This window comes from Mirounga leonina, unplaced genomic scaffold (assembly GCF_011800145.1).
Source record: "Mirounga leonina isolate KUSES-001 unplaced genomic scaffold, KU_Mleo_1.0 Mir_114, whole genome shotgun sequence".
Classification (NCBI taxonomy): domain Eukaryota; kingdom Metazoa; phylum Chordata; class Mammalia; order Carnivora; family Phocidae; genus Mirounga; species Mirounga leonina.
The window spans coordinates 1,515,246-1,659,424 of NW_023270265.1; the positions used below are offsets into that span (position 1 = coordinate 1,515,246).

Below are 144,179 nucleotides of genomic sequence, written 5' to 3' on the forward strand. Positions count from 1 at the left end.
GGAGGGGCAGATCTGCCAAAGCTGGGGAGGCAGGGTGCAGTATAAGCAAGTTAGGTGGTGTATGGCACTACACTGGTTTCCACTGGTGGCTATGTGTTTATGCTGGGGAGCGGGGAAAGGTAAGGGGTGCCTGCCAGCTCCTTTGTTACTGGAGGAGTTTCCCAACCATCTCTGTCCCTCCAGACACACTCTGAGATTAGTAAATAACCCTCCCTCGTGTATGGCCAGGCATTTTTCAAACTGCTGCTTCTATGTTGTATCTCTGCAGCCTGTTTTTTGTGCTATCTTTTTAAGGGCAGGGACTCAGTTTCCTCTTGCCCTCCCAGCTCTCCCGGAGCCAAGCCTGCTGATTTTATAATTCCAGGTTTTAAGTCCTGTTGGTTGTAAGAACTCTTGAAATTCTGCCTCTCTGGTTTTCAAAGCCAAATGTTATGGGGATTCTTCTTCCTCATGCAGGCTCCCTGGTGTGATAGTCTATTTCTCCCCCCTCTCAGCACTTGTGGGTCCATCCCTCCCATGGATAGTCCGGAGGTCTATCTGGTTCCTCACCAGATCTCCGCCCTTCCTACACTCTTTGATGTGGCCTCTTCTCTACATTTAGTTGTGGAGTTTGTTCTGCCAGTTTTGGGGTCATTTTCTGGGTTATTTACACTGATGTGGTAGTTACCTACTTTGTCCGTGGGACAAGGTGAGCTTAGGGTCTTCCTACTCTACCATTTTCCCAGCAATCCCTTGGGAAATATTTTCAATGGAAGAGGTGCAAGCAAGCATTTTGACCTTACTGTGAGATGGCATCTTGATTGGTCAGTTAGGGCCTATGGCTGTTTCAATGTGGGTTACTTAATAAGCCTTTTTGCACCAGCTGGGCAATCACTATGGACTCTTGCCTTGTTGACGTTTTTATTGCCCAAGCCTGTTGCCTAAAAGCTGCATCTGCATCTACTTCTGACATTAACTGAAATGCTTTAAAACTTTTACAATCAAGTGTGATTTTTACTGGAAGTGTATTGTACATACCCCTAATGAGATTAAGGAAGTTCCCCTCTACTTCTAGTTTTCAAAGTTTTGTTTGTTTGTTTTAAATCAGGAATGTATGTCATACACCTCTCCTCAACAATTAATATTATATTTTTTAAGACTGGATTTTATTAACAGATTTTTAAAATATTGATCCCTACATTCTTAGGATAGATGATACCTGATTAGGATATTTTTTATTTAGAGTTTGCAGTGCCAAGTTGTTTGCTAATTTTTAAAACATGTACTGAGGAATAATTTACATATAATAAAATTCACATATTTTAAATACGCTGTATAAGAGTTTTGACAAAGGAATACATCTGAGTAACTACCACCATGATAGAGAACAGTTTCCTTTGTCCTTTGTGCCCTTTCTGTTCAATCCCTAACCTACCCCTATTCCACTGTTGTCTCTGAGAAACAGTATTCTACTTTCTATCACTAGAGATTATATGCAATTGTGGGGGAAAAGTTTAATCAGAATATTTACTCTTCTGTATTTGGCTTCTTTAACTCAGTATGTTTCAGAGTTTGATACATGTGGTTGCATATATCGCTAATTCATTTCATTTTAATGCTCAGAGATATTTAATTAAATGGATATACCATGCTTTATCCATTCTCCTGTGGAATTAAATCTGAGTTGTTTCTAGATTTTAATTATCATGAATAATGCTATGAACATTCATATACAAGTAAGTCTTTGTAGGTATGTTTTCAGTTGTCTTGGGTAAATACCAAGGAATGAAATTGATGAGTTATATGCAAAGCATATGTTTAAATTTATAGGAACCTATGAAACTTTTTTCCAAAGTATATGTACCATCTTGCATTTCCACCAGCAGTATATGAAAGTTCCAGTGGCTGCACATATTTACCAACACATAGCATTGTCAGTCTTAAATTCTTTCAATTTTATTTGATATGTAGTGGTATCTTATTTGGCTTCAATTTGCATTTCTCTGATGACTAATGATCTTAAGTATCTTTTGATATGTTTTGGGGGCATTCATATATCTTCCTTGGTGAAGTGTCTATGAAACTCTTGCCCTTTTTTTAAACTGGGCTATCTTATTAAACTAGATAGAAGTCCTTTTTCACATACATCTTGTGAATATTTACTTCCAGTCTGTGGCCTATCTTTTCATTCTTTTTAGCATATTTCAAAGAATAGAAATATTAAATCTTGGTAAAATCAAGTATTTTTTTTCTTTTGTGGTTAATGCTTTTAATGTCCTAAGAAATTTTTGCCAACACGAAGATCACAAAGATTTTCTCCTGTATTTTTTCTAAATTTTTATAGTATTGCCATTCACATTCAAGTATATTATCTGTTTCAAGTTTTTCTGTTTGTATAGTGTGAGGTAAAGGTTGAGGTTTGATAGTTACACAGATGGTAGGTAGGAAGATGGATAGATATCCAATTATTCCAATAATATTTGTTGAAAAGGCTATACATTTCCTGTTGAATTACTTTGACTCCTTTGTCAAGAATCAATTGACTAGGGGTGCCTGGGTGGCTCATTCGTTAAGCGTCTGCCTTCAGCTCAGGTCATGACCCCAGGGTCCTGGGATCGAGCCCAGGATCAGGCTCCCTGCTCTGCGGGAAGCCTGCTTCTCCCTCTCCAACTCCCCCTGCTTGTGTTCCCTCTCTCACTGTGTCTCTCTCTGTCAAATAAATAAATAAAATCTTTAAAAAAAAAAAAAATCAATTGACTAAGGATGCCTGGGTGGTTCAGTTGGTTAAGTTCAGTTGGTTAAGTTATATATTGGGTCATGATCCCTGGGTCCTGGGATTGAGTCCCACATTGGGCTCCTTGCTCAGCAGGGAGCCTGCTTCTCCCTCTGCCTGCCGCTCCCCCTGCTTGTGCTCTCTCTCTCTCTCTGAAAAATAAATAAATAAAATCTTTTAAAAAGGAAAAAAAAAACTTTCAAAAAAAGAATCAATTGACTATGTGTTTATCTACTTCTGGACTTTGTATTTGGTTCCATTGATCTATATGTCTATTCTTTAACAATACACACTATCTCAACTACTGTTGTTTCATAAAGTCTTTAAATGAGGTCATGTAAAACTTCCAACTTTGTTCATTTTTTTCCCAATTTTTTTTCTTCTACATTCTTCTACATATAAAGTTTAGAATGAGCTTGTCATTAAAAAAAAAAACTTGCTTGGATTTTGACTAGGATTATGTTGAATTTGGGGTTAATATTATTGCATCATCTGAATCATAAATATGATCTATATCTCCATTTATTTAGGGTTTTTAAAAATACTGTTCAGTGATTTTTTTCAAATATTTTTTTCAATACAGAGCTAACCCATATTTTAGGTTTAATTCTAAGTTTAACATTTTTGGTCTTATATATACATTGTTTTTTTAAAATTCCATTTTTTAAAAGGTTTTATTTATTTGACAGAGAGAGCACAAGCAGGCTGAGCAGTAGGCAGAGGGAGAGAGAGAAGCAGGCTCTGATGTGGGGCTTAATCCCAGGACCCTGGGATCAGAACCTGAGCTGAAGGCAGATACTTAACTGACTGAGCCACCCAGTTACCCCTAAAATTCAATTTTAAATTGATTTTTATATATGGACTTCATATTATCATTAATCTGTACTAGTTTTTGCTTTTTTGTTTTTTTTAAGATTTCTTTATAGGGGCGCCTGGGTGGCTCAGTCACTAAGTGTTGCCTTCGGCTCAGGTCATGATCCCAGGGTCCTGGGATCGAGCCCCGCATCGGGCTCCCTGCTCTACGGGAAGCCTGCTTCTCCCTCTCCCACTCCCCCTGCTCGTGTTCCCTCTCTCGCTGTGTCTCTCTCTGTCAAACAAATAAAATCTTAAAAAAAAAAAAAATTATTTATTTATTTGAGAGACAACATGAGGGTGGGGGAGCAGAGAGGGAGAGAGAATCCTAAGCAGACTCCTGCTCAGTGTGGAGCCTGACATGGGGCTCAGTCCCAGGTTGAGATCACAACCTGAGCCAAATCCAAGAGTCAGACGCTTAACCAGCTGTGCCACCCAGGTGCCCCTGTACTAATGTTTTTAAGTTTATTTTTTTTAATTTTTATTTGAGATTGAGAGAGAGCATGAGAGAGAGAGATCATGAGCCGGGGGGAGGGGTAGAGGGAGAAGCAGACTCCCCACTGAGCAGGGAGCCCAATGTGGGACACCATCCCAGGACCCTGGGATCATGACCTGAGCTAAAGGCAGACGCTTAACCTACTGAACCACCCAGGTGCCCTAAATTTATTTTATATATATATATATATAATTTTATATATATATTATATATGTCATCTTTATACTCAACATGGGGCTCAAACTCATGACTCATGACTCATGACCCCAAAATCAAGAGTAACATACTCTTCTAACTGAGCTAGCCAGGAGCCCCAATCTATATTAGTTTTAAAGCTGCTTTTGTAGATTCCCTAGGATTTTCTACAAACAAAATTATGTCCCCTGTGAGTAAAGACCACTTCTTCCTTTCCAATGTATGTGGCTTTTATTTCTTTTTCTTACCTTATTGCACTGACTAGGATCTTCATATAATGTGTCTTAGTCCATTTGGGCTGCTATAACAAAATACCACAGACAAGGTAGCTTAAAATATCAAATTTATTTCTCACAGTTCTGGAGGTTGGAAATCTGAGATCAACCTGCCAACATAGTCAGGTGAGCCCTCATCCGGGTCACAGAGTTCTTGTATCCTCACATGGTGAAAGGGGCTAGGGAGCTCTGTAGAATCTTTTATAAGATCACTAATCCATTTCATAAGAGCTCTGCCTTTATGACCTAATCACTTCCCAAAGGCCCCACCCATGAATATCATAATATGATGGTATTAGTTAGGATTATAATCTCAAGATATCAATTGGTGGGGGAGGAACACAAACATTCAGACCATAACACAGTGTTAAGTAGGAAGGGGGAAAGCAAACTTTGCCTTATTCCAAACATAGTGAGAAGACATTCAGTCTTTTACCATTTATACATGATTATAGAGTAAGGTTTTTATAAGTGCCCTTTATTGAGTTGAAGAAGTTTCTCTCTATTGCTAATTTGCTTTAATTTTTTTTAACTGGAAATCATTTTTTGTAAAAGATTTTATTTATTTGACAGAGAGACACACAGCAAGAGGGGGAACCCACGCAGGGGGAGTGGGAGAGGGAGAAGCAGGCTTCCCGCAGAGCAGGGAGCCCAACGCAGGGCTCGATCCCAGGACCTGGGATCATGACCTGAGCCGAAGGCAGACGCTTAATGACTGATCCACCCAGGTGCCCCAAACTGGAAATCATTTTTAAAAATATGGAACACTTGGGGCGCCTGGGTGGCTCAGTCAGTTAAACATCCACCTTCAACTCAGGTCATGATCCCAAGGTCCTGGGATTGAGCCTTGCATCGGGCTCCCTGCTCAGAGGGGAGTCTGCTTCTCCCTCTCCCTCGGCCATTCCGCCTGCTTGTGGGCGCACTCTCTCTCTCTATCAAATAAATAAAATCTTTAAAAAAGCATGGAACACTTCACAAATTTGCCTGTCATCCTTGCACAGGGCCATGCTAATCTCTGTATTATTCCAATTTTACTATGTGTGCTGCTGAAGCGAGCACTGCTCTATTTTTTTAAAGCATGAATGCTATTGAAATTTGTCAAAAGTTTTATCTGCCTCTACTGAATCATGTGATCATTTTTTCCTCTCTTCTCCTAGTAACATGGTAAATATCACAGACTGAAGTTTGAATGTTAAACCAACATTCCTGAGATAAATACAGCTTGGTCATAGAATATTAACCTTTTAATTTATTGTTGAACTGGACTTGCTAATATTTTGCAAGATATTTTGCTTCTGTGATCACAAGAGCTTTTATTGGTAGTTTTATTGTTTTTGTGTAGTTTTAGAATCACGGTAATTCTTATTTCTAAAATGAGTAAGAAAGCTTTCATCTTCCTCTATTTTCTAAAAGGATTTATATAGGATTGGTATTCTGTATGTGTTTGGTAGAATTTACTGCTGAAGATATCTAGGCACAAACTTTGCTTTATGGTAATATTTTTCATTATTCAATTTCTTTACTTCATATGGGGCTATTCAGACCATTTCTTCTTGATAATTTGTATCTTTCAAGAAATGTGTCCAGTTCATATAAGTTGTCTAATTATTGATATAAATGTTCATCATATTCCAATACCATCCTTTTAATGTCTGTAGAAACTGTAGTAATGTCCCTTTTTAAATTTCCAATATTGGTAATTTGTTCCTTTCTGTTTTTTATCATTCTGGCTAGAGGCTTATCAATTTTATCAATCTATTCAAGAAATTGGCTTTTGGTTTAATTAATTTCTCTATAGTTGATCTGTTTTCTATTTCATTTATTTCTGCTCTTTATTAAGTTGCCTTCTGCTTTTGATTTAATTTGTTCTTCTAACCTTTAAAAACATTTTTATTGAAATATAACTCACACATCATACAACTCAACAACTTGAAATGTACAAATGGTATCTTTTAGTACATTCATGGAATTGTGTATTCATCATCAGTCAATTTTAGAACATTTTCCTTACCCCAAAAGGAAATTCTACACACCTTAGCCATCACTTCCTGATTACCCAGTCTCCAGGCAACCACTAATCCACTTTTGTTCTCTATAGATTTGCCTATTTTGGACATTTCCTGTATATGGAATCATACAATACTTTGTCCTTGGTGTACATCCGTCTATAAATGAAGTATCAATACTTCATTCCCTCTTGTTCCTGAGTAATACTCCATTGTATGGCTTTTCTAGCTTCTTAAGGTAGAAACTTAGGTTATTAATTTTGGACTTTTCTTTTTCTAATATAGATACTAAGTACTCTAAACTTTCATTTAAGCACTAATTATTTCCATCATACTTACTAAGGGTTTTCTCTATTCTTTCTCTAATTAAATATATTTATTGTATTTTTTATAATGTCCTTTAATATTCTAAGAAAAAAATAATAGGATGAGAAACATGATCTCTGATGTATATATCTCTCAGGCTCAACTGCAATATTCCTTGAAAAAAATTGGTGGAGGGATTTTACTTGTGGAATTTAAAAAATTATTTAAATTCAATTTAGTTAACATATACTGTATTATTAGTTTCAGGGGTAGAATTTAGTGATTCATCAGTTGCATATAACACCCAGTGCTCATTACATCAAGTGCCCTCAATGCCCGTAATCCAGTTATCCCTCCCCCCCCCCCCGCTCCAGCCACCCTCAGTTTGTTTCCTAGAGTTCAGTGTCTCATGGATTGCCTCCCTCTCTATTTTCATCTTATTTTATTTTTCCTTCCTTTGCCCTATGTTCATTTTTTTGTTTCTTAAATTCCACATATGAGTGAAATCATATGGTATTTGTCTTTCTCTGACTGAATTTCTTCAAGAAAATACTTCATCACAATACATTTCTATCAGCTGTTCTTGATCAAATTGCTGAGATCAGGGTTTCTCAACTTTGGTGCTATTGACATTTGGGGCTGATAATTCTTTTCTTTCTTTTGTTCTTTTTTTTTTCCTTCTTTCTCTCCTTCTTTCTGATATAACTGACATACAAGATTATATTAGTTTCAGATGTACAATATAATGATTCAGTATTTGTATATATTGTGAAATAATCATAATAAATCATTAATATCCATCACCAAACAGTTACAATTTTTTTCTTATGAGAACTTTTAAGATTTACTCTCTTAGCAACTTTCAAATATACAATACAGTATTATTAACTATAATTACAAGGGTGTACATTATATCTCCAAGATTTATTTTATAACTGGAAATTTGAACCTTTTGACTACCCTCACCCATTTCACCCACTCCCCCTCCCCCTTCCCTCTGGCAACTACCAATCTGTTCTCTATACTTACGAGTTCAGGTTTTTTTGTTGTTTTATTTTTGTAGAGTCCACAGATAAATAAGATCATACTATTTATCTCTGTCCAGCTTATTTCAGTGAGCATAATGTCCTCCAGGTCCATCCATCTAGTCACAAGTGGCAAAATTTTCTTTTCTATAGTTGAATAGTATTCCATTTTGTGTATACACACACAGAGCCCCCCACATTTTCTTTATCCATTCATTCATTGATGGACACTTAGGTTGCTTCCATGTCTTGGCTATTATAAATAATACTGCAGTGCACATGGGGGTGCCTATTTATAAGTTGTGCTTTTATTTCCTTTAGATAAATACCCAGAAGTGGAATTACTAGATCATATGGTTGTTCTATTTTTAGTTTTTTGAGGTACTTCCATACTGTTTTCCATAGTAGCTGCACTGTAAATACATTGATTTTAAAACTATTTTGGTATTTCACTATAAAGATTAAAAGTTAATTTTCCTGTAAATGCTATTGTTTCCCACAACATTCACTGTCTTTCATATCTAACTATTTCATAATTTCCTTTCTGGTATCTGAAGCTCATTGTCTAGATTTTTTTGGAAGGGATCATAAGAACATAGAAGTTCCTACATGTTCATCGATTTGTGCCCTTTATACTTGAAGGTTAGTTATGCCAGATATAAAATTTTTTGTTCACATTTTCTTTCCTTGGCTATCTTAAATATCTGTGTTCTTCTGGGATAAAAGTGTTGCTGTCAATATCTGATCATGATATAATTTTCTCTCTAAGTCATGTGGACTTTTTGCCAAAATGCTCAAAGAAATTTTCTCCCTCTTTAAAATCTGGTAATTTACAAGAATGTATTGGTGTTGGTCATTTTGACTCACTATTCACAGATACACAATGTTCTTTTTCTTTTTTTTTTTTTTTTAAGATTTTATTTATTTGAGACAGAATGAGAGAGACAGAGAGCATGAGAGGGAGGAGGGTCAGAGGGAGAAGCAGACTCCCTGCTGAGCAGGGAGCCCGATGCGGGACTCGATCCCTGGACTCCAGGATCATGACCTGAGCCAAAGGCAGTCGCTTAACCAACTGAGCCACTCAGGCGCCCCACAATGTTCTTTTTCAATATATAGTTTTAAATATTTTAAAGAAAGTGTGTGTCAGTCCCAGCCTATTGGTAGTGATGCTGTCACCAAGGAATGCCTGAGACACTTGCCTGGGCCCATGTTAGTTGTGGCAAACTCCAATAGACATTTCCTAGACTGGAGCCAAAGTTGGTGCTAGACCATTCCTTGTCATTCTTATTATGATTGCAGGGCACACCTCAGCAAAAGCCATCAGAGACTTAGAAGAACAAAATTTATTACTGGCAGATTCTGAAGGATGCAGGGCATGTCTGAGGGTTACATGGCAAAATCACAGATAGAATGGGCAGGAGCACAGACCTGAGCTCTGTCTTTATTAGGGTCTGAGGGTGGTGTGCCTAAGGTTTCATGGGTTCATTTTTTTTTTTAAGATTTTATTTATTTATTTGACAGAGAGAGACAGCAAGAGAGGGAACACAAGCAGGGGGAGTGGGGGAGGGAGAAGAAGGCTTCCTGCAGAGGAAGGAGCCCAATGAGGGGCTCTATCCCAGGACCCTGGAATCATGACCTGAGCAGAAGGCAGACGCTTAACGACTGAGCCACCCAGGTGCCCCTCATGGGTTCATTCTTTATTGGCAAATTCAAACATAAGAGTAGAAATTAGTGCATGGGAGGGGTGCCTGGGTGGCTCAGTCCTTAAGTGTCTGCCTTCAGCTCAGGTCATGATCCCAGGGTCTGGGGATCGAGCCCTGTATCCTGCTCCCTGCTCAGCGGGGAGCCTGCTTCTCCCTCCCCCACTCCCCCTGCTTGTGTTCCCTCTCTCGCTGTGTCTCTCTCTGTCAAATAAATTCTTAAAAAAAAAAAAAAAAAAAGGAAGAAAGAAAGAAAAGAAATTAGTGCATGGGAAGGGAAAAATAGGGACACTCAACTGTTCAGTTATCCAGGTTACAGAGGAATTTCTAAAAGAGGAACTTCATGGGTGGGGACAGCCTGGTTCCTTATCCAGCTGTTTTGCTTATAGCTGCATTATACAGTTGGCAATATCTTTGTTGGAGATGGATGTCTTTGAAATGCATGCCTTGGCAATCAAAGGCTTAATGTCAAGCAGTTATATTACAATCAAAAACGTAATGACAGACACTTAAAGTACAGAAAGTTTTCTTGAAATACAATTTTTTAAAAGATTTTATTTATTTATTTGACAGAGAGAGACACAGCAAGAGAGGGAACACAAGCAGGGGGAGTGGGAGAGGGAGAAGCAGGCCTCCTGCCCAGCAGTGAGCCCGATGTGGGGCTCGATCCCAGGACCCTGGGATCATGACCTGAGCCGAAGGCAGACGCTTAATGCCCTGAGCCACCCAGGCACCCCTTGAAATACAATTTTTAATCACTATTCTCTTCACTTTGTTTTGTTATTTATTTAGGAATTCCTATGATCACTATGTTAGATCTTCTTTGCTTATTTTCAATGTCATTTTCTTTTTCTTTTATTTTAAAAATTGTCCTCCTTTAAAAAAATTTTTTTTAAAGATTTTATTTATTTATTTGAGAGAGAGAGTGAGAGAGAGAGCACAAGAGGGAGGAGTGGGAGAGGGAGAAGCAGACTCCCCGCCAAGCAGGGAGCCCGATGCGGGACTCGATCCCTGGACTCCAGGATCATGACCTGAGCCGAAGGCAGTCGCCCAACCAACTGAGCCACCCAGGCACCCCTCCTTTTAAAATTTTTTAAACTTTATTTATCCAGTCATCTGTCAGTGCACTTGGATTGCTTTCATCTTTTGGTTTTTATGAATAATGCTGCTATGAACTTGGGTATGCAAATATCTCTTTGAGTCCTTGCTTTTGATTCTTTTGGGTATAGACCCCAAAAAAGGAATTGCTGGATCACAGGGTAATTCTATTTTAGTTTTTTTCAAACTTTTTATTGTAGTAAAATTTAGAATTTTAACCATTTTAAGTGTACATTAAGTACATTCATGTTGTTGTGCAACCATCACCACCATCTGTCTCCAGAACTTTTTCATCTTCCCCAACTGCAACTGTATCCATTAAACAGTAACTCCTCATTAACCCCTGGCTGCAACCCTTGGCAACCACTATTCTACTTTCTGTGTCTATGAATTTGATTTTTCTAGATACCTCATCTAAGTGGAATCATATGATATTTGTCCTTTTGCGTCTGGCTTATTTCACTCAGCATGTTTACAGGGTTTATCCATGTAGCATGGGTCAGAATAACCTTCCTTTTTAAGCCGAATAATATTCTATTGTATGTATATACCACACATTGTCTATCCATTCATCTGTTGATGAATACTTGGGTTGCCTCTACCTTTTGGTTGTGAGCCGTGCTGCTTTTATTAAAATGAGTGTACGGATATCTTTTTGAGTCCCTGCTTTCATTACTTTTGGATATGTACCCAGAAATAGAATTGCTAGATCATATGGTAACTTTATTTAATTTTTTTGAGAAATGACCATACCACTTACCAGTAGCTCCCACCAGCAAAGCACAAGGATTCTGATTTTTCCACAGCTTTACCAACACTTACAACTTCCTATTTTTTGTGATAGTGATCACTTTAAAAGATAGGAGGAAGTATCTCATTGTGATTTTGAGTTGCATTTCCCTAATGATTCATGATGTTGAGTATCTTTTCATGTAGTTACTGACCATTTGTATATCTTTGGAGAAACCTCTATTCAAGTCCTTGATCCATTTAAAAAAAATTCTATTATTGCTGAATTATGAGGATTTATTTCTGTGCTATCTATTCTATTCCAATTGTCTATATGTCTGTCTTTATGCTGGTACCAACTACTTTGATTTCTGTAGCTTTATGGTAAGTTTTGAAATCAAGAAGTCTGAGACCTCTATTGTTACTCAAGCTTGTTTTGGCTATTTAGGGTCTCTTGAAATTCCATATTAATTTTAAGATGGCTTTTTCTATTTCTGTAAAAAAAAAAAAAAAAAACCACTGGGATTTTGATAGGGAATATATTTTTCCATCCTCTCACTTTCAACCTGTGCATGTCTTTAAATGTAAAGTGAATATCTTTTAGACAGCATATATTGGAATCACGTTTTTAAGCCATTATATCAATTTATGTCTTTTGATGGGGGAGTTTAGTTCATTTACATTTAAAATAATTACTGACAGGGATGGACTTATTTTTGCCATTTTGTTTACTTTATGTCTTACAGCTTTTTTTTTTTTTTTTTTTGGTCCCTCATTTCCTATATTACTGCCTTCCATTGTGTTTAGTTGGTTTTTTATAATGGTGCATTTTGATTCCTTTTCATTTCCTTTTATATATGTCCTATAGATAGTTACTTTGTGGTTACTATGGCGATTATGCATAATATCCTAAAGTTGTAACAATCTAATTGATACCAACTTCAATCACACAAATTCTACTTCTTTACAGCTCCATTCCCTTTTGTTAGTGAAGTTACAAATTATATATTTATATGTTGTGTACCCATTAACACAGATTTATTTTTTAGGTATTTGTCTTCTAAATCCTACAGAAAAAAAGTGGAGTTACATATTAAAACCACAATATTGATTTTTCTATTGTCCATATATTTACCTTTTTACAGATATTTATATTTTCCTATAGCTTTAAATCAACATCTGGTGTCCTCTCAACTTTAAGCATTTCTTGTAGGGCAGGTCTAGTACTATTAAACTCCCTTAGTTTTTGTTTATCAGGGAATGTCTTAATTTTTCCCTAATTTTTTGTAGGACAGATTTGTTAAATATAGATTTCTTTTTTTATTAACATAATGTATTATTTGTTTCAGGGGTACAGGTCTGTGCTTCATCAGTCTTACACAATTTACAGTGCTCACCATAGCACATACCCTCCCCAATGTCCATCACCCAGCCACCCCATCCCTCCCATCCCCCTCCAGTCCAGCAACCCTCAGTTTGTTTCCTGAGATTAAGAGTCTCTTATGGTTTGTCTCCCCCTCTGGTTTTGTCTTGTTTCATTTTTCCCTCCCTTCCCTTATGATCCTGTCTTGTTTCTCAAATTCCTCGTATCAGTGAGATCATATGATAATTGTCTTTCTCTGACTGACTTATTTCGCTTAGCATAACACCCTCCAGTTCCGTCCACGTCATTGCAAATGGCAAGATTTCATTTTTGATGGCTGCATAATATTCCATTGTATATATACACCATGTCTTCCTTATCCATTCATCTGCTGATGGACATCTAGGCTCTTTCCATAGTTTGGCTATTTTGGACATTGCTGCTATAAACATTGGGGTGCACATGCCCCTTAAGATCACTACGTTTGTATCTTTGGGGTAAATACCCAGTAGTGCAATTCCTGGGTCATAGGGTAGCTCTATTTTCAACTTTAAAAATAGAATTCTTGATTGACATTTTTTTTTTCTTTCATCATTTTACATGTATTATTCCACTGCCTTCTGGCCTCTTAGGTTTCTGCTGAAAAAATCCACTGATAATCTTATTTAGATTTCCTTTCACATGACAAGTCAATTTTCTCTTGCTGCTTTTAAGATTTTCACTTTGTCTTTGGCTTTCAAGAGTTTGATTAAGCATCTCGGTGTCATTCTCTTTGGGTTTAACCTACTTGGAATTCTTTACGTTTCTGGGATTTGCACATACTTGACTTCAAATTTGGGAAATTATTGATGATTATTTTTTCAAATGTTCTCTCAGGAACTTTCTTCCCCAGGGATTCACATAATGTGTACACAGGGCTGCTTGATGGTGTCCTATAGTCCCTTTGGCTTTGTACAATTTTTTTTTTTCATTCTTTTCCTTTTGCTTCTCAGACTTGATCAATTCAAATGACCTGTATTCAAGTTTGCTGATTTATTCTTCTATCTATTCAAGTCTGCAGTTGAACCCTTCTAATGAATTTTTCCATTCAGTTATTGTATTTTTTCAGCTCCAGAATTTTTGCTTGGTTCTTTTTATAATTTTGATCCTTTTGTTGATACTCTCATTTTATTTATATATTGTTTTCCTGACTTCCTTTATTTCTTTGTCTCTGTTTTCCTTTAGTTCTTTGAGCATATTTAAGACAGGTATTTAAAAGTCTTCATTTAACACATCCAGTTTCTATGTTTCTTCAGGGATGGTTTCTTCCATTTTGTTTTCTCCCTTTGAATGGACCGTTTTTCTGTTTTTTTGTGTGTTTTGTGATTTTTTTTTTTTTTTTTTTTTTTTAGTGAAAATTAGATATTTGGAAAAAAGAGCCACCTTTCCCAGTTTTGCTGAATGGCTCCATGGTGAGGAAGACCTCCAGTAATTAGCAGGACAAGATCTGATCCCTGGGATCAGCCTGGAATGGTGACTTAAGGTCTTTTCTTGGCATGAGTCTTGCCCTGCCTGTGTGTGTGTGTGCATGCGCATGTGTGCATGTGTGTGTGTTGAAATCTTCCCATGTACATGGCCGCTTTTAAATCTCTTAATTTCCATAAAACTCTCATCCCAGCCTGTGTGGGGGGGCCTTCTATATTATTGTGCTACCTGTAATCTCTTGCCTTACATATCTGCAGGTCTGTGGTCCCCATATAGCTTTAATAGTGTCTGATGCTTCCCAGGGCTTTTTCTAGTTATAAACTTTTCCTTATCTGAACTCTGAGTTAGGTGAAAGAGACCAGTCCTTCAGGCAGCTTCCAAACAGGCTAGAATATTAAAAACTAGGCCTGTTCTGTTCCCTCTGGTTCAAGATAAGAAACTGGGAATTGGGCAACTACTTCCTACCACTTACTTAGCACCAGTTTTAGGGTAGGGCAAGAGTAAATAAACACACCACAAAATTTCCTACCATTTTGAGTGTGGCTTTTTCTTGACTGGGCATTCATTTGGTTACTGTAAACCTTTGGCTGTTTTTCAGACCTCTAGACATCTATGAAGTTATCCAGTTTCTAGTTGTTTATTTCATGTTTCCAAGGGGATACAGGAGTTTGGAGCTTCCTAGTCTGCTATTTTCTTCTAGAAGATACATTGATCTTGATATTCTTGACTCCTTGATACATTATTTGCAAAGCTATATAAGTATTCCAAAGTGTTTTTCCTCATTATGCTAAGACATACAGAATTTGCTCCCCCTATCCCAAACAAGATGCAAATCACACATATTAAACTCTCTTAGTGCTTTTAAAAATGCAGAATCAAACAACTTGTATGCTTTAGAGCAATGCTATTTAAGCTGGTTCTCACTGAGATAAGAACCTATAACACAATGTAAATAACACATTGCTTTTTTCATCTTGAAAATCTTGCTATGAAAAAGTTAACTGAACAAAACCATGTACTTATTAATGTAGTTTGTTTACATTTTGATGTAATTTCCTTATCTTGTTGTGGACCAGTAGCAAATCCCATGGCAACTCTTCTACAAACCACTCCAAGTAGCACTGTTTCAGAGCACTTCTAATTATTACCTTAGTTTAACTTTCTATAGACTGTTTTCTCATGGTTGCAGAAGTAAAAAGGGAATGTGAGAGAAATAACACTGATTATTTTTAATAAGGACCACTTTTTTTTTCTATCTCAAAACAAAAGTCTGACAAGTGTTTCATGTCACAGAGCCTTAACTTTGTTGCCTTATAAATGTAAAGCAAAAATAAAACATAACTAAATTCAACTATTATGTAAGTTATTTTATCTTCTAAGAGTTAACAACTACAATAAGTTTTATTATACAGAAATCAAGGGATAAGATTAATATGTTATTAGAAGTTAACCGTTATGTAGTTATTTTACATAATATAACTCCTGATATACTCAAACCTATGTAAAACCTACATTGCAGTGGAGTTTATATTTAAGGCTTTAAAATAGATATTACAGTAATAATTCTGGGTCTTTGCTGCACTTAAAATTAGTGAATGCCTTTTCTAGAAAAGATTGACTCAAGATACAATTCATCTCCCTAAAATGCCCTGAAATATAAAAGTGCGTATCACTATGTTCTATTTGAAAGTATCTATTCTGAATTCTTTAAAATATTTAGCCTAAAACAGGCTTGTATAAGAAATAACCCTATTGGGATATTGGAATAACCATATAACAAAATCTAAGGATTTTCTCTTTTTGGATTTTAAAGCTTATTTTATCTGCCATTATCTTGCTTTATACAACTAATTTCAACAGAAGACTGCTGCAGTAGAAATTCAACAAGACCTCAAAAAGCAGAGTATGGATGACTTCCACTCCTTTTGGCTATTCCTTTTATTAAGAATCTGTTTTTACATTTGGTAAGACTGCCTTAATCCTAATGTTTATTTTTTATAGCTTATCAGTCTTACTGCATCAAAATGTATATTTAGGTGAATGCTACATTCACACAGAAAGTAAACTTAAAATTCTCAAATAAAAGTTAATAAAGCAGGCAGCCAAGAACATTACAGGTCTACTACAGTTAATTTTGCATAACTCATCAGTGTTGTGGGGTAATATCCAAGGATATTAGGAAAATAGGAATATGAAATTTTATTCTGATAAATCTGATAAGTTAACAAATTGTACTCTCTAGAGTTGATAATTCATTTTTCTCAGTCACCCAATATTGTGCCTTCTAAAACACATCTTTTACTGTAGTAAAATAAGCAATGCAAGAGAAGTGATTGCTTCTCATGTTGCTGACTATCCAGATGTTATTTCTCATTCTGTTTTCTCCTAGCAATTTCCATTTTGCAATTCTTTTTATTCTTTAGTGATTTATGGTTATTCCATGATTGGGTATTTGTTGTATTATATTGTTTTGGTATTACACTGTAAATTTCTTAATGTCAGCAATCCAGTCATTCAGTTGTTTAAGCCCATGGGTCCCTGCATATATGTTGTTCATTTTTCAGCTATATGGACTTGAGCGGATACCTGATATGGAACATACATATAACCAGTTAACACTTAGTTATATAGAGAGAGATAAATTCTTCTCAGCAACAATATCATGTGTGTGTGTATACATATGCATTGATTTACATATTATTTGTGTGTGTTTACTGCTGAAAACAACTCTTCTCAATCTTCTCATACTATAGTAACTATTTTGTCATATCTTCACCAAAGTAGATGGTTTATCATATCTTCAGCAAAGTAGATGGTTGATAGCTTCTTTTTTTTCCATTTGAATTTCAGTTAGTTAACATACAGTGTGATATTAGTTTCAGGAGTACAATTTAGTGATTTAACATTTACATACAATACCAATGCTCATCACAAGTGCACTCCTTAACCCATCCACTACCCCTCCTACCCGCCCCACCCCCCCTCCCGGTAATCATCAGTTTGTTCTCTATAGTTAAGTCTGTTTCTTGGTTTTCCTCTCTCTTTTATTTCTATGATGATTTGTTTTGTTTTTTAAATTCCACATATGAATGAAATCATATGGTATCTATCTTTCTCTGACTTATTTCACTTAGCATAATAGTCTTTAGCTCCATCCATGTCATTGCAAATAGCAAGAGTTCATTCTTTTTTTTATGACTAATATTCCATTGTATACATATGCCACATCTTCTTTATGCATTCATCAGTCGATGGGCATTTGGGCTCTTTCTATAATTTGGCCATTGTTTTTTCTTTCTTTTTTTTTTTTAAGATTTTATTTATTTGACAGAGAGAGACACAGCGAGAGAGGGAACACAGGCAGGGAGAGTGGGAGAGGGAGAAGCAGGCCTCCCGCCAAACAGGGAGCCCAACGCGGGGCTTGATCCCAGGACCTGGGATCATGACCTGAGCCGAAGGCAGACGCTTAACGACTGAGCCACCCAGGCGCCCCTTGGACATTGTTGATAATGCTGCTGTAAACGTCAGGGTGCATGTATCCCTTTGAATTAGTATTTTTGTATTCTTTGGGTAAATACCTAGTAGTGCAATTGCTGGATCATGGGGTAGTCCTATTTTTAACTTTCTGAGGAACCTCCGTACTGTTCTCCAGAGTGGTTACACCAGTTTGCATTCTCACCAATAGTGCAAGAGGGCTTCCCTTTCTCCACATCCTCTCCAACACCTGTTGTTTCTTGTGGTGTTAATTTTAGCCATTCTGACAGGTGTGAGGTGATACCTCATTGTTGTTTTGATTTGTATTTCCCTGATTGCTTTTTTTTAATTGTTAATCACCATACATTACATCATTAGTTTTTGATGTAGTGTTCCATGATTCATTGTTTGCGTATAACACCCAGTGCTCCATGCAGAATGTGCCCTCCTTAATACCCATTACCGGGCTAACCCATCCCCCCACCCCCCTCCCCCCAGGACTCTCAGTTTGTTTCTCAGAGTCCATGGTCTCTCATGGTCCGTCTCCCCCTCCAATTTCCCCCCTTTCATTTATACCTGATTGCTTCTTTCATCACTGTATTTACCATTTAGCTTTCCACAGAATCCTAAAATAATTAAAAAAATAATCTACTAGGTTCTTATGTAGTTATCACATTTAATTATCCTGCTGTTTTAAGTTCCAGTGAATACTTCAGTTAACTCCATGTTGGTAATATGATGATTCCATGCTTAAAGTTAAATGATGAAACTCATATCTTGAAGGATAGGCACTTAAGGTTGGTGAGGAAACCAGTTTCCACATTTTCCATGATAGCTCTAGCCCTCGTTTATTATTTATTTTAATTGAAATGTAGTTGACACACAATGTCACATTAGTTTCAGGTGTACAACATAGTGATTTGACAACTCTATACATTTTGCTATGCTCACCACAAGTGTAGCTGCCATCTCTCTCCATGTAATGTTAATACAATACCATTGATTATATTCTCTATGCTGTACCTTTGAACCCCATGATTACTCATTCCATTAATGGAAGCCTATACCTCCCATTTCCCTTCACCCATTTTGCCCACACCCCCCACACCTCTCCCTCTAGCAAACATCAGTTTGTTTTCTGTATTTATGAGTCTGTTTCTTCAATTTGTTTTTTAGATTCTACATATAAGTGAAATCATATGATATTTGTCTTTCTCTCACTGACTTATTTCACTTGGCATAATACTAAGTTCATCCATGTTAACCATAAAAAAGAACGAGATCTTGCCATTAAATATATATATAAACTATATAACTATATATTATCCATTCCTCTATCAATGGACACTTGGGTTGCTTCCAGATCTTGGTTATTGTAAATAATGCTGCAATAAACATAGAAGTGCAAAATCTTTTGAAGTAGTGTTTTCAGGGTTGTTTTATTTTGTTTCTTGTAAATACCCAGGAATGTAATTACTGGATCATATGATATTTCTATTTTTAATTTTTTGAGGAGTCTCCATACTGTTTCCTACAGTAGCTATACCAGTTTGCATTCCCACCAACAGTGCATGGGGGTTCTTTTTTTCTCTACATCCTCACCAACACTTGTTATGTCTTGTGTTTTTGATTCTAGCTATTCTGACAGGTGTAAGGTGGTAGATATCTCATTGTGGTTTTAATTCACATTTCCCTAATGATGAGTGATGCCGAGCATCTCTTGATGTGTCTGTTGGCCATCTGTATGTCTTCTTTGGAAAAATGTCTATTCAGGTCCTCTGCCCATTTTTAAATCACATTGTCTTTTCGGTGTTGAGTTGTATAAGTTCTTAATGTATTTTGGATATCAACCCCTTATCAGAAATATAATTTACAAATATATTCTCCCATTCAGTAGGTTGCTTTTTTGTTCTGTTGATTTCCTTCACTATAAAAAACCCTGTCATTTTGGTGTAGTTCCAGTAGTTTATATTTGCCTTTTTTTCCCCTTGCCTGAAGACACCTATCTAGAAAAATGTTGCTAAGGCTGATGTAAAAGAAATTACTGCCTATATTTCTTTCAGGAGTTTTATAGTTTCATGTTTCACATTTAGGTTTTAATCCACTTTGAGTTTTGTGTGTGTATGGTTAAGACTAGTGGTCCAATTTCATTCTTTTGCATGAAGCTGTTGTTTTCCCAGCACCATTTATTGAAGAGACTGTCTTTTCCACATTATATATTCTTACCACCTTTGCTATAGATTGGCCATATAAATACAGGTTTATTTCGGCCTCTCTATGCTGTTCATTGATTTATGTGTCTGTTTTTGTACCATACTGTTTTGATGACCATAGCTTTGTAGTATATCTTGAAATCTGGAACTGTGATGCCACTAGTTTTGTTTTTCTTTCTCAAGATGGCTTTGGCTATTTGGGTTCTTCTGTGGTTCCATATAAATTTTAGGATTATTTGCTATAGTTCTTTTAAAAAATGCTGTTGGTATTTTGGTAGGGATTGCATTGAATATGTAGATTGCTTTGACTCAGTATGGATATTTTAACAATATTCTTGTAATCCATGAGCATGGAATGTCTTACCATTTTTTCTGTCATCTTCAATTTCTTTCATCAGTGTTTTATAGCTTTCAGAGTAGAGGTCTTTTACCTCCTTGTTTAAGTTTATTTTTAGGTATTTTATTCTTGTTCAATTGTAAATAGAATTGTTTTCTTAATTTCTCTCTGGTACTTCATTATTAGTGTATAGAAACACAACATTTCTATGTATAGCTTTTATATCCTGCAAATTTACTGAATTCTAATAGTTTTTGGGTGGAGTCTTTAGGGTTTTCTATGAATAATATCATGTCATCTACAAATAGTGACAGTTTACCTTCTTCCTTACCAATTAGAATGCCTGTTATTTTTCTTGTCTGACTGCTGTAGCTAGGACCCCAGTACTATGTTGAATAAAACTAGTAAGACTGGATATCCTTGTCTTGTTCCTAATCTTAAAGGAAAAGCTCTGATTTTCACCACTGTGATGTTAGCTGTTGGTTTTTCATAAATGGTCTTTATTATGCTGAGGTATAAACCCTCTAAACCCACTTTGTTGAGAGTTTTTGTCATGAATGGATGTTAGATTTTGTCAAATGCTTTCTTTGTATCTATTGAGATGATCATGATTTTTCTTCTTTTTGTTAATGTGGTGTGTCACGTTGATGGAGTTGCAAATATTGAACCATCCTTGCATCCCTGGAATAAATCCCACTTGATTATGGTGAATGATCTTTTTTCCCCCAGATTTATTAGAGAGAGCAGGGGGAGGGGCAGCAGGAGAGGGAGAGAGAGAGACTCTCAAGCAGACTCCCTGCTGAGTGCAGAGCCCAACACAGGACTCAATCTCATGACCCTGAGATCATGACCTGAGCCAAAATCAAGAGTCAGATGCTTGACTGAGCCACTCAGGCACCCTGGTGAATGATCCTTTTAATGTATTGTTTACAATTGTGGTTTGCTAATATTTTGTTGAGGAGGTTTGCATCTATGTTCATCAAGGACATTGGCCTGTAGTTTTCTTCTTTTTGTAGTGTCTTCAGTTTTGTTAGGGCAATATTGGCCTTGTAGAACATACTGGGAAGCTTTCCTTCCTCTATTTTATTGGAATATTTTGAGAATAGGTGTTAACTCTTCATTAATTGTTTGGTAGAATTCACCTGTCAATCCATGTAGTGCTGGACTTCTGGTTGTTGGGAATTTTTTTATTACTAATTCAATTTGTTCTTTACAAATTGTTCTGTTGGGATTTTATTTTTCTTACTTACAATTGTTCTGTTTGGATTTTATTTTTCTTCCTACTTCAGTTTAGGAGGTTTCTTTTTTTTCTTTTTAAAGATTTTATTTATTTGAGAGAGAGCACACACACGAGTAGGGAGGAGGGGCAGAGGGAGAGGGAGAAGCAGACTCCTCGCTGAGCAGGGAGCCTGATGTAGGACTTGATCCCAGGACCCTGGGATCATGACCTGAGCCAAAGGCAGATGCTTAATTGACTGAGCCACCCAGGAACCCAGTTTAGGAAGTTTCTGAAAATGTATTCATTTCTTCTAGGTTGTTCAATTTGTTGGCATATTTTTTCTAGTAGTCTCATAATCCTTTGCATTTCTGTGGTGTTGGGTTGTTACTTCTCCTCTTTGATTTCTGATTTCATTTATTTGGGTTGTCTCTTTTTTTCTTGATGAGTGTGACTAAAGGTTTATCAGTTTTACTTGTTTCAAAGAACTAGCTCTTGGCTTCATTGATTTTTCTTTTTGTCTCTATTATTTCCTTCCACTGACTGTGGCCTTGGTTTTTTTTTTTTTTTTTTCTAGCCCCTTTAGGTGTAAGCCTAGATAGCATATTTGAGATTTTGTTTCTTGAGGTATGTATGCTTTTATTACTATAAATTTTCCTCTTAGAACTGTTTTCACTGTGTCTCAAAGACTTTGGACCATTGTGTTTTCATTTTCATTTGTCTTCATGTATTTTTTTTTTTATTTCCTCTTTGATTTCTTGGTTGACCCATTCATTGTTTAGTAGCATGTTATTTAACCTTCATGTATCTGTTTATTATAGATTTCTTCTTGTGATTGATTTCTAGTTTAATACCATTGTGGTCAGAAAAGATGCATAATATGATTTCAGTCTTCTTAAATGTATTGAGATTTGTGACCCAGTATGTGATCTATTCTGGAGAATGGTCCATGTGCACTTGGAAAGAATGTGTGTTCTATTGGTTTTGGATGGAATGTCCTGTATGTATCTGTAAAGTCCATTCGGTTTAATGTGGCATTCAATGACACTGTTTCCTTATTGGTTTTCTTCCTGGATGACCTATCCATTGATATTAAGTAGCGTGTTAAAGTCACCTACTATTATTGTATTACTGTCAATTTTTCCCTTTATGTCTATTAATATTTGCTGTATGTACTTAGGTGCTCCAATGTTGGGTGCATAGACACTTGGTAATTATTATATCCTCTTGTTGGATTGGTTTATCATTGTTAATGGCCTTGTCATTTGTTACATTCTTCTTTTTGTCTGATAAAAGTATTGCTACCTTGGCTTCCCCCCCGCCCCCCGCCCCATGCCTTCTATTTGCATGGAGTACCTTTTCCCATCCTTTTACTTTCAGTCTGTGTCTTTAGTCTTAAGTGAGTCTCTTGTAGGCAGCATATAGATGGTTCTTGTTTTTTATCCATTCCACCACCCTATGTGTTTTGACTGGAGCATCTAGACCATTTACATTTAAAGTGGTTATTGATAGGTATATACTTATTGCATTTTGTTAATTGTTTTCTGGCTGGTTTTGTAGTTTTTCTTGTTCCTTTCTTCTGCTATGATTGATGCCTTTCTTTAATTTGTTTGGCTTTCTTTCTCTGTATTTTTTTGTGTATCTGTTACAGGTTTTGGGTTTGTGGTTACCATGAGGTTCATATATAACATCCTAAGGATATATGTATTAACTTGATGGTTCAGTTTGAACACATTCTAAAAACTTTTTTAATCCCCCGCCAACATGTGTTCTGTGTATGGTATCATATCTTACATCTTTTTATTCAGACATTTTCTTCTAATTATGGCCTTTTACATGTAAAGAAAAGTCCTTTAACATTTCTTATAAGGCTGGTTTAGTAGTAATTAACTTTCAGCTGGGAAACTATTCCTCCTTCAATTCTGAATGATAATCTTACAGGTAGTCTTGATTGCAGGTTTTTTCCTTTCAGCAGCCACTCCCGTCTAACCTACAAATTTCTGCTGAAAAATCAGTCTTATGGGGTTTCCCCTTGTACCTATTTTCTTCTCTCTTGCTGCTTTTCAAATTCTTTGATCTTTGACATTTTAATTATGTGTTGTGGTGTAGACTACCTTGAGTTCATCTTGTTTGAACTCTGCTTCCTGAACCTAGATGTGTTTCCTTCCCCAGGTAAGGGAAGTTTTCTACCCCTTACTCTCTCTTTTCTTCTTCTGGGACCCCTATAATGTGAATGTTTGTTTGCTTGATGTTGTCTAAGAGATCCCTTAAAGTATCCTCATTTTTAAAAATTCTTTTTTCAGGGTATTGGGTAACAACCAGTCAGGCATCTGACTCATGATCTCAGCTCAGGTCTTGATCTCCGGGTCATGAGTTCAAACCCCATGTTGGGCTCCACACTGGGCATGAAGCCTACTTAATAAAATAAAAATTCTTTGTTTTGCTGTTCAGCCTGGTTGCTTTCTATTATCCTTTCAAATCACTGATCCATTCTTCTACATCTGCTTATCTGTTGATTCCCTTTATGGTATTTTTTTTTAAGATTTCATTCATTTATTTGAGAGAGAGATGTTGGGGAAGAGAGGCAGAGGGAGAAGCAGACTCCCCACTGAACAGGGAGCCCGACAGAGGACTTGATCCCAGGACCCCGGGACCATGACCTGAGCCGAAGGCAGATGCTCAACTGACTGAGCCACCCATGTGCCGTGTTATTGTATTCTTCAACTCGGTTCTTTTTATATTTTCCTTGTTTTCAAGTTCTCACAGAGCTCTTCCACTGTTCTCTCCAGTGCAGTATCTTTATGATCATTAAACTCTTTACCAGAAATATTGCTTATCTCCATTTAGTTCTTTCTCTGAGGTTTTGTCTTCTTTCATTGCAACATATTTCTCTTTCCCCATTTTGCTTGACTTTGTGTTTATTTCTATGAATTAGGTGGAACAGCTACTTCTAAACTCAAAGGAATGGTCTTGTGTAAGGCCATCCCATGTAAACTATGCGTACCTGATGACTTTGGTTTGCTGGCTGGAGCTGTGTGTGGCATAGGCTGGAGTGCTGGGGCTGTCCTTGTGGGATGGCCAGAGCTGAAATGGGCATAGTCTGGGTGGTCCCTGGGCTCTCTGTGCAGAGGGTACCAGGGCAGGCTAGCTGAAGAGTGTATGGACTAGGGCAGCCCTTGGGATCTCTGCAGAGGGTACCCAGGTGAAGTACAAGCTGGGGAATCTGTTATGCTCCATGTAGGAGGCACCCTGGTGGTGTAACTGGAGCCAAGGTTGGGTGTGGGCTGGGGGGTTCTGGGGCACTCCCCACAGAGTGTGCCCTGGCAGGTGAACATAGCTGAAGTGGGCATGGGCTGGCCTGGTCCTGGGGCTCTTGGTGCAGGGGGCACCCGGGCAGAACAGCTGAAACTGATAGTGGGTGCAAGTGCTAAGTGCAGAGGGTGCCCTACAGGAGCAGTTGGAGCTAAGGCAGGTTATGGGCCAGTGCATCCTGGAGCACTCCACACAGGGGTGCTTTGGTGGAGTGGCTGGAACCATGGCAGGCACCGGCCAGGGGTTCCTGGACTGCTATGCTACAGGTGCCCTGGCAAGTCCTCTGGAGCCAAAGTGGTGCAGGTTTGGAGTGCTCTGGGGTGTTCTGTGCCTCTGTCATCTGACAGATGGCTGGAGCTACAGTGAGCACTAAGGGTGTCCTGGTGTGTGCCCCATCCAGGCTGCAGCTGAGGATGCCTTGGTGGGATGGCTGGGACTGGCATGGGCTAGAGGCCTGGGTCTCACTAAGGTGGTAAGCCTGCTTGGGTGCTCAGACCCTGCCTCCATCCATGCTGTCAAAGTGAAGGGCACTTGCTAGCCCCTCCAACCTAAAGAGAGTTCCAACAGCTCCCCCATCCTTTGGCAGAGTTCCCTTATATTCTAGTTGCTCCTTTAAATCACAGTTTTTTTTCTGTGCCCCAGGGCATCCAGAGCTGGTATGTAGCCCTCCTTTAATGTTCACCATAAAAAAAAAAAAAAAAAGATTGCAATGACCACTGGACTCAAAACTTTTTATGGAATTTTTTTTTTCTCCTTTTCATCTGGAAAGAAAAATAGTTGGTAATGAAACTTGGGAGGGTTCTGTAAGATCTAACACTGAAGAGAATTTACTGATCCCCACGGAGAGTTTGGATTGAATATAATGAAGAAATCTGTAAGAATGTCATTTTCTTCTGAAATATATATTATTTTTATTCTACTTGCTAAATCACATAGGGTAATAAAGGTTAGTTTCCATTCACTGAACCCCCATTTTATTTCTATCCTTTGGCATTTACATTGCTTCTAGCATGATTATTTCTTTTAAATAAATCATCATCTATAGCCACAAAATCTAAGATTAAAATACTGAAGCTAATTTTCAAATTTCCTACCAAAATAGTTGTGAAACAAAGGGTATTTTGGAGAAAGGAATTGGTAAAAGTAATAATACCTTCTTACCCAAGCAACCAAATTCTTTCTTAAATATTTAAATAGTGCATAAAGGATAGAAAGCCCTCGTATGAACTAAGATTCACCATAAGAAATGTAAAAAGTCCAAAGGGTCAATGGGTATACTTCATTATGGTCACAGCTTTATATTACACCTATTTTTGAATAAGAGAGCTTAAGTAACATTACTGTAGTAACTCCATAACCATAGTAAAGTTGTAGTGCTCCTTTTGAAGGAAACCTATTTTGATAAATATCTCAAGTTCAGAGAGCCTAAATTTTCTACCGTATCAGTGTGACATTAGAGTGAATGAAAACCAAGGGGATAAACCTCAGTCCTCTGCATTAAAAAAAAAAAAACAAAACAATAGAAATCACCTGTTGTCACTATAGTATGCATTCACATTCAAGTATGAAAAATACCACACAGAAAACAAAAACATTTTTAAAAAAAGATTTAAGATCATAAATAGGTCATTGTTGTCACAACACATTTCAGAATTGAGAAAAACATTTTGGCTTTTTAGAAAAGATTTTTTTTATCAATTCCCTCATCATTAAAAGGACTTGTACATTTTACAATTTCCAGTCTCCTAAGGCACAATATTTTATCAGAATGTCAATATCATCACCCTGCTATAGCAGGAATAAGAGGCAAGGTATTAGCACTAAGAAAAACAGCAAATTTTATGGACAAAATCATCAGTCATTTAAGAAAAGGGGGAAAGAAACAAACTAATGATCATTTTAGTTAAGACCCAGTGTTGTTATATAGGGCTTTGTGTTAAAAATTTTTGTTTAATCAAAGTATTTTAACTCAGATTTAATTCACCACAGAGGAGCTATGAGAGAAGAATGGGACTGGTAAAATACAGTATACTTTCTTTAAAAAGATTTGGAAGGAAAAAAATCAACTTAGAATAGCATATGGGGCAAACATCAAATGGAACCCGGATCAGAGGCCTAGTTTATTCCTAGTCTTCAGGCAGATCCAGAAAAGAAGACTAGGTAAACCTAATACCTAGGTACATACTATGAAGCTTCTGTTCCTTAATCACATGGCCCATTCTAGCCTACCCCCTAAACACTGAGCTGTAGTGAAATACTATAATCAGATGCTTAAACTGTTTTCTTTATCCAACCAAGAAGTTCTTTAGGAAATAAGTGTAAAAATTCCTCATTTTAAACTCTACCTTGCTTTATCCTCTGTGATACCAACTGAACTTTAAAGGTTTGTATGTACAATATGGTGATTTAGTGTTACTTTTAAAAGAAAAAACCCACAGAGTTAGTGATTGTCCACAGATGAAACATCGGATGAGGTTCATGACTGAAATCAATCATGGAGTGTTAGTCAATTGTAAACGCTGGAAAGTTAAGACCGGGAAATGTGCATATCAGACACATTAGAGTATAACAGGAGAGGAAGAAGGGAAGCCTCTTTGTCATTCCAATTCTGATAAGGTACATGGTCTTCGAAATTCTTGTCCACGTTCATGGAGCCACTTATTAGATACTGTGAGAGAAAAAAAATATATTAATATTCTCTACTATCTAACTAGTTTAACAAAGTTTCTATATGAGCTAAAAGTTTAAGACCAAATAAGATGAAGGCAGATGGTACTTAGGCACTTTTTTAAAAGCTTCCCTAAATGCTGGACACACATTTGAGAGTCTATGTATGTGCACTTCCTAAAGTAACTGATGTTCAATCAAAGGCTTGAAATGAAAACACAATTGGAATTAAGATGTAGGTACAGACAGAACATTGTTTTACCTGTTTGCAAAATACGATCTCTAATAGAGACATTTTAAAAATGATTGTAGAATTGTTCCTGTAGAGTGGAGGCTTTGTGTTCAATCACTATTATGTGCTCATTAAGTTTCCTTGATTCCAAGATACTGCTTTTCAATGTACCTCAAATGGAATTTTCTACTCCTCCTATATCCTAGAGCCCAATCAGTGGCATCAATGCGTACAAAATACCTAAACTAGGACCCCTAATTACTCTTTTATCTTAACTCCTGTCTCCAATCTTTTATTAATCAAACCCTGTCACTCTTCCTTGTATATCTCTTCAATCTCTTTACTCTCCAACAGTTTTGCTGCTGCCTTAGACAAGGGAAAAGAGCCTTCTAAACTGATCTCCCAGTCACTAGTCTCTCTTCATTCTAGTCCAGTGATTCTCAAACATTATCATCATCAGGGGAGATTTTTAAAATTCTAATGATCAGGTGTCACTCCTTAGTCCTGCTATGTCTGATATGGTAGCCACTAGACACATGTGGCTACTAAGTACTTGAAAGGCGGCTAGTGACACATACTGGAATGGATTTACAGGGTTAAGTAATATGTATTAAAATAACTTCACCTGTTTCTATTTTGCTTTAATGTGGCCGGTCATGCTAGCATGACCCTGAGTGTGTCTCTAGCCTCACATGAGTCCTGGCCCCGGTCTCTAACAGGCCTGGAAAACATACTGCTCTTAGCTTCAAGACCAAACTTCAAAATTAAGCTTTGAAGAAGCCTCCCCCAAATATAAGGAGTCACCATCTGTTTACATCACTGTATTAGTGGGTACACTATTCTAATTTATCCATTAGCATGTCTCAGTCAGAGACGATTGTAAACTCCTTGAGGGAAAGATACTGTCTTATTCAAGTGGGAATACTGTTAAAATCTGTCATCAGAATTCTGAGCTGTTGAAACCAAATATATTAAGATCAGAAACTGGCTTGGCTGAATCCCTTTCAATGTTAGGAGAAATCACAAGAGAATATAGGAAATATTTACCCCATTTGTTTCCCACTAGCACTGGACAGGCTGCATGCCGTGTACTATAATCTCCTTCTCCACTGGCAAACAGATTATACCAGAAAACAGCAGTTCCCTGTGGAGAATAATACAAAATTATCTCTAAATATCAGGTTATCACTGGAACCCATTTTAGGAATGAAAACTTTTAAGTACTAATCCTTGGTTGTTCATTACCTCTTTTTGGGGCACCTGGGTAGCTCAGTCGTTAAGCACCCCTGGAACCCATTTTAGGAATGAAAACTTTTAAGTACTAATCCTTGGTTGTTCATTACCTCTAGGTAATCATAAAAATATTCAAAATTTTGGGGCACCTGGGTGGCTCAGTCGTTAAGCAACTGCCTTCGGCTCGGGTCATGATCCAGGGTCCTGGGATCCAGCCCCACAGTGGGCTCTCTGCTCAGCGGAAAGCCTGCTTCTCCCTCTCCCACTCCCCTTGCTTGTGTTCCCTCTTTTGCTGTCTCTCTGTCAAATAAAATCTTAAAAAAAAATTTAAAATTTTACCTGGTATACCTAGTAAGTAAATTTTACCTAGTAAGGATTATCTCTATCTTTAAAAATGGAGTTAATTAAACCATGAAATTGAGGTGCATCTCCTCCTCAGGGAAAAAACAGACCCACAAAATTTAACAAACGAATCAAGTTTACCTTTTTGGGCCAAACACTAGCTCCTACTTCAGGGAAAACAGTGGCTCCTCCTGCTGACACATCACTCATCTGTAAGAATTCCAGAGTATTATCAGAAGCACTGGTATAATAAAGTTAAATATGCCATTGTGAGGAAGATAGGATACTGCACAGAATATGAGAATATCTGGACTTATACCTAACATAGATAGGTTTGTGCATGCTACTCAGTTTTTAAACAAAATGCTGTTTAGGTTTACATACTAAGTAAAAAAATAAAAAGCAAAGAAATGATACAGTCAGGAAAGGTGATAAGGATATCTTTTATGTCTTATAGCTAGAGGTAAAAAGATTATTTAAAACCAATACACCAAGTAATACAGGGGTATAATTATGCATTTATTGCACTAAAGTATAACCTCCATGGGGACAGGACTTTTCATTTGTTCACTGCTGAGCTTTAGTGTCTACAGTAGTAATAGTAGGTGCTCCTAACTAGGTATTTACCCAAGGAATATGAAAACACTAATTCAAAAGGATATATGTACCCCTATGTTTATTACAGCATTATTTACAATAGCTAAATTATGGAAGAAGCCCAAGTATCCACTGAAAGATTAATGGATAAAGAAGATGTGATGTATATATGCACAATGGAATATTATTCAGCCATAAAAAAGAATGAAACCTTGCCATTTGCAATGACATGGACAGAGCCAGAGAGTATTATGCTAAGCAAAGTAAGTCAGAGACAGACAAATACCATATGATTTCACTCATATTTGGAATTTAAGAAACAAAACAAAGGGGGAAAAAAAGAGAGAAACCAAGAAATAAACTCTTAACTATAGAGAACACACTGATGGTTACCAGACGGGAAGTCAGGGGTGGATGGGTTAAAGAGGTGATGGGGATTAAGGAGTGCACTTGTGATGAGCACCGGGTAATGTACGGAAGTGGTGAATCACTAACTTGTACACCTGAAACTAGTATCACACTGTATGTCAACTGTACTGGAATTAAAATCTTAACAATTTTAAAATGTAACCTAGAATAAAAACACAAATCTTCCAAATTGAGGAAGCACATGCACAAAATGAGACAAAGGAAACACAGATCATAAAGACTGTACCAAAAAGCAAAACCCAACTGTTGCTACATCCAAGAGTCACATCTAAAACAAGGGACTTAAACACTGAAAACAAAAAGATTTGCCAGGCAAATGTTATATCAAAGAAAACAGTTTGATCTTAATGCTTTTATTTTGATTTAAACTGTGCCTAATATTAAGTGAGATAAATAAGGGTATTTTACTATGATAAATACAGCATCAGTAGCAAAGCGCTATCAGCTCTGTAAGCAATGAAAAAACAATGAAAAAGTGCTAAATGGCCCATCTAGGAACAGTATTTAAACAATGGGGGGGCATGAATTACTAATCTAATCAAAATGCTATATAATTAAAGAACATATTAGTAATTAACATAAAATCTAATGGTCAAATCTAATATTCATGGATATTGGACCAAGTAATACAGCATCAATATTCATAAAAGAAAAAAAATGTCTCTTAAACATCAGAAAAGATGACCAACCTCTCTAATAAGAGAAATGCAAATTAAAGCCACAAAAACTGCTAGTCTAATAAGTGAAAGATGTACAGATCAAAGTCTGACAAACATCACACTTAAAGGTGGGATATAAATTGGTACAATAATGGAAGTTCACCTCTAAAAAGTATACAAGATTTCACAGCATGAATTTTGTATAATGTATCAAGCTTCTCCCCTGGTTTTCCCTTTGTGGTAATTCTCTCTCATCTTTAACTTAGTTATATTACAGTACTTAAATCTTTTTGGAAACAGATAAAGTTGTAAGAGGGGAGGGTGGGAGAATAATAAGGTAGGAAGGTGAGAAGGTAGGTTGAATAGAGGGAAAGCGGAAGGGAGGAAATAGAGTAAAAGACACACAGGGAAGGTGAAGGGAGCAATGAAGAAAGAAAATGAGACTGAGCAGAGATACACGGATTTTGGTAGAGAGTGAGAATAAAACAGCAAAGAGATGCCATTTTCCTATCATTCAAATGGGGACAGGATAGAAAGTGTAATGAAATAAGCAAAATTTAAGTCTAGATATAAAATACATTTTTTAAGTTAACAAAGGTTACTACTGTAGATTATATTTTCCAAATATTATACCAATATGCCCTGACCTACATGTTTTTTTACATGACACCAATATTCTTATCGAGTGGTAGAGTTTATGTCCTCTCCCCCTGAACCTTGGCAAATCTTTGTAATTGCCTTGATTAATAAAATGCAGAAGTGACATTGACTTCTGAGGGTAGGTAATGAAAATGCCATGCATTTCAGCCTTGCTTTTTGTGGAGACATGAGCTCTTGTAATCCAGTCACCATGCTGGGAGGAAGCCCAGACCACATGCAGGTATTCTGGCCAAAGCCAGTCTCAACCTCAGCCTTCAAAATGACCCCAGTTCCAGTCATCCTCTGACTGCAAATGCATGAAAGATCCACAGCAAGAACCAGGAGTGAAGCCCGCTCAACCTCACAACCAAGAGAGATAGAAACCTGGAACACTACATCAAAAACTAACGATGTACTGTTAGTGACTAACATAACATAATAAAAAAGTTATTTTAATCCATTCAGTTTTGTGGTGATTTGTGGTTATTTGTTATGCAGCAGTAGAGAACTGGAGCAAATATTATGACCAAAGTTAAGACTGTTCAGTTCATATACCTAAACATATAGAAAAAATTAAAAAATACCATACTGTTTGAAACTTTAATAAACAATGTGAAAATGGTTAGTTACTCTTAATGGGGCTGCCAAGGTGCTATAATGTGCTATTATCTTGATCTAGCTGCTGCTTACACCAGATGTGTTCACTGTGAAAATTTATGAAGTTAAATACTTATGATTTGTATACTTTTTCTGATATATATCATCAAAAAAATTCAAAATATACAGAGGTACTTATATATGCATATTAACAGTCCATACTCCAAAATATCAACAATGATTATCTCCAAGTATAGAGACTGTTAGTAATTTCAGCATTCTTATTAATCTGAAAAAGTTGCAAAAAAAAAACCCTCCACTTACTCAGTTGTAAAAGCTTTAAATTAGAATGTTAAATAAGGTCTAAGGAAAACAAACATCTGAACACATCAAAATAAATGTCATGTAATAAAATCCCATCTTAAAATAAAAATTTTAGCTGTAACTTACATAAAACAGCCATGTAGCAATTCTATTTCCTGTCCCCAGCTCTTTGAAAGCATCTGGTTCATCTTTCTGTGAATAAAACACAATGAAATTCAGTAATGCAAATTATCTAGTGGCACCTAAACACCAGTAATATGCTAAAGGATATGCCTAACCCCAAAAGGTTCATTTATAATGTCTGGTGCACAATATATAGCAGTCACTTAAATACTTGTTGGATTTCAATTCAGCTTGTACAGTGAATACTTTTGGTAAGACCATTGCAGGCAAAAAACCCCCACATTTATTAGCCTAAATAACGAAAACCAATATCTACTATCTACAGATTATTAATAAAATTCATGCCTATAGTTTTGCTTCCAAAAAGACAGAGCCTCATAGCTACATTTATGAACTCTGTTCTCTGTGGGTAAAAAGTTTATTTTGAGATTTACTTTGAACTCATTATCCATTCAAATGTTTACTGTGACTATGCTTGTCATTCTTTTAGACAGTCAGCACTTTAATCTGGCTGGAGAATTCACATCTGGCTATTTAAATCTAAATTAGGGGTGTCTGCACGGCTTGGTCCGATAAATGTATGCCTTAGCTCAGGTCATGATCTCAGGGTCCTGGGATCGAGCCCTGTGTCGGGCTCCCTGCTCAGCAAGGAGTCTGCTTCTCCCCTCTCCCTCTGCCTCTGCCCCTACCCCCTGCTCGTTCTCTGTCTCAAATAAATAAATAAAATCTTTTTTTAAAAATCTAAATCAAAATACAATACAGTCTCTTGGCAGTTATCCCAGGAAAATGAAAACGGATTTTTCACACAGAAATTTACACACATCTTTATGTGTGACAGCCCCAAACTGGAAACTACCCTAACATCCTTCAAAGGATGAGTGACTAAACAAACTGAGGTGTGTCCATACCATAAAATAGTACTCAGCAATAAAAAAGGAACACACTGTTACATTCTGTAAGAACATGAACCTCAAGGGAATTATGCTGAGTGAAAAGAGAAGATCTCAAAAGGATACATACTGCATACAAGTCTATGTGCAGCTACAGAGCAGTACTATGAGGGAGTCTGGCAGCGATGGTGCACTTATGCACCCTGACTGTGGTGGTAGTTTCACAAAGCTACACATGTAATAAAACTGCATAGACACACACACACCCAAATTAGTGTAAATGTAACTGGTGAAATATGAATAAGCTCGGTGGCTTGTGCCAATGCCTATTTCTTGGTTTTGATAATGTGCTACAGTAATGGAAGATGTTAACAGTGGGGGAGGCTGAGGGAACGGTTCACGGGACCTCCCGGTACATTTCTTCACAACTTCCTAAGAATCTGTAATGATTTCTAAAAAAAAAAACTAAGAAAAAAATTTAGTTGCACTAATATCAGGACTTGAATTATCCTCTTTCACATCATCCAAGACTCTCAGACATTTTTCAATAATTGAAGAAACTAAAAATATATTCTTTGCTGGCCTACACAGAAGAGTCTAGGGTTCTGGGATTTAAGATGGTCAAGGGCTATAACACAATAAAAGCTGTGTTTTCTTTCAAAAGAATATACTCATTTTAAAATGGTAATAGATCAATAAATTTATTAAAGTACCTGAGGCAGTTTAGTTCTTAGAATTCATTTAATTAAAAAAAAAAAAAGCATTTAATTTTTAAAAAATACTTCTCCCTGAATTTATTTTAATTTTTTTTTTTTAAGATTTTATTTATTTATTTGACAGAGAGTATGCATGTGCACAATCAGGGGAGCTGCAGAGGGAGAGTGAGAAACAGGCTCCTCACCAAGCAGGGAGCCTGACGTGGGGCTCAATCCCAGGACCTCGGGATCATGACCTGAGCCAAAGGCAGACGCTTAACCTACCGAGCCACCCAGGCACCCCTAGAATTCAGGTAATTATGATAAAGCTTAATTAAGATTTGATAATGTATAATTTATAGCTTAATGTGAAAAAAGTTACACCTTTTTAGCAAACTGCTTCGATATTATTTATTCTCCAGTGTCTCTACATCTATTTTGTATTTATCTTCCTATCTCTCAGCATATTCTTGTAATTTCTTCAGATTTATCAGCTAATTTACTAATTCACTTCAACTGTCTCTAACCTGTTTTAATTTATCCAAACTTTAAATTTCAACAATTACTTTTTTCTACCTAGAGCTTCCATTTGTTTTTCAAATGTTAAATCATTTTGAAAGTTTATTAATTTTTATCCTTTAATTTTTAGAAATATTATACAGTTATTTTATATTCTGTATCTGATAACTACCTAACATCCTGGGGGCATCTAAATGTGTGGGTTGTTTCAGTCTCACCAATGGTGTCTTATTACCAGTTAGTAATTTCTAATCAGTTCCTGTTTGGCTGACCTTAATCTTTAAAATTCCTGAGGTGTTAGAATGAGGATGCCTGTTTTCTGCCAGGTACCAAGGAGCACTACCTAACTGAAAAACTTTAATTTCTCCTCTTCCAGGGTAGTGAAAATTCAAATCCAAGGTTCATGTGGGAGCAGGCCTATGCTTTCAAACTTCCAGAAAAGGCTCTCATACACATTACATCCCCACCAAGGTGATGACAGGCAACTCCCCTTAAGGCTCCTAACTCAAAGTAGATTATTTTCAGGCTATTCGTTCTCTGAGGGTGTAATCCTTTTGGAGATTCAGGTTTTATGCATGGGTCTCTCAGGTTCAGTAGCCTGCACAGTGGTAGGTTCTCTCACAGAGCTGTTAGTCCCCAAAGCTCTATATTCCTGGAGGCACATGCTTTCAGCTTCAGCTTTTCTGCCACCCCCTTTAACTCTAATTTTAGTTTCTAAGTTTTCCTTGTTCATTTTGCCTTTGGGAATTTCCTTTACTTTCTTCCAGGCTCAGCAATGCATTTAAAAGTATCTAATTTTTTTTTACTGTGTATCTAAGGGTTTTTTACTGCTAAAAAGGTTTTATAGGGTATCTATTCCACCATGCTTCCACAAATTGCAAACAGACTATAAATTTTTAATACTAAAATAACAGAATTAACACGTCATGCCTGAGTTTCAGCAGAACTCCTACCGTCCCCATTTTTTTTTTAAGATTTTATTTATTCCTTTGAGACACAGAGATACAGAGAGAGAAAGAGAGAGAGAAAGCATGAGCAGGGAGAGAGGCAGAGGGAGAGGGAGAAGCAGGCTCCTCGCTGAGCCAGGAGCCCGATGTGGGGCTCGATCCCAGGACCCTGGGATCATGACCTGAGCCGAAGGCAGACGCTTTACCATCTGAGCCACCCAGGCGCCCCCTTCCCGATTTTTTTTTACTTACCCGTGCAAAATCAAAATGGGGTTCATACTGTCCTCCAACTCCATAATTTGCTACCTGAAGGAGAGGAACAAAGTATGTGTTAAAAAGAATCAAGACTACTATTCAAAAAATTTGTAAGTCCTATTTTGGTGTCTTATATGTCATGGTTATGTAGTCCTAGAGAAATAAGAAGCAAAGCAGTTTAAATCAATGAGAGTTCCTAAGGAACCAAGGACAAAAATCTAAGGACAGCTACTATATGATTATTTTAGAACCTTAGTTAATATGTTTTTCTTTAGCAAATGTTTCGGGTACATGTTTTCCTCTAATACATAACTTAAACTAAAATTTGAGTTAGAATTTTTAAATTAGGGCACCTGGGTGGCTCAGTTGGTTAAGCGACTGCCTTCGGCTCAGGTCATGATCCTGGAGTCCCGGGATCGAGTCCCACATCGGGCTCCCTGCTCGGCAGGGGGTCTGCTTCTCCCTCTGACCCTCTTCCCTCTTGTGCTCTCTCTCATTCTCTCTCTCTCAAATAAATAAATAAAATCTTTTGAAAAAAAAATTTTTAAATTAAAATGTTATAATTTTCTAGAATCAGGGTTTTGAGATTTCTTTTTTTTTTTAAGATTTTATTTATTTATTTGACAGAGAGACACACAGCGAGAGAGGGAACACAAGCAGGGGAAGTGGGAGAGGGAGAAGCAGGATTCCCGCAGAGCAGGGAGCCTGACGTGGGGCTTGATCCCAGGACCCCGGGATCATGACCCGAGCCGAAGGCAGATGCCCAACGACTGAGCCACCCAGGCGCCCCAGGGTTTTGAGATTTCTATTATTAATTTTTACTAAACATTTTCCTTTGTAATTTAAATCAAGACTCATGTTTTCCAAAGCCCCAAATGCTGGGAAACTCCCAATCTATTTTAATAAAATCTCCTCCTACATATTTTTTTTTACCCTAAGGTAAAAGAGGGAGGAAGTTAACATGAAACTTAATTATTCCTGCTGGAGGGCCCTAACAATTTCAGTTGATAATGACAATCTCAGTGTGAAGCAGCAAAAGGAAGTAAGAAAAGTATCTCTAAGTTCTAGTCTTCTCAGTTATAATATATGTAACTTTCAGTACAATCTCAGTTTTCTTATTTATAAACTAAGGAGAATGATACCTTCCTGAACTCCTTCCTTGCATCCCAATATGACAAAATGAAAGGAGAATGTAATTGAAAGAGCGCTGCTGATGAAATGAAAGAACATAATTAAGAGAGTGCTGCCCACAGCCTGGCTGAGATACAGCACAGAAGAGGCAGCTGGAAAAACGTGTGGGGTATACAGGAGGATTTACTAATCTCAGAGCACGTGCTGGACGGACAGGGATTTGGGGGACACTTCTCTAAGAACAAAATAGCTAGAAGGTGTCATTTCCCTTCCTTGTTCCCCCAGCCTAGATATGCAGAGACCTGTGGGAACCTGGGCAGCAGAACACTCTCCTGCTCACAGTGAGAGCCCTGGCTCCACATTCTTCCGCACACACGCCCCCTCCCATCCCAGGCAGCTTCAGGTCTTTCTCACACAGCAGATCTGCATGAACCTTACTAACTGCAAACCTCCTCCTTCCCTAGCTCTTCTATGGACCCACCCCTCCATTCCAGCCTGGGCAGTTTTCCCAGGGGCTGGAAGCCCTCACCTGCAGAAACCTGTGCAGATCTTGCTAGCACCATGAGCCCCAGCTCTCTCCAATACACTCTTAGCCAGAGTCCATCCAAAAGAGTGCCACAAGCCTAGAAGTGTGCAAGTAGCCCTGCCAGGGGCCTCCACCACTCCAAAGTGACTCCTGCCCTGGGGAGAGGTGAAGATAAATACATGCACCTGTCAGATTGTGGCCCAGCAGGGGGCCAGTCTGATTGCAGGCTCCACCCTCCAACAAAAGCTTCTCAGGGCAAAACACAGGGAAAGCACCCGGCAGTTCAGTTCTATTGAATTTTTGGCAAACATCTGATCTGACTCAGTTTTAGCCTACAGTGGCCCCAGACTGGCCCACTAACAACACAGGGACCAAAACCTGCTCACAACAGGCAAGGAGAGTCATTACAGACAACCGGACTAAAGGCAAACTTGGCTCAGCAGCAACAGTAGGGTGCATGCAACATACAGAGGAGATACCCTTGAAGCACTGGGTTCTGGTGAACAGGGGACATTGCACTGCAGGGCACTACAGGACCTCTTCTTCATAAAGCCACTACTTTCAAGAGCAGGAGACACAGTTGACTTACCTGACACATAGAAACAAACACAGAGAGTTAGACAAAATAAGGGGACAGAGGACTATGACCCCAAATGAAAGATCAGGACAAAATTACAAGAGACCTAAGTGAAACAGAGGTAAGTAATATACCTGATAGAGAATTTAAAGTAATAGTCATAAAGATACTCACTGGACTTGAGAACAAAGTGAAGGACCTCAATGAGACCCTCAACAAAGAGATAGAAAACATAAAAAAGAACCAGTCAGAGTTGAACAACTCAATAACTGAAATTAAAAATACACTAGAGGGAATAAATAGAACAGAGGAAGTAGAACAGAGTAAAGGAAAGCAGTCAAGTTGAACAGGAAAGAGAAAAAAAGATAATAAATGAAAACAGACTAAGAGAACTCAGTGACACCATCAAATGTAGTAATATTTGCATTACACAGATTCTAGAAGGAAAAGAGAAAGAAAAGGAAGCAGAAAATTTGAAGAAATAATAGCTGAAAAGTTCCCAAATCTGGGGAAAGAAACAGAAATCCAGCTCCAGGAGGTACAGAGAATCCCCAACAAAATCAACATTAAAGTCCACATCAAGACACAAAGTAATTAAAATGGCAGAAAGCAGTGATAGCAAATTTTAAAAGCAGCAAAAGAAAATAGACTACTATATGCATATGATGTTATATATAAACCTCATGGTAGCCATAAACCAAAAACTGGTAATAAATGTGCAAAAAAATAAAGAGAAAGGAATTCAAGTGTATCACTAAAGAAAGCCAGCAAAACATGAGAGAAGAGAACAAGAAAAAAAGGAAGAAGAACTACAAAAGCAACCATAAAACAAGTAACAAAATGACAATAAGTACATACCTATCAATAATTAATGTAAATGGACTAATAAGCACTCCAATCAAAAAACAGGGTGACAAAATGGATAAAAAAGGCAAGACACATCTATATGCTACCTACAAGAGAGTCATTTCAGACCTAAAGACACATGCAGATTGAAAGTGAAGGGATTTTGTAAAAGCATTTATCCTGCAAGTGGAAGTGAAAAGAAAGCCAGGATAGCAATACTTATACTGGACAAAACAGATTTTAAAACAAAGACTGTAACAAAAGACAAAGAAGGACACTATATAATCATAAAGGGGACAATCCAACAAGAAGATATAACAATTGTAAACATTTATGCACCCAATATGGGAGCACCCAAATACATAAAACAGCTAATAACAAACAAAGGGGGGTGCCTGTGTGGCTCAGTCGGTTAAGCGTCTGCCTTTGGCTCAGGTCATGATCTTGGAGTCCTGAGATTGAGCCCTGTGTCGGGCTCCCTGCTCAGCAGGGAGTCTGCTTCTCCCTCTCTCTGCCCCTCCCTTCACTCCTGCTCTCCCTTGCTCACTCTCTCAAATAAATAAAAATCTTAAAAAAAGAAATCATAAAGGAAATAATTGGTAATGTTACAATAATACCAGGGGACTTTAACACTCACACCAATAGATCAAACAAAAAAAATCAATAAGAAAAGAGTGGCTTTGGATGACACACTGGACCAGACGGATCTAGTAAGATATACTCAGAATATCCCACCCTAAAACAGCAGAATATACATTCACGTGCACATGGACCATTCTCCAGAACAGGTCACATATCAGGTCACAAAACAAGTCTCAACAAATTAAAAAGATTAAAATCATACCAAATATCTTTTTTGACCACAATGCTATGAAACTAGAAATCAACCACAAGAAAAAACTGGAAAGGACACAAATACATGGAGGTTAAATAACATGCTACTAAACAATAATGGGCCAACCAAGAAATCATTAAAAAAAAAAGTACATGGAAACAAATGAAAATGGTCCAAAATCTTTGGGATGCAGCAAAACCTGTCCTTCTAGGAAGGAAGTTTATAGCAACGCAGGCCTACCTCAAAAACAAGAAAAATCTCAAATATACAACCTAACGTTACACCTAAGAGAGCTAGAAAAAGAATAAACAAAACCCCAAACCAGTAGGAAGATGAAAATAATAAAGATTAGAGCAGAAATAAATGAAATAGAAACTACAAAAACAGATCAATGAAACCAGGAGCTGATTCTTTGAAAAGATCAATAAAATTGATAAGCCTCTACCCAGACTCATCAAAAAAAAAAAAAAAAGGAATCAAATAAAAACAGAAATCAAAGAGGAGAAATAACAGTCGACACCAAAGAAATACAAAGAATTGTAAGACAATATTAGGAAAAATTATATACCAACAAATTGGACAACCTAGGAAAAAATGGGTAAGTTCCTAGAAACATATTAACCTCCTAAAACCAAATCAGGAAGAAACAGAAAATAGAGACTGATTTGGCAATGAAATTGAATCAGTAATCAAAAACTCGCAACAAACACATCTTCAAGACCAGATGGCTTCACAGGTAAATTCTATCAAATATTTAAAGAAGAGTTATACGTATTCTCGAACTATTCCAAAAATAGAAGAGGAAGGAAAGCTTCCAAATACATTCTATGAGGCCAGCATTACCCTGATACCAAAACCAGATAAGACACTACACAAGAGAAAACTACAGGCCAATACCTCTGATGAACACAAAAATCTTCAACAAAATATCAGAAAACCAAGTTCAACAATACATTAAAAAACTCATTCAACATGGGGCGCCTGGGTGGCTCAGTAAGCACCGGCTCTTGATTTCAGCTCAGGTCATGATCTCAGAGTCCTGGGACTGAGTCCCATGTTGGGCTCCGTGCTTAGAGGGAGTCTGCTTGACTCTCCCTATACCCCTGCTCCTCCTCTTGCTCTCTCTCTCTCAAAATAAATAAATAATCTTTAAAAAAAATACAACTCATTCACCATGATCAAGTGGGATTTATTCCTGGTATGCAAGGGTGGTTCAATATTTGCAAAACAATCACTGTGATATTGTCACATCAATAAGATAAAGGATAAAAATCATGTGATTATTTCAATAGATTCAGAAAAAGCATTTCACAAAGTATAACATTCATTCATGATAGAAACCTTCAACAAAGGAGGTTTAGAGGGAACACAGTAACATAATAAAGGCCATATATGAAAAACAGCTACTCAAATGAGGAAAAACAGAACTTTTCCCCTAATGACAAGAAGAAGACAAGGATGTCCATTCTTTTTTTTTTTTTTTAAGATTTTATTTATTTATTTGACCTAGAAAGAGAGACAGAAAGAGTACACAAGCAGGGGGAGCAGCAAAGGGAGAGGGAGAAGTAGGCTCCCTGCTGAGCAGGGAGCCCGATGCGGGGCTCGATCCCAGGACACTGGGATCATGACTTGAGCCGAAGGCAGACGCTTAACCAACTGAGCCACCCAGGCGCCCCAAGGATGTCCATCTTTACTATTTTTATTCAACATAGTACTGGGAGCTGTAGCCACAGCAATCAGACAAGAAAGAAAAAATAGAAGGCATTCAACATGGTAAGGAAGAAGTAAAACTTTAATTATTTGCAGATGACATGATACTATATATAGAAAATCCTAAAGACTCCACCAAAAAAACTACTTGAACTGATAATTCAGTAAGGTCACAGGATACAAAATTAATATACAGAAATCCATTTGCATTTCTATACACTGATAATGAAGTAGCAGAAAGAAATTAAGAAAACAGTCCCAGTTACAATTTAACCGAAAATAATAGAATACCTAGGAATAAACCCAACCAAGGAGGTGAAAGACCTGTACTCAGAAAAGTATAGAACACTGATGAAAGAATTGAAGATGACTATAAAACACTGATGAAAGAAACTGAAATGGAAAGATATTCCATGCTCATGAATTAGAAGAACAAATACTGTTAAAATGTCCATACTGTCCAAAGCAATCTACAGATTTAATGCAATCCCTATCAAAATACCAACAGCATTTTTTACAGAACTAGAACAAAGAATACAAAAATTTGTATGGAACCACAAAAGACCTCCAATAGCCAAAGCAATCTATTTTTTTTTTTTAAGATTTTATTTGAGAAAGAGGGAGAGAGTGAGAGAGAGGGCACAGCAGGGGAGAGGCAGAGGGAGAGAGAGAGAGCAGATCCCCTGCAGAGCAGGGAGCTAGACTTGGGGCTTGATTCAGGACCCTGGGATCATGGCCTGAGTTGAAGGCAGATGCTTAACTGACTGAGCCACCCAGGCACCACTAGCCAAAGCAATCTTGAAAAAGAAGAACAAAACTGCAGGTACCATACACAAACATAAAGTTGAAATGGATTAAAGAACCAATGTGATACCTCAAACCATAAAAATCCTAGCAGAGAGCACAGGCAGTAATTTCTCTGACATTGGCTGTAGCAACATTTTTCTAGACATGTCTCTTATGGCGAGGGAACAAAAGCAAAAATAAACTACTGGGATTACATCAACATAAAAAGCCTCTGCACAGCAATCACAAAACGAAAAGGCAAACTATTGAATAGGAGAAGATACTTGCAAACGATGTATCTGATAAAGGATTGGTATCCAAAATAAAAGAACTTATACAACTCAACACCCACAACACAATCCAATTTAAAAATGGGCATAAGACATGAACACACATTTCTCCAAAGATGACATACAGATGGCCAACAGACACATGAAAATATGCTCAACATCATTCATCATCAGGGAAATGTAAATCAAAACCACAATGAGCTATCAACTCACACCAGTCAGAATGGCTAAAATAAAAAATGCAAGAAACAACAGGTGTTGGCAAGGTTGTGGAGAAAAAGGGACCCTCGTGCACTGTTGGTGGGAATGTAAATTGCTGCAGCCATTGTGGAAAACAGTATGGAAATTCCTCAAAAAATTAAAAACAGAATTACCATATGATCCAGTAATTCCAGAATACAAAAACACTAATTCAAAAAGATATATGCACCCCTACATTTATTGCAGCATTATTTACAACAGCCAACTTTTGGAAGCAACTCAAGTGTTCATTGACAGATGAATGGATAAAGGTATGGTATATAAGCACAATGAAATATTACTCAGCCACAAAAAAAAAAGAATGAAATCTAGCCATTTGCAACATCATGGATGGATCTAGAGAAGATAATGCTCAGTGAAATAAATTAGTCAGAGAAAGACAAATATCATATGATTTCACTCATATGTGGAATTTAAGAAACAAACAAAGGAAAAAAGAGACAAACCAAAAAACAGACTTAACTATAGAGAATAATCTGATGGTTACTAGATAGGAGATGGGTGGTGGGGATGGGTGAAATAGATGATAGGGATTAAGAGTACACTTATCATGATGAGCACTGAATAATGTACAAAATTGCTGAATCACTATATTGTACTTCTGAGACTAACATAAAATTGTATGTTAACTATACTGGAATTTAATAAAATAGAAAGAAAAGAAAAAGAAAGCATAAACAACTAAAAAAAACCCCAAAGCCAAAAAACAAAAAAAAACCTATCAGACTTCATCAAAATCAAAAATTTTGTGCCAAACGACACCATCAAGAAAATGAAAGATGACCTACAGAACGGGAGAAAATATTTACAAACCATATATCTGATAATGCTCCTATATCCAGAATGAAAAAAGAACACTTACAACTCAACAATAAAAACACAAACAACCCAATTAGTCAAAGGATTTGAACAAAAATTTTTTCAAAGAAATAAATGGCAAATATGCACATGAAAAGATGCTCAACACCATTAGCCATCAGGGAAATGCAAATGAAAACTGTAATGAGAAAAAAGAAACAGACAAGAATAAGTGTTGACACAGATGTGAAAAATTGTAATCCTCATACTCTGTCAATGGAATTATAAAATTGTGCAGCCATTTTGGAAAACAGTTTGGCAGTTCCTCAAATTGTAAAGTCACCACATGACTCAGCAGTTCCACAGATACCTATATACCCAAGAAAAAATTAAATGTTTGTACAAAAACGTGTACACAAACATTCATAGCAGCACTAGCCATTATAGTCAAAAAGTGCAAACAACCCAAATATCCTTCAGCTGATAGATACATGAAGTTGTGATACATCCAAACAATGGAATATTATTCAGGCATGAAAAAGAATAAAGTGCTGATACATTGAAAACATTACATTAAGTGATATAAGCCAGATACAATAGGCCACATATTGTATTACTCCATTTATGTGAAATATCTAGAAAAGGCAAATTCATAGATAGCCAGAAAGGAGATTAGTAGTTGCCACTGGCATTAGGGAGAGGGAATGGAGAGTGACTGCTTAAAGTTTTTGAAGTGATGAAATAGTCTTATAATTAGATAGTGGTGATAGCTGCATAAGCATATGCATGTAATAAAACCAGGGTAAATTTTAAGGTATGTGAATTCTACCTCAATAGAAAAGAGAAACAAAACACATTAAAAAAAATAAAACTGCCCCTGGTTACCTGACAGGTTTAGTTAGGAATGACAAAAAATTATATAAGTATATATTAAATATATTTATATTTTATTATATTATATATTATATTAATATTTATATAATAAATATTAATGTTACATATTGTTCATTTCCCTATAAATTTATACTTAACAGTATGAGTTTTTAATGTTTTGTAAAAGAATTTTAGAGCTCACAGACTAATCCTAATTTTTCCCATTGATTATTAAAGAGTAGTTTGTTTGGTTTCAGCTTGCATATTCACTTTTAGGGTCCCAAACTCTCCTACAATACCTAATCAGTGCCCATACAATGTTAGGAAATCTCATCTGCAACATTTTTTGAAAAAGTGTAAAGAAATAATGTGATAGCATATGGTTTAAGGATAATGTGATTACCTACCTGTAATTCCTCTGCTGTGGAAACATCTAGTCCTGTTAGATCTTGTATTCTCATATTAATTCGAGACACCACAGGGTTTTCATAGCCAGAGAGCCAGGCACTAAGAACAAGAAGAAAATATTACTTATAATGTTTCAATACATAAAGACTAATAGCCATCATTTTAAAAGCCGTAATATATGGGACATTAAGCCTTATGTATAGGCATTTAGTTGGCTTGCTTGTTTGATATGATTTTTATTAAACAATGTTGTCATTTTTTAAAAAATGCTACATTTTACAGTTAAAGGTTAGAAAAGAAAAAAACTCATTTATTACAGTTTCTTTGAAAACAGCTGGATTAATGTAAGAAGGCTATATAGGGCTATTACACTGAGAATTTTTTAAAATTCTGTAAAAATACATATCAAACTGAAAACAATTTTTCTTTTTACATTAGGCATAGGAACTGACTGGGGTGGAGGTCATAGGGTTTTTAGCTTGATTTATATAGTGTAAATATTTTATAAGAAAAAAATTCATGTAGGGGCGCCTGGGTGGCTCAGTCAGTTAAGCATCTGACTCTTGATTTCGGCTCAGGTCATGATCTCTGTGAGATCATGAGCACTGTGTTGGGCTCTGTACTCAGTGGGGAGTCTGCTTGGGATTCTCTCTTCCTCTCCCTCTGCCCCTACCCCCGCTCACACACTCTTTCTCTCTAAAATAATTAAATCTTAAAAAAAATAAATAAATAAAAAATTCATGTATTACTTGCATAAATAAAAGTAAGTTTTTAAAAGGTACCAAAACACCCAGTAGGAGGACTATAATAAAAACAGGTGGACGGGGGCACCTGGGTGGCTCAGTCAGTTAAGTGTTCAACTCTTAGCTCAGAGCCTGATCTCAGGGTCTTGAGTTCAAGCCCCATGTTGGGCTCCATGCTGGGCGTGGAGCCTACTTAAAACAAAACAAAATAAAACAAAAAGATGGACAATAACAGGTGCTGATGAGAATGTGAAGAAATCAGAACCCTCACACATTGCTGGTAGGAATGTAAAAAGTGCAGCCAGTTTGGAAAACAGTTTGGCAGTTCCTCAAATTTTTAAACATACAGTTACCATATGACTCAGCAGTTCCACTTCCAGGTACATACCCAAGAGAAATTAAAACGTATGTTCATACAAAAACTTGTACATGAATGTTCATAGCAGGATTATTAAAGGCCAAAAAGTGGAAATAATCCAAATATTCACCAACTGATGAGTAGATACATAAAATGTGATACATCCATATGATGGATTATTGTGCCATGAAAAGGAATCGGGTACTGATAAACGCCACAATACGGATGAACCTTGAAAACACTGTTAAGTAAGCAAGATACAAAAGACCACATACTATGATTTCATTTATAGGAAATATCCAAAATAGGCAAGTCAACAGATAGAGAAAGTAGATCAGTGGTTGCCAGAGGAAGGAGGAAATGGGGAGTTAACTGCTAATAAGTACAGGCTTTCTTTTCAGGGTGATGGGAATGTTCGGAAATTAGATAATGGTAAAGGTTGCACAACTAAAAACACTAAAAACCATTGAATTGTACACTGTAAAGGAGTGAATTTTATGGTATGGGAACTATAGCTAAATTTAAAAAGGCACCCCAAATTAAGCTATCTCCTATGGTCTATCAGCTTTCTTTCTTCACTTCTCTCATCAACCTCTGATTCCATGATCCATCATTTCAACAACATTCTTGCTAAATGCCTAAATTAAACTGGCAAAAATATTATCCTCAATGAATTTTTTTCTCTAAGCTTATACCTGTGTCATCAAACTCTACTGGAGAAAGTCATGAAATAGGGCAAATGTGTTCCACTGATAATTCATGAACACCAACTTCAAATGGGTCCTTACTCCTACTCCTTCTTCTACTCTGAACTCCAATCCACCTCAGCTTCCCCCTTCTCTCAGTACATATCCCCTACTTCAGAGAATATAGAAACCATACACTTTTCCTACATTTGCATCTATCTGTTCCTTTTAGATCATCTAGTTCCTTCATTCCAGTTCCAGAGAGGAAATTTCTCTCTATTATCTAAGGCTAACCCTCTGCCTTAGATTCTATAATTTTCTGAAATTTTAGGAAGCATAAATCATTGATTAGCCCTTCTCTCTCTTACATAATCAACTTTCCTTCTCAATTCCTCCCACAGCTTTTAGCTGAGCTTAAGTCTCCTCTCCCTTAAATAAATAAACATTGGGCGCCTGGATGGCTCAGTTGAGTGTCTGCCTTCAGCTCAGGTCATGATCCCGGGGTTCTGGGATCGAGCCCCATGTTGGGCTCCCTGATCACTGGAGAGCCTGCTTCTCCCTCTCCCTCTGCCTATTGCTCTGCCTCTTGTGCTCTCTCTCTCTAATAAAATCTTAAAAAGAAAAAAAAAACTGAACCAGGATAATTACTACTGTTAGAAAATTGACATTTCTCACATCCATGTCAAAAGAAAATATATAGGATTCTTCTTGATCTGATAGACTGATTTCAGGAAAATCATTTGAAAAATAGTAAATAACAATATAATTTCTCAAACTATGCTAAGAAGTTGTCAGAAAGGCAGCTATAATCTATAATTAGAATTGACAGGATTAGGGGCGCCTGGATGGCTCAGTTGGTTAAGTGTCTGCCTCCGGCTCAGGTCATGATTCCAGGGTCCTGGGATAGAGCCCTATGTTGGGCTCTCTGCTCAACAGGGAGTCTGCTTCTCCCCCTCCCTCTGCTCGCTTGCTCTCTCTCTCTCACGTGTGCATGCTAATAAATAAAATCTTAAAAAAAATAAAAAAAATTCACAGGATTAGGACTGTATTTTGAAACATTAAGAACCACATCTCTTTTTTAACTTTACATTAATGCACCTTTTTCACTGGTAAGGCGATTTTTTGCTGTGGATGCCTCAACGATTAGCAAGTCTCTTCTTAAGTAAGATACACTCTCTGGTTCAAGACTAAAATGCGTTTTCTTTCTAATTTTGCCCTCTCTTGGAACACAGGCAACTATCTTTGTCTTTTGTATGCAGGTAGGCAAATATTGTGAAATGCAGTTATTGCAGTCTTCTAGATTTTATTCTCTCACAGTTAAACAGGGCAATTATTTATTATTAAGAATAAGATTCTGGGGCACCTGGGTGGCTCAGTTGTTAAGCGTCTGCCTTCAGCTCAGGTCATGATCCCAGGATCCTGGGATTGAGCCCTGCATTGGGCTCCCTGCTCCACAGGAAACCCTTTCCCTCTCCCACTCCCCCTGCTTGTGTTCCCTCTCTCACTGTGGCTCGCTCTCTGTCAAATAAATAAGTAAAAATCTTAAAAAAAAAAGACTCTGAGGGGTGCCTGGGTGGCTCAGTCAGTTAAGCATCTGCCTTCAGCTCGAGTCATGATCTCAGGGTCCTGGGATGGAGTCCGGCATTGGGCTTCTTGCTCAGCAGAGTCTGCTTCTCCCTCTCCCGCTCCCCCTGCTTGTGCTGTCTCTCAAATAAATAAAATCTTAAAAAAAAAAAAAAAGAGTAAGACTTTGAAACACTTTCAGTTTTTAAAATAGCAAGGCTTCTGAAATACTGCTCAAAACTAGCTTTCAATTTTGGTGTATGACCTGATACTGACACATTTGATCTGTTAATAGTTTTTTCTATCAACTATACTTTGCCCTCAGTAGGGGTTAGTGTTGTAGTTTCAAATAACTTTTACAGAAATAGATTTTAAAATAAGTTTTAATTTCACTGAATGGAGATTTTTATCACTCATGTACCTGTAGAAGGTAATTTGAGCACATACATATTTGCCTACATATGTGTGTGTGTGTGTTTTTAAAGTAAGCTACTTTTACCATTAAAATAAACCAGACTACACGGACAAACTATGAGAAAGTTTGTCTTCCTTAGAAATCCTTTTCTAGGTTGAAGAGGACAAGTAGTTTGCTGAATGATTTATGAGGCTATAGGCTTTTCATCATTTCTTAACTCCACCTAGCCCTGTCTCACCACCACAGCAATAAGCATGTCCACTTCCTCAGCAGCACGAGCCTCTAATGTGTCAAAAAAAAGGTTGTTGACTGAGCATTCAAAGCTGTTTTGCAGTCTTTCAACAACTCTCTCTCCACTTTATGCCCAACCTTGGCATCAAAGAAACTATCCCAAGCTCAAGAATATCTTCCTCTGTAGAGTGCACAAGTCATAGTTTCTGTGCCTCTACTCTCCCTGAAGAATAGATATACACCTTCATCCCAGCTTCTCTCCATTTCCTAGCTGCTGGAATGACCAATGAATGCTACTCTTATTCTCCCAGCTGTAAAATACTGCCTTCCACATGAATCTTTATATTTGTTATCAGTACCATGGTTTTCCATCCAGAGATCTCTGCCAGCACACATGATCTACCACAGCTTGGACATCTATTGTAGATCATCCACCCCATTCCCAGATGTTGGAGAGGTCAAAATACCCTATCCTGATGGGAATCCTCTTCAGCCTGTTACCTCAAAAGACTGAGGTCCTACTGGCACTCTTCTTTCCAAGAAGGAAGAAGTATTTTTCTCTGCGGTTAATTCTTAACATTTTCTCTGATATAAGGAAATAAGATGCTCTTCACAAAAGCAATCATGCTTATAGTCCTTCTGATATATAACAAGACCACAGTGACTTTGGTGGGCACCTACTGGATGCTACTATGGGAATCACCCTTGGTCCAGAGGGTGGAGAGTGGCGGCAACTGTGCCCCCAGAACCATTCATCTCAGAGCTGGCAACTGCCTGCAACTGAAGCACTTCAGGGAGAGGCTACCTCCATGCCCCCAGAAGTGGAGAAGGCAGCTGCCCCTAATGTTTTTACAGTACTATATATCTTACTTTGTAGCATTTTTCACACTAATTGTGTATTAATTTATTGTTTGATTAAGGTAAAATGTCTTCATTCAACTACTAGTCCCAAATACGTAAATTCTGCCTGGTTTTGCTCACCACTGTATCTGCAGAACCTATTACAGTGCCTGGCACATAGCAGATGCTCAATAAATATTTGCTGAATGAAGAAATGAATGAATCATAGAGACTTCCCAGAACTAATCCAAGATTTATTCTATTTTACCATACTACTTGTCTGGTGATCCCTTGTAAATTTATATGGACTAATTCCTTAGTGTAGCAGAAATAGGAAGGATCCAAGAATTTTACTGTTATAAAGGGTGCAGCAGATAAACACATTAAGAACTTACTTCTCTAAATTCTGACTGAGTTCCTAGTAGAACTAGGAACTAATCTAGTCTGTCAGTGTACCTATATTTCTGGCTGGCAACAATTTGATAGATTTTTGAACTTTATAATCCACAAACTACTGGCTTGATTTTTATAGGTAACTGCAACACAAAATTGGCAAGTGTTCTATTAAAATTTCAGGGGCACCTGGGTGGTGCAGTTGGCTAAGCATCCGACTCTCGGTTTCAGCTCAGGTTGTGATCTCAGCATTGTGAGATCAAGCCCCGCATTGGGCTCCGTGCTCAGCACTGAGTCTCTTTCCTTCTCCCTCTGCCCCTCCCCCTGCTCGTGCATGCTCTCTCTCTCTCAAAATAAATATCTTTAAGAAAAATTCAAACTAGATGCATCTTTTTTTTTAATGTTTTATTTATTTATTCATGAGAGAGAGAGAGAGAGGAGAGGCAGAGGGAGAAGCAGGGAGCCCGATGCAGGACTCGATCCCAGGACCCTAGGATCATGACCTGAGCCGAAGGCAGACGCTTAACCATCTGAACCACCCAGGCACCCAAACTAGATGCATCTTGAGAATTGTTCCTATTCCATCCTGGAACCTATCACCCACAGAGAACCTGTCTCCTACTTCTGTTACCTTCAACTTCCTTCCTTGCTACCACAAGCATCGATTCCTACCTTTTCTCTAATACTTTGGTAGAAGCATCATCCTTCAGCCTTACAGAGACTGGATCTTTTCTCTACATTTTTGAACCTACCCTTTCTAACTCAAATTGTTGCTAGCCAGAAAGACAGGTACACGGACATACTAGATTAGCTCCTAGTTCTACTAAGAACTCAGTCAGAATTGGGAAAAAGAAGTTCTAACTCAACCTACCAATTACTGCCTCTCTTTTTATCTTTAATCTTCTTTGACAGTGCTTACTCTTCGGCTTAAGTTTCCTGCTACCAAGAACGCCTTCACTTTTGTTATTCTAGCAAATTACCATTACAATCTTTCACTTTACACTTTTAAAATTATAAAAGCAAGAAATGTGGGGCATCTGGGGGATTCAGTCAGTTAAGCATCCAACTCTTGATCTCAGCTCAGGTCCTGAACTCAAGCTCGTGAGTTTAAGCCTGGTGTTGGACTCTATGCTGGGTGTGGAGCCTACACACACATAAATAAATAAAATTTATATATATATAAAAGCAAGAAATGTTTGTTATATTCAATAAACAGTCTGGGGACAATGGATAACCACATGCAAAAGAAAGATGTTGTCCCTACCTCATATCATAAAAAAAAAAAAAGACCTCAAAAGGGATTAAAGACCTAAATGTAAAAGCTAAAATTATAAAACTCTTAGAAAAAACTGTAAGTGTAAATCTTTGTGATCTTAAATTAGACACTAGTTTAGCTATGACATCAGAAGTATAAGCAACAACAAAAAAATAAACTGGGTATCATCAAAATTAAAAATTTTGTGCTTCAAAGGACACCATCAATAAAGTGAAAAGACAACTCAGAGAATGGAAGAAAATCTCTGCAAATCAAATGTCTGATAAGGACTTGTGTCTAAAATATATAAAGAACTATTACCACTAAATAAAAGATAACTCAATTTAAAAATGGGCAAAGGATCTAAATAATCTCCAAAGAAAATATACAAATGGCCAATAAGCACATGGAAAGATGCTCAACATCATTAGCCACTGGGAAATGCAAATCAAAACCACAATGAGATAGCATATCACACCCACTAGGATGGCTATAATCATCAAAAGGACAGACAGTAACAAGTATTGATGAGGATGTGAAGAAACTGGAATAACCCATACATTGCTGGTAGGATTGTAAAATGGTACTGCCACTTTGGAGAAGTTTGGCAGTTCCTCAAATGGGTAAATACAGAGTTACCATATGACTTAGCAATTTCACTCCTAGGTATACACCCAAGAGAAACTTAAACTTATGTTCACATAAAAACTTGTACATGAATGTTCAGAGCAGTATTATTCAGAATAGCCAAAAAGTAGAAACAACCCAACTGTCTATCAATAGATGAATAAAAGATAAATAAAATGTGGTATATCCATACAATGGAATATTATTCAGCCATGAAAAGGAATGAAGTACAGATACATACATCAACATCAATGAACCTTACAAATACGGCAAGTAAAAGAAGCCAGATGCAAAAGGCCACATATTATATGATTTCATTTATATGTAATATCCAGAACAGGGACACCTGGGTGGTTCAGTTGGTTAAGTGTCTGACTTCAGCTCTGGTCATGGTCTCAGGATCCTGGGACCGAGCCTTGCATTGTGCTCTGTGCACAACAGGGAGAACAGAGAGTCTGCTTGTCCCTCTCCCTTTGCCCATCCCCCTGCTCATGCTCTCTCCCTCTTATATAGATAAATAAAATCTTTAAAAAAAAAAAATATCCAGAACAGGCAAATTATCCATAAAGACAGAAAGTAGATTTGTGGTCACCCAGGGCTGAGCTGGCGGGGGCGGGGGGGGGGGGGCGTTGTGAATTGAGGGTTGGGTAGTCATTGCTAAAGCAGAATTGCTCTTCCAGGTAATGAAAATGTTCTAAAATTCATTGTGGTGAGGGGCGCCTGGGTGGCTCAGTTGGTTAAGTGGCTGCCTTTGGCTCAGGTCATGATCCCAGGGTCTTAGGACTGAGCCCCACATCAGGCTCCCTGCTCAATAAGCAGCCTGCTTCTTCCTCTCCACTGGTTGTGCGCTCTCTCTCGCACTCTCTCTCTCAAATAAATAAAATCTTTTAAAAAATAAAATAAAATTCATTGTGGTGATGGACACACAACTCTGGATATATTAAAAGCCACTTAATTGTACATTTTCAACCAATGAATTGTACAGTACACGTATCTCCCAAAAAAAGCTATTTAAAAAAAGAAATACATATACATATATACATATACATGTATACATATACATATATACATATATGTATATGTATATATATACATATACATGTATACTGCATATACAAAAGAATACAAAGTCCCTTTCCTAGTCCCACTCCTCACAGGTAAACTGTATGTTATAACAAATAGGTACATATCCTCTCAACATTTCTCCCTGTGTATAAACAAATATACAGAGAGAATTTTTTAATAAATAGAAATCTACTCACCTTCCAATCTCTCACATCAATATACACATTCACTTTTTCTCCCTGAAAATACTTCTGACATCTTCCAAGTCAATACATATAGCACTACCTCAGTTTAAAAAAAAATATTGTGGTAAAAAAATACATAACATAAAATTGACCATTTAACCATTTTTAAAGTGTAAAATTCAATAGCATTCACAAAGTTGTGCAATGATCACCACTATTTCCAGAACTTCTCATCATCCCAAACAGACACTCTGTACCCATTAGACAGTAATTTGCCATTTTGGGCACCTAGGTGGCTCAATCAGTTGAGTGGCTGCCTTCAGCTTGGGTTATGATCCCAGGGTCCTGGGATGGAACCCCGCATCAGGCTCCTTGCTCAGCAGGGAGTGGGCTTCTCTACCTGACCTTCCCCCATCTTGTGCTCTCTCTCTCACTCTCTCTAATGGATGAATAAAATCTTTTAAAAAAATAAATAATAATTTGCCATTTCTCTCTCCTCCCAGCCCTAACATCACAACCTGAGCCAAAGCCAAGAGTCGGATGTTCAACTAACTGAGCCACCCAGGTGCCCCTGCTTTTCATGTTAAAATGAGGTATCTTTACTTCCAAAATGACCATTAAGGTCTACCAATAAAGCACTGGTTAAATAAGGTTATTTCTACTTTTTCTCTATTACAAATAATATCTCCCGGTTGAACTCCTAGATGTGAAACTGCTAGATGACTTTTACATTTTGATGAATGATGTCAAATTGTTCTCCCAAAAAGTATTTTATACTTTTACCATATGTTTATGAGTGCCCATTTCAGAAAATACTTGCCAGTATCAATCTTTTTAATTTTTGCTAATCTTAAAGGAAAGATATTTTAATCCTAATTGTTTAGATTTTTTAAAAAGTTTTAATTTACACTTTCTGTTATACCATAAATGATCTCAATGGAAGGTCTGAGGCTTAGCAGTTAAAGTTATTAATGATTAAAGGTTAAAAAATAAACTTAATTGTGGTTCTGTTACTGTCACTAGAGAGGAAAATAAACTCTACTCATGCATGTAAAGTTATTTCACTTAATTTGACTTTCACGTGAAAACCTCTCCAAAATATAAAAGGATTCTCTTTAGTTACATTTAAAACATTTCATTCATCTGGATCCCAACTGCTAATCTGTCTTCAGCAACATTGTTATAGATCTATCAGGTAATCTAAGAAATTAGCCCTGAATTTAGATTGTTGTAACATTGCTCCAAAATTCCGTGGAGACACTGAGGATACTGTAATATATATTAACTATCTATTCTTTAGGATTTGGAAGTCTTATTCCTGCATTAAATTTTATTAACAGAAATGAAGGTTCTTTCTTCTAGTACTCAGTGTTTTTTAATTGAATTAGAATGTAAGGTTACAGTATTTTCCATTACTAATTAGATAACACAAAGTATATTCCTTTTGGTCTTAATTACAGGAACCCCAAATCTATCACTGGAATGCTTTCTTTTTTTCTCCTTTTTTTTTTAAGTAGGCTCCACACCCCACAACATGGGGCTTCAACTTAAAACTCCAAGATCAAGACCTGAGCTGAGATCCAGAGTTGGACAGTTAACCAACTGAGCCACCCAGGTGCCCCTGGAATGTTTTGAGTAAGGAGCAACATTCTCACACTGCATGACTATATTTCTAATATATTAATAAGGACATCATGTTCAAGTAAATAGATAGACAATATCATTTTGGAGGTTTGGGAGATTATTACAAAACTTCCAAAGGAAAATGCAAGTGATATAATTTCCACTACTTTCTTCCAACCCAACACGTGAAAATTGACATTTTACAATTAGCTAATATAAAAACTATGTGATTTTTTGCAAAGGCAAAAAGTAATTCAAGACCCCAAGTGCCAGTTACAGAGAGCAAACTTTCAATAATTCTTCTCTAAGTGCTTGACGGTTAACAAAGAAAGGCTGATCATCTAGCCTGGGAGTTTATCCTGGCCCTTTGGATCTTAGTGGGACAATTATGCAATCATACTATAGATCTATCTGTTTCAGTTATCTCAATCTGAGAACTACTGTTCAACCTAACGGACTGTCGTTGTTAAAAGCGACTCCAATTTAAAAAAATATCTGAAATATTCAAAGATGTTTGTATTTGCCCCATACTATAAAATAATAATAAGCTTTTATATTGTATTTGTTCCTTATTTCCATGGGTAAATTAAATCATAAGCATAAGAAAATGCCGTATTATGGGAAATCTGTATATCAGAGTAAGAAAAGGAAAACTACTTCTAAAAATAACCTACCAGAATCAAAGAAGCTTTTTCTACCACACTAGATTGTTTATTTGCATATCTCTTAATATTACTTTAACTGGACTTTATGAGCTCACATAACTAAATGTCTTTTCAGAGCATGTAAACTCAATGTTTACTTTTCCAAAACTAAAATTCCACTTCTCTGCTGTAGCCAAAATTATTAGCATCTCCATTAACAAGCTGTAGTAAATTTTTAGTTTTTTTTTTTTTTTAATTATGGAAAGGACAGACATGACTTACCAAACGTTCAGAGATAATCAATAAAGATAAAGTAAATAAAAGTTCAGAGATAAAGTAAATAAACAGTAATGGATTTCCACACATACTTTACCCGAATAAAATTCTATTTGCTAGGATGCTGGAACATATTTTTCCTTCCATGGAAGATGATGCAATCACTTAGAAATTTCTCAAAATACAGATATTTGAAATTCCCTTCTGACCCATTCAAAATACAGATGTTCCCACAGCAAAAGGAACTACATTAACTGACATCAGTACACATAAATTTTTCTATTTTATATTTGAGATGCCTTTTTCAGAGGTATAATATATGAAGTAAACCTAAAACACTCATTTATTTCACTTGTAGGAATATTCAAAATTCAGATTCCAGTGATGGGTAAAAAATGTCTTGACATAGCTAATAAATTCCCAAAAAAGCAAAACCTTACTTGTTAAAATATGAAATGTTTAGGATATTTTATGGAGCAAATTCCTTCTTTAACAGTTAAGACCTCTCTCTCAACATATCTATTTTCTTTTTAAAAGACTTGCTGAACAATTTTCCTTAAGTAAACATGAGTATTTGAACACGAACACACACCCACCCACCCCCCCCCACACACACCCACCCACCCACCCCCCACCCCCCCCGCATACTCTGCTAAGATTGGGTGAATTTATTCTGGTGTTAGTCTTCCAATGCTTCTAATGCTGCTGGCTAAATGCCTTCTATTGCCATATATAATATAAAGTATGGTTATGTCTTTCTAAAAAATCCAATAAAATTGCTTCTCAGAGCTATAAAGTTAGAATATTTTAAAAATAAGCCCAAAAGGCTTAGAAGTATTTAGTTCTTAAGGAAAAAAAGTCTGTAGATCACCTTTCCAAGAGTAATTTATTTTGCCTTACTGGTAAGAGTCCAATGACTCTGTGGGCTGGATATTTCTTCAGAAGGTCCACTGTATATATAAAAAAATTTCCAAAAAGGACTTCCAAAGAACTAAGTTCATGAAATTTTCTTTTATGTGCTTCCTAAAAGCATCCAAATCTGGAGAACTTAGAAACAAGCCTTATGACAGTAAAAATGCCTAAAACCATGTAGTAATCTTTGATAAAATACATAATGGCTTATTTTTAAAAAAATAAAAGGTTAATTTTTTAAGACATGAGTAAGATTCTGTAATAAAATGGAAAATTAGCTGAAGTTTAACTTGAAATTTAGAGTTAATTACAATGCACAGAAGCATTATAAATCATGTATCAAAACATTATCCAAATTAATTTCTACAAATCCTTAGTCTCCCTGAAATCAAAGTCATATGATAGAAATTAAATTTTCTTCATGTCTTCTAGTTTGCTGGGGGCAGGTAGCATGGGGCACATGGTTAGGAAACCAGGATATGTATGCGGGCATGTTGAAGGTTATTACCATATGAAGAACATATAGCTTTGCCCAAAAAGAGTAAGGAAACAATGCATTCTGTACAGCCTTCATAGTACTTTTGTTATGACTTACAGCAATAATATTCAAAATTTCTGTTCCAGTAACTCCTAAAATAGTTGTTAAATCTATGTACTTTCTGCACATTTTAGTTGAAAACTAGAATTTTTCATCAAATAGTTTGAAAGAATTCTGAAATTAGTGGTAATTTCTGAAAAATGATCTTTTTTTTTAACGTATCCAGTGGAATCTAAATACCACGATGATTTAATGCCCACCATGATTCACTTTAAAAAAAATACATGAATGAATTTTTTAGTACTTGGGAACTTTTATATCATTCTTTTTTTCCCCCCCTTGAACTGCATTTTCATTCCATTCTTATCTTAGAAGAGTGGCTTTCAACATGGGTAGAGAGGTGAAGTCTCTGGGGGTGGTGGTGGGAATTTTGCCTACCAGGGGATGTTTGGCAAAGTCTGGAGACATTTTTGATTGTCAAAACTGGGATGAAGGGCATTACTGGCATCTAGTGGGTGCCAGAGATGCTGCAAAATGTCATACAAAGCTATGACAACCCCCAACAACAAAGAATTATCTGATCCAAAACGTCAATAGTGCTGAGGTTGAGAAGCCCCATCCTAGAGAAATATATTTCTATGCCTGAAAATCTTTAATTACATTATACTTCTCTACAAAAAAATACTTTTATAAATTGATAAAAATATAAATTCCTCTAACATAAAGGTCTAATTGTTAAAAATAATGTCTTCTGGAATGAGTTATTACAATTATCATTAGTACACATTAGTCTTACATGATTAAACAATCATTACCCAATATGAAAAGTGAAAATACATTAAGATGTTTCTAATGAGATGGAAGGAGCTTATTTTGTTATTTTCAATATTCTCATTTTTATGAGAGCTGAGAAATCTCCATTACATAAATAGGTAGATGGAAAAGGAGTTCTGTTGGAATAATGTCACTTATTCTGTGGGCTCCTTCTAAGTTATATACATGAGTTACACAGTAATCTACTGTTAAAAATTATTTCAGTGATCAGCTAATAACTTAAGTACATTCTCTTTAAACATTGTTAAAAGCAAAGAATTTGAAACCAATTGACTTAAAAGGCATGCACTTTCTCAATACCTGCAGCTATTCTGGTGACCCAGAGATTTTTATACCTTTGCTTTACTATAGAAGTCAAATTAGGCCTTGTTTCTACGAAGGTTCTTTGGGAACTTCTCTTACTTCAATATCGGAACACACTTCACTTTTCAATTAGGGTCTGGGGAGTCTCAGCAGGCATTTTGAAATCCAGTAAGTTACTTCTGGAAAATCTCTGTTAACTGCCCCATAACCATGTCTGTTTATTAGTTTATCATGAAAATTCAAGCATGGTTGTCATGCCTAAGCCTAGGTCTTAGAAACTTTATGAAAATTAGATTCTCAAGAAGGAAAATCGTCCAAATAGGACTAAAATTCTCTCCATTACTCCCTTACCTCTTAGATACTCTGTACTGTGCTGTGGTCAATTTTCCAGTCTCAGGGTCATGTACTGTAGCTCGGCTCAGCTACAAAAAAAGAGAAAGGACAAGGACTTACTCACGTAGCAGGCAATTTTGGGCTTTTGTTTGTTTTGTTTTGCCAAGCCACAGGTGATTGGAAGGGTTCAGATTGGTCTGGATGGTAGGTAATGGTTTCAAATCAGCAAAAACATTTAGACAGGTGGCAATAAAAGCCACTTCCAAATCAAGAGAAAATGGGTTGACATATTTTTGTTGTAGATTTATTGTCCTTTCACTTTTTTTAAAAAAAATCATTTGAAAATATATGTAAATGATTTATAGCACTGGGTTTCACAGGAGCTTTCTCAGATCTAGAAGTTTAAAGTCCTTTAAGTATTTTGACAAAAGAATAGTTAATAGTCTCTTTAAATTTATTTTTTAAAACTCTCACTGAGATAAAACTGTTAAGTCTCTCTGGCGAAGTAAAAGGCAAATAAGTTCATGAGTAATAGTAGTTAGAAGACTGAGATCAGAAGCATAACCCTTCTTTCCATTGCCAACTTTCTAGTCAGCAAGTTTTTTAAAATAACTCCAACAGGAGGACTACAGATTACTCCAAAATGACAATGGTATTCCACAAGATGAATGAACAAATGCCAATACAAATCACTATGAAGAATGATGTGAATTCACTGCAGCATTTATGAATATGAGAGAACTATATAAACAAAGACTACTCCCAGATTAATCCAGGCTGCTGCTTTTTCTTTTTTTTCCCTTTTGGCAAGAAAAAGGAAAAAGAAAACAAGTATCAAGCCATTTCCTGGAGATTTGATTCCTGACCTGAAGAGAAATGCAAAGCGTATTAATTCCCTAAAAACAACAGACCAATTAAAGATTAAAAAAAGAACTTCTAGTTAAAGGGAAAGACCTGTGAAACACAAAGCAGTTTATCCATGCGTATATAAATAGGCGGTGACTTGAGCTGGAGACTGAAAATGACCTACTTCCCTTAAATGAATATTCCTGTAGGATGTACAAAACACTCATTAGAGGGCAAAATATGCAACATACACATCTCTTACCTTTTGCTAATTCTGTAATGTACCGTCTCCAAGTCTCCTGTTATTGGGTTTGAAATGGTGGCTCGCCTCAGCTGTGAAGCCAACCATCAAAATAGTTGCATTACAAAACAAAAAAAAATGAATCACATTTATCCAACCAGTCAGAATTCTGGGATTTTTACAAAGGAGGATGAAAAGAGAAAAGAACTCCATAAGACTTTCAGTCACCCTGTGTTGAGCCTTGAGAGACAGTTGGCTTTTAAGCTTTTTTTGTTGTTGTTATTTTTTATATTTTGTTTTTGCTTTGCATGAATGGAGGGTACACAAACAAAAGAGATTAGAAATTAAATTTCTTTCAGTCGTTGGAGGAGACTGGGAGGGAAGAAATTTCTAAAATTTGATGTCTAATTTATAGTTATAAGAATGGCTATTTGTAGTTAATGATCCGTTTCAAACTTTTGATGTTAATTTTTTTTTAGTGATGGAACGGTTTACAAAGGTTAATGCTGTCCAAAATTTCTTTCAGGGTCCATCTTTACTTCTTTCAACATATCTGTTCATGTATTTCACATATACAGTGAAATAATCTTGGACTCAGCAGAAAGGCAGATGAAAAGAACTCATAAATGTACAAAAACAGTAGGAAAGAGAGGACCAGCCAAGATAATGACTTCAAACTAACAAATAAAAATGATTCTGAAATTTGAAAAGAGTATAAAATTTTTATCGGCACTGAATTTTTTGATTAAAATAATCCAACTGACGCATCCCCTTTGAAGACTGAGGCCTCCAAATCCAGAGATACAAGACTTGACCTCTAAGCTGAAATGAATTCTTAAAAAATATTCCACCAAGGTATTTTGGTTTACTGGGTTTACTGACCACAAAGAATGGACTAAAACAGAAATTGAAAAGATACCGATAGAATATGGTGTGATTTAAGTAGTGCTCTGGAAGATTTATAAGAATTCCCTTGGACAGCACCTATACATATTAGACCAGTCTTTTCCATTTAAAATGTAATCTTTGGTTAAAAAAAAAAGTACCAATCTGGAATAGTAAAACTTAACAGCAACAAAAATTCTGACCTTAAGATTGAGTACAGATATCCAGATAATTAAACCTTTATAACAAGGATCAGCAACCTATGGCCCATGCGCCAAATTCAGCCTGCCACTGGTTTTTGGAAATAAAGTTTTACTGAAATATAGCCATGCTCATTTATATATTTTCTATGGCTGCTTTCACACTACAATGTAGACTTGAGTATTTGTGATAGATGATATAGCCAGCAAAGCCTGAAATATGTTTATTATTTGCACCTTTACAGAAAAAATTTGCCAACTCCTGTACAGAGCACAGATAAGCTTAATGTTTAACAATCTCTTTATGAAACTGATGGCAGTTTGTATTACTATCAATGAGATCAAATAGGTTTTAAGAACAAGCTGATGGGAAAAAAGACAAGAGCATAAAGGGTAGTCTTTCTCAAATTCTCATAGAAGAAGAATTTCTATGCTAAACACTAAGTTTATGGGATTGTGTTTACATTAAATTATTTTCCTTAATGAATCACTAAATTCTACCTCTGAAACTAATAATACACTATATGTTAATTAAATTGAATTGAAATAAAAAAATTTTTTTTAAATTGTTTTCCTTAAGATAAATGATAGGAGTTAAAGTCAGAAAACTATGATGTCCTTATTTCAAATCAGCATGATGCTTGTGCAATTATATCTTTCCAGTAATAATGTGCCCAAAGAGGAATAAAAATACTTCAAGTATTCCTTCAGATAAAAATATTGAAGATATGAGAAAGTTGGTCTTTGATTAGCCTATGAGACTAAAGGGTTTGAAAATACATACAAAACTTTTTCAGGAAGATGCTGAAACATCTGTGAATAAAATCAGTGTGAATAAAAAAATCTCATCTATGATTTTCATAATTTAGTGTTTAAAACCCAGTTGCAGGGTATGCTATTTGTGTTAATAACAAACTAAGGAAAAACTAGTATAAACAGAGCTTATTAACAACTCCATTATGTTGTGACAGCAATATCTAAAACTATCTGTGGGGTTACTGCCATATCAATTGTCATCTTTGTAATCTTGCAAAGGCAAAACTAATACACAGGTAGAGTAAATTGAGAGAAAAAAATTATTTACCCTTGGTTTTGCTAGATCTTTGACAATTTCAATTTCTGCATCAGAAATAATATCATGGAAGCGAATAATACGAGGCTTGTCCCACTCATCCTCCTGTTTGGCTGGAGCCAGAATGAATTTAGGATTCCGGTTTCCATCATGGTAACGGCAAAAGAGTTTTTTTTGTCTCCGAGGAGTCTAAACATAAAGTTAAGAAAATGATAAACATATTAGAGTAATAATAATGCTTGCTCCTATGCAAAAAAGAAACAATAATCATGCTTGCGTATACATAGAGCATTGATGGAAGAATATACAAAAGATAGTACTCTGCAAGTATTTTGCATCAAATAGGACATTCAGGATTTAAAAGTTTTATTAATGATTATTTTCTGGGAGAGATGCTAGGCCTTAAATAAGAAAAAAGATAGGGTTTCACTTTTAACTCATGTCTCATCAAAATAAAGTTCAGGTATCTAAATATAAAGAATAATGAAATATTTATGAAAATATGAAATAAATGACCTGCACTGCTCCAAACTTCACAAAGTAACTGGGAAGCACCCAGAGAAAAAGTTTTTAAAAGGAAAAATAAAACAAAACCTCACCAGGTTTTCCTAAATACCTCCCAGTTAGATGCTTGCAGCATAAACAAATTTAGTTAGTTTTAAAAAGCAAAGATGAAAATGAGTAATTCTGAAAAAGAGAAAATAAGTTATTAAAGGCAGGTGCTTTTATTGATGACTATTAAAAATAGAGTGATCGACAAAACAAATAAATGTTCCTTTCAATCTATATTAACTAAATTATCCATTGCTGATTCTTCTCTTGATTAAACAAGTATATCATATATGAAATAGAAATAATATTAGTTTTTGTTTGTTTTTGTTTTTTTAAAAGATTTTATTTATTTGACAGAGTGAGTGAGAGAGCACAAGCAGGGAGAGCGGCAAAGGGAGAGGGAGAAGCAGGCTCCATTCCAGGACCCTGGGATCATTACCTGAGCTGAAGGCAGATGCTTAACCGACTGAGCCACCCAAGTGCCCCTAGTTTTTGTTTTAATTATTAGCTAACATCCTAAGACAAATAATGATGCATGTTTATTCTCCATGTACTTTATTTACCTAGAGTCAAATCTAAAGATTTATTTATTATAAGTCTTTGATACAATGATGAGGTGAATTTAACTATCCTGAGAGGAAAGATGATCCTTGATTTTGGGCAGAGTTGACATGTGTGTGTCACATCAACACACTGGTAAATTAAGCAGACTTCTGTTTTATACCTATGGCTCTATTTTGATTTCTTCTTTAAGATTTATTAAAGGCAATAAAATAATATCTGCTTACTACTAGAAATTTGAACACTAACTAGATGTATAATATTATGGAAATATTGTGTACCTTTTTAGGTGTAACAATAGTTTTTTGGTTATTTTTTGAGTATCTTCAACAGATGTGTAATAAAACATTTAGGTGTGAAATTAAAAAAAAGAAATGTTTCGTGAGTCTATCAGACTGTCATTATACTTTTATTTACTCATTAGCACCCAAAGCAAAAGTAAGCATGTTCTTCCAGGAGTCCATAAACTTAGCTCTCAGAAGTGTCAACATAGATATGATCTACGCATTTGCTGTTAAGAGATTAAGCTGTCAACAGTAAGTCCTCAAATATCAAAAAGTCACCAATATCAAAATGTACAGCCCAGCTTGACTTTATTAGTAGCAGAGAAAAACTTAACACACTATTCAAATGTTTACACTTAAAATACTTACTTCAAAAATTCACTAATTCCTTCTACATATGCCTGCATTCAACTGAAAACTAGTACCACATGATATTCCTTAAAAACGGGTTCCATGCTTTATCAATTAATGTTGGGAAGCAATGTATAGTATATCCATATTGTACATTATCATAAAAAGGCTCTGAAAAGCCCTGAGGCCGAACAAAAACCTATGTTCCCAGAGTTGAACTTTTTTGTTTGTGGTCTTTTATCAATTAACACCCTGAAACACTAGTACTCTGAGTTATAAATACATAAATACAGATACACAATAAAGAAAAGGATATTTATAGGCACATTTAAGTATTAAAAAAAATAAATGTTAGGGCGCCTGGGTGGCTCAGTTGGTTAAGCGACTGCCTTCGGCTCAGGTCATGATCCTTGAGTCCCGCATCGGGCTCCCTGCTCGGCAGGGAGTCTGCTTCTCCCTCTGACCCTCCCCCCTCTCATGTGCTCTCTCTCTCAAATAAATAAATAAAATCTTTAAAAAAAAAATTATCTCAAAATGGATCATACAGGGGCACCTGGGTGGCTCAGTTGGTTAAGCGACTGCCTTCGGCTCAGGTCTAGGTCCTGGAGTCCCGGGATCGAGTCCCGCATCGGGCTCCCTGCTCGGCGGGAAGTCTGCTTCGCCCTCTGACCCTATCCCCTCTCATGTGTTCTCTCTCTCTCCTTCACTCTCTCTCAAATAAATAAATAAAATCTTTAAAAAAAAAAAAGATAAACTTGAATGATATTTGCCATATGCGAATGTCACCTGTATCTTTTTAATTTAATATTCTTTAACTCAGTTTCTTTACTTACATTTACTTTAAAAAACAAACTATAGGGACACCTGGGTGGCTCAGTCGGTTAAGCATCTACCTTCGGCTCAGGTCATGATCCTGGAGTCTCGGGATCGAGTCCCGCATCGGGCTCCCTGCTCGGCAGGGAACCTGCTTCTCCCTCTAACCCTCCCCCCTCTCATGTGCTCTCTCTCTCATTCTCTCTGTCAAATAAAATAAATTAAAAAAAAATAATAATAAAAAAATAAATGTTAAAGCCAAAATCTGCAGAAACTCTCTCGGCATTTTAAGTATTTCTTAAATAGACTAACACATTTCACTAAGCAATCCTGTCAAGGTCAACTAGGAGTAAAACCACAAAAGATTATTGTATAGAGGAGTTCTTTGTTTTACAGGATGGGTGAAGCTGGTATATTATTTCTGCTTAAGACTGTGGAAATATCTTTCGCATTAAAATATAAGAAAAAATCTTATCACTTCCCTTAAACTATCTGACCCTTCATCTTATAAAAATAAGCCTCTTTGGCCTATGCAAGAGTTATATTACCAAAAATACACAAAATGGCATAATGATTCAACAGCTTTATTCTAAAGCTATTTTACTAATCGTTGGGAGCACACTGTGACGCCCACAATAAGTTGGTGTGGCATACGGTAATACTTCAACAGTTAACTCTGATTTTTATGACATAGGCTTAAATATAAAAGAACTCTGATTCTCTCCAGAACTATGTACAAACACACACACACATTCATACACACACACAATTGGCTTTTCCACTTTACCATTTTGATACCCTCCCCACGGCACAGCATTTCGTACTTCTGTCTCTCTGGCAGGTAATCCACAGCAGCCCCTTTTTTCTTCAGTGTGGTTTTCTGATCAGATTGGTCATCTGAAGCGGACTTATTGACATCTTTTTCTTTAGCCATTATATATTCAAAATATTTTAAGTTACCATTAGCTCTCTGGTGTTCAGGATCTATTGGATAAGGAAGAAAGCATGACCATGGTTAAGTTTACAGTCATTCAAGCATCCGAATATAGTAATATAAAAATAGAGGCCCATATAATTTACCTTCCAAACCAGGATACTTATGAGAGTGAAAGGAGGCACTAATAAAAATTATTATACCAGGGGTGCCTGGGTAGCTCAGTCAGTTAAGCAACCAACTCTTGGTTTCAGTTCAGGTTTGATCTGGGGCTGTGCGATGAGCCCTGCTTCCAGCTCCACACTCAGCACAGAGTCTGCTTGAGATTCTTTCTACTGCCACCCCCACCTTGCTCACGCATCCTCTCTCTCTCAAACTAAATAAAATCTTTTTTAAAAATTATTGTACCAAAATAACAGGTATAAAGTAAATCACATAGAGTCACCCTATGTAAAAAGGGTTCTGGAGAAGGAATCAGCCATTTATTTCAAAGTAGCAAATATTCTACTTTGAGAAATTATTAATCAGCCAAATGAATTATGATCAATTTGAAGCCAAATGAATTCTAGGGGCGCCTGGATGGCTCAGTCCGTTAAGTGTCTGCCTTCGGCTCAGGTTATGATCCCAGCATCCTGGGATTGAGCCCCACATTAGGCTCCATGCTTGGCAGGGAGCCTGCTTCTCCTTTTCCCTCTGCCTGCCTACTTGTGATCTCTCTCTCACTCTCTCTGTCAAATAAATAAATAAAATCTTTTTAAAAAATGAATTCTAGGGGCGCCTGGGTGGCTCAGTCGTTCAGCGTCTGCCTTCGGCTCAGGTCATGATCCCAGGGTCCTGGGATTGAGCCCCGCATCGGGCTCCCTGCTCGGTGGGAAGCCTGCGTCTCCCTCTCCCACTCCCCCTGCTTGCTTTCCCTCTCTCACTGTGTCTCTCTCTGTCAAATAAATAAATAAAATCTTAAAAAAAAAAAGAATTCTAAAATATTACTCATTCTACTTATTTTAAGCAATGTTAAAGATTTTTCTGAAACTGAAATGTAATCATCATGGGGAAGACAGTGTATGCAGTTCAAAAGCAACGTTCACCACAGATACATTATAAATGCAGAACATAGCCTACTTCCAAGGGCTGAGAGAATTTCAGTCCCAAAATTCTATGTGAGATGGAAAAAGAGAAACTAAAGTTATAATTTTCAAATAAGCCAGAATCCACTAACTGCCTCTGAATTGCTAGTCATCATTTTAAGCTATCTTTTAGTAGGGGAAAAGCAAGCTATCTTTTAGATGGGGAAGACTACTCCACCCATCCGGGAGAAAGAAAAAAAAAATCCAAACCACCACACACACACACACACACACACACACACACACAAATAATAAAGACAGAATATATAGAAACTTCACTTGTGATATTAACTGAAGTGATTAGGAAATCTAGCCTTAGATTTGTAAATCTGTCTTTGAGAAACTGCTCACAATATATGTTGTAATATACAATATGATCTTAATTTTGTAAAAGAAAGAGGAAAGTGTATATGTGCAGGGAAGGGAGTATATACTACAAGGAAACAAAATTTGTGGGTATTGTCCAGTGATTGGCTTATGGATGACTCTTCCATTATCTTTTTCTTTTTTTAAAAATTTCCTATAATGACTCTAAGTCAGGAGGAAAAAAATCACTACAAAATACTGAAAAAAGGGGTACCTGAACTAATATCTCAATTTATTAATTCACTCAACCAAGAAATAACCTGTCAGAAGTTCATTTTCAGATGACCAATCTTTTTAAACTATTTGACTCTTCTAACATACACATATTAACCTGTTCAGAAAAATACTAATTTTTAAAAAGTTTTAAAGCTTCATTATATACCAACGTATATACGCTCACACACACCAACCTGAATATATAAATGTACAACTCTACCTCCAGAGATTCTGATTTAGTAGGTCTGGGGTGGAGATCAAGGAATTTTTCATGTCTAATATGTATCCAAATAATTTTGATGCACATGGTTTCTGGATCATACTTAGAGAAACAAGTCCAAAATACTAGTGATCAAATCCTCATAGGATATCACATTATCTAACATTTGAATATGACAAATATATTTTGTCTATTTATTTCAAATCACTATTTTTAAATATGAAATGCAATAAAACATAAACATTCTTCAAAGGAAACTGGTTAATATTTAATACGACAACATGGTAAATAAACATTTTTGACAGAGCTAGTTAGGTTAGATCCAATTTTGAAGTTCCCGAAGAGTACACAGCAGAGAATAACAGCCACTGTCGTAGTACCATTAGCTGAGAAAAATGAGTTGCCATTTATTCAGTGGACAGAGGATAAAATTTGTCTAACAGATAGACTCTTGACTTGTAACAAATACAAAGTACAAAATGGATATTACTCAGCCATAAAAAAGAATGAAATCTTTGCAATGACATATATGGAACTAGAGAGTATAATGCTAAGCAAAGCAAGTCAGTCAGAGAAAGACAAATACCATATGATTTCACTCCTATGTGGAATTTAAGAAACAAAACAAATGAACATAAGGGGAGAAAAAAGAGGCAAACCAAGAAACAGACTCTTAACTACAGAGAACAAACCGATGGTTGCTGAAGGGGAGGTGGGTGGAGGATGGGTTAGACAGGTGATGGGTATTGAGGAAGGCAGCTGTGGTGAGCACCAGGTGTTGTGTGTAGGTGATGAATCACTAAATTCTATATCTGAAACTAATATTGCACTGTGTGTTAACTGGAATTTAAATAAAGACCTGAAAAAGAAAAAAAATGTACCAAAGCTATATGATGAATTATATATCAGAATTACAATTATCGGAATTATATATATTTATCATTACATATATAAGACAAGATATATAGTCATATATCAGAATTTTATATATATATTTATCTTACGATACAGCTTAGCACTTTTATGTATCATGGTTATCATGAGATATATATATAAATATTATCAAATATACATATATATATATATATATATACACATACATACACACACATACACACACACATATATATATAACTATATATATATATATATATATAAAACCTTGAATTAGGCCAAATTAACATACCTAGTTCAAGAAGCTTCTTTGTGAGCAAAAGTGCCTTATCCAGGTCTCCCTGCTGATATACCGCATAGCTCAAATAGTCTAGAACAGAGACTTTATCAATGGTAGAAACCTCGCCTTCATCCAGCTGCCTTAGTGCTTGTTCCATCCACAGTTCTGTATGATAATAATCGGCTTCTGTATAGGCCACTTTGCCCAACTCAAAACAGTCTTCAACTGTTAGAAAAGATTTGTGTTTTACTCCTGTGGAAAGAAAATAAAGAGAACTTTAGAAATATTTATTTAGGACTACACAGCTTTCAAAGTGCTATCTCACTTTCATTTGAACTTTATAACAGCCTTCTGAACAAGAATCATCCTAAATTTATGAACAAAGGAACAATCTACAAGGTAATGAAACATGGTAAGAATCATACTAATAGGGGTCGTGGACCTAGAAAACCCAAGACTTCAATGATCAGTCATCATACCAAAATGAAACATCAATTAAGTTGAAGCATGCAATTTTCTAGCACAGCAGGAATCACCATAGGACAAATATCTTACTCCTAACCAATAATCTGGGCAAAAAATGAATGGACAGGAAGAAAGGCAGACCTGTAAATTGATTCCTTCCCTTTCCCCTTCCCTCCAACAGCATTAATAATATGTACTTTACGTACCATAAAGTTCACCCATTTAAAGAATACAATAGTTTACAGTATATTCAGAGTTATGCAACCAACATCGCAACCTAATTTTAGAACATTTTCATCACCCCAAAAAGAAACCCTGTAGCCATTAGCAGTCACTACCCATTATCTCCCCCTCTCCGCCCTAGCCTTAGACAACCACTCATTGCCTATTCTGGTTATTTCATATAAGCAGAATTATGTAAAATAGGGTCTTTTGTGACTGCTTCTTTCAACTCAGTATAATGTTTTCAAGGTTCATTCATGTTGTAGCATCTTTTATATTGCCAAGTAACAGTCCACTGTATGGAAAGACTATGCTTTATCAGTTGATGGGACATCTGAGTTATTTCTAATTTTTTGGCTTTTATGAATAATGCTACTATGTACATTCATGTATAAGTTTCTGAGTGGACATTTGTTTACATTACTCATAGGTAGTAGTGGAATTGCTGGGTCCCATGGCAACTCTGCTTAAATATTTTCAGGAATTGCCAAACTGTTCTCCAAGGTACCCACACCATTTTACAATCCCACCAGCAATGTATGAAGGTTCTAATTTCTCCACATCCTCACTAATACTTGTTGTCCAATTGTTTATATTATAGCCATTCTATTGGGTAGAAAGTAGTATTTCATTATGATGATGATGATGATGAGCATCTTTTCACGTGCTTATTGTCCATTTGTGTATCATCTCTGGGAAAATGTCTACTCAAATCCTTTGCCCAGTTAAAAATTTGATTCTCTTTATTATTTTTAGAGTTGTTTACATATTCTGGATACAAGTCTCTGATCAGAAATATGATTTTCACATATTCTCTCCCACTGTATGGGTTGTTTTTTCACTTTATTGACGGTGTAAAGTACAGAAGCTTTAATTTTGGTGAAGTCTAACTTAATTAATCCTTAGTTAGTTAGGCTTTTGGTGTTGCTATGTCAACTGGCTTGTGAAGTAAAACTTCTGTCTTAAGAAAAGGAGATGGGGCACCTGGCTGGCTCAGTCAGTAGAGCATGCAACTATTGATCTCAGGGTCAGGAATTCAAGCCCCATGTTGGGTGTGGAGCCTACTTTAAAAAAAAACTAGTTAAAAAAGGATATTTGACGGTTCATATAAAATAAAATAAAAAAATGAAAAAGTGGAAAAATAGCCTCACTAATCATTAAAGAAATATGAAATTAAAACAACCCTGAAGAAAAATATTTTTAAACAACAGCCTACATTTATTGAGGCCTTACTATGTGCCAGGCATTTGTCACTCATTTAATTCTCAAAGCAATCCAGATGAGGAATTAAGGTAGAGAGAGGTTAACTACTGTGCTAAAGGTCACACAGCAAAGAGTGAGAATTGGAATCTGCACACTATTACTCCAGAAGTCTGTGTCATATTATACCATTAAATGGCAAAATTTAATAGGGGAGTCGTAAACTGGTAACTTTACTCTTAAGACATCTGGTAATATGAAACTAGAGTAATAATTTTATGTCTATAAATTGATACTATTTTTCAATTATTTTCTTGAGTTTAGCACTAGGGGTTGGGGAAGAAACACCTTGTTTAAGCAAGTTTTGTAGCTGAACCAAATATTACAGCTAAAAACTGTAATAAACTAAAAGCAAGGAAATGTATAGGCCAATATGTCAAAGAAAGATAATTTTTTTAAGATTTTTATTTATTTGAGAGAGAGAACATGAGTGGAGGGGAGGGGCAGAGGGAGAGGGAGAAGCAGACTCCCCACTGAGAAGGGAGCCCAACAACAACACAGGGCTCAATCCCAGGACCCTGAGATCACGACCTGAGCCAAAGGCAGATGCTTACCCGACTAAGCCACCCAGGCATCCAAGAAAGATTATTTCAAATGCCATATAGGAAGCCAGAAAGATCTAGACAGAAATATGTGAAAATGTTAAATTGAGGGCACCTGAGAAACAAACTGAGGGTTTTAGAGGTGAGGGGGGTGGGGGGATGGGTTAGCCCGGGGATGGGTATTAAGGAGGGCACGTATTGAATGGAGCACTGGGTGTAATACACAAACAGTGAAATCATGGAATACTACATCAAAAACTAATGATGTAATGTATGGTGACTAACATAATAAAATAAAATTTTTAAAAAAGATATTTAGAAACCAAAACAATGTAAAATTTTAAATAGGAGAAAGACAGGATAGGAATTAAAAACTAAGCCTGTGATAAATTTGCTTTCAGTGAAAAAGACACAGACTAAGAAAAGGGAGGACCAAAGAGCAGGAAAACAAGGAGGCAGGGGAGAGATTTTTCCAAGTTTTGACATCAATGGGCAAACAGTAACTGTTCGACTCATGGTGGTTTAACGTGAATGTCAAAATATCTTGTCTCCTACCCCAACTTCTCTGACCTAAATAAATGGAGAGATATAACATGTTCATGGATTAGAAAAAGTCTATATTGTTAAAATGACAATGCTGCCCTAATTCTTTGCAAGATTCAACCCAACCCCAATCAAAATTCCTACAGGCATTTTTTTTGGGAAACTGACAAGCTGATTCTAAGATTTATATGGAAATATAGACTAGTCAAAGCAATTTTACCAAAGAACATAGCTGGAGGACTTTTTCTGCCTGATTTCAATACTTACTATAGAGCTATAGTTCAGGAGCCCCTGGGTGGCTCAGTGGTTGAGTGTCTGCCTTTAGCTCAGGTTATGATACCAGGGTCCTGGTACTGGGCCCTGCATTGGGCTCCCTGTTCAGCGGAAAGTCTACTTGTCCCTCTCTCCCTCTGCCCCTCCCCCCACTCGGGCTTGCTCTCTCTCAAATAAATAAATATTTTTTTTAAAAAGCTGTAGTTCAGACTGCTTGATATTATTTACAGGTAGACATATAAATCAATGGAACAGAATTGAGTCAAGAAATAGACCAAGTGATTTTTGACAGATGTCAAGGCAATTCAATGGAGAAAGGAAAGTCTTTTAAATGTTGCTCAACAAATTAAGAATTCATATTAAAAGAAAATAAACATCAATCTTTACTGCCTACCACATACAAGGTCAATTCAAAATGTATCCTATAGCTTAATGTGAAATCTCAAACTATCAAACTTCTAGATAAAAAAAAACATAAGAAAAATATTTTAGACCTGAGCGGAGACGAAGATTTCTTATATTTGACACCAACAACACTATCAATAAGTGAAAAAAATATTGGGCTGCCTGAGTGGCTTAGTTAAGTGTCTGACTTTTGATTTCAGCTCAGGTCATGATCTCAGGGTTGTGAGATCAAGCCCCATGTTGGGCTCTACACTGAGCGTGAAGCCTGCTTAAGATTCTCTCTCTCCCTCTCCTTCTGCCCCTCCCCCACCTCTCTCTAGAAAATAAAATATTGATAATTAAACTTTATCAAAGTTTAAAACTTCTGCTCTCTGAAAGGCACTAATATGAAAATAAAAAGACGAGACTGGTTAAAAATATTCACAACACATTTATCTGATAAAGAACTTATATCCAAAATATACAGAGAACTCCTAGACTCTTCACTAAAGAATAGATATGACTAGCCAATAAACACAGGGAAAGATGTTCAACATCGTTAGTCATCAGTTGTAACATATATATAACAATGTAAATTAAACAATGAGATACCACTATGTATCCATTACACTGGCTAAGATTAAAAAGACTGAATATACCAAGTGTTTGAAGAATGTAGAAGAAATCATACTGATGAAAGGAATGTAAAATGGTACAAAAAATTAGGCAGTTTCTTAAAAGCTAAATATATGCTTACCATACAACCCAGCGATTTCATTCCTGGATATTTAACCAAAAGAAACAAACAAAAACAATAATAATAAAAAGAGGACAATACCTTAAAACTGGAGAAAAAATACTGGAATGAATAAACCCAACTATACAACATTGAGGGCATAAACACACAAAGAAATGAATTACTTCAGGTGTTTTTCAAACAATATTTTAACCAATCATATCCAATCTAACATATATTCTAAGGATAAAAAGTACAAAGAAACAAACTGCATTCAACAACCTTAATGTTGTTAATAATATAAGTACTGTTATTCTGAAATTATTTTAGGCCTATTACAGGATAATACAAAAATCTAATTATGTTTAATGTCATTGGAAGCAAGAGTTTCAACAAAAGAGAGATATAAGTATATAAACCCTATAATCTTACATTTGAATTGGAATTAACATGAACTCACATATTTCCTATCTCTGTTCATTGAAAACACCTAGAATCAATGACAAACTTAATAGCAATAGACATCCCTAGAACCCAGCTACACTCCACTCTCTAAATGCCATTCCCCATTAAAAAGAATTAAGGTTCACTATAGCAAGGCCTGATTCTTCCTGCTTTGGGGTAGAAATTCTTAAGATAAGCTTGGAAAAAACTGCCAAAAATTAAATTTCCTTAATAGCAAAGAATAATAGGATCATTTCAAAAGGACAAATTAGCCGATCTAAAGAGGATCCCACTGGCCTCAAATAGGATAACGGGGCATCAAATGAATAATTAATAATAATGGATTGAAATATAAAAATATATAAAAAATCCATGAATTTATAATGATACTTCAGATAAAAATCACTGGTCACTACCAGAAGTTATTATGACGTCAACTCATTACTCTGAAAATTGATACAAGAAAAACAATCAAGGATTTATCTTGCCCTTCATATATAAACTCTAGTTCAGGGTAACAAAATGGTTCTTGAAAGAAAGTTCTTAACGATAGAATTCCAGCTAATAAAAGTAGAAGGAATGATGAGATAAGAAAATCAGCATTTTTCAACCCCTAATGAAATAGTTCTAGGCAAGGATCATCAAAGTCTGCCAAAACAATTAGATGAAACTCATGGAAAACTTCATATGGACTTATCAGTCTCCCACCACCAAAACTACTCATCAATCACTAACACAAAAACTGTGATGAGATGTTAGGTGTCTGGTCATGCAATTCAACAGAAAGTTCAGAGTGCCACCCATGTAGTTAATTAAAAACTTAACTAGAATCTAATTGAGACTCAAGCTCTAACCGGTTTGTAGGAAACACAGGAGTTAGAGGAACAAATTAACACAAAAGAAAAAAATCAGGCTACTCCAAAATGTACATTCCACAAGACATATAACCAGGTTTTTCCAACTTAATCAACGGAATAGGAGAGGGGAAGAGAGGATAATAAAATAGATTTAAGAGATAAAAACCAAAATGTACAACTGTGAAAAGATACCTTTGAGATCACTGGAGAAACTGAATATTGACTGGGTATTAAATTATATTAAGGAAATACTGTCATTTTGTTAGGCTGGATAATAGTAAGTGATTGTTATTTAAAAAAAAAAAACCCTGATCAGTTAAATATGCATATTTAATTATTTATGAATAAAATGACATCATAATCTAGGATTTGCTTTTAAAATAGTCCATTAACGGGCGCCTGGGTGGCTCAGATGGTTAAGCGTCTGCCTTTGGCTCAGGTCATGATCCCAGGTCCTGGGATCGAGTCCCGCATTGGGTTCCCTGCTCCTTGGGAGCCTGCTTCTCGCTCTGCTTCTCTCTCTCTCTCTCTCTGCCTCTCATGGATAAATAAATAAAATCTTAAAAAAAAAAAAATAAAAAAAAAAATAGTCCATTAACAACAACTAAAAGCAGGGGGTAGAAAACAATGGCAAAGTGTTAAAAACTTTTGAAGCTGGGTAATGGATACATGGAAGCTCATTATGTCACTATCTTTATTTTTTTGTTTGATATTTTCCATAATAAGAAATTTTATAAACATTAAGAAGGAGAAAGTCACGTCCCATAGGGCTCTTTTTATGCTTTATAAAAGGAAATCACATAATACCCTTTTTGACACTAACAAAACAGAAAATGACAAATGTGAAGAAATAATAAAATTAGATGATAGAAAATAAATACTACTTACCTGACATTTCCTTTTGAACACACAGTTCTAAGAATCAGGAAGGGAAAGATGGTGGTGGGGTAGGTGGACCCTAGGCTTGCCTCATCCCATGAATACAACTAGATAACTATCAAATCATCCTAAATACCCCAGAAATCGATCTGAAGACTGACAGATCAAACTCCGCAACTAAAGGTATAGAAGAGGCCACATCAAGGGTAGGAAGTGCAGAGAGGTGGTTTGGGAGAGAAAGGGATCATGGCCACTGCAGTTGGGTGGGAGGAGACAAACTAGCACACAGGGGAGCGTACGGGGAAAAAGAATCCCCGTAACAACTGGCTTGGAAAGTGAGAGGGCCTGAATTAAGTGAGTTCTTGCAACCAGCAGGACTAAAAGCCTATAGAATTTTAAAGGTCAGTGTGCTTGACTTTGGGAGAGCTCAGAGGACATTAGGACTGCTTTTGGAGAATAGGCAAGGCAAACAGCCTGTGTACATATGGCATTGAGACAGCAATCTGCAGAACACCTGGGGAACAATGTCAGGAGGTTAGCTGCTCATCTCAGAGCATGTCCCAGAGAAGCAGCATTCTTGGAAAGACCCTTCTGTATACAAAAGAACTAGCAGACACCATTTCCCTCCCATGCCCCTCAGCATAAACACAGAGCCACCTGCAGGAATCAGCTCAGTGCCAGTATTTGTTACTTGCTTACACCCCACCCCCACCCCCAGAATCTGGAAGAACCACCCTTCTCAGTCACACTTGCCCCAGTTCCAGAAGACTAGCCCAAACCCCTGCCAACACCACATCTCCCAACCTGGGAGTTTTGCGAGGCGTCGGTTCCAGTGGTGGCAGCAACAGGTCTCATTTCACAAGCAGACCAGAGCACACCTGGTTAAAACTCACCACATTCAGGCCAGGAACTAAACACTGCCCACAACAGGCAAAGAGCCTCTGCATATGACTGACCTGAAGAATAAAGTGGCCAGGACACAACAGCTGAGTGCATGTAGCACACACTGGAGACACAACAGGACCCTGGAGCACAGAGGACACAATACTGCAGGGCACTACAGAACCTCTTCTTTATAAAGCCATTACCCCAAGAACAGGAGATGTAATTGACTTTCCTAACACACAAAAACAAGCACTGAGACTTAGACAAATGAGAAGACAGAGGAATTTGTCCCTAGTGAAAGAACAAGACAAAGTCATGGCTGGAGATCTAAGTGAAACAGATATGAGTAACATGCCTGATAGAGAATTTAATGCAATGATCATAAGGATACTCACTGGACTTGAGAAGACAGTGGGAGACATCAATGAGGCCATTAACATAGAAATAAGGAATAACAACAGTGATAAAGGACTCAATAAATGAAATGAGAAACACGCTTAATGCAATCAACAGCAGGCTAGAAGAAACAGAGGAACAAATTAATGACCTAGAAGACAGAGTAATGGAAAGCCATCAAGCTGAACAAAAGAGAAAGAAAAGTTATGCAAAACGAGAACAGACTTAGGGAACTCAGTGACTCCATCAAATGTAATAACATTCGTATTATAGGAGTCCCAGAAGAAGAGAGAGAAAAGGGGGCAGAGGATTTATTTGAAGAAATAGTAACTGAAAACTTCCCTAATCTGGGGAAGGAAACAGATATCCAGATCCAGACGATACAGAGAACGCTTAACAAAATCAACAACAGCAGATCCACACCAAGACATACTGTAATTAAAATGACAAAATATAGTGATAAAAAAGATTAAAAGCAGCAATACCAAAGAAGAGCGTTACATACAAAGGAAACCCCATAAGGCTATGAGCAGATTTTTCAGCAGGAATTTTCCAAACCAGAAAGGAGTGGCATGATATGGGGCGCCTGGGTGGCTCAGTCAGTTAAGCGTCTGTCTTCAGCTTAGGTCATGATCCCAGAGTCCTGGGATCGAGCCCTGCATCAGGCTCTCTGCTCAGCGGGGAGTCTACTTCTCCCTCTGCCTCTGCCCTTCTCCCCGTTTGTGCACAAGCTCTCACTCTCACTCTCTCTTCCTCTCACTTGCTCTCTCTCCCAAATAAATAAAATCTTAAAAAAAAAAAAAAAAAAGGAGTGGCATGATATATTCAAAGTGCTGAATGGGAAAAACCTGCAGCCAAGAAGACTATCCAGCAAGGCTATCATTCAGAATAGAAGGAGAGATAAAGAGTTCCCAGACAAACAAAAAATAAAGGAGTTCATTACCACTAAACCAGCCCTGCAAGAAATATTAAAGGGACTCTGAGTGGAAAGGGGAGACTAAAAGGGACAGTATAAAGGTAGGAAACACAAAAGCAGTAAAAATTAATCTTTCTGTAAAAAAATCAGTTAAGGAACTCACAAAATAAAAGCATATAAAACATGATACCATATACCCAAAACATGGGGAGGAGAGGAGTAAAGAAGAGGTTTGAACTTAAATGACCATCAACTTAATAAAGACTGCTATATGCAGAATAGGTTATATAACAAACCTAATGGTAACCACAAACCAAAAACCACTAATAAATATGCAAAGAATAAAGAGAAAGAAATCCAAATATATCACCAAAGAAAACCAGCAAACCAGGAGAGAGAAAGAAAGGATCAGAGAAAATCTTCAGATACAATGACAAAACAGGTAATAAAATGGCAATAAATACATCTCATGGATAATTACTTTGAATGTGGTGGAGAATGAGTTATCTTATAAATGGATGTCAAAAGAAAGCCAGGGTAGCAATACTTATATTGGATAAACTAGACTTTAAAACAAAGACTGTAGGGACACCTGGGTGGCTCAGTAAGTTAAGGGTCTGCCTTCAGCTCAGGTCATGATCTCAGGGTCCTGGGATCGAGCTCCACTTCGGGCTCCCTGTTCAGCATGGAGCCTGCTTCCTCCTCTCCCTCTGCCTGCCACTCCCCCTGCTTGTACACTTTCTCTCTATATATAAAATCTTCAACAAAAAAAAATGGGAACTCTTCATACATTACTGGTAACAGTATAAATTCGTGCATCTGCTCTGGAGAATAATCTGGCCACATTTGGTAAAGCTGAAGAAACATACAGCCTGACTTCTTATACCCTAAGGAAACATTTGCATGTGACTACATGAGCAAAAGAATACATAACAAGGATGTTTACTGGGGCGCCTAGGTGGCTGAGTTGTTAAGCGTCCGCCTTCGGCTCAGGTCATGGGGCTGCTTGTCCCTCTGCCACTCCCCCTGCTTCTGTTCCCTCTCTCTGCTGTGTCTCTCTCTGTCAAATAAATAAATAAAATCTTTAAAAATAAATAAATAAATAAATAAAAACCAAGGATGTTTACTGAAATCTTGTTTGACATAGCAAAAAAATTGGAGATAACCAAAATGTCTATCCATGCATAAAAGAATGAACAAATCAATTTTGTCATATAATACCATACAGCAGTTAAATGAATTTACTCAAAAAATTGAGTGAAAAAGTTTGCAGAAAGATACACAGAATATAAAACACAACAATATACGTAGTAAAGTATAAAAAGACCGACAAATACAACCAAGTTCAAAATAGTCATTACCTTGACAAAGGAAGGAAAGGTGCACAAGGGGCCTTCAAACACATTTGGGAGTTTTTATTGTAAGAGAAAAAGGTTTAGAGAACAAGAAAAGCGTAAAAACTGTGTATTATTTCACTCTAGTGTTATTTTTTTAATTTAATTTTATTATGTTATGTTAATCACAATGCATTACATCATTAGTTTTTGATGTAGTGTTCCATGATTCATTGTTATTTTGACCGCTTATAGGACATGATATGATTAGAAAATTTGAGGGACTCTAATTATAAGGAATTTGCATGAAAGGAAAATTCAGTAAGAACTGAATGCAAAACAGGGACTTAAAGAGGAAGAAAAGTCAATAAAGGGGAAAAAAGTGCCTGAGAAAGGATAAATATTGTCCCAATGAAAAATAATTACACAAGGATGCCTGGGTGGTTGGTTGAGCATCTGCCTTTGGCTCAGGTCATGGTCCCAGGGTCCTGGGATCGAGTCCCACACCCCACTCCTTGCTCAGCAGGCAGCCTGCTTCTCCCTCTGCCTCTGCTCCCCCTGCTGTGCTCTCTCTCTCCCCATCTCTCTGACAAATAAATGAATAAAATCTTTAAAATTTATGATAATAATTACACATATTCTCAGTGTCTCATTTTCAGCCATTCTCTATGAAAGTCTTACCAAGTGATTTCTAGATTAAAGGCAAAGTGTTCAGGGAACCCAATGAATGTCCAAGACAAAACACAGCAAATTCAGGGTCAAATAATATTCAATGCCATTTTGATGGAAAGATAATAAAGTTTTAAACAGAAATATAGTAAACCAAAGGAAATTTATTATCCCCATACACAACAAACCTGCTTCTTTTGTGTTCTTTATTTTGCTGAATGGAACCCATATAGTTGTTCAAGCCAAAAACCCATATCAAGTCCACATCAAATTCTACCATTACACCTCCTAAGCAGCTTGATAACCTATCCACTTCTCTCCATATCTACTAGCTACCACTATCATCTCTTAAATTTTTACAACAGCCTCCTCTCTGAATGTCCCTACCCCCAGGTCTCAATCCAATCTCCATTCTGCAGTCGGAATGGATACTCCTAAAATGAAAATCATTTTCATTTAAACCTATTTAAAGCTTTTCAACCTATTTAAAACTTTTCAATGGTTCCTTATTGCACTCAGAGGATTTCAAACTCCTCCACATGTCTTACAAAGCCCTTCAAGAGATGGCTTCTGCTTAACCTATCTAGCCTCGTCTCTCACTACTCACAAAACCAAACCCCCATTCCCACCACTCATACACTCACCTCTTGAACAAACTACTTGTTAAGATATCTGAAATAATACACTCTCTCCTCTCTAGCTTTTATATACACATTCTCTCTGGAATACTTTTCTCATGCCCACTTTTTTCTACATTTTCCTGGTTAATTCCTTATCTATTATATCCCCAATTTTTTTTAATGTGTCTTCCAGGAAGTCTTACATTATGCCTCTTATCAAGTACAGAATTAGGTTTCCTTCTATATGCTTTCATGGTATCCTAAATTATCCTCACCCAGGTGTTCATATTATATCATAAGAATATAAGTACTCTAAGGGCAAGAGCTGTATTGGTCTTATTCATTATTGCATCTCTAGAACCTGAAAGAATGGTTGGTACATATTATATAGTCAATATCTATTAAATGAATTCATGTTTCATACCAGAAACCAATTTTTAAAGATAAGGTTATGATCTTATCAGAACTGTTATATTAGTAGAAACAGAAAATAATGGAATTATGTACCAACTTAATGGAAATTTTATTTAATATTGTTGTACCATGGTTAGCATTGCCACTTGATATTCACCCCAAATAAAGAGAGATGAGCAAGAAAACATCCTAACAAGTACCTCATCCCACTGTATATTCTTACTGAGGAAATCAATTTCAATATGAAGATAGAGGTAACATATTTCTCCAGCTAATAATGACAAGGAGATAGTAACGACAGTAAGCCATATACTCATAGAAAAAGTGAGAGATAACAGAAGTAAAATACTGCATGAAGTCAGGTATCGGTAACCCGAGTAAAACTAGCAAATTTTAAAATTTGTGGAAATGAAACAACACACTCTTAAAACAACCAATGGAACAAAAAAGAAATCACAGAGAACATTAGAAAATACTTTAAAACAAATGAAAACAAACTCACAAAATACCAAAACTTATAGGACACAGTGAAAGCAGTGGAAAGAGATGTAATGTAAACGCTTACATTAAAAAGCTATAGGGAGGGGTGCCTGGGTGGCTCAGTCGTTAAGCATCTGCCTTCAGCTCAGGTCATGATCCCGGGGTCCTGGGATCGGGCCCTGCATCAGGCTCCCTGCTCAGTGGGAAGTCTGCTTCTCCCTCTCCCACTCCCCCTGCTTGTGTTCCCTCTCTCGCTGTGTCTCTCTCTGTCAAATAAATAAAATCTTAAAAAAAAAAAAGCTATAAGGATCTCAAGTCAACAACCTAACTTTACAACTTAAGAAACTAGAAAAACAAGAGCTAAACCCAAAGCTAGCAGAAAAAAGGAAATATTAGAGATAAATTAAGTAGAATATAAAAAAAATAGAAGTTATGAACCCAAAAGTTGGTCCTTAGAAAAGATCAAGAAAATTGATAATCCTTTAGCTACATGGACTAAGAAAAAAAGAGAAGATTCAAATTACTAAAATCAAAAATGAAAGAAGGGATATTACTACTGATTCTACAAAAATACAAAGGATTACAAGAGAGTAGTATGAAAAATGTACACCAACAAATTGGATAACCTAGATGAAATGAGCAAATTCCTAGGAACAAAAAGCCTACCAAGACTAAGAAAGAAACAGAAAATCGAATAGACCTATAACTAACTAGTAAGGAGACTAATTCAGTAATCAAGTCTCCTGACAAAGAAAAGCCCTGGACCTGATGGCTTCACTGGAGAATTCTACCAAACATTTAAAGAACTAATACCAATCCTTCTCAAACTTTTACAAAAAACTGTAGAGGAGGGAATGCTTCCTATTTCATTCTACGAGGCCAGCATTACCCTTACACCAAAACCAAAGACTCTACAAGAAAACTACAGACCAATGTCCCTTACAAATACTGACGAAAAATCCTCAAGTACTGGCAAATAGAATTCAGCAGCATGTTAAAAGGATTATACACCATAACCAAGTGGAATTTATTCCTGGAAAACAAGGATGTCTCAACATATGAAAACTGATCAATGTAATACACCACATTAACAGAATAAAGGGGAAAAAACACATGATCATCTCAACTGATGCAGAAAACGTATTTGACAAAATTCAACACTTTTTTACAATAAAAAACACTCAACAAACTAGGAGTAAAAAGAAACTAGCTAAACATAAAAAAGATATACTTGAAAAATCTACAGCAAATATATACAATGGTGAAAGACTGTAAGATCAAGAACAAAAACAAGGATGGCCACTTTCACTACTTCTACTCAACTTAGTATGGAAGCTCTAGCCAGAGCAATTAGGCAAGAAAAAGTAATATAAGGCAGCCAAATTGGAAAAAAAGTAAAATGATCTCTCTTTGCAGATTATATTATCTTCTATGCAGAAAGCCCTAAAGACTACACACACACACACACACACACACGCACACAAACTGTTATAGCTAATAAATTATAGCTAATAAATTCAGCAAAGTGGCAGACAACAGTCAACACACAAAACTCAGTTGCATCGCTATATACTAACAATGAATAATCTGAAAACTACTAAAACAATTTTTTTTTGAAGATTTTATTTATTTATTTGAGAGAGAGACACAGAGAGAGAAGAGGAGGGGAGGGGCAGAAGGAGAAGCTGACTCCCCACTGAGCAGGAAGCCCGATCTGGGGCTTGATTCAAGGACCCTGGAATCATGACCTAAGCCAAAGGTAGACATTTTAACTGACTAAGCCACCCAGGCATCCCCACTAAAACAATTCTAAGAATAAAATACTTAGGAATTAACTTAACCAATGAGGTGAAAGACTTATACAATGAAAACCACAAAACACTGTTGAAATAAAAGGAGACATAAAAAAATGGAAACACATCCCATGTTCATGAATTGGAAAACTGAATACTATTAAAATGGCAATACTACCCAAACTGATCTACAGATTCAATACAATCCCTATCAAAATCCCAATGTCATTCTTTGCAGAAATAGAAAAACCTATCCTAAAATTCATATGTAATCTCAAGGGATAGTCAAAACAATCTTGAAAAAGAATAGTCAAGGCAGAGTGAAAGATGGCAGAGGAGTAGGGGACCCTATTTCAACTGGTCCCCAGAATTGAGCTGGATATCTACCAGACCACTCTGAGCACCCACAAAACCAGCCTGAGATGTAAGAAGATCTGGATCTCTACAAACAGAATATCGCAGGCGGTTGGTTTTGAGGTACGAAGCGGGGAGCCGTGATTCTGGGGGCAGATATCAGAGGATAAACAGCAGCGGGAGGGTGCCTGGCTGTGGGGATCCTACACCATCGGTGAGCGACAGGCTCGCGCGCTGCGGACAGGGCACAGACTTGCAGACCGGTAGCGGCGGGGAAAGGACTTTAGGGCAGCCCCAGGGGCAGAAACTCGGAGCGGCGGGGTCGCGCCTGTGAACTGCAGCCCCTGGGAGGGAAACCCAGAGCAGCGGGGTTGCGCGCGCGAACTGGGAGTAGCTGGCGGTTTTAGAAGCACAAAGGGCAGAGACGTGCCCTGACCTGGAGTCAGGACTGGGGGCGCTGCGGAGGGGCGCACAACCCAGGACACTGCAGTTTATAGCAGCACGGACAGAAACGGAGGCAGTGTGGCCTGGAGAGCTCACTGAAGAACAGACTGTGGTCTCTCTGCTCTGAGGCAGAGGGTTGGAAACGGTCTCTTCTGCTCTGACTCGCGGAAGAGACGCAGAAAGCTGCCAGGGAAAGCCACCAGAGAACAAAAGCCCCCAAAACTGATTCCCACTGAGCCCATCCCTCGCCACAGGGGCGCAGGGCAACTCCGCCCGAACAGGGTTGCCTGAGGAACAGCACGGCAGGCCCCTCTCGCAGAAGACAGGCTGGGAAAACAAGAGGCCAGCAACCCTAAGGTCCCAAGAAAACAGGTGCATCTTGCTTGGGTTCTGGTCAATAATTTGGACTCTATACATTCCCTCAAACACCCGTCAAAAGAATGACTAGCAGGAGGAGCCCCCAAAATAGAAAAGACTCAGAGATTATGACTTATGCTGCAGATTTACAAATGGATGCAGATATAACCAAGATGTCGGAGATGGAATTCAGGCTAGCAATTGTGAAGACAATGGCAAGAATGGAGAAATCAATTAATGGCAACATAGAGTCTCTAAGGGCAAAAATAAAAGGTGAATTGGCAGAACTTAAAAATGCTATCAATGAGATCCAATCCAATCTAGATAATCTAACAGCTAGGGTAACTGAGGCAGAAGAGAGAATAAGTGACCTGGAAGACAGTATAATAGATAAAAAGGGAAAAGAGGAGGCCAGGGAAAAACAATGCAGAATCCATGAAAATAGAATCAGAGAAATAAGTGACACCATGAAGCATTCCAATGTCAGAATAATTGGAATCCCGGAGGGAGTGGAGAGAGAGAGAGGACTAGAAGATGTATTTGAGCAAATCGTAGCTGAGAACTTCCCTAATCTGGGGAATGAAACAAACATTCGAGTCCTAGAGGCAGAGAGGACCCCTCCTAAGATCAAGGAAAACAGGCCAACACCCCGGCATGTAACAGTAAAACTTGCCAATCTTAGAACCAAGGAAACCATCTTAAGGGCAGTTAGGGGGAAGAGATTCCTTACGTACAGAGGGAGGAACAGCAGAATAACGTCAGACCTATCCACAGAGACCTGGCAAGCCAGAAAGGCCTGGCAAGACATATTCAGGGTACTAAATGGGAAGAACATGCAGCCAAGAATACTTTATCCGGCAAGGCTTTCATTTAGAATGGATGGAGAGATGAAGAGCTTCCACGACTGGCAGAAACTGAAAGAATATGTGACCACTAAGCCGGCCCAGCAAGAAATATTAAGGGGGGTTCTATAAAAGGAGAAAGACCCCAAGAGTGATCTACAACAGAAATTTATAGGGACAATCTATAAAAACAATGTCTTCACAGGCAACATGATGACAATTAATTCATATCTTTCAATAATCACTCTCAACGTGAATGACCTAAACACTCCCATAAAACGGCACAGGGTTGCAGACTGGATAAAAAGACAGGACCCATCCATATGCTGTCTACAAGAGACTCATTTTGAACCTAAAGATACATCCAGACTGAAAGTGAAGGGATGGAGATGTTTTTTTAAAAAAAAAGGAGAAAATAACAAGTACTGGAGAGGAAGTGGAGAATTTGGAACCCTTGTGCACTGTTGGTGGGAATGTAAAATAGTGTACCTACTATGGAAAATAGTATGGCAGTTCCTCAAAAACCTAAAAATAGAATTACCATATGATTCAGCAATTACACTTCTGTGTATATACCCAAAGAATGGGAGGCAGGGTCTTGAAGAGATATTTGCACAACCATGTTCACAACAACACTGTTCACACTAGCTAACACATGGAAGCAACTCAAGTGTCCTGTTGATGGATGAAAGGATAAGCAAAATGTTGATGGATGAACGGATAAGCAATACATATATATATATATACATACACACACACACACAACACATTACTATTCAGCCTTAAAATGTAAGGAAATTCCGACATCTTCTACAATGTGGATGACGCTTGAGAGCATTATGCTAAGTGAAATAAACTCATCACAAAAAAACAAATACTGTATGATTCCACTTATATGAGGTACTTAGAATAGTCAAAATCATAGACACAAAGCAAAATGATGGGGCTGGGGAAAGTAGGGGATGGGGAGTTACTGTTTAACGGGTACAGTTTTAGTTTTACAAGATGAGAAGAGTTATGGGGATGGATGCTGGTGATGGGTGCATGACAGTGTGAATGTACTTGGTGCCACTAAACCACACATTTAAAAGTGATTAAGATGGTAAATTTTGTTATATACTTTTTGTTCAATAAAAGATTTTTAAAGCAAATTATCATGAAACCTGCTGTAACCTAAATAAAAGGTTTTGCCAAAAATAGGTCATAAAGCAGAATGGTCCATATTACAGAACACTTTAAAAATCTGTGTACACAGTATGTCTTGGTTTTTAAATTATTGAACATATAAACTTTGATTATCAATTCCTTTATAACTTTACATACAAACATTGGATGTTCTAAAAAAAAAAAAAAAACATGAGGAAAACTGATTGTTTCTTTTTCCAGGTTAAAAATGCCTAAAATTGAGGCACCTGGGTGGCTCAGTTGGTTAAGTGGCTGCCTTCGGCTCAGGTCATGATCCTGGGGTCCTGGGATCAAGCCCCGCATCTGGCTCCCTGCTCAGCAGAGAGCTTGCTTCTCCCTCTCCCTCTGCCTGCCACTCTGCCTACTTGTGCTCTCTCTCTCTCTGTCAAATAAATAAATAAAATCTTTTTTAAAAAAATGCCTAAAATTAAGTCCCTATAATATTAAGCTTTCACAGTAACAAGCTATAAACTTATCCACAACTATTAAGTCCTAGGGAAAGAGAGTGCTGTTTTGTCCTCAAAGACTATGAAATAAACTAATGTTAAAAGTCCTAAAATATAAAAGTTTTCTTTTAGATTAACGCTCTAATGAACTGAATAGAACTAGGTAATAAATGTTTTATATACTACAAGAATTCTTACCTGGGAGATTACCCTTTGAGATGGTGTCTGTATCCAAATTGTAGGTGTCCTGGAGACGCAACAGAGCTTTCGCTGCCCCAACCTGATCTTCATCATTAGGGAAGTACTGTCTCTGAATGGTTAGGTTAGAGATAAAGCCTTGAAATTTAAAAAAAAGAAAAGAAAAGAAAAAAAAAAAAAGAAAAAGAAAGACTCTAGAACCTCACAGACTTCCAATTTGCAATATACAGTGTTTATAAGGATTTTTCAAAATTGATTTTATTATAATTTTCTACCATACCATGAAAGTTCTGCATGCTCAACAAGAAAAAAACTAAATACACTAAGACTTGAAATGCCTCTAATTTATTCAAACTTCCCAAATCCTAATGTCACTTAAGTAATCTGAAGTCATTGCATAAATCGTATCATATTAGGTAAAGATCAACATAACTGAGTTTCTAGTTACACAATATAGCCTCCACCAAGCTTGAAAAATGAATGGATTTACGGATTTGAAAATGACACCCACTGGCAACCAATTATACTTTCAGATAACAGATGGTAAATAAAATATATGTGCTTAAAGAAAGTTCTATTTTCTTCTTCCATGTGTCACACATTATATAAATATGTAAATATATAAAGTTTGGTGGAATCCTTTGAGGCGGAAAGAGAGAGATTAATTATATATTTAAGATTATCAAGTGAACTCATTTATTAAAATATATTTAGATCTGTTAAATTACTGAATATAGTGATCAAGATTTGCTCTATATAAAATCTAATCTTAATTTTAAAAAGTTTTATATAAAATATAGCAAAAACCAAACTAACAAACTAATTACTGATAATTATATAACCCCTAAGGAGAACAGATGCTAAATACTCCTTAAGGAACCAAAAAAAACAAAAACAAAAAGTTATTTAAAATTTTAATCATATAAGGTTCATCATTTGCAAATAAAAGTTAGGTATGAAACTTCCCTCCCCTCTCATTTACTTATAATCAACTGTATTTTGCTCAGCAAAAGGCCAGGCATTTTTATGTTAATGAAAATGTACAAATGAACAAGTAGCTAGGAGAGGGTTAAAGTTCATACTAAGCATATTCTTTAGTTTTAAGACCAACTCTTAATCACAATCTCCACATGGAATTTTACAAGTTTTACAGATTTTTTTATGACCCAAAATAAAAACCAAGAAGTTGCTTAAATCCAATCCAATAAAAAAGTGGAAAAATACATGTATTATAGCACTATGGGATGACTACCACAGATTAAAACGTCAAAGTCTCAAGGTTTACCTTATAAAAGAACTTAGGTCATAAAGATCATTACTTGAGAATTTTTTTAAATTAATAAATAAATGTGTATATGTGTGTGCACACACACATACAGGACTTTAAAAATGTTCTCATAGTGCTATATAAGAGAGCAAATAATCACTGGTATTTCCCTCTCACAATGAAGTTTTCACAAGTGCCTGCCTTGATTTTTCTCCTCAAGGCTTCCTGTCCTATGCACAATAGTTTACTGCTCAGAAACACTCATAAGCACCCTTGGAGTATTTTCATTTACATAGCTAACTCAACTCTCTCCCTCTTTCTTGCTTTTTTTCATTCCACCTTCAGTCACTGAACAAATATTATGTCTAAGCATATTCCCTCTAGTTCTTAGACTCCAGACTTAGTTTTCTGTGTCTGTTACTAAAATATCTAAAACACCTCAATTCTCCAAATACAATTTTGTTTTAATTAGAAAGACCTTCATTGTTACTGTTTGCAGTCTTAGTTTTTAAATTTACGGTCTAAAAGAAGTCTAAGATTCAAAATACTACGTAGAACACAGCTAACACTTTTCCTTATAGTACCACTCCCAATACATTAACAATTGATGAGAAGATAGAGATTTATCCATAAATTTTTGAAATCTGAAAGTAATCCTAAAATGGAAAGGATTACTCTCAGAAATGAAGCTATATGCCAAATAACTGATTCACTTTTATAAATTTCAAGCAAAAAGTACCAATGCTAGTCACCAACAACAGAAATTACTTTTTTTTTTTTTTTACACTAAAGTTATTTTTGTTTCCAGTTTTTTTTTACATCGAGGAATTCAGGATCTAGACTAACTCCAGTCAAACCAAACACACCCCTGCAACAATTTAGTTATTACAACACTGAACACTTGATGTTCTGGGAAATGAATTTATTAGTATTGGCACTTCCACACGTGGCAGCAGTATTGTCTTACTTTTTTTGGCTCCTTAGTCTTACCATCTGACTTACCATCTGACATATCCTTAAGGACCAGATTCTCCAACTCACTCCATTCAGTGTTCAGACGTTTCATTAATTTGAATGCATTTACAGGGTGCCCAACAAAGCCTTCTGGATCTTTTGTCGCTGTGCTGGTTAGTCGATCTAACTTCTCTGCCCATCTATACACGTAAGACATAAATGGAGCACACATACACTTAAGGAAGAATACAATTTAATAAACCACTCAGAAAAAGAAAAAAGACTAGATTAGAGGTTTTTGAGTAAAAACTATATTCAAAAACTCTTTTTTATTAAAAATTATAGGTTTTTTAGGGGCGCCTGGGTGGCTCAGTCGTTAAGCGTCTGCCTTCGGCTCAGGTCATGATCCCAGGGTCCTGGAATCAAGCCCCGCGTCGGGCTCCCTGCTCCGCAGGAAGCCTGCTTCTCCCTCTCCCACTCCCCCTGCTTGCGTTCCCTCTCTCGCTGTGTCTCTGTCAAATAAATAAAATCTTAAAAAAAAAAAAAACAACTATAGGTTTTTTTAAAAAGCAAGACTGTTACGGGTAAAATCTAGCTTGGTAAAATAAAAATATAACAAGTCCTTTTCTTTTAGTTTTGTTTCTCTCAAATGGTTACAGTAAATGGAACCTATCTTAGAAAAGGTGTGATTGCATACCTCTACTAAGGGTCTAAAAATTCATCTCCCCACAGGTCCTTAGAGCCAAATAATTGATTATTATAAAGTACAAATGAGCCCAATCGAAATTCAGTTACATGTTCATTTAAATCAAACTTATACCAAAATTTTACATTCAGTACCTAAAAACTATATTTTAAAACAAACAAAAAAACCCTGAATATTCAGTTACTCACTAAACAAAAGGCAGGAATTCTCACATCAGGATTAACTCTGAGCCTGAGTCAGTTAAAAATAAATTAGCAGGTAAGGAAAAACTATATCAATTAATAATTAACAATACTTATCACTGTAATCTCTAGAATGGAACCATAGGAGTGAAGGATAAATAGAACTGGAAAACTGCTCTAGAAGATGACTTGATTAGGGAGGTAAGAGGAAGACAGAAGATATTAACAACCATTTTTAGAAAATGTCAGTCAACACCCATACCCATTTATATCCTTATCTCAATCCATGTTCCTTTACCTAAACTCTTGGCCCAGGCCTAACTCTTGTTTTCTGTGCTCCTATTTTACCCATTTCAGCCAGCTTTTAAGACAGGTGGCTGCCATTTCCACTCAAAGAATGTTTTAGCTCTAGAACGAAAACATCCAGGTGGAGTCAGAATCATAGTAAGTAGAACACTTTGCTTACTTTTTTATTTGTTCTAATTTATCCTCTTCTGCCTTAATATAGTCTTTCAGAGAAGTCACCAGATCTTTCTCAGTATGGATCAAATCAGTCATCTGACCTAGAAGGAGAAAGGAAGGTTATCAAATATCTACATTGGTCAACACAAGTACTTTAGAATAATTTAAAAATGACCAAGAATGCTTCATTCTTTGAGAAGATTTAACTGGTATTAGACACAGATATGCTGGAGAAAACATCTTTCTTTTTTCTTTTTTAACTAGATAAACAAAGACAACTGTGTTCCAGTTCTAATTTTCAAGCTACTTCATTTTGCAAATTGGACCATACGGGCAAACTGATCTAAAAATTTATTTTTAAATTACAAAACAACACTACTTTTTCTTCTTCCCTACCTCTGCTCTCATCTTTTTTTGTTCTTGAGACTAACTAGAATTAATTTTGTATTCAATAAACTAAAACCACACTAACAAAAGATATATTTCACAAATGATATTCAAATCATCCATGTTTAGTTATTTATAATGGGATAAGAAGACTCATCATTTTATATCCTAAAATTGTATGTCATAAATATAATACTTGTGTTTTAGTTAGCACTACTATCACACAAGGGTAAAACTGGTTAACAGCATGAAGGAAAACATCTCACTTAAGGCAGATGAAGTGTGCATATAGGAAAATATAAAAGGATACACATCAAACATGAAAAGTATTTCTGGGGGAAAGAGGACATGTGGAAGTCTTACATTCTATGTATTTTTGTTTGTTTCTTCTTTAACCATATGCTATTTTAGTAATACTTTCAAAGATTTTTTTAATTATGCTGTAGAAAAAAATAACTTGTGTTCATAGTAGATTCTTAAATGGAAAAAGCAGGTTATGAAATAATGTGCAATGTATTATTTATATCTGTGCATTAAAAAAAGACTTAAATTATTTGCTGAGTAGACTCATTAACAAAGAATTTTCTTGGTATGCTTTTCTAAATTTTCTTAAGTTCTAACCTGAAAATGTGCTGCTTTTGTAATCAGAAAAGAATTTTTTAATTAAATTTTAAAGAGAGAGACTTGTAGAGGGGAAGGAACCAAATCAATGCTTCAGTCTCTGGGAATATACTGTATTTGTTTTTACTGATTTAAAAACACTAAAAAATGGGGTGCCTAGGTGGCTCAGTCTGTTAAGCGTCTGCTTTCAGCTCAGGTCATGATCCCAGGGTCCTGGGATCAAGCCGCATCGGGCTCCCTGCTGAAGAGGGAGCCTACTTCTCCCTCTCCTTTGCTCATCTCCCTCTCCCTTGCCACTCCCCTCACTTATTCAATTCTCTCGCTGTCAAATAAATAAAATCTTAAAAAAAAAAAAAAAAACTCTAGGGGCGCCTGGGTGGCTCAGTCGTTAAGCGTCTGCCTTCGGCTCAGGTCATGGTCCCAGGGTACTGGGATCGAGCCCCGCATCGGGCTCCCTGCTCGACGGGAAGCCTACTTCTCCCTCTCCCACTCCCCTGCTTGTGTTCTTTCTCTCACTGTATCTCTCTCTCTTTCAAATAAATAAATAAAATCTTAAAAAAAAAACCAAACACTAAAAAAATGGAAAATTTTAAATGCAAGATCAATACAAACCAAAAAATAGTAAGACTTACCAATTGAAGTAAAAAAGCCTGGATGGGCCAAAGACTGGGGAAGCAGAATCCCTACAATTAAAATACACCAGATCATCTTGGAAGACTTAATTTTTCAGGTTCACACACCTACAAGAGAAATATGGCCATTATAACAACAACAAAAAGTAGGGTAGGAAAAGTTCCTAACTGATTTTTCCTATAACCAAAACGTAAGTCAGACACGAAGATTGCCCACAGACTGTTGTTAATTCTTATAAATTCATTTAATAATTTAATTAAGACCTACTATCTTATTTTTCATATAAATACTAACTTTATATTTCATGTTAAAGAAAAATATAAAGGTTTGTTATCACCTGATAATTTATACTTAAAAATTCAACCCAAGTTTGTTTTCTCCTTAGTTACTACTATAATTAGAGTGATTAGATAGTAACTCTTCCATATAGCCTGAAAAATAAGTTTTCTGTTATCTACATCTAAACTATGAATTTCCCATAAAAATATACTACTTCATTAAAGTAACTTAATTTAGGGGTGCCTGGGTGGCTCAGTCGGTTAAGCGTCTGCCTTTGGCTCAGGTCATGATCCCAGGGTCCTGGGATCAAGCCCCGCATCGGGCTCCCTGCTCGGCAGGAAGCCTGCTTCTCCCTCTCCCACTCCCCCTGCTTATGTTCCTTCTCTCACTGTGTCTCTGTCAAATAAATAATAAATAAAATCTTAAAATATATATATATAAAAAATAAAGTAACTTAACTTTAACATTACCAAAATTCATTCTGAAATGTTAGAATATGTTTTAAAGGGAAAAAATAGTTTTCAGAGCCACCGATTTATCCTTTAAATTCCTAACTTGTTCCATGTTTTCCCTACATGGCTTTCAATTTTAAAATAAGTTCAATTACAGGGGCGCCTGGGTGGCTCAGTCGTTAAGGGTCTGCCTTCGGCTCAGGTCATGATCCTAGGGTCCTGGGATCGAGCCCCGCGTCGGGCTCCCTGCTCAGCAGGAAGCCTGCTTCTCCCTCTCCCACTCCCCCTGCTTGTGTTCCCTCTCTCGCTGTGTCTCTGTCAAATAAATAAATAAAATCTTTAAAAAAATAAAAAAATAAAAATAAAATAAGTTCAATTATAAAAGTTGTACATTTCAGGGAATCTGGGTGGCTCAGTTGGTTGGGTTCCACGCTGGGCATGGAACCTACTCAAAAAAAAAAAAAGTTACAGATTTTTGGGGTGATGAAAACGTTCTAAAATTGACTGTGGTGACTGATGGTTGAAGAACACAGTAACAGTACTGAAAACCACTGAATCATGACCATTAAATGGGTGAACTGTATGGTACATGAATTATATCTCAATAAAGCTGTTATTTTTAAAAAGTACAGAATCCAAAAAGAATAAACAGCCCTGTTGATTTAGGCTAGTAATTTCTCTCAAATGACCTAGTGTTGAGGTTTTTCCTTTGTCCCTGGTAGCACTGACTTTTCTAGAACAAATTCTTCACGGCAGGTGCAAATATTATCTAACCATCAGAAAGATTTTACTCTTCTTTCCCAAATGTCCTGATAACACTCTTTTCTTGCTCCTTCACCATCACATACATCGATTTTTAAGTCCTCCTTATTACCTTACAGAAGAGTAAGTTACTATTACAGTACTTTTTGCCCAGTAACAGGCTCCCATTAGTTCATCTTCTTGTCTCCCTATCCTTCTTTGAGCAGGCATTTCTGACTCTTTCCAAGTGACTTCACTTAAACCAACAGGTTCAAGTCCACATTGGAAAGCTCCCTACTCCGCCAAAACAAACAAAAAACAAAAACAAAACAAAAACAAAAACCCTTTCCCCTTCTTGAATCTCAATAAAAAACAGATCACCACAGAAACTGACATTCTTCTCCCTCAAGTCTGCCACAAGCTTCCAGATACTTCCAGAACCACACAGTAGTGAAATACACTGCTCTCTTGGCTGCTTTACAGTAACTCTTTGGGAAGGCTTCTAGAATGCAGCAGATGCAGACACTTCCTCTCCTGGGCTCCAGCCAAAGCACAAGGCTTTTTCAAAATCCTGGGCTGTCTGAAAAGTCTAGAATCTTCTCACTGTTTATACAGATTTCTGCCATAATTTTCTTCATGATTAAATGTTATTTCCAGAAAATACAAATGCTTTTGCCATACTAACAAAAGGCTAATCAGAAATGCTGTCTAAATGTTAAACTCTGATAAGAAAGTTTAGATTTGTCAGGCAAGAGGTTATTTTTTCATAGCTAAAATATTATTTTGTAACTCAAGTTTTTTTTGTCATCTTTCAATGTCCTTAAATCCCTCAATGAATCAAGAACCACTAGCCTACAGAAATCACTAAAGTTTGAAAACTGCATTTTAACAATGATAGACTTACATAGAACATCAAGGCATTAATCACATGAAGAACAAATATACCTTTACCTTACATCATGCTTCAAAATAAATTCTAGATCGACTAAAGAGCTATAACCAACAAAAAGTAACAGAAAAGTTACTAGATCTCTAAAAGGAGAAAAGACTCTCTCAACTTTAAAAAAGATAAAACAACCTATCAAAAGCCAGATGGAATTTAAATACACAAAATAATCTAGGCTTATATGTGTTTTTTAAAGACCCCATAAACAGGACGCCCGGGTGGCTCAGTTGGTTAAGTGTCTGACTCTTGATTTTGGCTCAGATCATGATCTCTGGGTCCTGAGATTGAGCCCGATGTCAGGCTCTGTGCTGAGCATGGAGCCTGCTTGAGATTCTCTCTCCCTCGCCCTGCTCTATCAAAACAAAACAAAACAAAACAAAACAAAATGAAACAAAACAAAAAAACCCTAAAAACTACAAATTAGGAAACTAAAGAAAATGGAGCTCATTTAAGGAGCTCATACAAATCAATAAGAAAAACACTAAGATATTAATAGTAAAGTCGATTAAGAATGCAGAAAGTCGGGGTGCCTGGGTGGCTTAGTCAGTTAAGCATCTGCCTTCAGCTCAGGTCATGATCCCAAGATCCTGGGATCGAGCCCCACGTCGGACTCCCAGCTCAGTGGGGAGTCTGCTTCTCTCTCTCTCCCTCTGCCTCTCCCCCTGCTTATGCTCTCTCTCTCGCTCACTCTCTGTCAAATGAATAAATAAAATCTTAAAAAAAAAAAGAATGCAAAGTCACAAAAGAACTAAAAATAGTTTAAAAAGTTCACTCAGTTATCAAAGACCCATTTTTTGTCCTTCAAATGAATAATTAAATTTAACAAATTCACAATTAAAAATATCTAATGATGGTGCTATAAACATGTCAAGGAACTTAAAATGAGTATATCCTTTAACTTGCGAATTTAAATGAAAACACAAAATTTAAAAATTAAGAAACTCACATTCATTGCTGGTGAGAAGGCAAAATGGTAAAGCCATCTTGGAAGATGGTTTGGCAGTTTCTTAAATCAGACACACTCTTACCATATAATCTGGCAACTGTTCTCCTTTGTATTCACCCAAAAAAGTTGAAAACTTATGTCCACACAAAAACCTGCACATGGATATTTCTAGGTTTCTTCATAATGGCCCAAATTTGGAAGCAACCAAAATGTCCTTCAGTAGGTAAATGGATAAACAAACTGGTACATCCAGACAACGGAATATTATTCAATGCTAAAAGGAAATGAGCTATCAAGCCATGAAAAGACATGGAAGAATCTTAAATGCATATTTCTAAGTAAAAAAAAAGCCAATCTGAAAAGGCTATGTACTGTATGATTCCAACGAAAGGCATTCTGGAACTACGAAGACAGTAAAAAGATCTGTGGTTGGGAGGTGGGAGGATGAAGAGATGGAGCACAAGATTTTTAGGGCAGTGAAAATACTCTGTAAGATATCATAATGATAAATACATCATTTATTTTTGGACATACATTTGTCCAAATCCACAGATTATACAACACCAAGAGTGAATGGGTAATGTAAACTATGTATGGACTTGGGGTAATTATAATGTGTCAATGTAGATTCAAGCAATTATAACAAATGTACCACTCTGGTGGGGGATGTTGAGTCTATCCATGTGTGGGGGCAGGGGGTATATAGGAAATCTCTGCACCATCCTCTCAATTTTGCTGTGACCTAAAATTGCTTTTAAAAATTAAGTCTCGGGGCGCCTGCATGGCTCAGTCGGTTAAGCGGCTGCCTTCGGCTCAGGTCATGATCCCAGCGTCCTGGGATCGAGTCCCGCATCAGGCTCCTTGCTCAGCAGAGAGCCCGCTTCTCCCTCTGCCTGCCTGCCACTCTCCCTGCTTATGCTCTCTCACTCTGTGTCAAATAAATAAATAAAATCTTTAAAAAAAAAAAAATTAAGTCTCAAAATAAATTAACATCATACAACCCTGGTGGAATCTGTATTGAATTAGATTAAGTTTCCACTACTCTGACAGAAAGTCATAAATACATATGGATCAAAACAAAGAAAAAAATTAACATCATAATATGATATAACTATGCATGAAAATACACAGCAGAAATTCACCAAAATGCAGTTGTTTCTGGACAGTAGAACATTAGGTAATTTTTTTCTATTTCTTTGTATTTTCCAGATGTCCTAGGGTATATTTACTTTTATAGTGACAAAAAATTAACTCTATACAAAATCATAAACCTACAATAATAATAAAACATCAACTCCCATATTATGTATATCACCGTAAGCTTTTAATGAAATGGTTAATTACTCTCTAATACAAAAAAGTAGCTAACAAATACTATCCACATTTACACCTGTTCTACATTCTAACTATATAAGCCTCCAAATTTCTTTCTCTGCTACAAAGATAGGAAGTTTATAAGAAAGCAACCCAAATATCCAGCCATGAACTACACTGTCAGAGTAGCACACTTTTCTATTATCCTTCCTCTTACAGACAGACATAGGATGTGGGCTAAGCCAGTCACTGACATAACATTTGAGGGGTGGGTTTGTGAAATGATATAAAGCAGCTCCTTCTGGAGTTGCTCAGCTCGTAGGATATGAATTTGGAGCTGCCTGTGATGATCTTTCCCACTTGTCAAGGACACATAGGAGCCCAATCTAAAAAGAGAACAAAGTCAGCCAGAGATAGACAATTCCAAGCTCCATAGTCCTGATTCTTCCAATTATTCTATTCTTCCAATCTGTGAGCTACTCCAATAATCTTCCAACCCAGTAAAGGGAGCCTCTAAATTCCCTTTTTAAGGAATTTTAAACTACATCAAGTTGGATTTCTATCATTTGCAATATAAAGTTCAGACCCACACAGCATTACTCCAAACTACTATGCCAATCAAATGAAGACAGCCCTATAAAGCAGTGGTTCTCAAACTTTAGCTATATCAGAATCACCTAAAGGTCTGAGACATGTAGATAATTTACACAAGTTCTTAGGTGATGGTGATGCTGCTTCTCTGGGGATCATACTTTGAAAACCACCAGATACAAACGTCCCTTAAAATCACACAAAAGGTGCTTTCTACCTTTAATAGAGTAAAATTTGATCAATGATGAAAACAGCCAAATCTGAGCATCAAAAGACCTTCCTGATACATGATCTCTCTAGTTCTGAGAAGCAAAAGTAACTTAGACCAATAAGGGCATATGTCTGGAGGGAGGGAGGGAGGGAGGGAGGGAGGGAGTGTGTGTGTGTGTGTGTGTGTGTAAAGGTGATCATGTGACTGTGTATAACCGAGGACTTGATAATGAGATGGGGGGAAGGAGATGTGTATGTGTATGAGACTAATGAGTTCTGAGCAATGATGAAAAGGTTTTACTACTGACCTTTACAACTATGAAGCTTTCTACACTTGATGTGAGCTCAGAATTGAATAAAAAAATAAAAATGCAACAAAATAGTAAAATTTTACTTCAATTTATTTGTTGAAAAATATAACTGAATTTCTAATTATTCTAGTGAATAGGTGCTCTAATTTCTTTTTTTTTTTTTAAGATTTATTTATTTATTTATTTGACAGAGAGAGAGAGAGATAGCGAGAGCAGGAACACAAGCGGGGGAGTGGGAGAGCGAGAAGCAGGCTTCCTGCCGAGCAGGGAGCCCGATGCGGGACTCGATCCCACGACCCTGGGACCATGACCTGAGCCGAAGGCAGACGCTTAACGACTGAGCCACCCAGGCGCCCTTTTTTTTTTTTTTTTTTTAAAGTAGGCTCCATGCCCAGGGGCACCTGGGTGGCTCAGATGGTTAAAGTAGGCTCCATGCCCAGCGTGGACCCCAACATGGGGTTCGAACTCACATCTGTGAGATCAAGACCTGAGCTGAGATCAAGACTCAGATCCTCAACCATCTGAGCCACTCAGGTACCCCTCCTCCAATCTCTTTTAATACCAGATAGTTGTTGGGGGCGCCTGGGTGGCTCAGTCATTAAGCATCTGCCTTCGGCTCAGGTCATGGTCCCAGGGTCCTGGGATCGAGTCCTGCATCAGGCTCCCTGCTCAGCGGGGAGCCTGCTTCTCCCTCTCCCACTCCCCCTGCTTGTGTTCCCTCTCTTGCTGTGTCTCTCTCTGTCAAATAAATAAAATCTTTAAAAAAAAAAATACTAGATAGTTGTTTATAAGCAAGGGTTTTTGTTGTTTATCAATCACAGGTTTTTAAGACAATGGTTTCCTTACTTCTGATGTCTCACTTCCATTTATTTCCAACTTCACTCAGCAGCTTTCAAAGCAAATCATTATAAGCACCCAAGAGTCAAGCACCCTAAAAGACACTGGAGTTTTATCAAAAATAGTAAGATACAGGGGCGCCTGGCTGGCTCAGCCGGTAGAACATGAGACTCTTGATCTCAAAGTTGTAAGTTTGAGCTCCACAATGGGTTCGTAGAGGTTAGTTAAAAATAAATTAAAAAAAAATTTTTAAATAGTAAGATACAAATGTCTCTTGTTCTAAATCCTCAAGCCTGAAATAGAATGTAAACGGGTTAAAGAGGATGCAAGGAAGGTAAATCTCAGCTCCCTAAAAAGACTGGACTCAAAGAAAAAAAAAGAAAGCCAAAGGGGAGTCAAAGATACAAAGATAAATTTATACTAGCATCAAATTTAGTATGGAAACACTACAGATAAATTACTGATAGTATTTTGGTTCTTGGTTAGATGATAGGTTCATGAGTGCTTATTATCTAATTTTTATAACATACATATACATTACACATGTTTAATATGCATGAATATCATATTTTAGAAACTATAAGGAAAAAAGAGTATGGAAGAAATCTTTCTGGAAAACAAATAAAAATAAATAGCAAAATATAATATTTATCCAAAACTTTCCTACAGTTCTTCTCCCAGGAAAGTCCAATCCCACACACTCACAGGTCAATCAAACCTGGGAACAGATTTTAAAACAGTTCTACTACATTGTAAATATTTACAACTTTGAGTTATCAGGATTCACTGAATTGTATGTACAAGTTATTTAATGAATTACCAGGAACAGGGTATCTGGCAAATAATTCTATTAGCCTTTCAGTCTAACATTTTTCTTCCAAGAAAAAAACTGCAACATTTTAAAAACTTGGGTCTTTCCCAGATAAATCATTAAAAATAAGGCCAACTAAAGAATGCTTGATATTCTAATCTAAACTTTCTTTGACAATAAAAATTTTCCACAGGTCTCCTTCTAACAGTCCCTCCATAGCTTCCACAACTGTTCCAAATCATCTTCTAGAGGGCTCCAGCTTAAATTTATTTAACCTCATACAAATCCCACATTCAACTGTTGGTCTTCCTGACATCACTGTTAGACTTTTTTTTTTTTTTTTTTTTTTTGACAGTTTTTATAGTGAATGCAAAAGACCAGCACAAATTCAGGCTTCTAATTCAGGCTATAACAATGTGGTGTATATCAAGACTTGGCATGTCTCCTATATAAAAGTAGGATGGATTTTCTAAGACAACTAAGAGTACTTACTAATAGAACTAGTTATATTTCTGTTCTTCCCTCTAATCCCTCTGGCAAATTGCCATTTGTTTTAACTTAACACCATGAATTCCAGTCATACTTATGCTCCCAAAGAGAGTAAACTACATCTCTAATACATACAATCTGACGGACAAGTGCTTTAATGGCTATGACCAACTTTTCTATCAAAAACTCAGAAATCCATGCTAGCTTTCCCACAGTGTACTTGAGCTTTCTGTACTTGAGCAGTGAACCCAGTCATTGGTATAATTCCAACTGAACAGCATTTTGAAATTTGGTTGGAAAGAAGCTCTAAATCAAGATATCAGCCTTAACTGAAGTACTATAAAGTCTGTCTTTTGGAGATTCTTGCAAAATTCAAACTTTTCCTTGTCAGAAAGAACCTGAATATAATATCATTTCAAAAACACACACCTATTTTTGCCTATATGGTGTCTCTACCACCCTACTCTCTTTCTTCTGGAAACTGCCCCCTTCTACCTTTTTTACTGCCCCAATCTACTTTTAATTCATCCTCATAGTTTCATCAGTCATGTTATACAGCATGCTACTTCTTCCCTCACCAAGTAACCAAAGTTCTTTCCTGGAAATTTTGAAAATAAAATTGAGGAAAAAAGGGCAGGCACTATTAAATTATATTTGCCTGAATTATATAAAGCTCAGGAGAAGTAATGGACCAAGTTTTGACACACTGGTCAAAAAGTAAATGAAGTTTATCTAGAAAGAATAAAAAGTGAAGCAAATATACAGAGAGGAAGATAAACAAGAGACAGAAGAAAACATTCTGATGCTCCTGATATTCTTGAAGTCTAATAACATTCCTGACCTCAATTGTTAAGACAACTCCCTATCCCCACAATACTTACATAAATTCCACTGTGTGTTAGTATGAGTTGGGTTTCTGTCTAATGCAGAGTCCTAGTTAATTGTGTGTCTAATCTTGCAGTTAATATTTTTATAGGCAAAATAAATAATAAGGTAATTTTTTTGGCTTAATTGTTAGAAATCCAGGAAGTGCCACTTCTATGTCAGATACAGAGTTTAGAATAAATATTTTAATCCATTTTTTAAAAAAGATTTAAATTGGAATTTGGATTCAAAATTAAAGCAAGTTTAAATTCACCAGTATTCTACCTCACTTTTACTTCTGTGATGGTTAAATTGCCTAGTAAGCACACCTGTGGTTGTGAAAATAGCATAGCAAAAAAGAAAATCCCCAGTTATTGATGTACTAGATTTGTGTATGTCTTTTAAACAGTTCTAGTTTCCACTTTACATGGAATAATCAGGAAAAGTGTAAAAATTCAAAAGTGAAATAAAAAATTTTATCAGTTAAAAAAAATTGAACTTAAACTCAATGTTTAAAGTTTATTTCAGGGTGCCTGGGTGGCTCAGTCGGTTAAGCATCTGTCTTTGGCTCAGGTCATGATCTCAGGGTCCTGGGATCAAGTCCCATGTCGGGCTCCCTGCTCAGCAGGGAGTCTGCTTCTCCCTCTTCCTCTACACCTTAACCCTGCTTGTGCTCTTTCTCTCAAATAAATAAAAATCTTAAAAAAAAAAAATAAAGTTTGTTTCAAATAGAAAAGTTAAGTTCCCCTAAACCAGAAACATTTTACAAATAAATGTAGGCTGATGGAGGTTTGAGAAAGAAATGAATCTTATTATTATTAATATGGTGCTATTCTTCACTGACTCTTAAACTATGTATTTTAAACTGTATAATATACCTCTCAACTATTTCAAACACTTTAGTCAGAAATGCACATATTTCCCAATGTGGTCAGGGTTCTTATGCCCAGGATACAGAATATAAAAAATTTACCAGAAGTGGTATTTTTTTAATAGATTTTATTTATTTTTTGACAGAGAGAGAGAGACAGCGAGAAAGGGAACACAAGCAGGGGGAGTGGGAGAGGGAGAAGCAGGCTTCCCGTGGAGCAGGGAGCCCGATGCGGGGTTCGATCCCAGAACCCCGGGATCATGACCTGAGCTGAAGGCAGATGCTTAACGACTGAGCCACCCAGGCACCCCACCAGAAGTGATATTAAAAGCCCCCCAATTAGTAAGATTAATCAATAACATCTACCTTTATTTGGTGATCCCCTTAACAAGAAGCCAAATAAGCAAAACAGGTATCAAAATATTAGGTCAAATTTGACTACAAGCAAGTAATTAAAAAAAAAAAAAAACAGTAATTTAGATGGAAGTGCCTAGGACGATACTTGGCACATAGAAGACACTTAAGAAACATTACTTTTGGATGTGGGGCAAGAACTTTAGATGGATTTGTGCCAAGGGTATCTCCAGGGACATAGGAAAAAGAAAAGACTTGGAGAATGGTAGGAAGCCCAGGAAACCTCGATGCTGGGCAAAGACAGTGAGAAGGAACAAGTAGCCTAGTCTACTAGCAGACAGATGCAGACTCATAATTTAAGAATTTGAGTAGGAGAAGTAAGTGGATGGAGGCAGTGGAAGGAAAAAGGGAAAAGAAGTAACCATTAAATTATATATGCTTTATTTGTTGCTTGTAAATGCTAGTATTTCCAAATATTAACAATCTATATATTTCTCATTTTAAGAAAGACCTTGCAGTGTCTTCTCTTGGCTGTATAAACTAGTTGTTATATTAATGAAACTTTGTGTATCTAATAACATAAATGTCAATTAACATTGGTTAGGGCACTAAAAAACCAGCAGTAATATAAAAAGCAGCATTAGAGATTCAAACTCTTTTTTTTAAGATTTTATTTATTTATTTGAGAGAGAGTGAGAGAGAAAATGCACGGGGCGGGGGTGGGGGGGGTCAGAGGGAGAAGTAGACTCCCAGCTGAGCAGGAAGCCAGATGCAGGATTCCAGGATCATGACCTGAGCCAAAGGCAGTCACTTAACCAAATGAGTCACCCAGGCACCCTACAGATTCAAACTCTTAAAACTAGGTTTGTTTTCTAATTTGGAGAGTGGTAAATATATACGTGAGAAGTTTTAAAGTCTAATTTCTAAAGTTTAAAACTTTTGTATACACACACACACTTTAAAACTTTACGCAGTAACTAAAAGAACTCAAAAAAAAAAGTTAACAACTGAGAAATGGGATCACAATTATCTTCACTCAACTTCTGCATTTTCTTTAATAAACATTTAATAGAACATTTTTATTTCTGTAAGTAGACAAGCTAAAAAAAAAAAGTCAAAGTAGCACTGAAGTGAGGAGACAAATTGAGAAAATCCAAATGTTTAACTCCCCAGCTCTACTACCTGACACAATACCACCATCAATCCCTTTTGCTCCAAATTTCATCTATTTTTTATTTACACAGGAAGGTCTGCTAAGACAACTTTACTGTCTTCACCACCCTAAGGATACAAGTGAAACATAAAATTTAGATTTTTACGTTGTAGAGTTTTTAAGCTTAAGTAAGGAATATGAGATGATGGCAAAATATTCCAAAAACAGAATTTTCAATGAAACATGTAGAACAGTGGAACAAAATAGATAATCTAGAAACAGAAAATGGTCTGTTTGGTTTTGGCAAAGGTATAAAGGCAACTCAATAGAGCAAGGATAGTCTAGAATAGTTGGATATTCATGTACAAAAAAAATGTTTTATTTGGGCACCTCATATCCCCTAATGGACACTGAGCAGCTCCCTGCCCAGGAATTTATATAAATTTTGGGACAAATTCCATTTTTCTTAACCCTAGTCTCCCTCTTCTCACTCTAGCCTTTAATTCCCTCTTTTTCCTATTGCCAGATCCTCAAAGTTGTCAAGTTCAGGAAAAGATATATGAAATAAAGTCACGTTTACTAGAATAAGGAGAGATGAATTCATGGTTGCAGAAAATGTGAATCTAGATATGGGTTTCCATTCAGCAGTTACTCAGATTTAACATCAAGTAAAATTGTCAGTAACATGCTTGCAAGGCATGTAACTTCCATGTCTCAATTCTCCTAGAGAACGTTTCTTATTACTCTTTTGATTCTCCCACAGTCTACGAGACACATTATGTTTTTAAAATGAAACTTAGTGGAATGATTAAGTTAGTTAACCCCGGACCCTACTTTATTTCAACCCTGGTTGTTGAAAACATTTATAAAACGTTGGTAATATGCTATTAAATTGTTTTTTTTTCTCCCTGTTCCATTTCCTCAGACTCAACCTGATCAATTATCAAGAATGAAGTACTATGAAATGTGAATCAGAAAACACAACCTGGGTCCAAGTCCTAGTTCTGACAGTTACTATATTCTTGGGCAAATTACTTGACTTCTCTGAGCCTCAGTTTCTTCATTTATAAAATGAGGATGATATAAAACTACCTTACAAAATTACTTGGGGCGCCTGGGTGGCTCAGTTGGTTAGGCGACTGCCTTCGGCTCAGGTCATGATCCTGGAGTCCCTGGATCGAGTCCCGCATCGGGCTCCCTGCTTGGCAGGGAGCCTGCTTCTCCCTCTGACCCTCCTCCCTCTCATGCTGTCTCTCATTCTCGCTCTCAAATAAATAAAATCTTAAAAAAAAAAAAAAAATTACTTTAAGGATCAAATTATATAATATATGAAACAACACTTTAAAAAATATAAAGTGCTTTAGTTATTATCAGGTAGATTAAAAAATCTTTTTAGAGGCCAGTCCAATGCTCCTAGAAAATTCATTCGGGGGGGGAAGGAAAAATTACTGATAAAAGGTTTTATTGTCATTTGTTTCTCCCCGCCCGAAAAAAAAAAGAAAAGCAGAAAGAAAACTGGTTAAAGTTTACTGTAGCTATACAGGTGGATATAAGAAACTGCTAAATTACAGCCTTCTCTTTGCACTACTTATGGAGAAACAGCTCAAATGCCTAACAAGAGAGAAAGGCTAAGTATATTAACATATTACAATATTACTATTTAAATGAAAAATATGTAAACCACCAAAACATGGACATATTTATATGAAACACTAAGCAGGAAGAGGAAAAGAGTCCAAGATAGTATGCATTCACAGATGACACTATGTAAGAAGCATGACTCCTATCCTGTATTTTTGCCAAAGTCCAACCAAATATACTAATAGTCATACTGATCATCCAAAGCAACATCAAGAAAAGGAATATTTCTCATTACATCAAGTTCAAAAATTGCTGGAGTAATCTTAATGAAGTCTTTTGAACTTCTAGTTTTTATTAAGACACAATATTTGGCCAGAGGAAAACCAAAGCTTCAATCTATACAAATAAATTGCATTGGGTAGAAACACGAATGAAGCTTTAACTAGTTTCACAAATATACATACACACTTTATTTGGCTTGTCTCTTACAGAGTCTTATATCGTACATATAAACACACCATTATGATTTAATTATAAGATTCAAGTTCTCACTGTATGAAGAGTAACAGTTTCATGCCAAGGGCCTAAGCAATTTATTTTTGTTTACATTCAAGCATTTTCTACTTTCAGAGTAGAACCAAAGACATATTACAACATATGAGGGGAAGGGAAGCGGGGGAGGGAGGGGGGAGGACAGGCAATATCACGTATGATTGCTTAGACAATTTAGCAATTCAACAATTCTCCCACCAACCTATTAACTTTTGGTAAAACCGTTTCAGCAAAAGTTTATTACTGTCATCTATGTACTCAAATCTAGTCAAACTTGCAACTCAGTTCCATTTTCAGAAATATTCAAGAAATACTGCCTCAAGATACCTAGATGTACTTAAAGATTAACTTCATATATCTTTTATTTTTTATTCTTATACCAGTTTACAGATGTGCAAGGTTGGGGGAGGGGAGTATCTGTAAATGGTACATAATACTCCATGCAGATCTGTGCACTTCCATTTTCTGACCCAGGATCCATACTTTCTATCAGATTCTCAATGGATTTCATGACCTTGGAAAGTATCTCAAGTCTAAGAGCAGTAATTATATCCCAGTTGATATTTAATTGCTAAATAAAATAAGGCATTCCTTCCACATAAATGAAGGCTCACAGCTTTACCACTGGGTCCCTGGAGTAACTCCTGCTGCATCCCTGGAATAAAAGCAGGAGTCTGAACTTAATAGCCTTATGAAAGATATTGCTTGTCAGTATACAACCCACTCTGCAGCATTAGAAAAGGTTAATTAATCCCCTTATCAGAAAGCCAAGGTTCACCTGCAAACCGGGACCACCTACGTGGTATAAAGCTTTCTTTTTTCAAAAGTCTTTTGCACTGTCTAAATTCTTCTACAGTAATTAAAAATTGTATATATTTCTTTTATCTCTGTTACTACCTTAGTTACCAAGGCACAAAATGACCAATGTAATTATCCGCTTACCAAAGTCATGGCTTTAAGTACTTCAAAATAAAACTCATTTTAAGATGTCAAAGGAAATAGCATTATCCATCTAAAAAAAAGAGACAACATAGTCCTTTTCCTAGTTAGTCTATGTTAAATCTATAAGAAGCATTTGCCATCAGCTATCTAAAATACTGACAGGATTCAAGGCATAATGTTTCAAAATCAAGACTGACATTGCTTTTAAAGGTAAGTGATAAAACCTGTGCTTCCCACAGAAAGAAAAAGGTAAAATCTGAGATTCTTATTTAAGATTCTGAAATTATATTCACAGGCTAAAAGCCAAAATTAAAGAAAAAACACACGTAATGTCTATTTAAATTTCAAATGAAGGCAACACATATTATAAGTTGTTCACTTTCAGCTTCTTGAATATTTCCTGTTTAAGGTATCCATTTTCTCCACAGAAACTCAATCAGAAAAATCCCTTCAAAATGTTTTATAAATTCAATTGCAATGTTCCTACTATTTCATCTTATTATCTTAGAAAAAGACTAGCCTCATTCATAAAGCTATTCACACATCTAAACCTAAAAGGGGAAATAAGTTTCTTCCTAGAAACTTTTTTTTAAAAAGGAGCAAAAACCTGATGAAAGAACACTGTTGCCACGTCTTTTCCCCTCCCCCACTCACGTAGTGGCAGTTTCATCCCTTCGGAGTGCATTCCAAGGGAAAGTCCAAGAGCCACAGCTCTCCGAGAAACCAGAAACAGTTAAGTTCAAACTGGCAAGTCTCTGTGGCCTTTCAGATCAATTCCTAAAAGGAGAGCTAGCTGCTGCTTCACCCCTTTCTTAAAGCAAACAGCGCAAAATTCCGAAGAGTCTTCACTCTCCGGAACGCATGTAAGTGTCAAAAAATTAAACTCTACTTAATACATTCGATTATTCAGGAAAAAACAGTCTCCTAGAAATAGGAGAAATGGTACCATTCTTCCTCCCCCTTAAAACATACCTCTGGGAGGCATTCGTGAAATCCAACTCAAAGTTCTCACACAACCACGAAACTCGATTTACTGATGCGGAGTTTTAAAAAGCAGAACGCTCTGCTGAGAGTAAGAGAAGGGGGATGGTGGGGGAAGCTCATGTGCCTTTAAAAAAATTCGTGGAAGAAGAGGGAAGGAAGAGTAGCTGCCCCGACGACTGGGTGATCTGACAGCCGCCTTCCTCAAACCAGCAGCCCGAAACTCGGCGCCCGGGGCAGCGTCTAGGGGCTCCAGCAGCACCGCTGCGCGCAACAGATGAGTCGAGCCCGAACTTCTCCGACTAGGTCGCTTCCCAGACCCGACGATTTTTCGATAGGGTAGAAATGCCTCAAGCGCTTCGGCTCCTGCCCTAAGCTTTTAAAATCCGCTCTCCACTCCGCCACATGCTACCCATCTGCCGCGGCGGAGGCCAAAAACCCACGCCCCGCCCTCGCGTTCCCCCCAGCTTTTGTAGGGAGGACCAGGTATGAGAGCGGCTCGGAAAAATCAACAGGGTGAGCCCTCCCCGGGAAGGAAGGAATATTCAAGAAAGTCCTGGTCCCCAGGGCGGGGACAGAGGCTGCCACAGCCCCAACGGTCGGGGGCGCCGACCAGGCAGGAGGCGGGAGAAGGGGAGCACGGAGAAGGGCAGAAGAGCCTCTGGGGCAGCCAGGGGGCGCGGGGCGCCAGGCCGAGTCTCCAGAAAAGAAGGTATTCAGGCTGCTGTGGTCAACTGGAGAACCCTCCGCCCCCAAGCCATCCCACCACAGCGGGCAGGGAGCGGACCACCACAGCTGTCCCAGAAGGGCCACAGCGGTCCTAGGGCCTGAGCCACCGTCTCCCGAGTCGGGGGAGCGTCTTACCTGGGAAGTGGGGCGGGAGGGGCGGCGCGTTCTTCAGTCCCCTGCAGCCAGCTCTCGGGCCGGACACCGGCTCCCTTTCCTCAGCCCGCTGGCGGCGCGACTGGGCAGCAGAGGGAGCCAGTTAGCCCTTTTATAACCTCTAGGCTGCGATGGCAGCGCTAGGGAGGAGGCGACTGCAGCCCTCGCTACGTGAGCTCGATCACACCAGCGTCCCGGGGACTGCGCAGGCGCCAGCCCGCGCCTCCCTCCAGTCGGCACTCGCGGCCCACGCCCGTAATCCCCTCCAGCCGCGGAGTCCTAGGCGGAGAAGGGGGGCGGGCAGGCGGGCCTGGCATGTGATGCGCCTGCGCAGGGTTCTCGCCACGCCGCCGTCACCTTCCTTCCTTCAGATTTGCCTCGCTCCTTTTCATCAGGTTGTTTAAACGCGTTAGTTTCAACGTCGGCCTCAGGCCTGGGCGTCGAAACCACCAGCAATGATATATGAGAAGAGGAGCATGGGAGCGTAGAGAATGAAGCAGAAAAGAAGCCTCGGGTGGAAAATAATACAGTGCATCCTTGGTATCTCGGCTGTCGTGGCCCGGAAGCTCTTTGCCTTACTAACCTCCCTTTTTCACCTCCACTGTTATTTTATACGAATCTCACTCTGCCACTTTTATACTTACTTTATTAGTAAAGTATACGCACTTCGGAGACAGATTTTTTTAATTTAGTTCCCGGCTCAGCCCTGTAAAACGCAGGGCATTAACCTCTCTTTATCTCCGTTTCCTCATCTGTAAAATGGGAATGGTGGTAGGTTCCTCATAGGAATACTGGGAGAATTAAATGAGATAATGTATGTGAAGCACTTAGTACATGCCTAGCACGCAGAAAGGACTTGGTAAATATCAGATGCTGTTGTTATACCATATAAGACACCCAATATTGTGTTTGGTCTTAGTCTAAGGTTTGCCTTGGCCATTATATTCCTGAAAGAACAAAGCCTTGGGGAGCCTGGGTGGCTCAGTCGTTAAGCGTCTGCCTTCGGCTCAGGCCATGGTCCCAGGGTCCATGGGATCGAGCCCCACGCCGGGCTCCCTGCTTGGCGGGAAGCCTGCTTCTCCCTCTCCCACTTCCCCCGCCTGTGTTCCCTCTCTCGCTGTGTCTCTCTCTGTCAAATAAATAAAGTCTTTAATTAAAAAAACAAAGAAAACCAAAGCCTTGCTATCAGGAGCAGACAATGAGGGAGATACTTTTACCCATGTCAGTAAAAGGGAAGAATGACTTCTCTAAGAGAAGAATGACTTCTCTAAGACTTGGGATTCATTAAAAATTGTTTCTAAAGTTTTCCTTGTATGCCAAAAAGCATAGCAATAATTAACATTTGACTCTTACCTAAGAGGTGAAGTTGATTATATGGATACAGAAATAGAGAGCGGGTACTTAGAAGCTCTAGGCATCCAGAAAGTAGATATAAAGATGTCTAACTCAGCGGTTGTCAAAGTGTAGTCAGGGGTCCACAAGATCAAAATTATTTCATACGGGGGCTCCTGGGTGGCTCAGATGGTTAAGCGTCTGCCTTCGGCTCAGGTCATGATCCCAGGGTCCTAGGATCGAGCCCCGCATCGGGCTCCCTGCTAGGCTCCCTGCTAGGCAGGGAGCCTGCTTCTTCCTCTGCCTCTGCCTCTCTCTCTCTCTCTCTGACTTTCATGAATAAATAAATAAAACATTTAAAAAAAAATTATTTCATACTAAGACTGGGCTTTTCCAGAGACTACATGTTTGTGATATTGCAACAGATTGAATGCAGAAGCAGATGTGAGAATTCTGTTAAGCCAGACATTATAGAGATTTTTCAGAAATGTAAAATAGTGCCACTCTTCTCTCTAAATCCTTTTTGCTTTGAAATAATAGTTCTATTTCATTAAAAATGTTATTTATGTTAACATGTAACAGATTTATTGTTTTTTATTTTAAATGAATTAATATTTTATATGTTTGTTTTACTCCTAATACCATTAATATTGACAAATATGATTCACATAAAAGCTTTTTGGAGTCCTCAATACTTTTTAGGAGTGAAATGGTCATGAGACCAAAGAATTTGGGAACTTCTAATCTAAACAAATGGTAGAAAGCCCTTTGACACAAGAGGCAAATCTCTGCCTCAAATGGAATTGTAATCCACTGGCCCTATATGAGGTGACTGAAAATTGACAATCCACCCTATAGATAAAATGGCCCCAGACCCCAAGGCAAATTTAATGCAAAGCTGAGAGGCTTCATCTTCAGGGGACTTCATTTGCACTAGCTTTTTCCAAGGCCCTGGAAGGGGCCCCAGCAGTATATTCATACAGTTCACAAAAATTTTAACTACAATCTTTAGACGGCAAACTGGTTCCTCACTGATTTCTCCTCTGTCACACTTCCCCTTGCCTAGTGCTGTAAGAGGGGCTAGCAGGCATTTTTTTTAATTTAGCTGAAGGAAGTTGAGTTAGAATACATTTGGTTTGAGTTTAGTGGGATATATTTTTGTAACTCACAGTCACTTCTACGTATAGTTAAAATACTGCCAGCTGTCCCAGTGTAGGAATGGCATCCAAGAATACTCCTACCACCCATTGTGCCAACCCACCCATCATTGTAAAACAAAGGTGCAGGGCCAGACATTTTATAACCATTTGAATGTGTCTTATGTTCTATCATCAAAAATATATGTATAGTGGAGCAGACACAAAGTTGAAATTTAGGGAGCCTGAAACTAATCTGTGGGATATCCTTCTATTTATTGGATGTGTAAAAAAAAAAAAAAAAAAAAAAAAAATTTAAGTAATCTCTACCCTCAACGTGGAGCTCTTGAACTCACAACCCCGGGGATCAAGAGTCACATACTCTACCAACTGAGCCAGCCAGGTGCCCCCAAATGTGTAAAATTTTAATGAAAGATTTAATGCTTGTCAATGCTTAGCTAATAAAAGGAAGTTCTTTTCTGTTAGAATTGAATAAGGATATCCACAATAAAAGTTAGAGTATTATCAGTTTAAAGAAACTTGATATGCCCTGAACTCAAAAAAGTCACACGTAATCTTATTTGAGATTCTTCCAAATGTAACGGCAATCCTAAAAATTAACATGACATTATCAGTAATGAGTTGTGAAGCTGAAAGAAATGTCTAACCTGTCCCTTACAATATCATTTGGTTGCCCAAAAAGGACATTTCATATCAATTTTACATATGACTACTCAACCTGATCATACCTGCTTGGTTAGAATGAAAATGAGAGGTACCTTGGAGAGCAAAAAAAGAATGATACAACTCCCCCTTTGAAAGACCAAACATTAGAACAGAACTGCTCTAGCTGTACTATAAATCTCCAATCTCTTCTTGCATCTGAAAAAGTTGAATGGGCTCATCAATTAAAATAAATATTTCTTGAACAAAATATTAAAAGTCCCATATTTTTAGGAAAAGATTATTATATAGCTATGGTAACAACTAATGAACAGAAGTAATTTTAAACTCAATTAATAGATCAATAGTGGTAACTCAGCCTTGTGAACAAGCCTCTAAAAAACCAGCCTGTCAGTGACAGCTTCCCACTTTTTAAAGTTAGCCAAACAGCAACAGCCTTACTCTTGTGAACACATCTCTGAAAATCAGCCAATTGTAAACAGTCTCTCCACCACAATAATTATGATTTCATAGCTGATGTCAACCCAACCCACTCCCATCTTTGAAAGTCAGTCAATCCCTGAATCCCTTTCACAAAATACCATATAAGATCAGCAGGGAGACTGGACCAAACAAGTATAGTACTTCTACACACAGAAAATAATAAATCAGCTTTTTATTTCACATTTTGAATGATGGTTACTTCCAAGAAAAGGGGAAGCCAAAATAGAACATGTAGACTTCTTGAAGGCAGTTTTAATCAAATTGCATTCACACATATGAAACAATTAGAAATCATTTGAGAGAGTAGATAAGTACTGAATTGTGAGGATTATAAAATACACACTTTACTTGGGAGGAGAAATAATAAAGTTGAATTGGATAAAATAAGTAATAGTGGATAAGTTTTTCAGCAGGGGATTAAGATGATGGAAGCAATGTTTTAGAATATTATGCTATGTAAATTAGAAGAGAAAGAAAGTGGAGTCTAGATTAGTAGTCCAAGATTTATTGAATAAATATTTATGGAACACCTACCAACGGTGTCCAAGACACTGCCTGCTAGGCTGTGGAAGATCAAACTTCAATTAGACAGTCTCTTAAAGAGTTTATAAGCTTATTGGATAGAGTGATATATGATTCCTGCTGTCATATAACTTGGAGTCCTTTGAAGGAAACTGAAAATACACTAAATAAATAAATAAATATTAATTATAATAAAAGAAAATAAGGTGCTATGGAAAAGAATAACAGTAGGGACATAATTTAGATAGATAACACAGGGAAAGTGTCGCTGAAGAAGTGACATATAAACTGAGACCTGAGTTGGCCAAATGAAGTGTGTGAACAAGAGCATCCTAAAGAGAGAGAATAGCATGTGTGAGGAGCATGTGAAGGAAAAAGCTTGATGCATTTGAGAAGCTAAAAGAAACTTAGTGTATTTGTAGTTCCATAAGCAAGGGAGAAACCAGGATGATCAGTATACAGAGGCTAGATTAGGTAGGGCCTATTTGGTACTGTAACAAGTACAATGGGAAGGCACTGAAATATTTTAAATAATGAGGCAATATCATGTTGTTTACCTGTCACAAAAGAAAATGCAATGTAAGGGTGCCGTGGCTCAGTCGTTAAGCATCTGCCTTCGGCTCAGGTCATGATCCCAGTGTCCTGAGATCAAGTCCCACATCGGGATCCCTGCTCGGCGGGAAGCCTGCTTCTCCCTCTCCCACTCCCCCTGCTTGTGTTCCTGCTCTCACTATGTCTCTCTCTGTCAAATAAATAAATAAAATCTTTAAAAAAAAAAAAAAAAGAAAGAAAGAAAATGCAATGTAAGAATATGAGTTTTCCATGTCACTGGGCATGGGGATGAGCCTTGGGACCAGGAGCGATAGGGACTTTCTGTTTAGTCATGAGTAGGAACACAAAAGTCAAGAGATGAATGCAGCTGAAACTGGAAACCATTCCAGTTACTAACATCCTATCACTGCAGACTGAGGAAAGTGGCTGCAATGGGGTAGCCAGACCATCCATGTCATGTGGCCTCAATAGGGATGCTCACTATAGCAGGCAAAATAATGGCCCCTCAAAGATGTCCACATCCTACTCCCTTGCACCTGTGAATATGTTACTTTATCTGGCAAAAGAACTTTACAGATATAATTAAGGACCTTTAGATGGAGAGATTAGTCTGGATTATCCAGGTGGGCCCAATTTAATTAAATGATTCTTTACAGCTGAAAACTTTTCCCAGCTGTGAGGATGGAAGCAAAGTGAGATATTTGCTACATGGCTGATTTGAAGATGGAGAGAGGGGACTAGGAGCCAGGAAATGTGGGAGGCCTCTAGAAACTGGAAAAGGCAAGGAAATGGATTCTTCCCTAGAACAATTCAGAAAGGGACATAGCCCTGCTGATACTTCTGATTTTAACCCAGTGAGACCCATGGCAAACTTCTGACTTACAGAACTGTAAGATAATAAATTTGTATTGTTTAAGCCATCAAGTTGGCGATAACTTATCATAGAAGCAATAAGAAACTAATATACTCATCACTTATATGACTATGACTGAAACAATATCTGCAGACAATGACATTTCCCAAGGGTCTGAGTAAAGTTCCTAATGTTCTGTCCTAAAAGTGAATATAGTAATTAGGACTGACCCCTTACACAAGAAAAGCATTCTTGAAATCATGGGAATTATCTGAGGAAGAGGACTCTAGAGAGGAAGAAAGTCCTCTCAATAAGCAGGACAGAAGCATTAAGACCTTTAATTTTAATAGCAAAAGGCATATAACCTCAAATTGTACCCTCAAGCTGGTAAAGCAGAACATATTAGTTACACCAAAAAAGTGCCATGGTCTCTAGTTTGGAAAGCTGGCCAGTATAATGGTATCAACAACCAAAATAAAGAAGTTGGGAAAGTGAGCTAAATTTGCAGACCAGTTGAAGAGCTTGATTTGAATCTTATTAGATTTGAAATGACAGGGGTCATCACTGGTTTCAAACTTATTCTGCCAATTAATAGTTTGTCAATACTAAGCAGATTTCCATATCACAATGAAACCATATATAGAAACTAAACTTCTATCTACTTGCAGTTCTACTTTAAAATTAATTCGTGGTTTCTTTAGATTTAATTCTGCTAAACTTGAGTCAGCCGCATATTAACTGCACATGTCTTTCTACTGCTGGTTGGCAAGGCAAGACTACCTCCCCGTGGTATTCATTAGTACTGTTCACCAAATATTTCTAGGACTTTTCCCAGACAGAAAGTTCTGCTCTTCTCCACTTTCCTTTTTTTTTTTTTTTTAAGATTTCTAAAATTTATTCATTTGAGAGAGAAAGAGCGTGCACACACAAGCAAGGGGAGAGGCAGAGGGAGAGGGAGAAGCAGACTCCCCTCTGAGCCGGGGCTCGATCCCAGGACCTGGAGATCATGACCTGAGCCAAAGGCAGATGCTCAACCATTTGAGCCACCCTGGTGCCCCTCTTTGCCACCTTCTTTAAAGTTAGTTGTGGCCAACAAATTTGCTTTGGCCATTGAAAGTGACATGTTTGAAATTCAAAATGTGTTCATCACAGTCCCTTTTGAGTACTGCAGTTACCATGGAAGCCCATATCAAGATGAAGCTTTAATCAGTCCAGATCTCTTGAGTTCCTACAATGAACAAAGCCTCAAACTCTGCACTACCTTGACAATCTCCACTGGGTATGTAGCTTGAGTGCAAAACAAACTTCTATCATGTTAACTCACTAAAACTTACAGTTATTTATAACTTCAGCATTACCTAGTGTATCTTAACCTATGTACTGCCTAAACAAAGTCAAACTTTTCCATCACAAAACTTATTACCAGAATTGTATTTATTGATTATATTTGTACCTAAAATGGACACTGTGTGCTGCCTACCTAGAATTCATCCCCCCACTTTGCCAACCTTATTAAGACTTTCCAAACTGCATAGCAATTCAGTGTAGGTGTGACTTCTACTTCTGCTTGGGAATGTAAAAAAAAAAAAAAGTGCAAAGAATTTTGCTCCCACAATGACAAAAAAAAAGCCAGATAATCTGCAAAAGCATACATTTTCTTGAGTACACCAGACAGCTGAGGTTGCAAGGCAACCAAGTAACTTGAGCTCTAAGGAGAAATGGGCCACACAGTTTAGACCTTTGGCAGAGTAAGAAATAACTCAACAAAAAGTTTAACAAATTGCTAAAGGTCATGTGTAGGCTAGTATATCGGTTTGGAGCCTCAGACACAAAGGGAGATTGCACTTGCCAAGTTTTTCCCACAAGCTCAGTGGTAATCAGATGAATGATTAGGGGCAGGGCAGGAGATCATAGAGAACCCCAAATGTTGCAGACATAAAGGAGGTAATTGGCAGCTGCTAGGAATTGGGCATAAAACCTCCCAGACCCTTTTTCGTCCAGACTCTTCTATCCTATGAAGCAAAAGCCATAAGCCACTGGATAAGGGGTAGCAAACACGTTGGCCCCCAGGGCACAGACAAAGCTCCCTTGCGGATAGGGGAAGTGTAGAAGGAAAGACCTATATCTTTTCAGGGGGAGGCAGGAAATTCTCTTAGGCCTGGGGGATCCTACACTGATAACAAGCTGAGATCCACTATTGCTGAGGGAGGAGCAGGAACCTCTTGTCCAAGACAAACCATAGATAGAAGGCTGAGTTGGCTTCCACAGGTACTGATGTAGCTCTTTCATAAAAGCAAAGTGGTGTTAGGCAAACTTTTGAAAAGCAGGGGATGCCAGTAACCAAAGAGAAAAAGAGTGAAAAACAAATAGAACAATAAAATCAGCTGTGAGACAGTATCAAAAATCCTACATATGGGGGGCGCCTGGGTGGCTCAGTTGGTTGAGTGACTGCCTTCGGCTCAGGTCATGATCCTGGAGTCCCGGGATCCAGTCCCGCATCGGGCTCCCTGCTCGGCAGGGAGTCTGCTTTGTCCTCTGACCCTATCCCCTCTCATGTGTTCTCTCTCTCTCTCAAATAAATAAATAAAATCTTAAAAAAAAAAAAAAAAAATCCTACATATGTGTGGTTGGAGTTCCAGAACGGGAAGAGAAAGGAAATGGGCCTTTAGAAATATCTGCAGAGATAATGAGAAAGTACATTCCAAAAATAATAAAATCAAACTGCATATCCAAGGAATTTATCTACTCCCAAATCAGGGGAGGCCCCTCATCCTGATAAGCCTGATTCACATCAGTAAGGGACAATCTGTCTTGTCACAGCTATTAGGGATGGTCACCTAACCCAGGTCCCAAACAATTCATGATGTTCCTTTGACCCCAGGAATTGTTTGGTTAGGGGTTCAGAAAGTGGGGATGGTAGCCTAAATTGATCCAAATAGAGTGAAGATCAATACTTTTGTTTAATGGCTAAGGGTAGACATACTCTCTGGATAGTAACAAAAAGGTAAATAGCCCTAAGATCTTCTGGCAGCCCTTTGTCTACCATGATGAAAGCCAACTTGAGGACAAGCCAATACATGAAATAGGTCAGAGCTAAGAGAGACTGAGTAAAACCTTCATCAAATGGTATCTGAGGCCCAAACTACAGTTGGATGTTTTAGCTATGCAAGTGAATAAATTCACTTATTGTTTAAGCAAATTAAATTTGAATTTTCTCAAATCTCATTTGCAAGTAACAAAACACATCTTAACTGATGTAGAACCCTAGCACTGGTATTAAGAGTTGTTTTACAGAAGGCTCCAATTCAGCTCTCAGATGTTTTCTTGTTTTGAACCAAATTTCTAATTCCCAAAGGAGGTGTACTTGTTTTCCGAAGGGAAAACAATCATGTCAGGAGACTACTGCTCTATTTAGATCAATTTGTTGTAATAAGGAAGCCTATTTTAGTTATTCACTTATTCATTCATTCAATAAATATTTATTGAGCACTTACAATATTCCAGGTATTGGGGCGCCTGGGTGGCTCAGTCGTTGGGCGTCTGCCTTTGGCTCGGGTTGTGATCCCGGGGTCCTGGGATAGAGCCCCGCATCAGTCTCCCTGCTCAGCGGGAAGCCTGCTTCTCCCTCTCCCTCTGCTGCTCCCCCTGCTTGTGCTTTCTCTCTCTGTCAAATAAAATCCTTAAAAAATAAAATAAAATAATAAACCTCTCAAAAAAATATTCCAGGCATTATATCTAGCATTGGAAATACATTGGTAAATAAGACACATTTATTTATTTATTTTGGTTGTGAACAATTTATGGATAGCATGACAGCTATATCAGACTCCAGTTACTCCTTTCTCATTTTCTGGTATCTTTCCTTAGCAATGTATCATTTTTGAATATAAATAACTTGAGTCCTAAGTATTAAATATTTTCAGGTGCTATAGCAGGGAATTGCAGGTGCTTGCAGGGGAATGTCCAACAGCTATTCTGTCAAGCATAAGACATGTTTACAAATTTTAAAAAACATATTTTTATTGAAAACAATTAAGTTACATTTCAGAAGAATGCTTTGGTTATAAACAAACAGCATCTGACTTAGCTGTCTGAAAGATTTGCAGAGCTTGGCTAGTCCATGCATTCTTCCACCCAAATGAGCTTCTCAAGAGCTCAAACCAGGCGAGAATGCCAGAAATCTCAACTTTATTTGGTGAAGTAAGATTCAGAGTTTAGGACCTGGAATTCATTCTGTCACAGAATCACAGGATTTGGTAGGCAGAAAAACTCTGACCTAGAAGGAGCACTGGTAGAATCAGTGAGCCCAGGGGGCGCTTGAGTGGCTCAAATGGTTAAGTGTCTGCCTTTGGCTCAGGTCATGATCCCAGGGTCCTGGGATCGAGTCCCTCATCAGGCTCTCTGCTCCTTGGGAGTCTGCCTCTCTCTCTCTTTCTCTCTCTCTGTCTCTCATGAATAAATAAATAAAATCTTTAAAAAAAAAAAAAAAAGAATCAGTGAGCCCAGGTTCTAGTCCATCGTTAACAGTATAGAAGGGTGCCCTAAGTGAGTTGTTTTAACTTTTATGCTTCATCCACCAAATGACCATAATAATATTTGCCCCCATCAACTACACAAAAACATGAGAATTGATTGAGATAGTTGTTTTGAAAATTCTTGGAAAAGCATGAAGTACTACATTAATAGGAGTAATCATCATTGGATGCTGTATAGTATAGAATGTGTGAGGTTTTGTTTTGTTGTTGTTTTTTTAAAGATTTTATTTATTTTACAGAGAGAGAGAGAGAGAGACAGTGAGAGAGGGAACACAAGCAGGGGGAGTGGGAGAAGGAGAAGCAGGCTTCCTGCCAAGCAGGGAGACCGACGTGGGGCTCCATTCCAGGACCCTGGGATCATGACCTGAGCCGAAGGCAGACGCTTAATGACTGAGCCACCCAGGTGCCCCTGTTTTGTTGTTTTTTATTCATAGAGCCGAAGTTGGTAAGTTTTAGATCTGTTTCAATGACTTTCACAAAAATTATGAAGTGGAGTGATTAGTTCTTTTTTTTTTTTTAAGATTTTATTTATTTGACAGAGAGAGACACAGCAAGAGAGGGAACACAAGCAGAGGGAGTGGGAGATGGAGAAGCAGGCTTCCAGCTGAGCGGGGAGCCTGATGTGGGGCTCGATCCCAGGACCCTGGGACCATGACCTGAGCCGGAGGCAGGCGCCTAATGACTGAGCCACCCAGGCACCCGGAGTGATTATTTCTAATCTTAATGTGTACAAAGGGTAAAGAGAAGGATGCTTATTTATAGCATGTTAGTTCTTAATGTTAGTTCATAATGTTAGTTCTTAAGTCAATCCTAAAGTTAAAGAACACTGTTTGATATCCTATACCAATTTAAGGAATACTTTTAATAGAGCTACTGTGTTAGATTGGTTGCACTAATAGTCCTAATTCTTCCCTACTTCCTGTATTCACGCTTTAAAAAATTTACCTGGCCCAAAATGAGGTTTGGCTTTTCCCCCTGGTTTTTGGGAGGTAATCTCACGCCTGATAGGAGTATCTTTGTTTGCCTGGGGGTATTGGAGCCCACTGAATAATCTAACAATGTGAGTTAGGGTGGGGATTGGCCATACCCAGTGGCCTTAGAATAGGGATTGTCCACACCAGAAAGCCCAACAATGTGATTTACAATTGGCGCTTTGGATGATGGAGCCCCAGTAGGAACTCTGAACTCCAATGCTCAAGTGAATTTCCCTGGTCAGCAACATCCTGTATGTATTGTCACTCATTGATGCTGGAAAAGTAATGCATCCCAAGTGTGTGGGGAGAGAACAATGGGAGCTCCACTTTTGGTACTTCTCCAGATTCTACCTATGTGCTTCTCTCCTTGGCTGATTTTAATCTGTATCCTTTCCTTCTAATAAGCCATAATCATGAGTGTAATAGCTTTCAGTAAGTTCTATGAGTCCTATCAAAACTGAGAATGGTTTTGGGAAGCCTTGAAATTTATAGTTGGTATCAAAGTGAGAGTCATCTCTTGTGGGGACTTGCATATTTCCACGTGTGCTTTTACCATCTGCCATCATCATCAAAAGAATGTGCCCATGCTAGCTTGCTAGCAAATGAGAGACACATGGAGCACCCCCACTGTCCTAGCCAAGACCATTTTAGATTATCTAACGGTGTACTACCCCTAGGCATATAAATGAGCTTAACCAAGATCAGCAGAATCACCTAGCCAACCACTCCAGGTGTGTGGGTAATAAACACTTGCAAGCATACTGTGATTTTGTGCTTGTTTGTTATGAAGCATTATTGTTACAATAGATAACTGGTAACAGCTATCTCCCAAGCTTCCATTGTAATGTAGGAATAAAGAGAATGGAAAATGTAAATCAGGGGGAAATCTCTAAATCCTTTTCATCCAACATCAAAAACATAATGATCATATATCTGAATAATACTTATGTTATAAAATATTAGAGATTTAGTGATATCTCCAACTGAGGCTTAAAGAAGTAAAATAATCACCAGATTAAGTAACAGAAAAAATTACATTTGCTTTGGGAATATAATGACACACAATATACGCTTTTTCTAATACTCAGAACCTCTTTAGATATTGGGGTAAAGGTGAAACTATACAAGACACTAGAGAAGTGAAAGTTATTTAACTTAGTCATAACTCATTACTGAAAGCCTTTGCCAGAGGCTCCTGGGTGGCTCAGATGGTGAAGCGTCTGCCTTTGGCTCAGGTCATGATCCCAGGGTCCTTGGATGGAGCCCCGCATCGGGCTCCCTACTTAGCAGGGAGCCTGCTTCTCCCTCTTCCTCTACTGTTCCCCGTTTGTGCTCTCTCGCTCTCTCTGTCAAATAAATAAATAAAATCTTTAAAAAAAAAAAAAAAGAAAAGAAAGCAAGCCTTTGCCAGATCTTTCAACTGATAATGAAACTGGTAATTTTTTACTAACTTCTGCCAATTTTCTGGTGGAACTGCTAGTGACTACGAGACTGCTAGTGAAATGGTTCACAGTCATTTAAAAAAGGGGGTTGGGGAGCAAAAGCAAAGAGAGTAAGAGTTCAATTAACAGGAAATTGAAACCCAGTCAGTCTAGTGACTGCATTATGCTAACAAAATCATGTATTCAAATTAATTTTTACCTTGGTATACCATAATTGTTCTGTTTTAGCTTGTCTTCCAGCTGCGTATGGTCTTGGTTCCATTGACTGCTATGTGTTAAGCATCATTCCATACTTGGGAAGGTAGAGGAGAAGGAAACCTATTGTACTTTGCTCCTGAAGAGTAGCGTAAGGACCTCCCAGTGTTTATGGCACCACTGGCTATGCAGATAGGGCTCTTTGAAAGTGACTTATTATTTAAGGCACCCTCACGTAAACCCCTTCCCACCCATTTGCTTAGATCTTTTTCTTGTCCCACATGTAATGGGACACTATCCAACCATAAACCTGCCAGCAGAATGAAGTTGTAATTTCTCTCCAAGTTTGCTCGGGTACACCCTACATCCTATGTCCACTCCCATAAGTGGCCAAAGACTGAGTAAATAAGCTGTTGTCTCACATGCTTGCATGTTAACTCTCTCTCTCTCTCTCTCTCTCTCACACACACACACCATAACGCACATATACATGCATAATTAATTTTTGATGGCAGAGGCAGTATGGTATTCACCACTGTAACCTCAATTCTAGCATGATGCCTTGCATATGACAGATGTTCAATAAGTATCTGTTCAGGGGCGCCCGGGTGGCTCAATTAAGCATCTGCCTTCAGCTCAGGTCATGACCCAGGGTCCTGGAATGGAGCCCTGTATTGGGCTCCTGCTTCTCCCTCTGCCTGCCTCTCCCCCTGCTTGTGCTCATGCTGTCTCTCTCTCTTTCTCTCTCACAAATAAATAAAATCTTCAAAAATAAATAAATAAATAAATAAATATCTGTTCAATGAATTAATAAACACATATCTTTAAATACATTGTTACTTTTGGGGTGCCTGGGTGGCCAGTTGGTTAAGCATCCGACTCGGTTTTAACTCAGGTCATGATCTTGGGGGCATGGGATTGAGCCCTGCGTGGGGTTCCACACTCAGCCCCGAGTCTGCTTGAGCTTTTCTCTCTCCCTCTCCTTTTGCCCCTCTCCCCGCACATGTGTGAGCATGCACGCTCTCTCTCTCAAATAAATAAATCTTTTGGGATGCCTGGGTGGCTCAGTTGGTTGAGCGTCTGCCTTCAGCTTAGGTCATGATCCCGGAGTCCTGGGATTGATTCCCATGTTGGGCTCCTTGCTCAGCCGGGAGCCTGCTTCTCCCTCTGCCTCTGCTGCTTCCCCTGCTTGTGTGCTCTCTCTCTCTTTCTGACAAATAAACAAAAAAATCTTTTTTAAAAATAAATCTTTAAAAAAAATAAATAAATACATTGTTACTTTCACCACCAAAAGCTGGACTGGGATTCAACCACTTGAGGCTCAATTTTTACTCTTAAAGCAGTATTAATTTATAACATGGTTAAACATTGCCGTTGATTTAAACTTAAGCACGTCTGAGGAAAGATAATTTTTACCTTATCATGACCTAAAAACATTATGAGGATTATATTTATTTATACCATATTTGCTATATTTACTAACCATGTACTGTGATTGTTTAACACAATTAATGATTTGATTGAATATTTTTAACAGCTTTATTGAGCTATAATTCAAATAACATATAACTTACCCACTTCTTGGGCTCACAGAACTGCGCAGCTATCACCACAATCAATTTTACATTTTCATCACTCAAAAAAAAAAAACAAAAACCCCAAACCTCTGTTCCCACCGGTATCCCTGAAGTCTAACCTCCACACACATAGTAATTCCTTTACAATGTAAGTCAAATCATCTCATTCTCTTGCTCAAATTCTTCTGTAACATCCCATCCCTCTCAGACTAAAAACCAAAAGGATTACAATGGCTCTCTAAGAATTGTAAGATTTGTGAAGTCCTATGTGATCTGATACTTGGCTACTCTTTGACCTCATCTCTGACCATCATGCTTTGTCCTAGGCTTTCCTCAGACCTGCCAGTTATGCTTCCTCCCCAGGACCTTTGCATCTGCTGGTTTTCTCCTGTCTACAAATCTCTCCGCATAGATTTCCACTTGGTTTCCTTCCTTAACTCTTCCACTGTCTTTGCTCAAATATCACCTTTACAATGAGGCTAGCCACCCTATATAAAATAGCAAAATCCTCCCTCCTCTTACCTTGCTTTATTTTTCTCCTCAGCGCTTATAACCAGACACTGTATATTTACTTGTTTGTTTTTCCTTTAGAATGTAAGTTGCACGAAGACAGAAATTTTCATGTTTTTTTCCCCTGCTGTATCTGGTGCCTATTAACAGTCCCAGGTACATTTGGTATTCATTAAATACAAGTTGTCAAAACTGTCTTCTCCTATAAAGTAAGAAAAGAGCAGAACCAAAGCAGTTTTGCTAGACTGCTTTCAGTCCTAAGGAATCCTGCCACGGTTGATCAAGGGATGCATTCTAACATAAGCTCACACTCACACACATTTAGACACCGTCTGGTCCTTTTAAATTGGCAGAATTCGTGAAATGTTAGAACTAGTTCTAAAGTGGGCATACAGAGACAGAAAGGTTGAAAGTTATCTGAGTTCCTGCCCCAACACTCTTTTCCTCCCCCACAAAATATGCCTTCTGTGTACTAGGATGGGTTTAATGACTACCTTTTTGTTATTCAAAAGTGAATCTACTGCTTCTTCAGAGACAAGGTCGGTAGTTTTTCTGGTAATGGATTTAGAAGATCTTAGATCATGCTTTTTGACACTCACGGTTAACTTTGCTGTTGGAGCGGATAGCAGCATGCCTCTGGATTAAACCACAATTCCCAGAGTGCATCTCTAGGTGAATTCTGGGAAGTGTGGCAAAAGCATGCTTACAACCATGGTTAACTTTGGAGGACTTAACAGCCAGCATGAAACCAGAACTACATTTCCCAGAGTGCATCTCTAGGGGATTCTGGGAAGTGTGGCAGAGGCCGCAATGGTCCCTCTAGGAAAGGGAAGCCCTACTTCCCAGGAACGTTAGGAGTTCCCTGGTTTCTGCTGATTTTTGAGGCCTAGGAAGGCACCCTCCCCCAACAGAATTCAGAGTGAGTACAGCGGAATAGAAAACTGTTGAGGTTCTAAGCCCAGGAGGGATTTTATGGGAAGGCATAGTCAAAACTTGAAAAAAGCTCTTGGTCACAGCATTTTGTGATTTTAGCTTAGTCTTTTCCTTCTTGCACAAACCAGGGAATGGCCACAGTTTTGCATCATAACTTAAGGAACTATCCTTTTAACTAAAGCTAATATTTTTCTGGAACTTTCTTGGAGAGTCATTTAAAAATAGAATTTGCCTACTTTTTTGCGTTGTGCCTGCATTATTTTTGAATTGAGGGAGGAAACATTTTTTAGAAAGCAAACCATAAAGCTACTTAGTGAGACCTTGAAATCTGTATTCTGTGGCTCCTCAGTTTTGCCTATTTCCTCATTCCATTGAGGTCCACAGTAATGAATAGACAGAACTGAAAAGGGCTCTCTCAAACACTACCAACCTTCTTGGTAGAAATAACCACAGAGATTCGAGATGGGCCTTTTCTTCATGCTGTAGTATTTTACAAAGTAATCTTTCTTCTGTTAAAATGAACAGGATGAGAAATGTGGGAATTACTTATTACAGGGGCTTGAGAGAAATTGTTAATCTTAACAGCCTTGCCTCTTCATTGAATAGTTTTTGGTAAAAATAATATTATCTTTCATCTCTATCAGTCTTTGTACTTTTAAAATACGTAATCGTAAATGAATGTTGAAAAATGCTTTCCCATGTATTTCTCATCAACACGTGAGTTTTGGAGCCAGATAGCCCTGGGTTTGAAACTGCTGCTATCTAAATTGTGATTTCAGATTAGTTAAAGCTTTATCTTCCTCACTTGTAAAATGGGATAAATTCATTCATTCATTCATTCATTCACCTATCTATATTGTGTTTTACATTGTGATAGAGACAATGCTAGGTGCTATAGATAGGGGAAGATACAATCCCAACCCTTGAGGATTGTACAGTCTAACAGATCTGAGAATTGGGTATGTGAAAACCTGACATGGTTGTAATACACTTTAGATCCATTTTCTCTCCTTCCTTCCCCTGTGAGAAGTGAGACAGAAACCAAGCTCCTACGAGTTAGGTGACAGCTATAGATCACAAATTCAGTCAGTGGGAGAGCCCAGAATAAAAGTCCGGAGTCTCTTCAGTGCTTACTTGCCTGTTCCTTCCTCGGTTTGGAGATACGCACAGACACTGTAAATAAAACAGAAGGCAGTCCTGGGCTTGTCATCTAACGTAAAATAACAGTGCTAGTATTTTCTTCCAAAACTTATTTCGTGAATAGTGAACTTTTATCCCCAGAATGCCATCAGGAATAAAATACCATAATACTTGCCAATCCAAACAAAAACAATTCTGTTTGTAATGTGGATGTGAGTATCATGGCAGGTTTACCAGTTGTTTTGCAGCATGTTTACTAAAGGTAAGCCCTTGAGCCAATACACTTTGAATAAAATATCGCACTGAAGACCCCTAAAAGAGTAAAAAATCACAAACTATTTAGAAATAAGTAAATTTTCCCTGCATTAGATTTCTAAATAGTAATGGAGTTATAAGAAATTATATTTTCATTCTAAAAGTAATTTCACATATCCTCATTGTTAAAAGACCTTTTTTTTTTGTACTGAGGTACACAAAAGCAACACATATAGCAGTTGGTTCCTATAATGTGTTTCTATGATCATATTATGGAAAATGCTGGAAATGTACTATAATATTCTAAAATCTAGAATAGTCAAAACCACAGTAAATAAATGAGCACAGGACATCAAACAGTTTGCAAAAGGGGAACTAGAACTATTAAATCTCAAAACACTTTCAATCTTGGTAGTTATAAAAAAAATATAAAATGAAAGTTTTTTTTTTTAAACCAGACACTACTGAATCTTGTAAGTGTGGCAATGTGTAGAAGGAGCCATATGATTTTAAACTAAATTTTATCCCAGTAATTCTACTTTGGGAAACTTAACCCAAAAATATCAGCACACAGGTATTTAGTGGTATCTTATTTCTGGTAATTTAAAATCAGAGCAACCTAAATGTCTAAAATCAGGGGAATGTTTAGCAAAATAAGGATGAGTCTACCTGAATGTAGTATTTTGCAGCTAAAAAAAATTATATAGCTTATACAAAAACATGGAAAACTGCTTGTGATGTGTTTCATGGGAAAGCAAGTTGACAAAAATGTGTCCTCTGATTACAAATATGTAGAAGTTGTATGTGTAAAAAGATTAGAAAATACGTAAGTTATATTTATGTGGCCATATTATGGACACCCTCATAATTCTCTTTTCTAGATGTCCTGTAATGTAATTATGTTAATTTTATAATTTTAACAATCTATTTAAAAGAGAAAAATATAGTTAAAGCAGATTTTTAAGGAAATCGTTTTCTCTTCTTTGACTTTTCAATAATCTCTATACTGTTTTTATATGTGTATAAAAAATATACAAGGGACCATTTAGAAAAGGAATTAGACTTAATTTTTATCTACTAGGTTTATGACTGTACCAGTGAAGGTGTAGTTCTCAGTTGAAATAAGTCTGGTTTTCCTTTTGATTGTTAGTATTTTTTCAAAGTTACATTAAGAACTTGACTTTGTTTTTTATAAGCTCTGTGACCATCCCAAGAGTCAGCAGACCATGATAATCCACAACTGGCTAAGGTTAATTTTGTAACAGAAACTAGGCAAAGCATCAGGCAGCCAAGTACAGTGGGCCACACAGATTAGTTGGTACTTATAGCTCAACCAAACAGCTCTTGGCTCTCAGGATTCAAGGAACTCACCAAAAGAATTCCTTTTGGCTCCCTGGGAATGTGCTGAGGTACTCCTGTTGATGATATGTTATGTGTACTTCTAGTCACTTTAAAAATACAAATAGATACATATCTAATTTATGTTTACTGATATGTATATGTCCTTTTCTTTTTCTTTTCTTTTTTTTATTTTTTTAAAAATTTTTTTAAAGATTTTATTTATTTATTTGAGAGAGAGAGAATGAGAGAGAGCATGAGAGGGGAGAGGGTCAGAGGGAGAAGCAGACTCCCCACTGAGCGGGGAGCCCAATGTGGGACTCCATCCTGGGACTCCAGGATCATGACCTGAGCTGAAGGCAGTCGTTTAACCAACTGAGCCACCCAGGCGCCCTTCTTTTCTTTTTTTTAGAGAGGGAGAGAAGTGGGGGCAGGCAGGGACAGAGGGAGAGGGAGAGAGAGAATCTTAAGCAGGCTCCACGCCTAGTACAGAGACCGATGCAGGACTCGATCCCACAACCCTGAGATCATGACCTGAGCTGAAATGAAGAGTCGGATGCTTAACCCACTAAGCCACCCAGGCTCTCCTATGTACTTTCCTTTATAAATTAATTAGATCACGGTAAACCAACCAAATATTACTTGCTTTTCTTACTTAAACATATATTGTGAATATCTTTCCCTGTTACTATATGTGAATGTTTCCACTGTTATCTTGTATTTATTTAAAGATTTTATTTATTTGAGAGAGAGAGTGGGGGGGGAGGGGCCGAGAGAGAGGGAAAGAGAGAATCACAAGCAGACTCCTTGATGAGTGCAGAGCCCAATGTGGGGCTCGATCCCAGGACCCTGAGACCATGACTTGAGCCAAAACCAAGAGTCAGATGCTTAACTGACTGAACCACCCAGGTGCCCCTCTTCTATTTATTTTTAAGAGCTGTATATTATTTCCCTTTATCATACCTTTCAGTTAACATTCCTATACATATCCTTTCCTTCTTAGGATAAATTCATAGAAATGGAATTGCTAGGTGAAAGGGATGTTTATTTAACATTTCAATAGATATTCCGAAATTGCCACCCAAAAATATTGTACCAATTTGCATTCTCAGAGTTTGTACATGAGACATATACATATGACATACCCATATACAAGAAATATATTTCTTCCAATATATCACACAAGTCTTTTAATACTCTCCTAGAGTGCGTTGTACCCACATATCACATGTTCCCTTCTGGGAAAGCTATGTTTGTTTTCTCTCTCCTACTAGAGTCCCTTGACCGTAGGTTTTTCATCAGTACATTTCTTTTTTTTTTTTTTTTAATGTTTTATTTATTTATTCATGAAAGTCAGAGAGAGAGAGAGAGAGAGGCAGAGGCAGAGGGAGAAGCAGGCTCCCTGCCTAGCAGGGAGCCCGATGCGGGACTCGATCCCAGAACCCTGGGATCATGACCTGAGCCGAAGGCAGACGCTTAACCATCTGAGCCACCCAGGCGCCCCTCATCAGTACATTTCTGTGTTCCTTAAAGGACCTTGCATAAAGTCAGTTTTCAATAAACACTTTTTGTTGAATGTCTTTGCTAAATATATTTTACCCTTGGCTAGGACATAGATTGTAGCCAAAACTGTCCAAGGATTAGTCATCAGTGATTCATAATTATGCAACCAAGAAGTAAGCCTAAACTTTAGATGTTCCTCAGTGATTTGTTTAGTATCAAAGCTTGCTTTGGTTATTTAACTGTACTGATTTTCTCATTTCAGTGCAACTTCTTGACTTTTATTGCCAGTGTGAAATGTACTTTTCATGGGGAATAAAATACTTATTGATATACAATTTAAAAGGAATTACCTACAGAATGGATTCGTAAGATACAGAATTTTTTTTCTCTCACAATGGAATACACAAAATAGAAAATATCTTAGATTCATATAGATTTGCATAGCTGCCTTTTGAAATATTTTCTTAATGGCCATGATTTTTGTATTTTTCTTATCTATAGGATTCCTCTTACTTCATTCTCAGAGGGACTTTGGCTTTCATATATTCTCCATTACTCTGGAGACATTCCCAGTCTTACCTGGTCTTAGAGCAATGCTAGCTGCTGGAACAAACTTCAAAAGTTCAGTTGCTTAATATGGTAGAAGTTTATTTCTCACTCATAAATCGTCCAAAGTGTGTGTTGGGGGGGGTCCTTTGGTTGGCAGGTGGCTTTTCTCCATGCTGTGATTCAAGGATCCAGGCTTCTCCATCTAATGACTCTGCATTCCAGAGTCTTCCAAGCAGAAGGAGGAAAGAGGATGAAGGCATACCCACTTCTTTTTTTTATTTAAAAAATTTTTTTAAAGATTTTTTTTTTAATTTATTTGACAGAGAGAGACACAGCAAGAGAGGGAACACAAGCAGGGGGAGTGGGAGAGGGAGAAGCAGGCCTTCCACTGAGCAGGGAGCCCAATGAGGGGCTCGATCTCAGGACCCGGGGACCATGACCTGAGCCAAAGGCAGACGCTTAACAACTGAGCCACCCAGGCACCCCTTATTTTTTAATTATTTAAAGATTTATTTATTTAGGGGCGCCTGGGTGGCTCAGTTGGTTAAGCAACTGCCTTCGGCTCAGGTCATGATCCTGGAGTCCCGGGATCCAGTCCTGCATTGGGCTCCCTGCTCAGCGGGGAGTCTGCTTCTCCCTCTGACCCTCTCATGCTCTATCTCATTCTCTCTCTCAAATAAATAAATAAAATTTTTTTAAAAAGATTTATTTATTTGAGAGAGAGAGAGAGTGTGCACACATGCGAATGGGGGGAAGGGCAGAGAGAGAGGGAGAGAGAGAATCTCAAGCAGACTCCAAGCCGATGGTGGAGCCCAGTGCGGGGCTTGATCCTATCACTCTGAGATCAGGACCTGAGATGAAACCAAGAGTCGGATGCTCAACCAACTGAGCCACCTGGGCACACCCTAGGCATACCCACTTCTTAGCTGCTTCAGCCTGGAAGAGATATACATCACTTCCACTCACATTCCATTGTTAAGAACTACTTTTGTCACTGCTTAGATATAAGAAGAGAAATGTAAATTGTGGCTTAGCAGCTAACTTCTAGCAACAATTCTACAATATGGAAGGAGGAACATATTTTTTTGTAGATAATAGAGTCTCACAATAACCTATTAGGTAGGCAGAACAGGTTGCAATTTTGTAGATTAGAAAAGAGGTACTAAAAAGTTGAAATCCCACAGCTAGTTAGTGGCACAAATGCAATTTAGAAGCCAGATCATCTGACTCCTATTCAGTTTCTTTCCTTAATATTAAAAAGTAATCCTATCCTGGCGTAAAGTATATCACCTCTTGGTGATTCATTACTTTAAATTGCATACTATGACTTTTTTTTTTTTAACTCCTCTTTTCTCTAAGGACCTGACAATGTCCCTGTATTGTGGAATTGGTTGCAGGAGAAAGTCTTTTTGGTACTTTAGGCTGCTGTCAACTTATGTCACTAAGACCCGGTGAGTTGTGACCAACCTGAGCTCTGATTATTCTCTCTTTGGCCCATTAAATTATAAAATATAAATATCTCAAAATCCTACATTGAGGATTAAGGATACATGATTAAGATTTACATATAAGGGTAGTCATTGCAAATTATTTATAATTGGAAAAATTATAAATAAATTTCCAATATTACCTAAAATGTCTGACATACTTAAATATTAAGTTCTATTAAGATAAGAACTTTGTCTTTCCCAGTATGGTACCCCTCGTGCATAAAACAATATCCGGCGCATAGTAGGCACTGAAGGATTGTTGAATGGATGAATGAACAAGAAGGGAGAAATTAATGATGGTATACCCCTATGATGGAATTAAAAACTATACTGAATAATAATAGTTTATGAAGTTTCCTGAAAAAAAGGTGGATAATTCTAATTCCCTCACCTCTCACCTCTAAGAAAGAACTAAACTACCAGTTAAAGGTAGACCAGGAGAAAAAAAAACCCTACACCAGTACAGGAAGATGGTAAAGGACTTCTTTGTCACAGCCTGGGCAAATTTGAAATCTGTGAATTTGAAATCACTAGCCTGTTCTCATAGTTTTGGGGTTTAAACTTGCACCATCTGTGTTATGGTCCCCAAACCCCAACCTAAGAAAAGAATATAAGTAGTAGTCGTAGACTTATAAGACCCCTGGGCACCTTACAGAAGCAAGGTAAAACTCCTCTGAAGAGATAACACTCATAACCAGGGCTTCCTAAATGAAAAGCTCTGCCGAACATGAGTGCCCAGTCCAGAATTTAAAGGCACGTAAGCATACAATATTACATGAACGAGAGTGAGAAAAGAAAATTGCAGTACTTAAATTATTGTAGGTTATTTGCAGTGCTCAGGCTGAGACTCTGAGAACAATAACTGAATTATTGAACAATTATTGAATGGTCTAAAAATGACTGTTAAAGTGATTAAAAAAAATTTTTTTTTAATTCATGTGACAAAGAGAGAGAGAGGGGGAATATGAGCAAGGGAGAGAGGCGGAGGGAGAGGGAGAAGCAGACTCCTCGCTGAGCCAGGAGCCTGATATGGGGCTCGATCCCAGGACCCTGAGATCATGCCCTGAGTTGAAGGCAGACGCTTAACCATCTGAGCCACCCAGGCGCACCTGTTAAAGTGATTTTAAAATGAGTAAAAAGTCATGAGAGAATGAAATTCTATCAATAAAGAACATGGCATGAAAAGAATGTTAAAGAAAAAAAGGCTACAACTTAATAGGTATGATTCTTAATATACCTATCTATATACAGATACCAATAAATAGTTTGAAGAATTCCCAGGTGTAAACAGTGATAATCTCTGAATGGTGAGATTCTTGATTTCCCTTTTTTGAACAAATTGCTAACTGTATTTTCTGACTTTTATGGGATGACTTTTTATTTTTATAAATAGGAAAATAAGTTTATGTCTGATAATCTTAGTGTTGTTTCCATGCTATTATAATTAAAGGGGGAAAATTAATTTTTCAAATTAGTGTTCCTGATCGAGAAGGAAAATGTAAGGAATTTTTTGGATCTCAGTTCCAGTTCCAGTTCGGCCCCAGATTTAAGACCTGGGTGTTTATGTAGGTGTTGTGCTTTTTAGGGTCATTAGGGCAAAGCACAGGTTGTACCACTCTTACTGTTCTTTTAGGAAGGCAGCGGTGTTTGTTCTATTGTTTATATTTGGTAACTTCTGAGTGGCACATGTCTCTCCTTTGACATGAATTAAGTCTTTGCCCCAGGAAGTGAGTCACTTATAATAAGTTTAAAAATACCATGAGTATTAAAATCTCAGGTTTCTTTGGTCTTGTGTTTATGAAGAGCTCATTGTAACCCCTTTTATCATATAGTCAAAAATAGGTTCCTAAAGATGCCAGTGGGGCACATTTATCATTTTGCTTTGTAGTTTTATGTTGAACCAACTCTCTTAGTGTTACAAAAGCTCCCAGATCCTACAGGAAATATCCATAAACTGTGTTGCCTACCTCATGACAAAATCTGCCATAAATCTGAGTCTGTTTAGGGCTTTTAATAGGCAAAAATGGTTATCCCTAAGGCTTCAGAAGGAGAATCTACATTCAGTACCCCCTGAATCATGTGGACCCTGACCCAATTTCCAAGGCTCTTGAAGGGATAAACTTAGGTAATCTTTAATGAAGGTGATTGAAAAGCCTAGATCTGGATCCAGTACTATTTCTTCTAGAGAAACTAATGATAGGATGTTGTCTTTTTCCACATTTGTATTTTGGCTATTGAAGATATTACACTTATTAAATAAGCGTAGGTCAAGTATAGGTTTCACTTTCCCATCAGTGGTCTCTGGTAGAGATAAGGAGCTAATGGTGTCCACTTCGAGGACTAGGTGTTGGAAGCACGAATGCACTGAAGATAACAGCTCTTTATCTCCCTAGATTGAAAGAGAGTTAAGGTATGGTGTTGGCTCTCTGTCTACAATAATAAAGTCTGCTCCCATTCCTCGGTATTCTGTGGTTGATGTTTCCTCACTGTACTTGTTTTCCTTTCACTCCACTGCATGTAAATTCTTGCCTCATAGTGTAATATTGGCAAAGTACCTTGAGGTTCAATTCAGTAAATATTTATTACCCTTGGAGTTCAATTCAATAAATATTTATTGAATCGAGCCATTCAATATGCTAATTACTAGAGATACAGAACTAAGGCTAACCCTGCCCTAAAGGAGATCCTAGTCTTTCAGGGGAAAGAGCAGTTTAGGATATAAATAAAAGGAAATAACTGTGATAGGAGAGGGATGCAAGGACCAAATTCTGAAAGATGAATGCTGTACAAGTAACTAAGTGTGGTTTTAATAATGCTTTATTTCCAAAATACAGGTATTTATTTGAACTGAAGGAAGATGATGATGCATGTAAAAAAGCCCAGCAGACAGGAGCATTTTATCTCTTTCATAGCCTGGCTCCTTTGCTTCAGAAATCGGGACACCAATACCAGGCCCCCAGGCAGAGCCTACTAGGTAAGCCCAAAGAGGACCAGCCTGCGGCCATGAATGAATTTCATCCATATCAAATCCCTGAGAAGGATCCTTCAATTTTAGAGTCCAGGTTTTTCAAACTATTTCTACCAGTTAATTATTTAGTGTATAAACCTGAGTTGCCCAAGTATTATTTAGTAGTGGTATGAACCACTATTGCCTTAAACTAGGGGTCAGTGAAACTGCTGTCCAAATTGGAACCCACTGCTTGTTCTGTAAATACTGGAACACAGCCACGCTCATTCATTTACATATTGTCTATGGCTGTTTTCGCACTACAGTGGCAGAGCAGAGTGGTTGTGACAGAGAGCCACGTGGCTCACAAAGCCTAAAATATTTTGCCAAACCCTGCTTAAACCAGTGATTTCCAGCCCTGTGGAATTGCATACTCTTCTACTGTTGAGATTTGCATCATGACTTCATTTCTTCTAGAAGGGTCAAAACTTAAAAGTGAATTAAAATTAATGTTTTAAGAACTCTTTAAGGGTATGTAAATAGACATATCTAAGCATTCAAGGTACTAACTTTCAGTTTTATATGATGTCACTATACACTGACTTACTTCTAAATACAAAGCCAGTGAATTTCCTCCATGGGTCAGAGGTTGAGTACTTGGATAGGTAGTTTCTAGCAGTGCAAAAGAATATCAGGATGCCATCAGAAGGCAATGTTATGTTGTATTATGAACAAATAAATATGTCCTTCACACACAGGAGGACAGATTTTCTCCCTATACAGCACTTGTCTTATACAGACTGGGATCTTGGATGAATAGTCTACCCTAGACCAGACACCCAGCATAATCTGGAGACTACATTGTATGTAACTGATTTGGTCTCTAGCATTTTAAGCATACACTTTTTTTTTTTTCCAGCACCATAATACATTAACTGTATCTTTTGAACTAGGGGATATTCTCCTTTCATGATACAATCACAGAATACAGTGGTACACAGCAAGAATTCCTTCTTTAGTCTAAACACTTCAGAATGGGAAGATGGAGGCCTAGAGAGGCTGATTAGACCAAGATCACATAGCTAATTAGCTGCAGGGCAGTGGCTAGAAGCAGGTATACCTACTTCAAGCTGAAGTAGATGATTTCCTAGGTTAATAAGACTGTGGTGATTTAATGAAAAACCTTTGTTTTCTTCCCTTCTCCTTTTCTGTTTCTTAGAGTTGGAAAGGCTCCTGGCAAAGTTTGGACAGGACATACAAAGAATAGAAGACTCTGTGCTGATTGGATGCTCTGAACAGCATGAAGCATGGTTTGCTCTGGATCTAGGTCTAAACAGCTCCTCTTCCATAAATGGTATAGAACATTATTTCTAATGGGTACTTCCCAGTGGTGCTCAGACTTAGGGATTTCATGTAATAGCAAAATTTCAAAAAAAATTTTGTGAATACCAAAGGTTATCAACCTTGTTTTGTTTTGTTTTTAAGTTAGGACCAAAAAAATACTACCCATCTACTGTCATCATCATTTAAAAGATAAAGAATATTTTAATACTTTCTAAGCTTGGTGGTACGTACACAGATGTTTGTTTTATTCTCTGTACCTTAATACATTTTATATTTCTTAAATGTTTTAAAATTCATGACATCATTCTTATCTCAGGTGACTAAACATGTTACCATGCTCAGGGTCTTCAGACCTGCATTTGGGAACCAGTTTGGTATAAGGTTCATGGTTCCTACTAGGCTTTCCTTCTCTCCTTCCAGGTCTGGTTGTAAATGTAATGATGCTGGAATGCAGTGCAGATAGGAGCTTAGAGGTGCCATTTTACCTCTTTTCCAGGGAGAGTGTGTGGTTAGTGCAAATATTCTTATTACTCTGAAGAGGATCTTGAGAAATACTATGCTCTGATGTTTTGCAAATTTGCCTGAATATAAGAAATCACCCAGTGCTTGTTTAAAAATAAAGATTTCGGGGCCTTACTCACCTGCTGTTCAGAATCTCCAGGTAGGGGCTTGAGAACCTGTATATTTTTTATTTTCCCTAATAAAGTATTATCAGGCGAGTTTGGGAAACACTGCTTTAATAGGCATACTTGAGAGGGGCCCCAAGGCAAAGTTTGGTGTTTGTTTCATTTTATCCTCTGTTCTCATTTTCTAGCTTCCTTAGAGAAACCAGAAATGGAGACAGAGCTTAAGGGCTCTTTCACTGAGCTGAGGAAGGCTCTCTTTCAGCTGAATACAAAGGATGCCTCCTTGCTGACCACGGTAGGTTCTGACTTCTTAGTTCTGTAGGAAATTTGGTAAAGCAATGTTTATGGGTGAATACATGCATGCATGCACAAGGCTAGAATGACATTTGGTTTCTTCTTGAATAAATCACAGTCCTTCCTACAAACCTTGGCAGAAGGACAAGTTGCTGTAGGGAGATTGCTTATTCTTCTTTCTTTTGCCCTTATTATTGGCAGGACCATTTTCTCCTAAAGAAATGCAGATCTATCAGCCTCCTGATATTTTTAATGACCCATAGCATAACATATCATTATGTTACTCCTATGAAAAATTACTTTGTATTGCTTTAATGACTTGTCCTCACAGCTTTAGACTTCACTTGTTAAAGTGCTTTTGGTTGTTCATTTTACTTAAAAAGACATCTCTAAACATTTTTATTTGCAAAAAAATTCCATCTTTATTGGGGAGGAATACCTGTTGGGGCGTTACACTACATTGGAAATATCTTATTTTTAAGTTGGGTCCTAAGTACATGGGCCATTCATTATAATAGTTTATATATGTATTTTAAATGAATGATAATACTTTCTCTTATTCATATTTCAGATGCTAGAGGAGTATTTCCAGATAGTTTCCTTATTTTAAAGTTCAAACAGTTAATAACCATTTAAAGTAGGTGAGCTGGAAAGGGATTGGCATTTCCCTTTGAGTTGCTCTAAATACTAGGCCAGCACTATTATAGATGAGCTTCACATTCTCTCCAAATGAAATCAGCCTATCTTTGTATTCCTAGGCTCAGGCTCTTCTCCGTTGGCATGATGCTCATCAGTTCTGTAGCAGAAGCGGGCAGCCCACCAAGAAGAATATGGCTGGCAGCAAGCGTGTGTGCCCTTCCAATAAGATTATCTATTATCCACAGGTAAGCACTACTTTAAAAGGACAGTAATCCAAGAAGACTGTGCTAGCCTGTCCTGGGGACAGAAGCCTGTACAGTTAAAAGGCTTTCCTTAGTTATCCATTCCTTCATCCATTAACAGGCCCCAAACCCTAATGTCTAAGTCTTCCATCCCCTTTTCCTAGATGGCTCCTGTGGTGATTACTCTGGTGTCAGACGGGACTCGATGCCTGCTTGCCCGCCAGAGTTCCTTTCCCAAGGGAATGTATTCTGCCTTGGCAGGTTTTTGTGATATAGGTAAGAAGTTTAGGGAATGTACAGATGACTGGAGGACACAAAAGTTTAACAACAGTAGGTATTTCTTTGTCTTGTTGCTTTTATGCTTGGAGTCTCAAGCACACTGTTCCCTGTCAAGTCAAGAAAATAGCCTTCTGGCATTATAATTTTCCAATATTAGGCAAGTTTTCAAACATATGGCATACCTGAAAAAATTATACAGTTAATACTCACCCATACACTTACCACCTAGATCCTACAATTGTTTTCTTCATTTCCTTTATCACATATCTACCCATTCTATCCATCCACCAATCCATTTTATTCTTTGATACATAGTTTGCAGACATCAGTACACTTCTCCCTAAATATTTCAGTGTGCATTGTATTAATTAGAATTCAATAGATATTTACAGGTTTTTTTCTCAGTCCATTGGGGTAAAATTTGCAAAAGGTCAAACATGGCATTAGAATTTTATTAAAGCTGAGAACAGCAGTAGCCTGTCACTCTTCTTTTGCATTCTCACTAATTAAGTAACTAGTATAAGTATTGTAGTTCAGCACCCAACTCCAGACTTGAGTCCTGTTGCTGTAGAGACTCAGGGATTTAGGGCTCTCCCAAGAATACTTAATTGAGACTTTGGAGCCAGTTTGGGGCTCCTTTCACAAATGGGCATCTGTATCACCCTTCCTGCTGCTGTCCTGAATTAATCTGAGTGCTTATAGGTGAAAGTCTGGAAGAGGCTGTCAGGAGAGAAGTTGCAGAAGAGGTGGGATTGGAGGTGGAAAGACTGCAGTACTCTGCATCCCAGCACTGGCCCTTTCCTAATAGCTCACTCATGATTGCTTGTCATGCAACTGTGCAACCAGGGCAGACAGAGGTAAGTTCTGATGCTTCCTTAGGCTGTGATATTTCCTTTGCTTCACCCACAATGGTCAGTAGGCACCTTTCCAGTCCAGCATTGTCTACGTTATACAAAGATGTGTAACGTAGGATTTGTTCCCTTAAGGAGTTTGCAGTCTTATAAAGGAAGCAATCTCCATGAAAATTCAGAGCATCTGCACAATTACCATTCTTCTTTGTATGTATTTCAGTCATGTGACAATTTATTTTTCAGCAGGACTTAACAGAGCATCTTATACAGAGTAGGCACACAATAAATATATCAAATTAAAGGACTGATTTCAGGGTTGGTCTTATTGTTCAAGTCTGTTAGGATGTTGGGGACCAATTATATAAAATCATAGGAACTTCTGGTTGAAAGGGATTTAGATGTTGTCTTATCCAGCCTCATCTTGCTCTTCTACAGCATCCTGATAGATGGCATTGTGGTCCCTACCTGCCAAAGTCTATTGTGTTTTGGTTTGCATAGAATTAATAATATCTCATCTGTCTCAGCTTCCTGCAGATACAATGTGCATTGCAAAGAAGATACTATGCCTTTGATAATCATTAATAATCCCTTATCCCTTAGAGAAGAGTAATTTTATGTTCTTTTTAAATTGAAAGTTAATCAAGAATTATTTATATATTACACCTCACTGTTAACCACTCTTTAGTATTTCAGTATTTGTGCTTCCAAGATTTTTAAAAGGCACTTTTTTCTTTTACACTGTTTAAAAAAATATATTTAACTCTCACCTTTTAATTATGCCTCTTTTGCTTCTGCACAGTATCTAAAACTGATTATCTCCCAGCCTGTAGATCCCAGATACTGCTCAGTTCTGGGAACATTTTCTCACCTGTGGCCAGAGTATTCTAAATTTTGTAGCTCCTAACCTTACATTCTGTTTTTCTTTATGTCTTTTAGATCCAGGTGAACTTGAAAGAACTAGAGGCAGCTGGCTGGTTCAGTCATGATGAGGTAGCCACAGCCCTGAGGAAAAACAATCCATATACTCAGCAACAGTATGGGACATTCTGGTTGCCCCCTAAGTTAGCCATTGCCCACCAACTGATTAAGGAGTGGGTGGAAAGCCGCCCTGCTCTACCCTGCCAGCTTAGCTCAGATTGAGCCACCTAGATCCCTTCTCAGTATCCTGGAGGGGCATAAAAGAGATCAGTTGATAAAAGGGAGGTGACCAAAGGCCATCTCCAACTTCATACTAAGGCAGAGCAGGAGGTGACCCTACAGCAGGATGCCTCTAATAGCAGTGAAAGGAGGTTCCTGTTCATAGGCAATCAAAATGCCAAACAGATAATGACGATTGTCAAAATCAGAGGGAAGTTTGAAGCATTAGTTTGGATATAGGCCCCCATGCACCCATTTTCACTGAGGTCTTGGAAGCAAACATCTTTTGGCATGTATCTCATTAACGCTGGGTTTACACTAACTGCAAAAATGCCTGGTATAATTTTAATTTTATCTTAGTATTGAAGATACATAGCAAATCTCGACCCACTACTGAGTTACCTTTCATCCTCATAGAATTAAGAAAAATGGCACAATATAACATTAAAAAATTCATGTACAGGTATTTTGTACATGGTATTTAAATAAAAGCCTTATTTCTTTAAGTCATCTGAAGGGATGAAGAAAGTGGGAGCCAAGGTCTTCCTCAGAGTACCCTGTAATAAATCAGATGCAGTGATGTTCTGCTGGGGTAATTGCATCCCAGTGGGGCTTAAGAGAGCTAAGTCTTTTGCCGTTACTTGCTCAGCTTGTGACCCAAGGAAAAGATGATCACTTTGCCATGTCTGATTTCCTAAATATAAAATGGTCACTGCCATTTGCATACTGTAAGTTGTAACTTCAGCTAAGGGATTAGTGAGGGTGAACCATTTCTTGTTTTATGGGATAAACTAAATTTAGGATTGCTCATCATTCATGTATGTCATTCTATACTTTGTCATAAGGGAGAATTTATCTGGAGGAAATAAAATAAATTTCCACACCTTTGTTCAGATGTATTTTTCCGTCTTATGAAGTGAGGAAATAGTAGAAAGTAAGAATCTGGGGCAGGGAGTAGGGAGGGAGAAAAGGAATCTATTTGTATGATAAGCATTGAAGCCCAGGTCCCAAGTGTGGAAAAACTGAAGCGATGTGCAGAAGAAAAATTGTTAGAAGTCTGTTTGAAAATAGGAATGGCCGGGAAAGAGTTGTATCTTCAGATGATTTCAGGCACTAATTTGTGATAAAAGACTCAAGTGCTAGAGACACTAAGATTATTCACACATTAAAGTCTACTAGATTCTAGAACTAGACAAGATGAAGTACTGAATTTCCCTTTGATCCCAAAAGGTCGTTGCTTTTGCCATTGCCGGCAAATCATCAGGACTTTGGGGAAATCAAAGTGCCTTCATCAGGAAATGTTGAGGGATAGTATGTGATGGGACTTGATTGTCCTGTTAGGTTGGCAGCTTGCCCTGACCTGAACTAAACCCAGCATGTAGAAGGGAAAAGCACTCTCCAAAGGGAGGTCCTGAGATTTCTTCATATCTTGCAGTTAGAAGAAAACAGTTCAGGGTCCATGTGTATTACCATCTCCCAATCTTTTCTCTCTCTCTGTGGGTGTGTTTGTGAGCACCTGTGTACACATCCCCAATCTGAAAATACTGATAGAAAGGGGAGTGTGCAGGATTCATGTTAAGTTTCTCAAACTTACCATGGAGTAACTGTTTGCTTTTGGATTAATGTGTTGATTTGGAAAAGAAAAATGAGAGAGGCTAATAGAGGAGCTGTGACACTGAACTTTATTTCCTGGCAGTGAGTGGGAGGAGGGCTTTGCTTCTTAGAACTCCAAGGATATCTGAAAGCTGAGGCAAAAGAGGGCAGGGCTGAGGTACTGAAAATGGCAGATAAATAAAAGGAACTTTGGTACAGGGCCTACCTGGCTGGACAATATTCATGTGGCAATGAGGGATGAAGGTGGTAAGGATAAAAAGAGCCCACCAGTCCGTGAAGCAGAAGAGCAAAAACAGGTAAAACATTAAAACAAATGTATTTGTCACCAGAGTGAGCCTGGCTAAAGGTCATTTCTGGTAACTGGAATAAAAAAGCAACTCATTCACTTCTCATTTTTGCCTATCACCCTCCTTTCTCTTCCTTTAATCCTCAGTAAAGATCAACTTAATGTTCTAAACACGGAGTGTGTAAATCTCTCAGGGGCTGTCCAGGGGCTTGATTTTTCTCTCTTCTGCTGACTTCAAAACCTTGTATGTACCTCAGCTGAGATCACAAAGACTTATGCAGAGTGGACAACATTTGGGGCTCACAGAGGAGAAGTTAGCCTGTGAAACTTGTACTGAAGAAACATTTTTACTAAATGAGTCATCTAAACTATACATGAGCACAGTGAGACTCAATATTTATTTAAGAAGAAAAAAAGAGAGGCTAGGTGTGCTGGCTAATCTTGCGTTGGCTTACTTGTGGGTCTGTGATCAGTGTTATCAGGCAGCTGTACTCCCATGCTTTGTAAAAGGTTGGACGCAGGTCCTGCCAGTCCAGCTTGGGAACTATAGGATTCCAGTATATTTGAAACCAGGTTCAGGTCTATATCCACTGGTGTCATAACAGATCCTCCTGCACCAGAATCTTCCTCATCTGAATTATTATTGGTAGTCTGGGATAGAGGTCCCTTATTTATGGAGAGAAAACAAAATCATGGAATAGGCCATTAGATTAGATGGTAGTTACAAAAAAAACTAAGCAATAATGTAAAACTGAAATCTAAATTAAAAAGGCAATTTCTTATCCTTAATGATAGAAAATAAAAATGAAGTCTAATAAACTTCACAATTTAACAAATATTAGAATTTGGTTCCAGAGATTTTAACACACTTCTTTCTAGGAAAAGTTTCTATAAATTGGATTTCTTCCCCGTTTTGAAATAGCCCAAGGGAGATAACCAAAGTTAAGGAGACATATTTATAGCTTGCCTAAGAGTTTTAAAAGAGATACGCAAATATGAACATTAAAAAGAGAGAATCTAATTTTTTTCTCTAAATGAAAGAAACTAATTTCCTTTTTATCCGCCCCCCCGAGGCTCTGTGGAGTCCAACCACAAAGATTCTGAATTGTTACTTGAACCTCTCTGGTTTCACAGATTGGGAAAGGATTTGAAAGACTGTAGCTTGAGTTATAGGCCTTAGTATCTTTGCTATTCAAAGTGCAGTGCATGAATCAGCAGCATGCTGATCCCAACACTGCTTGGGAGCCTGTTAGACATGTAAAATCTCAGGCTTCACCCCAGACCAACTTAACCAGAATCCACATTTTATTTTCTATATTTTACTTTTTTTTTTACTTCACTTTTACTTAGATCTTTAGATGGCTCATATACATATTAATATTTTAGAAACACTGCTTTAGATAAATTTAACATTGTTTCTTGGTTTCTATTAGGTTTGGGCAATACTGGAAGTGATTATAGTTTAAATGTGGCTTAGATGATCAAAGCAAGGTAAATAACATTCATTAAGGGCCTTATGGATTTCACTGTTGTCTCATTTAGTTCTCATATTGATTCTACAACATAAGGATTACTGGTTAATAGATATATATTCACAGCGGATGGTTGAGCTGGATTTCAAACCCTAATCCCCAAGGCTCCAGGGTCCACTCTCTTTCATAATGTCTCTTAGGCCCAGGTTAGACACTGCTGGTATAAAAACTAGGATAAAAAAATGAGTGGAAGATGAATTCTTAATTTGGCCCTAAATTAAGGAAACACAGAACAAACACTATTAAGACTTGAAAATTATTTGGATATTTAAGATCCTTTCTGTTTTTAAAGTCTGTGTAAGCTGTTAGTAGTAGAATGCAACCACAAACTAGTCTGACCACACTGCATGACTTTTAATGTTAAATCCTAATGGATAACATAGAATAAGTAATATAATTAAACATATTTAGGAGGACAAAGTTAATAATCCTTAGGGAAACATTAGCAATCTTAAATTCTTATTTCAAATCAAAATATCAAATTCATCATCAAAAAAAGGAAAGAAAGAAAAACTAAGATAAAATATAGTTTTAGCTCTCCTTCATAATATTAAGATATTCAGATAGGGGAAGAGGTTAAACACTCACGTACCATTTGCTTCTGGGTGGTGAAACTTTTGCCAATGCTGGTCTGTGCCAATTCCTGGTCCATCTGGGCCATGTATGACTTGAGATTATTAAGAGTTCCTCTTACAGATGCTTCTTCCCCAGTCTCTTGGGTTTTAAGATCCAAGTCATCATCACTATCTAAACATTCAAAGTCTTCTTCATCCAGATCATCGGAGTCTGATTCATGAGGACTTGGACCTACACAGACGCCAACACAAAAAGAGCCACATGGTAATTTTTTCTTGAGTGATTATACCTCTCAAAAGAGTTAAATATTATCTGCGGAAAAGGACAAATATACAGAGGTAAATTACTTAATAAAAATCCCTTCCAGAAAATGGTACTGCGGGCAGATATTTGCAGAAAAGTACACAGGCTGATCTGAAAAATACAGCTTTTTTTTTTTACTATGAATTCAATAATTAAAATTTTTTACTTAAAATTTAAAAGCTACAGAATACATGGATATACTTTGATATAAATATTCAAGCCATATGGAGTTATTATTGTCTCACATCTCACTCTCTTCCCAGAGTTAAGCATCTTTTCACAGTTTGGTGGGTACCCAGGCCTTTATGCAGTTCTTTACGTATGTATAAAAACGTAAGGGTAGGGCACCTGGGTGGCTCAGTTGGTTAAGCGACTGCCTTCGGCTCAGGTCATGATCCTGGAGTCCCTGGATCGAGTCCCGCATCGGGCTCCCTGCTCGGCAGGGAGCCTGCTTCTCCCTCTGACCCTCCCCCCTCTCATGTGCTCTCTCTCTCTCTCATTCTCTCTGTCTCAAATAAATAAATAAAATCTTTAAAAAAAAAAAAAAAGTAAGGGTATTACACACATACACATATCACACACACACACACACACACACTGAACCATGGTTTGCTTTTCCACTTATTTCTAGGTCTTGGAAGTCCTTCTTTGTGAAAACATGTAGATGGATCTCATTCTTTCTTAAGACTGCACAATATTTCATAATATGAATGTACTATAATTTAGCCATTTCCTTCTCCATGGACATTTAGGACATTCCAATTTTTTGCTACTACAATGCTGTAATCACTATCTTAGCACATATGTGTCCTTTTCATAGAGAAAATTCCTGGAAGTGAAATTACTAAGTCAAAGGTTATAAACTTTCTAGAGTTCCAAACCACCCTGTGAAAGACAACTTAAACTTCCATGCTCATAGTTTGACAGTACCCATTTCTTCAACCCTTTGAGAAAACTGGGTATTGTCAATCTTTTAAATCTTTGCCAATATGGTGGGCAAAAAAATAAGTTATTACTTTGTATTGTGTATTTATTTACTAGAAACAAGTATTTTCAAATATTTATTTGTCTGTATTTCTTCTTCAAGGCATTGCCTGTTTATATCCTTTGTTGATTTTTTAAATTGGGCTATTTGTCTTTTTATTATTAGGGTTAAGTACAGTAAGTCAAAAGAGAAAAAACAGTGTAACATGGAAGCCAAGGTAAAACCATATCTAGCCACACAGCATTCACTCATTCAACAAATACTCAATGAGCAGCTACTATGTTAGGCACTGAGCTAAGCATCCTCTGCAAAATCATTCAACTGGGCAGAAGTTCGTGGTTGAAAGAAAGTCAAAATCATTAAGAGAAAGCAAATACTTTGACTTCCAAGAGATCCAATGCTCTAGTACTCTAGCAACAGCCTTGCTACTTATAGTTTCAGAATCAGAATAAACATCACACTGTAACTTACCTAAAATCTTGTCAAAATAATTAAGAAAAGAATCTGCATCAAAAGTGATTGGAGCCTCGGAAGGTTCTCTGTAAGATTAAAGGAAAAAGACCATTTATTTTGAACACAACTCTCTGGAACTTTTTTTT

The 144,179-nt window shown here is 37.4% G+C and overlaps 3 protein-coding genes, 3 non-coding genes and 1 pseudogene across 15 annotated transcripts in view; 3 read left to right on the forward strand and 4 right to left on the reverse strand.

The window, feature by feature from the left end:
- Positions 1–5,526: 5,526 nt before the first annotated feature.
- On the reverse strand, positions 5,527–5,629 carry LOC117998930. The gene has a single exon (XR_004676144.1). It is a non-coding gene; the product is annotated as a U6 spliceosomal RNA (small nuclear RNA).
- A 20,775-nt stretch (positions 5,630–26,404) lies between these two features.
- On the reverse strand, positions 26,405–108,104 carry P4HA1 (prolyl 4-hydroxylase subunit alpha 1). 5 transcript variants are annotated; one of them, XM_035021449.1, is made up of 15 exons: positions 107,905–108,104; positions 91,815–91,922; positions 90,179–90,275; positions 88,873–89,024; positions 86,604–86,741; positions 68,678–68,917; positions 65,419–65,615; positions 62,083–62,259; positions 58,845–58,915; positions 45,002–45,101; positions 35,959–36,012; positions 32,659–32,724; positions 29,429–29,497; positions 28,760–28,856; positions 26,405–27,481 (listed from the first exon to the last, which is right to left on the reverse strand). In XM_035021449.1, exons 2-15 carry the CDS (start codon positions 91,888–91,890, stop codon positions 27,411–27,413), a joined length of 1,605 nt encoding a protein of 534 aa, XP_034877340.1. In that variant the 5' UTR covers positions 91,891–91,922; positions 107,905–108,104; the 3' UTR covers positions 26,405–27,410. The 5 variants fall into 5 exon arrangements, with proteins under 5 accessions (XP_034877340.1, XP_034877335.1, XP_034877344.1 ...); XM_035021444.1 differs by lacking the exon at positions 58,845–58,915 and adding an exon at positions 59,935–60,005; XM_035021453.1 differs by lacking the exons at positions 58,845–58,915; positions 107,905–108,104 and adding exons at positions 59,935–60,005; positions 107,032–107,545.
- LOC117998147 lies at positions 48,503–49,809 on the reverse strand (annotated as a pseudogene).
- Positions 97,321–97,392, forward strand: LOC117998735. Its single transcript, XR_004676053.1, has one exon. It is a non-coding gene; the product is annotated as a small nucleolar RNA U2-19 (small nucleolar RNA).
- LOC117998717 lies at positions 97,573–97,642 on the forward strand. Its single transcript, XR_004676048.1, has one exon. It is a non-coding gene; the product is annotated as a small nucleolar RNA U2-30 (small nucleolar RNA).
- A 15,432-nt stretch (positions 108,105–123,536) lies between the features above and the next one.
- On the forward strand, positions 123,537–139,167 carry NUDT13 (nudix hydrolase 13). Of its 4 annotated transcripts, XM_035021478.1 has the most exons (9): positions 123,537–123,636; positions 129,795–129,886; positions 132,760–132,899; positions 134,092–134,226; positions 135,031–135,137; positions 135,895–136,020; positions 136,182–136,293; positions 136,999–137,153; positions 138,084–139,167. In XM_035021478.1, exons 2-9 carry the CDS (start codon positions 129,804–129,806, stop codon positions 138,285–138,287), a joined length of 1,062 nt encoding a protein of 353 aa, XP_034877369.1. In that variant the 5' UTR covers positions 123,537–123,636; positions 129,795–129,803; the 3' UTR covers positions 138,288–139,167. The 4 variants fall into 4 exon arrangements, with proteins under 4 accessions (XP_034877369.1, XP_034877366.1, XP_034877372.1 ...); XM_035021475.1 differs by lacking the exon at positions 123,537–123,636 and having other exon boundaries at positions 129,272–129,886; XM_035021480.1 differs by lacking the exons at positions 123,537–123,636; positions 129,795–129,886; positions 132,760–132,899 and adding an exon at positions 134,713–134,877 and having other exon boundaries at positions 134,138–134,226.
- Positions 127,833–144,179, reverse strand: part of ECD (ecdysoneless cell cycle regulator) — a 43,055-nt gene continuing 26,708 nt past the window's right edge. Inside the window, exons 12-15 of one of the 3 annotated variants that reach the window (XM_035021412.1) lie at positions 144,052–144,119; positions 142,309–142,523; positions 140,640–140,850; positions 127,833–128,660 (exon numbers count right to left, since the gene is read on the reverse strand). In XM_035021412.1, coding sequence (XP_034877303.1) covers positions 128,638–128,660; positions 140,640–140,850; positions 142,309–142,523; positions 144,052–144,119 — 517 coding nt within the window. In that variant the 3' untranslated portion in view covers positions 127,833–128,637. Of the gene's footprint in view, positions 128,661–137,348; positions 140,851–142,308; positions 142,524–144,051; positions 144,120–144,179 lie in introns of those variants that run through there. The other 2 variants (XM_035021410.1, XM_035021407.1) reach the window with 2 other exon arrangements.

What these genes read in the sequence shown, in the direction of transcription:
- P4HA1 (XM_035021449.1), bottom strand. Translation starts at nt 91,890, where the DNA reads ATGATCTGGTGTATTTTAATTGTAGGGATTCTGCTTCCCCAGTCTTTG. An exon ending in AAATTAGAACAAATAAAAAA is followed by an intron (nt 89,025 to 90,178) that starts GTAAGCAAAGTG and finishes TTACGTGTATAG; the next exon opens with ATGGGCAGAGAAGTTAGATC. An exon ending in AAAGAAGCTTCTTGAACTAG is followed by an intron (nt 65,616 to 68,677) that starts GTATGTTAATTT and finishes CTTATCCAATAG; the next exon opens with ATCCTGAACACCAGAGAGCT.
- NUDT13 (XM_035021475.1), top strand. Translation starts at nt 129,759, where the DNA reads ATGACTTTTTTTTTTTTAACTCCTCTTTTCTCTAAGGACCTGACAATG. An exon ending in ATGCCTCCTTGCTGACCACG is followed by an intron (nt 135,138 to 135,894) that starts GTAGGTTCTGAC and finishes TTGTATTCCTAG; the next exon opens with GCTCAGGCTCTTCTCCGTTG. An exon ending in AGATTATCTATTATCCACAG is followed by an intron (nt 136,021 to 136,181) that starts GTAAGCACTACT and finishes CCCTTTTCCTAG; the next exon opens with ATGGCTCCTGTGGTGATTAC.